The 143,872-nt window shown below is 37.5% G+C and overlaps 1 protein-coding gene across 2 annotated transcripts; it reads right to left on the bottom strand.

Moving 5' to 3' along the window:
• Positions 1 to 25,049: 25,049 nt before the first annotated feature.
• On the bottom strand, positions 25,050 to 79,006 carry LOC140230786 (uncharacterized). Of its 2 annotated transcripts, none has more exons than XM_072310925.1 (5): positions 78,935 to 79,006; positions 59,188 to 59,395; positions 55,231 to 55,332; positions 28,730 to 28,886; positions 25,050 to 27,916 (listed from the first exon to the last, which is right to left on the bottom strand). In XM_072310925.1, exons 3-5 carry the CDS (start codon positions 55,289 to 55,291, stop codon positions 27,193 to 27,195), a joined length of 942 nt encoding a protein of 313 aa, XP_072167026.1. In that variant the 5' UTR covers positions 55,292 to 55,332; positions 59,188 to 59,395; positions 78,935 to 79,006; the 3' UTR covers positions 25,050 to 27,192. The 2 variants fall into 2 exon arrangements, with proteins under 2 accessions (XP_072167026.1, XP_072167025.1); XM_072310924.1 differs by having other exon boundaries at positions 59,192 to 59,395.
• Positions 79,007 to 143,872: the final 64,866 nt, after the last annotated feature.

Raw genomic sequence — 143,872 nt, 5'->3', positions numbered from 1 at the left:
GTTGTTTGTCCAGTCTATGTCTTTGTTTCCCCGAGCGTCAGTCTGTCAGTCTGTGTGTGTGTGTCTATGTGTGTGTGTGTGCGTGTGTGTGTGTGTGTGTGTGTGTGTGTGTGTGTGTGTGTGTGTGTGTGTGTGTGTGTGTGTGTGTGTGTGTGTGTGTGTGTGTGTTGAAAGTTAAATCTATTGAGTGGCAACATCTTTATCCCACCTTGTGTTTTACGTGAGCCTTTTTCACTTTTTCCCGATAATACAACAAAATTAGTTTCATGAGATGTATGTTTACAACTATATTTTTGTTTTTATACAACATCGATTTTTTTTTTTCTTCTAACTGTACCGAAAAATGTGATGATGGAAATGCAATTTGATGTTGAATTGAATTGAAATGGGTTATATTGATCGACACACTGATCAACATGAATTGCAGAATTACACACAATATAAAAACCGTTAAGGAACGAAGAAACAATTTTATTACAGATGCAGCAACAGGGGGTAAGGGGTCTTTAAAAGGCTCTTAGTTGTTCATGTCATAATTATATAGATGCTCATGCGTAGAAGAAAGGGGATCTTGCTGTGCCCCCACAGAACAGAGGGGAGATGGGGTATGATAAAAATCTTCAGTGAGATTACATACTCCCTCTTAAGAATGCCTATGCAATGTACAACATTAATACAACAATGTTTAATGTGTAGCTGACTTAGTATGTGACGTGTTAATTTTTGTTGTAGATGATATTGTTTATTTCTTTCCTCTTGCCATACATTTACAATCCAAAAGATGGATACATTGTACAAAATAAAAAAATGCGCTTGAAAGATTATCGATACAGAGTATATACACAGAATAAATACTTTTTTGTTTTACTCAATTCATTGTTTGACTCAATTACCGAAGAAAAAAACCCTAAAAATACTTTCATAAATCATATCACTCAATGATCATAAGAATTCAGACTTATACATAATCGTGTTTTCTTTTTTTTTTTAATCAAAGATGTTATAATCGAAATCAAGGAATATGTGAAGGCTTAATTCCCCACCCCGATATACCCAACCAAGGGAGGAATAGGTCAGTAGATGACTTTTATGTGTACTGTGAAATGATCATACCGCCCTCACATGGCGCAAGGCTGCCAGTGACCAGTGGCAGTTTTAGGAATCCGCATGCAGGAAAAAGTTGTGGACTTGCCTATATCAAAGTACCGTTACCTTGGAGTAAGAAGACCTTACTAACAGATAACCACATTGGTGAGACTGGTTCCAGCAATTATACTGCATTTTTCTTGATGGGGAACTGGGTCAATAACAAAGAAAGAGAAAAGAAAAAGAAAAAGAAAAGAAAAAGAAAGAGAAAAAAGTGATCACTCGGGAAAAGCGACTGTATGAGAATACATTATCAATGTTTGAGTTGATCTATGTACTCATGATTTCTAGCCTTAATGGTGCTCTTGAGTGACACGATATTATTTCAACCAATACATTAATTCAGGCCCGTGTTGTATGATACGAAATGACTCAATGTATATTTTATTGCCCTGGAGGAATTGTTACAGATAAGAGACACATACACTCACACAACCTGGCATTACACCATTAGCATCAGAGAAAGGATTGACATAGTGCCAATTCCCTCCCCTCCATTAACTAGTCTTCCACCTCATCCTCCTCCTCCTTCTTCTTTTCTTCTTGTTCTTCTACTTGTTGTTCTTCTTCTTCTTCTTCTTCTTGGCTTCTTCTTCTTCTTAATTTCTTCTTCTTCAATAGTCTCCTTTTCCTCCTCCTCCTTTCTTCGTCTTTTCCTTCTTCCTCTTCTCGATGCTGCCTCTTCTGCTTCTAAACTCTTCCCTCTCATTATAGTTTCTATGTCATAGGAGCACAAGAAATATGCGACTGATAGACACAAGCTTCATTAAAGGACAAGTTCACCTTCATTAACATAAGGATTGAGAGAATGTAGCAATATTACTACAACACATCATTGAAAGTTTGAGGAAAATCGGGCAATCCGTTCAAAAGTTATGAATTTTTGAAGTTTTTGTGCAGTCACCGCTGGATGAGAAGACTACTGCAGTGTATGATGTCACATGCGTACAACAATATAGGAAAATGTAAAGAGAATTTCACAAAATTTTATCTTTTGAAAAAAGTACACATTCCCTTGACTCGTTAGGCCCTACTGACATATGTTATGGGTAATATTATTCCCATTGCCTTTAGAAAGAGACAAGTCCAGTGCTCTTTTATTATGCGAAAAAAGTGAAAATATGTTGAATTTTCTTTACATTTTCTTTTTATACTGTTGTACTCATGACATCACGAGCCTTAGTAGTCTCCTCATCCAGCGGCTCCAACAAAAAAATTTTAAAAATTCATAACTTTTGCATCGATTGTCCAATTTTCCTCAAACTTTCACTGATGTGTTCTACTAATATTGCCGCATATTAATGTTTATGAAGGTGAACTTGTCCTTTAAGAAGTCTGATACCATGTGGCTGCATTGTACGCTACACGGTAACATGAAAACATCGGGAGACTGGTTTAATCGTTATTATAGCAAAAAAAAAAATATTTAAGGAGTGATTTTCCCTTTAGAGCTTGTTTAGTGTCTTTAAGGAAGAGATGCAAGTACAGATCAAGCAAATGCAAAATGGAAAAGAATTATAATCTTTGTAGACACAACAGCAGACACATACATACAGACAGACACACAGACAGTACACATGCACAATCGATCACTTTTCTTGCCGCTATTATCACGCGATCACCAAGTATCGGCCAGGTTGACAAACAACAGCAACGGCAAAACAAAGTATCCATCACAATTGTTTTTCCCGATGATGTAGCAGTATAGGGACCTGGCAAAATCCTCCCCAATCCATAATATGCCCGAAGCTAGCAACAACCACCGTAGTACGAGGACGGGGCGAGTGGCGCTATTCACGGGGAAAAGGGGAAAAGGGGAAAAGGGGGTAACTTCGTGGAGTTGCTACCGGAACTGGGTCAATCAGATGGGAATTGGGGTCAATAGCGATACTGTCACAGACTGACAGAATCCAATTTCGTGGCAAAAACCGTTTGCAGTACGCATATAGGTGAGCACTGCCATTGATCTGAAGACGAGATGCGTATTATCTCGGCTCAGTTTCCCCTAAAGTCCAGCAAATTTTGCCTTGCTGGATGCTTGTTTCCTACTCGTATATGCTGTAATGACTTTTTTTTAGCATTTGCGAGAAAGTATCATAATTGTCCATTTTTGCCACAGCAATCCTTTATAGACAAAAGCTCAAAGCTGTGAATTGAGGTGAGTGACTTTTCTGAAGGATACGCCTCTACAGGGACCAGAAATAATTCGATTTCATAAAAAGATCAACACTTTACAAGTATACAATAATGACAATTTTATAAAAGTAGGATTAAAGATATAAAAAAGTTATGATATATATATGTTACAAATTAGCTAAATTTCGCGGAACAGTTTATATTGATATGCAAATGAGTGAGCTGATAGTATCACCTCACAATTTTTCATTAATCGTGTATAGAAAAAAAAAACACACAAATAATTGACGAAAATTCAATTTTCTGTTCTAAAAGTGCAAGACTTAAGGGGACTGTACAGTACTGGTTGAGGTGGGGATTCATGTTTTGAACATTCTTAAGTGAGATAATGAAAAGCCTCTTATGAAATATGAAAGAGCATGTAATTTTAAGAAGGATTCAACGTTTATTTGATGAAAATTGGTTTTCAAATGGCTGAGATATCCAAAAAAAGTGCTAATAATAAAAGGCGACATGCCACAACTTTATTAGGATGTCTTTGTTTCACCTTGTTTTTGGATATCTCAGCCATTTCAAAACCGATTTCCATCGAATAAACTTTTGATACCCCTTAGAACTGCATGCTCTTTGACATCTCATAGAGTGGTTTCTGAATATCTCGCAAAACGTTAAAAGCTAAATCCTCACCTCGACCACCCTTTAATGTTATTCCTAGCTGAATAACTCCAAAATAAACATCAGTCAGATGCACTTTGTACAGAATTTGAGACTGATGGGGCATAAATGAGCTTAAACTAAAAAGGTCTATACAGAATTTCCAGACTTTATATGCACAAATTATATAGTGCAAATTTTGAGGCGATGGCAGCTTCATGTCACCCATAAATATTTTGTTCCTTTTTTGACTGTTCGGGTAAACTGTTTTATGAACACTATTTAAGATGTTACAACTTCAGCAGTATTCATCCGATTTTGATCAAAATGATTTTCACTGTACGCTGAGCTTATAACATTTTGCTCAGTCTCTCTCAAGTACAGCTTTTGACTGTTCCGGAAGTATTTATAAATATGTATAATAAATAAGTCCCATTATCTTATCGGACTCATACATACGTGAGAATCATCTTCCCGAGCCTGTCTTTTATAACTATTGACTCTGACTCGAAATGTTCGACGAAGGAAACAAATAAAAAAAATTTCAAGCTTCGTTACAAATCGTAGAATCAGATAATGTTTTCACACTTGCAAATTAGACAAGGATATAATAGTTAGATGAAATTACTACGACTATAGACTTTCACTTAATGTATAGACTCATTCTTTTGATCTTCATATTATCTGCAACTATATAGCACTGCACCTTGTAGGTTCTACTACACAGTCATCACTAACAAATTTTACAGCCCTAATTCAAAGAGAGCTTGACGCGAATGGTATTATGGTTTCTTCTTCTTGAGTTTACACAATGTCAAAAGTTTAAACAAAGTCAAGATTTGTTTGATTGTCGGCAAATGGGAGACAGGGATAATGACCTAACCAACTTATGAATCTAATTTATGTTTGCGATCCCGACTGCTATCATTCACCTAGTAAGACATTGAATTTCACAATATCTCCTATAGATATTACATTGTTCTGTTTGTATAATCCAAAGCAGACATATTACCCTTCTAAACCTTATAATAGAAAGTTCGTGTTCCATAATCTCTTAGTTATTTGTTTTGATTGTAACATGCTTGGAACAATTCAATTCAGACATATCATTTTCTGTTTGTTTATATGAAAGCCCGTGTTATCAAGATGTGGAATATAAACGTCTCTAACCTTGCCAAGCTATCAGGCCTATACTGATAGCGGACCAACATTCCACTATACGTACATAGCCAGAGTGAGCAACGACTGTGCTGATAGGAGGCCGAATGAAAATGGCGACGAGGTTAAAAGTAAATGGGCGTATCGTAATGTGCGTCTTTATCTGATAATCTTTTTCCTTCTGCTGGTCGATTAATGACGAAATAATCGGACTCGAAATGTTTTCGTGGCCACGGAAGGGAGTTAGCGTGGAATGGACAAATGTCCGATAGTATATCATCATTTCACGGGACCAAGGCCCAAGCTACGTGCCTCCTGGGAAGATATTAGACACGTGTCTCCAATAATTAATGTCACTCGCTGGATGGAACCCTGATAGTGGAGAGTGAGTTATCATTGTAAATAGCCCGGCCAACATCCGGACGGGCAGTTTATGTGTTTGATCGTAAAATATCACGATCTGATCGACAGTTAGATGTATTATTTACTTGCCGAAAGGCTAACAATATTTCGCGCTGAAAAATTGACTTTCTATGAATTATACAAACACGCGCAATAAAAGACATGAGAGAGAAACGATAAAGCGGATGATAAACGGATATAGTGACAGGGGAAAAGGAAAATAGACAGATGATCGAAGAGAAAGAGAGAGAGAGAGAGAGAGAGAGAGAGAGAAAGAAATGAAGGGAGAGAAAGATATAGCTTTTGTGTTTCTTCAGTATGCACAAAGAAAGAACATAGTGCAGACATGTGACTGGGCGTTTTAATAAGAAAGTCTTTGGACAATGATGGATGTCTTCACGTCACGGTGGCTGGTATTTGAGACACCTGCATTTTTCTTCTTCTCTTCCTCCTCCTCCTCTTCCTTCTTCCTTCTTTTTCTTGTAACTGGAACAAAAATAATCAACGAATGTATTCAACTCTGATGTATCGGAAACACGTCTTTGTATTTTGATGTATCGGAAATATGTCTTTGTTTTTGGTTGTTTGTTGCATGTTGTTCGTTATATCTTTTTAAAAACAAATAGATCAGTTTGCTATTGTATTCACATGTTTGTTGCTTACAGACTTGGTAATAAACAAGTAATTTCACTTTGTATACTATTCCACTCAATTCAGTGCTTGGAATCCAGTTTGCAATTCTCAAAGAATATTTTAGTAGTGCGATGTCGGGCAAACTTCGGACAGGCTTTCCAGTTGGCAGGAGGAAATATTTTTCGAAAGTTGTGTCCGAAGTTTGAATGCATTCATATTTTAGATAACCAATTTATCATCGATGGAATCTTCTTCAAGGCCTGTCTAAGAATTGCCTGGTTTATTTCTTGTATACAAATTCATGAATGTTTTTGCTCTGACGACTTAGTAGCAAAAGGTAATCCCATCCGGTCTGAATCCACTCAATGCATTTCAGTACTTGCATCCAGTTTAGCTGCTGTCGCTATGTCTCGGACAAGGTTAGCTTTCGGAAAAACATAAAAAAAAGTATGTGCATATAAGATATGAAAGTATTTTTACGCAGAAATATATTGTCAAGCTAGTCTATTGCGTAAGGTTTACTCGCCTGACTTATGGGAGCAACACAAGAGTCCAATAAGAGAACTTGAATAAGAGCTAAAAGAATATGATTTATTACAGGGGTATTATGAAACAGAAGCATCTACACATTTGAATACATTTGGAACATGTTCTGAAACCGGTGTCACAGTCGATCCGTTCCGGGTTCCGGGGGAACTGATATACCGGCCGAAACCAGTCGATTAGTTCCGCGGAACGAATATACCGCACAATAGGCAGTACGCAGAAACGTTCCGCAACCGCCGATTCTATCCGGGTTGTGCGAGTAGGCCTCGTTAAACACAAAATAATATCTGTTTATTGTGGATGTCTATACCCAATTAAAAAATCTAAGAAAGCTATTTCTTCATTTTTCAAATGATATAAAGGACAATGTTATTTTTACGTTCCGATAATTTCCCTTTAAATAAATCATATTATAGCCTCGTACAAGTGGCGCGAAGAAATGAATTACTGTAGGGCCTACAATGTATTAGCTAAACAGCATGCACAAATACGTACGAGTCGATCATCTCAGGGATTTGAGACTCACCTCCCTGATCATCTGGAGCCGTTGCACAGTGTGCGATTAGCCTTTATTTATAGACAAAACTTCAAAGAACAGTTCAACGAAAGAGCATGATAATACTATGGTTATAGGTCCTACATTTATAGGAGACTGCTTGAAGTGAGAAGGAAGAAAGAGGGAGGTTTTGCTGGTAGGGTACAGCAAGGATAAACATTTTTTTTTTTTCGTTGAGCTTTGTTCTGATAAGAAAATTATTGTTCAGCTGTACTTCAAAACAAAAAAAAAGAATGTTGGTCTAATAGTCTGCAAACAAATTGTTAATGTGTATGCAGGGGATTAAAATGGAGCTATGCGTGTGGATTTCATTTCATTTATTTATTTTATTCTCATTTTTCTTTCAACAAAACATAACACAAAGTAAATCAAAAATGTAATCATAAGCAAATATACACTACAAAGTATGACATTCAATGGTAATTAAAAAACTAATAAAGATATGCACACATACTGGAATAACAAAGTTACGTTTGCAGGGTAAAAATGAGAACTAAGAGGTCCACTAAAAAGCATTGCTTGTAGATTTTAGACCACTCTAAAATATCTCCAAAAATACTTATTATAATTACAAGTACGTAATCATGTATAATGCAAAAAATAAGACAAAATAAAACAAACAACAGAGACACAACAACGTGACATGACTAAACTTGAGGGGAATTTACGAATGAAAGGATTAGAGCAAAAACAAAATTAAAGGAAGACGGAGAGAAAGTGAGAGAGAGAATGCCTACACGCTGAACAGGATAAACGGAAGAGGAGATTTATTGATTGATTACTCACATTGTCCACTCTGGAAATTCTTTATACGTTGGATATCGCAACAAAATTAACATTCAATTCATCACAGGTACACCACAATCAGACATGTCATAGAGTACAAAATGAAACTCACTCACATTAACATACAGTAACGTATGCACCATAATAACATAATACATTAACCCGACATTTACAACTACATGTATTCCACTCATAGATTTATTTGATAATATCCTTTCATATATCATCATTATACACCAAACAATATATCACCTACATATCCGAATACATCTGTATAATTCATAATTCATAACATTCATATATATATATGATAATAATAATTACCATCGCAGCGCCTTATCAAAATAACACCAAATGTGTCTTGCATGTACACCTGTAAATCATTACATATTCCAAGTTTAAAATTACATAACTTAAATACTGTGGGAGTAAAAAAAAAAAAAAAAAAAAAAAAAAATACCATAACATTGATTTCTCTATCAAACACACACGAGAAACATGACAGTCACCCAAACTCTCTGGATATGCGGGAGTAAAATAATAATGATAATAATAAATACACCAAAAACTAATCATTACAACTTATACTCTGGTATTATACGTGTGAATGGAATCCGGGACAAATGCACTTCTAAAACGGGTACGCTTTGTGCGAGGAGGACAGAGTCTGATACCTGATCTGTTCAGGCAATAGTAACCGTACAGACGGTGTGTTGTATCTTGTTTACCTTGACCATCATTCTTTCCACGTGTAAATCCTGTACCACTGGTAATTCCAACCCAATGATATTTTGCCACTTTCGCGGTCTATCGATTCTATAGCCTTGTCCTTTTGTGTAAGATTGCCATAAAAACAAAATCAAGCGATACATGACGATAGATTTGATAAAGGAATTGTAGAAAAGAACCATCAGTGTTCTATCCAGCCTCAGTTTGCTCAATTATTGCCTGATGATTGAGGATGTATTTCGGACAGCAGCTGGTGACTGCATGCAGCTAGATAATGAAAAATAAATATCTGAGCCAGAATTTAAGAAAAAAAAAACGCTTTAGAGTATAATAATGGAGATTTTTTTTTTTCAGAACTGAAGAAATTTCAAAATCTAAAGCCAGTGTATATAAATGCATTCTGAGCTAAAGGTTCTCAAAAGGGGTAGATGAAACTCAGACCGCCTAGGTGTAAAGGATGATCATGAAACCATCGATTTCGTGGAAACATTGAATTAAAACTACTGGGGAGAACATTTGTGTTGTATAGATGAACATGAATTGACCCAGTTGAAAAAGAAACAAAATCTTTAATTTTTCAAATCTTATATTCTTTTTTATGAATAATGAATCCGAGTGGCGAAACCCCACAGATAATACGAAGTAGGGCCTATATTTTTGCAATAACAATAATTTATCTAATAGAATTTGATGGGCGCTGCCCCATGCTAAAATTTCGTATTTGAGATAAGGTAATTTTATCAAAGAAAATACAATGTTAACACAGAAGACATTGGAATGCGATACCAATATTACGCTAATCATTTACTTATTTTAATAACATGAGGCCTCCACGAAAGTTTTTCATCTTCTCTGATACCAAGAAAGCTTACATAGGATACACGATCTAATCGAGTATCATCAAAATAATTTCTGTGCTTGATATTTATAAGGATTTACTAAAAAGTGTATACTAGTACTTAATATTCTGAAGGGTTTATGAAGATCTTATCCACTGAGTTACTTTTTTTTTCAAATCAAAGTTGACGGTGTCTACGAGAGTAACTGGGTTTTGATGAGAAAAAAGAAAACCCACATTTGAATCATCATCAAAATGCATAAATGAGAATATGTCAGATGATTTGTAGAAGTCATTAATATAAACTATAAAAAGCAAAGCACCTAATTTATATTACCCTGAGGGACGCCACATTTAATATATTGAAACTTGAGTTATTCTCGTTCAGAGAATATTGTTTTTCGGTTCTCCTGAACCACTCCAAGGACTTCTCCCGTATGCCGTGATGAGACAAAATGGATTAAAATTTCTTTATTTTAAGCTGTTGATTTAAAGTTATTATAACTCGAGATAAATAACATTTTCCTTTGCTTACTTTTCTCCTTATTTTTCTCCTTTGCACTCTCAATCTCTTCTTTATTTTTCATTTTTAATTCTATGAGTTTTTTTTCTCTCTTTGTTAGCCTACCGCTTTTACCCTTTTTACTTTTTATTTATAAAGATTCAATTTTGGGTACATTAAGCCATATTTCTGTCTGTTTCCTGTCAATTCATGTTACATGTAGTTTACTATATATAGCTGTTTTTCATTTTCTTATCTCTTTCAATTTCTGTCTATCCCATTGCCACTCTTGGCTTCACACCTTTTACATGTGCATGTAATATGTATTTCCATTAAAGATGTATGTACATAATTTTATATGAATGAAACTTAATGTTTACGAAGAGAAAATGTAACTTTTTTGTGGAACACCAGATTTCGGACATAGGTGCACTGTTTGGATATTCAAGTTATGGTATCACTAGAAATAAGAAAATTTACGTGAGTTTGTGATACCCCATATTTTGCATGCACTCTAATTTCTTTCAAGGGGAGGGCCAGTAACTGATCAATGGGAATCAGTGGGAATGCTCGGGGATGATTGTTCCAATTCTAGTGGGATTCATTAAAGAGTCCGTATGAAAATCATTTGCTTCAGAACGGTCTCATATTCAAGTAATGTGTTGTTTAATTCCCCGTCACTGGATACAGGCATGCTAACCCGGAAACATTAAACTGCACATTACTTGAATATGAGACCATTATGAAGCAAATAATTTTCACAGAACAAAAAAATGTACTCTTAAATGAATCCCCCAAGGATTGGAACAATCATCCCCCAGCATTCCCACTGATTCCAATGATCAGTTATTAGCCATCCCCTTTCAATAACAGACGATTTTTTTTTTTGGGGGGGGGGGGGCGGTCCCTATCATGAAAAGGGAAGACATTCAAGATTGAACAGATGGTACAGTATTGACTATAAGATGGTGTTCAGAACAAACAAATAATGAGTAACCTGTAATACTAAACAGCATTCAATTCTTTTAGAATTCAGGTTCATTTTACACAAATTAGCTTCAAATTGCTGAGATATATGTAGCTACAGTGCGTATAAAAAAAGCAACAAGATTTAATTTCGAATTTGTGAAGATGGTGTTTACTTTACTCCAAAGTAAGTAGCAACATCATAAAGCCATATATCTCCTCTTTTCAATGACATCCAATTTTTCCATTTCCAATGGTGTGGGGAAATGCAATTCACTCATAATTAGATCCCCTTCTCCGAATTCAGAAGCGTGCAATAAGAATCATAAACCACGCTGGATATTTTGCTCATACCAACTGTTTTGTTTTTCTTTTTTTTTTTCATCAAAACAGATTTCTGAAAATTCCAGACCTATTTCATTACAATCTCGGAATTTTCATGTATAAACTAACAACTAATTACCATCTGTTTTTATCCACATGTTCAAAAGGAACACTGTTATCCCACTTGCAAGAGTGACGCCTATATATAATATCACCTTCCCCGTACTTTTTTTTTTTTGCAAAGAAAACAATTATATTTACTGGACCCAGATATTGGAATGACCTCCCTCAAGATATTACTTCTTCTTTGTCTTTATTCACCTTCAAACGCAAATTAAAACAGATATTACTTAGTGCATACACACTTCCGAGTGTTTAGCAACTTTTTTATACTCCCAGTCTTTTGTCCTTGTCCGCAGCTTCAAGTACATTTTTTAATACATAGCATTCCTTTTCAAACACCGCGAGATCCGTATACAGTCTGGTTTGTGATTACTTTATCCTTTATCGATTTTTGTACTGATATAATTTTAGTTGGTCAAGACAAACATATCCGTTCTCCGAATAATATATGCCTATGAATTAGGGAACCGTACAGTTTTACAAGCGTTAAAGCTTTGTATGTAGGCCCCATCATATTTCTGATACTTATTTGTGATATCTTCATATGATATGACCATATACATTTGTGTCAAGAATGTTTTTTTCTTCTTCTTCTTCAATCAAAAGACATGATTCTTGTTTTATTGTCATTAATTTTGTAATCTCATCATTGAGGAAATGGAAATATGAAATTTGAACTGAACATCTTATTCATTCTTACACGGTCATGGATGGCTGAGTAATCATTCTTTTTGGACAATGGGTCAAGTCGGACTTGGGACCAAGTTTCAGTTATGAGACCAGCAACAATCCTTTTCAATTCACTTTTTTTTTTAATGTACAGACTGGTGAGACATATCTAGGGCCCCTCTTCTTTGCAACGAAAATGGATGCTTACAAATTTTAGATGAACATGTGATTCCTGAATTAATGGAAAATTTTCCTGTGCAACAAAGGGATGTGTTCAGACGCCTATGGTGGGCACAGGATGGTGCACCAGCCCATCGACTTGTTGCAGTAAGAAACAGATTGGCTGAGGTATTTGGAAATCGGGCGATTGCCTTGTATCATGATGTGGATTGGCCACCAGAATCTCTGGATCTGACTTCTTGCGATTTGTTTTTTCTTTGGGGTTTTTTCAAGAGCAAAGTGTTCATTATCCCTCAACCTTACATTGCAAAGAGACAAAGAATCACTGATGAATTTAAAGCTCTATATACGCCATCAAGCCACAATGATTCGCAGAGCTGTGCGTGAGATGTAGAAAAGAGCTAATCTTTGTGTGGGAAAGAATGGTGGCCATGTTGAGGGGCATGGGATGTAATGTTAAAAAGAGATATCCGGAAAAAAAAAGAACAGTGGTAAGTTGTGATTATTAATTTCATTATTCCATTTGTTAAGTTAATTTCTGATAAGGTGCATTGGTTCTTGCAGTGTCTAAACTTGGTCCTAAGTCCAATTTACCCCGCAAGTTGTCTAAAAAGAATGATTACTTCGCCATCCATGACCATGTATGCATAAATATCATTTTGAAGAGGAGTATTTACTGCTACTCACTTTGGTGTAAAGTTAACACAATCTTCACAAATTTGAAATCAAATCTTGTTGCGTGTTTTTTTTTTTTTATACGTACTGTATAAACAAAGAGACCCTAATTAAAGGATTGACCCACCTTATCTGCCCACTACACATGTATTTTTTTTTCAGTCCAAACCGATTTTGTATAATGAACTTTCAATTTCTCTTAGAATCGTATGCTCTCTATTTCAAATGTGCTTTCTGATCATCTTGCAAAACGTTAAATTTTCAATCGCCCATCTCAACCAAAACTATACTGTATCTCTTTAGAATACCTTGCCTGTTTGAAGTAATCTCTGTGTACAGATAAACCGCCTCCCCAAAAGAGAAAAAAACACATACTCACATACACACACACATTCATATGCACATACACACGGACACAAGATATAATAAAGACAACTGAACACACAAAAACAGAATTCATCCCGTCATTCTTAGTTGTTACAACTGAAAAAATAATGAACCAAACGAACGTGCATGTATGACGTTGGCGATTACATTGGTCGTTATAAAAATATCGCACTAAAATGATTAGGTTAGTAAATTAGACTCTGTGCCCTGAAAATAGACATTAAAACGAAGGTGGACTATTTGAGCTCATAGTATGTTTAATATGAAGCTCCTTGTATAACAGAAGTTAACATGAAGCATGCCGAACATTCCAATTACAGTAACTCATTCGATCATTCTGTTCAAAATGATTCAAATCAGAGATAGGTTGGCATGAACAACGTCACATCGTGCAGAACTCTACAGAGCAGAGTTCTGTGACTGTACCATGGCCACCATGACGACGAAAGAGATAAGGGAGGGGGAGAGGGGCAAAAGGGGAATCGCTTTGTAGTCCGGGTTTCAAATTGGCAACTTTATTCGGTTGGCTGGTCAGAGAGATTTGGAGAAGTTCATTTGCTGTAGAGGGAGACTGGAAGAGTACATTTTACTGAAGGGGTGTTTCCCCATTACCACTTTGTATACATTGTACGGTATAGACCCGGATCGAATCGGCGGTGGGGGATCTTATCGGCGGTGAGGCAAAAATCCCGCCGATTGGATCTGGGGGATCTGATATACCGGCCAAAGTCCGCCGATAAGTTCCGGCGGAACTTATCGACTGGCCGGAACGGATCGCCTGTGACACCGGCACGTGATTATGTATTTACGTCGCCGGTAGACTTCCTTTGTTGCTATCCCCTGGAGCAGCCTCAGTGAAATATTTTACGAGCTGGAGGGGGTTGTCATGGGAACCAGGTGAATGTCAATGAATTCAGAGAACGGCCTGGTGGAGGTACTAGGATAGAAAGGTGAAAAGAAAGGCTGAGGCGGGACGATAATTAGGGGAAGAGGTAAGGAAAAGCTGAGGAATGAATAGAAAAAAAGAGAGCAGAAAAGAAGAGGTAAAACGTAATGGACCGAAATCTGAGTGAATGTGGAAACGGAAAATTAAAACTGTATACCTGTGGAATGACGTCTGGAACATAATACAAAGATAGAAACAAACGAGAGATCCATGCACAAACTGGCTGGAACGACAACAATGTCTCTATGGTATACAGAACTAGGTCTCTGCATTTCCCAAAGAACACGGCAAGGCACGGAGCCGAGACTATCTGGCATGGATAGAAATTGGCACGAGAAGAAAGGCAGAAGAAAGAGAAAGAAAGAAAAGCAAGCAAGCAAAAGAAGAAAAATAAAACAAAGCAAAACAAAACAAAAAGCAAAACCCGGCCACGCATCCATCGCTTTGAAGCTGTCCGCCGCCGGAGCAAGCCCCCTCCATTCTTCACGCTCCGCCGGAGTCCATCATCACCTGTCTGTCACCGCGGCAATCAATTTGAGCGTTGATAATGCCACGACCTCCGCCCCGAACGACCGACGGCAGCTGATGTGCCGCTCTGCCCATCACACCGCCATCACAAAATGTTGCTGGGACCTCCTTTCGTTCACCTCCAAAAGATGGCAAGATTAAGGTGGTTGCTTTCTGTCCAAGTTCTCTCTCCAAATTTCTACACCAGATACAATCCCGTTTTGTAAATTTGTAATATGTGTGAAATATACGCGCACTGGATATATCTCTCGTTGTAAGTGTGACCTGATATATTAATTGAATAGTTAATTAATCCATGCATTCATTCATTCATTCATTCATTCATTCATTCATTCATTCATTCATTCATTCATTCATTCATTCATTCATTCATTCATTCATTCATTCATTCATTCATTCATTCATTCATTCATTCATTCATTCATTCATTCATTCATTCATTCATTCATTCATTCATTCATTCATTCATTCATTCATTCATTCATTCATTCATTCCCAATGACCCTGAGTGTATGAAAAGGAATATACATGTAATTCAATGTTGATTGCACTTTTTAGATGGTACATGTTTATAGTACCGACAATGTAGATGTTGCTGCTAGGGAGCTTGTTTTCTGGATTAAAGTGCATCAAAATTTTTTTTTTTTTTTTTTTTTGAGGGGGCAAAAATTTTCTCTTGAACGTTTGACCCGAGATTATTAGCTCTTCTGTCACATATGAAAATTACAGTTGATATCAAACATAAACATAACTCACTTTCAGCAATCAAGTACAGTATTTAGAACTTTGTTTGACCATACAACTTTGATATCTAACGTAGATCTTCATGGAACAGGCCAATAATGTTTTCTGAAATTAAGATGGATTTCCCCTACTAGTATGTCACTACACAAATGACCGTTTTTGACCCCCATGCTTCACAAACCTTCATACCAGTCCTCATGCACTCGACTGCTCTCCCAGCCCCCATTCCCATGAATCAAGTAATCATGGTGATTAGCCTTTAATTGCTGCCTCCATAATAATGTTCTCCCTATCTGAACCAGCCTTTGCTATGATGCTTTTTTTTTTTTTTTATCTAGGCGGTTGATATGACTTGCATCCCGCTATCTTTGTGACCTCGAGATACTCTAGGTGAAGTGATGCACGACGAATGTTAGATGAAGGTGTGATCACACTACATGCTCAGCAGCATGCAGTCCAAAATGCTGGCACGACGTTGGCATTACCAAGTCAACAGTTATATGCAACAGTAAATCCCCCTCTTCACTGCCATGAAGCTTTTTCTTCAGGCTCAACATTCAAGCATACTTGTAGCTGCTGTTAAAGGTAGGGGATACCTTTTACAGACCTCCCAAAATGCAGCAAAACATTAAATATGAACCTCAGGGGACTTGCTTAGGCCACTGCTTAGAAATTTGGAAGTCAACAGTTATCTAAAATTTGAATAATGCACAAAACTCAACTACTCGTAGTTCTGTGTGTCAGCCACACTTAAGCCTTTTTGTTGCATTCTTCTGTATTTGTGATCTATAAACACAAATCTAAAAGTACAAGAGCTGATGTAATAACATATAGCGTGTGTGGCAAGAATGTATATAGAAATGTTTGTAAGTGTTGATGAACTTTCTTCACAAAATATACATGATGGACACACATGCAGTACATGGGTCTGCAAAGGTAGCCTAGTAATGTACTGGAATTTACGGTGAGCCCCGAAAACAATTCAATTCAAAATCTAACGGTCAAAAAAATGTACTATATGTTACCTTCCACTTTCAATATTTTATGGGAGTTTCTAGAATGATACTCTCTTCAACATACCACTGTATTTATACAACTCTTCATTTAAGGCGTGCAAATGGGATTCCCTACCTTTAAGCTAAGCACTCAACACAATACGTAGTTTGTTATACCTCAATGGAAAGTGCCAATGGATTTTGAGTACTGTTAAGATGAATACTTCCACCTATGATGATGATGATGATTTGTATCACTTAGTGCACCTTCTCCTGAATATAACAATTAAAACTCATCCACTGGTGATATGACATGGAGTTCCAGTAGAGTGTATGACCACCTTTATCTTTTTTTTTCCCCAAAAAATCCTCAAACTTCTGCACAGACACTGTAACCATGGTAATTACAGGATACTGAGAAAATGGAATGAGGTATATCAGAAGGGGTGGTACAGTTTTGGTTGAGATGGGGGATTCAGATTTAACTCTCTGTGAGATAATTAGAAATCACTTCATATGAAATATTACAGAGCATACAAATCTAAATTTATTTGATAAAAATCAATTCTTTCGAATTGCTGAGAAGTACAACAGAGTGGTCTAATAAAAGTTAGACCTATCTTTTATGAGGGTCAGTGATTTTTGGATATCTCAACCATCTTAAAATAAATTTTCATTAAATAAACTTTTAATTCCTATTAAAATTGTATGCTATTTCATATTTCATATAAGATGGTTTCTCCTTATCTCACAAACAAGTTGGGAACCTGAAACCCCGAAACCAAAACTATACCATTCCTTTACATTTTCATCTCTCTTCTCATATCTGTCTTTTCAGTGACACCACATTTAACCACACTGAACTTTATTCTTGAAGAAACACACAACATAATAAAACAGTCTTTACAAACCGTGTGCAAGTCTTTTTTTTTTATGCAAAGATGTATTTTCTGATATCATTTCTAATAATTTCAAAAGTACCATCATATACAAACAAATATTTTGGTGAATTGCATTCTATGTTTCCTTCTCGCATGTCTCCACGTCAAAGAATTCAGCACAGTACAATCAACACTGTCCCAATGAGGTGAGACGTCATTACTCCAAACAGTACATAATAATGGCTGAAATAGATGTCAGTTCAAACACAATCCATCAGTCCGTGCATCCAAAATCTTTCTGCTGTCTCGTCAAACATCCTTTTGAAAATAACCCTGAAATTCTCATCTCAAAAGATATCGATTGTTCTTTTCTGAAAGCTTACAAAAATATGATTACATATCGTCAACATGACATCATTTTAATCTAGTTTGTGAACTGACCTATAACAAAGTGTTGCACATGAAATGTCTTTAAATATCTGACAAAATAACTTGCACGAATGCATCCAACCAAGGTGTGACACCTCCTTGATCAAACATGATATTTAGAAATTTTAATTTCATGACCACTCTGTTGATTGTGCATCGCTGAAATGTGAGTTGCAGATACAGTTTATTCATTGTGAACCAATCACAGATTACAACACATCATGTGATAATTTTCATTGCCATAGCTTCTTGTATTGCTTCTTTATTTTATTCATACCCACACACACTGATGTCTCACAGCAGCAGTGCTTTCGTGTGAAGAAAATTATATGTGTGCAGGGGAAAAAACTGACAGTTTGCATAGCTATATAACTCAAAACTCAACTGCTGATTACTATACAACAGCTACATTTGCAGCCAGTGCAAATGCTCTCTGTCTGAAGTGATAATGAGTGATCATATTGCCATATCATCAATTCCTAATTCCAAATTACCAATTTTCTTGAATTTTCTCCCATTTTCAACATGTTTGGAGTGAATTGGCCACCTGCTATAACAAAAGTATAAAAACGCAACAACATTTTTAACAAAAGAGATATATTGTGGGATACTATTCTCTCTCTGAATGTGCCTGTGTATGTATGTATCTATGCATATGTGCATGTACACACATTCACACACACCTATGATGTACTTGTATACATACTTTAAATGTATATGAAGTGTTTGAATGGAAAAGCAGGTAAATGCATTTTCTTTTTGTATAAGGCCATCATCAGATAGATGAAAATTCAACCCTTTTCAATGAATCTGCACTTACTACTTAACAAGAACTATTTTCAAAGAAATATATTCTTTGTTTTTGAGCAGCTTCAATCTCTAACAATGATGTCAAGTTGATCAATATGGATAGACGGACTTTTGCATTTAAACTCTTCACATATTTTTATAAAGATAATGGGTAACACAAAGCAGAAAGCTACTTGGTCAACTGTAATGATCTAGCATTCACTACACAAAATGACACAAGTCACATAGTTTAAAAACAAATTGCATACACATAAGCCTCATTATTCCACACTGAAAGCAATGAATGATGATTCAGCCTTAAATAAGAGCTGGAGAGAGAATATTAAATGGCCAAGCAACATCTGAAGAAAATCTTCTGTACAATCTGTACAATTCTTGTTATCCTTCTGGCATTGAAGCATAAGTCTCAGACCAATTGCATGACCATAATACTTTCATAACACAATGATCCAGAGACAAGTAACTCCAAACATTTCTTCCATACCATCATCAAAATAACCAGATAATTTCTACTACTTAAAGTGTGATTTTTCACCCTGATTCACATCATATATCATCTTTGAATGTGTTCAATTGACAGCAAATTTGCTTCACAATTAAGGCAGTTATTCATTGAGTAACTATATACAGAAGTGTTTGGACATTATGTGACACATTTAACCTCTATAATTGGCAAGCATGTTGGGATGCTCTCTGTTACCGATTGGCACAGATGATGTTTGAAAGCAAAATTGTCATAGAATAGAGATTACCAAAACCCCTACTCCAGTGGTGGATCCAGAGGGGGACGCAACCGGCACATGCACCCCTTTATTTTTCGTTAAAAACAAAAAAATAAAACGACAAAAATAAAATGAAACCCGGAAGTGGCACCAGAAATATTAGTTGCTCCCCTTTACAGAATTCCTGGATCCGCCCCTGCTACTCCCTACATTAACTGTGTAACCACAGCCTTCCTGTGCCCGATCACATAAAGGATTATTCATTTGGCATGCTTATGAATATTGGGAGTGTATGGAAGGCCCATGTATTGTGAATAGCACAACTTTAAAGTGAGACCTTCCTCCAAGTCTAACTGATCATAACACAGAGTAGTATTAATCAGACAGATCAGTGAGGTTTTTTTTGTCTTTTCTAGCAGCAGACCAAAATGGGAAAGTATATTGTGAAATGCTTGAGTTTCATATGTTTTCACGTATTCATACTGCTTATATTTGACCATATCAATGCATATTAGAAAAGGCAAAAATATCAGCTCCTTGCATGTCTTCCACTGACCTGGACTCAATCTTCACAAAGTTTCCTGCTTAAAACAGTTCATGAAGAAGACATTACATCCTTTGCTTCAAATAATTCTTAAGTTGTTAGATCTAGCAATGATATTTTTTTCCAAGGGATAGTTCAAGTTGCTAAATCATTGATGCCAGGACTGTCTTTCAGAATTCTTTCATCTTCATTCTTTCTTTCATCTTCTTTCATGAGGCCAATGGGAGAGTTATACGTTACTGACATAACCCCATCACTAAACTGAATATATGACTATGGATGATATCACTGATTTGGCAAAAATACTTCATCAGTTTATCTATTGCACACATTGGTGAAGTGTTCATTGTTATGTTTGTTTGAGTACTCCCTGCATTTGACTGGAGTCAGCATTAATTTGCAAAGTGGAGTTTCTATGGAAACCGGTGTGGGCGTGGCCTAAGTAATACCATCACTGCTTCGACTGATGTTATGACTTACAGTCACATGACACACCCACTTAAGCCTTAGCTCATCTTCGGTTGAAGCAATCAGTACAAAAAGTCAAGAAGGGCATGGCACGTAACCTTTCGTTTTAGAATCAGCAAGATATATCCCCTTTGGATTCACACATTCTTTTTCCCTGCTTACTTCAGGGGCCTGGTGGACTGGAACTTTAAAGCTATTTTAAAGTTTGTGTGTCTCTATTGACACCCTGAAAGATATGATTCCTTTCATAAGCAGATATATGATAAAGGTAGGTAATTCAGATCTTTTGTCAAAATAATAAATCTGGAAACTTCTTTATGATGGAGGGGAAAACAATACTTTGAGATTACTAGTGAATTTATTTGGTCTGCAAAAAAATTCCAAAAGGGGAACATACTCTTAAATGAGATGGAGTTAGTTTGTAATTTCTTTTTTCCTTTTACACTCTGAGGTGTATTACCATAAAATTTCATACACATTGTTGAGAGTATTATTCTTCAAACATGGATAATTTCATGACATTTGCAAAAGGAATATATGACCTTTAAGAAGGGCATGCATTATCATCACTGCAGTGGGGTGAAGCAGGGCCCCAAACTCATCAATTCCTGATGCTCTCGATCTCGCCCTAAAAGGAGAATGCAATCATAGCTGTATTGATTGATGAAAGTAGAGCATGCAATAATGTAAATAAAAAAAAAGAAAAATCCAATTCCAATCAGTAGTAAGGGCTGTGCAGGGAATATGATTTCATTCAGGGTTTGCCATAGGTTTGGCATAAAAACCTGTGGAAGGCTATCCCAGTTAATCATAAAACGGTGCTTCACGGTTTCATTTCCCGAGCATAAAATTTCACTTCTTGTCAATGGCATGTTTGCAGCAGCCTTTTCTCCCACAAAAAATAAGGAGCAATTATAAATCTCACATCACCCTACTACACAATGACAACTTAAGTGTACCTCGACAAATTCAGACTTCATTATATTCCTCTTTCTATTCAAAATGCACATCATATGTCTATTTTTGTCACAAAAAAAAGAACCTTTGCCATCTTGCCATCTTCATGTTCTCTATAATTATAAAACAGATAGTCCCCATTGACATCTGAAAGCCAAATTTCTTATTGCATGCTTATTCATTTCATCAATGACATATATCATCACTGGCAGAGGTGACAACACCTTGTATCGCAAATTTTGGTGAAAAGCACTATTTTCTTTGTCAGATAATCACTTACTTGATGTCCTGTCAAATTCATAGCCGTCTTGTCCCCCAAAATGAAGCCACCACAGCATGTCAAAGGAAAGGTGATTCCATTTGTTATTGAGCTCTGGCTGCCATTTTTATTTTTTTTTTGTTGCTCTTGAACATTGTTCGCATGCATTTTAATCACGCGAATTTTCGTGAGTGCCGAGATTCGCGAAATTAAAATGCATGCAGAAGTTCTTGTCTACACTATATGCATTGAATGCCAGTGGCAGTTTGCGAAAATGTCAAGCCGCAAAAAAGGCCGTCGGCTCCAATTCGTGAAAATTTCATGCTGCGAATATATCATGTTTTACAGTATACCACTTTCAGACAATGCATTGACGCAGAATATATCTTTACATTATAAGACCATTCAGGTATTACAGTTTACATACTTCCTATGTTAAGTTTTCAACATTTTGTTCAAATTTGTTCAAGAAAGTTTTAGCAAGTGGAATCTTGTGGTCTCACAAGTCCCCCATCTTGACCATGGCTATCATGGTTGCAGAATTTTAACAATCAAGGCAGAATATGTCACATAAGTCCTTTTAGCATCCCCTTTACTCTCTGCTTGAAAATCTTTACATATGTTATGTACACTCTATTTACACTGATTATTTATATGCTGTCATATTATCGACTAAGTTTACTTCACCTGTTTAAAATCTACAGAAAGAAATGTCAAATTGGATGAAATTTAGAGATTGTATAGTGATGTAATCTGTAGTACACCACAAGAAGTTTAGTGTTTATTTAAAAAAAAAAGAAAAAGATGTCTATGCTATGAATGTGTGGTTTGGATGTATATGTTTTTAGAGTTGAAGCATTCCAACAACTTAGTTGACGATGAGAAATAATGTTGAAAATTAAAACTGTTACTGTGTTTGAACAGGGAACTGAATCCAGTCAGTGACCTCATCTGGGTAGACCTCAAATTGGCAACATTGTGTACTACAACTCTACAGTTACCCATGGTAATTATCCTTCTTGCATGTATCTGCTCAGGACTGCTTCTTTCTTGACATACCTAGACTGATGGCATGTTAATGTCATTTGCACATCTCAGATTCCTGAACATTAGAAAAAGAAATGTTGTTTGAATAAAAATCTTGACACTGCATTTAATCATCACACAACATTATGTCAATTTTCACAAAATTTCATGTGAAATCAGCAAGGCATTTATTTTATAGTATTGACAGTAAATCTGGGAAACTCGGCTGAACCAGCGACTGGTTCAACCAGCTACAGATCCAAGTTCCTTTGGAGTCCCTACCCTGAATTATGTTTCAGGAACATCACTTAACCCATTCCCTACCAGGTTTTGCATTCAGTGAAGATATCTTACAGTGCTTATATCAGGCTTCCACAGCCAAAGGATTAATTTGAAGCAGATCTTAAGAAAAAAAAAATTGTTTCTGTTCATGATAATCTGTAGAAATTGATAAAGATTTTGACTAGAGGCAGGAGAGAAATTCAAATTGCAGGTATACTTCCACAGATGTTATAGTAAAAGGGATGGTATAATTTCGTTTAAGGCCTGTTTTCAGGTTTATAACTTTTTTTTAGATGAGGTAATGAGAAACCTCTTATGACATGTGAAAGAGCACGTAATTCCAGGAGTAATTCATTTTTTTTTTTCATGAAAATTGGTTCTAAAATTGCCAAGATATCCATAACAAAGTGATCTGAATAAAATGTGGGACCCACCTTTTATTAGGTTTGCTTTGGTTTATTTTATTTTTGGATATCTCGTGAATTTCAATGCCGATTTTCACTGAATAAACTCTGATTCCTCTTAGAATCATATGCTCTGTAACATTTCATAAGTGGTTTTGGAGTATCTCTCAAAAAGCTCAATCCTCATTGCCACCAATACCATGCCAAGCCAATCTTCCACATTCCAAGGCAATTTTAAAGTCACTGACAAGCTGTATCTTTCTGCTTACTGTCTATCCTCAAAAACTTATTTACAATATTGAAATCTAAAGACCATTCTAAATATGGCAGCAAAGTCAGTTTTTCTTGAATAAAGGCTTGAAACAAACACATAATGAGGTAGCCATTATTCGAGAAAAATAAATTTTTGATACAAACAAAAAAGTAGAATTGTGTTTTCTATGGAAAATTTCGTAATGACACACAAGATTCAAAAGAGTAGTGTAGACATTTGAACACAGCATTGCCATCTTTCAATATAAAATTTACAAAGTGAAATAAAAAGGAAATGTTAGAATGCAATGTACTAAATGAATATAGAGTTTTCAGACAAATTAATATTTGAGGTGTAAAATGTAAGATCAGTTTCAATGGCCTATGAAGAGCAAAATACATTAATATTTACTTTACAGTCAAAATCTTGTACTGTATTCCACATTTCTAATTTTTTTTCTTCCCTTACTTTTGAGTGAAGGTTTGGTAAAAGAATATCCCTCCCCTTAATTTTCTCTCTGGAGGCATCTTCCCCCTCTTCCCCACCCCTCCACCACCCCCTCTGCCCACCCCTCCAATTTAGTGGACTGACCTTCTGGTATGATATTAATGTACATAATACATTGGACCCTGATATGATCTTATGACGGGTGTCAAAATGAGACTCATTGCCAATATATAGACAACTGGTTGCCTGCCTTTAGTGATGACCTGCGCAGTAAAACAGCTGCCAACAGACACAAGAGTCATGTAAGAAAGAAATAAATTTTAGATGCTCTATGATATGCGCCGAGTCAGAAATATGACGTACTGCAAGTATCATGCAATGTGAGAGCACCTTGGTCAGAAGAAATGTTTAAGCACATGAAAAGACTTCCATTTCACATCCACATTCTAATCCGAATTAATGGGTTGTGAAGAGGAGTTGCCCAGTGCACACCAAAAAGGGTTGCATGGTACACCGCAGGGTACTGACATATATCACCTCTAGATTCTCCGTAAATCATGAATAATGGATGATGCATTTGATAAATAGCTTGGAATCACGGTTTGTAAAGGAAATGTATCATCTTTCAGAAACAGATGATTACAATAAATAGATGCTGTATTTTATAGCTATAGGACTTATGATCTGTGACACCAGTGTAGCATACCTGCCAACATTTCAAGATGAAATATCTTACTCGTGGATTGCAAAAATCTTATTTTATATGCAAACTGAAGTTAAAAATCTTACTTTCGGTCAAATCTTCAGAAAATACACATGAAAGGTATATCTAAATATTTTTCAAAAATCTGATTTCTCTGACAGAAAATCTGATTTTGCTATTTTTAACGTAAAAAATCTTACTGAATCTGATAAAATCTTACTAGTTGGCAAGTATGGTGTAGCATCTCAGAATCAGGCTCCAAAACTTTGTCAACTACCGGTAATAACCTTTAGCTGCTGTTACAGATGAGCATACATGTATGTGAAATAAAATCTTTTTATTTCCTCTAAAATCAAATTCATTTGGTTTGTATGAAAGAGTGGGCTTATTCATATATGACTTTCCTCAGAGTGGCAAACATTTGTTTTGTGTAGTTTTTTTGTGTTGCCATAACAACATATTTGAAAGAAAATTGGTAAGAGCTTCACAGCTTGCCAGCAACCATGACTATGAGTAAGAAAGATAAATGTGGGGGACAATATATTACTCACAGAACCAACAATTATGGACTTTTCTCGTCATTGAAGTGTACATGAATAAAGGCATCTGTTCTTTGTTTTCATTTCTTTTGATACTGAGATGTTGAGATAGAAATGTAATTCTGAATCTGCTCAGCAAAGTAACAAACCTATAAACTCTTTGCCATCATCACACTGAGGCATTTATTAATCTCAAAGGCACATTTTTTTTTCTTCATGAAACAATTAAACTAAAAATGAGAGGGGTAAAAGAAGGAATGAAAAAAAAATTACACCAAAAGGGTTTGGGGAGGTTAACATTCTTAAAATTTCATCATTTAAAAGATTTTTCTGTACATTTATACAATTAAACAGGCTTTGAAAAAAAATCCACACAAGAATATGACAACAAACCCTTTGTGATTTCTCTTAAATGTTGGCTCACTGGCAAATTTACAAAACATATGAAATTTATATAAAGATATGACAATAGTGAATAGACAACACATCATGCTCTTTGAAAGCCAAGATTCAAATCAAGTTTTCAGACACAATGCAAAACAGGCTGCAACCAAAATTTGAATTTGGCACAAAAATTCATAAATTAAGAGTATGATCAGGCCAGAAATATTGATATCAAAAATTTATGATACAATCTTTGCTTGAAAAACATACCAAACACATAATCTTGATTCCATTAAACTAAGTGTCTGCATAAGACATAATTGATGAAAAAAAAACTTTTGAAAAGGAATTGATATGACTTAAACTTAAGGAAAACATTCAAAACAGTATAGAAAACAGCCTGGGAAATATTTAAAGAGACATCTAAACAGTGTTAAAACAAAACTGATCTCCTTGAAAGTGGATGATAGTGAAATAAAATGACATGGAGAGATCACATTCTCACAGCATCTATCTATCCAAGGCAACAGTCGAGGTTCATGTAAATTTCTTCCTATTTCACACCTCTGTGTATGAGAAACATGATAGTGGTAGTTATCTCCTCATTAGCACCAACAAATAGGAGTATATTCCAAAATCAATTTGTATGAATATTTTTCTTCTGAGAGATCATCTCCATAAATGGATAACTTTAACTTGACAGTGACTGAATAATGACTTCAGGTAACACTAGTATCTTGCAAATATTGGTACTCAAAATACAGGATGCTTCAAATTCCAACATCAATACTGACTACAGTACTCTATGAAGGTCCTAGTCATAAAGTGAATGCCATTACTGAGTTGCCAATTAGGAGCCAGAAGGGTATTAATGCTGTAAGTATTGTACAACATCAACCCCCTTCTGGCTCTGACGTGACTGAGTACACAGGTCAGAAGCCAAAAGGACCACAGGAGGGGACATCTTGAAATAACGTTACAAGGTTGTTACACAAGGTTGATACACATATCATCATCAAAAAATGCTCTTATGCCTTGCCTACATTTGCCTTTAAAGAAACCCTCACATGCAAACCAATGAGACACGAATGGATAAACATGTCTTCACACAGCAATATGATTACACATTCAGCCATCATTATCATACCCCTGGCACATCTTTCCCTCAAGTTTATACTCTCTTATATCTTGTATCACCCTAATTCCTTGAAGTCATGTCATATCTCAAATCTGTACCCTCAACTGGAACACTTTCAGCAGCTGCTCCAGAGAGGATGATGACCGAGCTTCGAGGCAAGAAAGGTCAAAGGTCGGACACTGACTGAAAAGAACAAACAGAATTGATATTCCTGTCATAGTATTGGAATGACTGTTCCACAAAAGGTATGTGCCAAAAACATAAGCTGTACAAGAACGTGATGAATTCAATAAACAAAAGTTGTCCATATGTTGCACTTGGGTTCACACCATCTCCCCATCCCCTCTCTGACCTATGACCCCTGGGTCACTTTGAACATGGGTGACCTTCCGGTGGCCAGCAGCCAAAGGGGAGTCTGGAGGGGGGCTCGCAGGAGGGTGTGGGCAGGTGCACTGCAGGATCGGAAAGGGCTGTTGCTGGGCGCTGGTGGAGGGCACGTCCCGAAGACTGAACGGAGTCACATGTCCATTGCGCATGTCTTTAGACTCCATTTGCCTCTTATTGTGCGCCTCCAGCTCCACCACTGTGAACTCTGCCCCCGTAATGACCTTTGTTTGACCCTGCTGCATGTTGCACGTGCAGATCGATCCTGCGGGGCCACACGCGCCATCGCTGAGCTCCGAATGCACCGAGTCACGTGTTCTTTGGTGGTTGGGGTGCTGAAAGCGAGTGGAATGGGGACAGAAGGGGGAGTTACCGGTGCACTCCGACATGGAAGTGTTCTTTGGCGACTGCTGCTCCACCAGGGGTGCGTCGTAGGACTTGCGGCAGGTGCATATCTCCTTGCTGTCGTGGCAACCGGAGTGGCGGTGGTGAGACTTCGGGGAGCTGCTGGACCGGTGGGACTTTGGTGAGTGTCTGCTGCTGTGGTGGTCCCTGATGCTCCCACTGTGCCCATCCCGAAAGCTGCCCTGACGACTTCCGGGGTTGCTACGATGACTCTTGTGGCTACCGAGTCTCTGATGGCTCTTTGTCTTTGACAGTAATCTTTTGGTGAAAACGGTCATGAAAAATATTAGACATCAAACCAAGCATAATGAAGCCAATAAAGAAACATATCCTCCACCAAAGTAGTATGGCCAAATTTTGCTTAAACTTCTGTAAAGATATTTTTGAAAAGGTTTATACATCTATGTGCTGGCAAATATAAACCACAAACGCTCTTCTGAAATATGAATGAGGGATGTATTGCCAATACTGACAACCAAGAAGAGTGCTCTAACCCCAGACTTCAACCTTTAAGACTGAAAATGATCTGATTCTTTTCACATACTTCCTAAAGATGAGATCATTATCAAATGATAGAGCTAATATATATGTTTTCATAGTTTTTTGAACAATACAAAGGTAAATGTTCCACAACCGTATTGCTGCTGAATCCACTATGGAAAGGGTATAGCATAAAAGTTTGCTTTGACCTACATTACAAAATTAGGAATCAAAACGTGGCTTAATAGCAGCATCCACTAACTGGTTACTGCTACTAATAAAAAGTGACAATATTTACAGTCAACTAACAAGGATAATTAAACTTTCAATATAAATACTCCTCTATCCAAGCAATTTCAAAATCTCCTTAAAATTGCTGCTAAAGTTTTGGGTCATTGCCATGAAAGGCTACAATTACTGATAATAATTCAGGTGACCCTGTACATACGCCCGTCTCCATCCTACCATAGCCTCACAAGGTCTAAGCATTTTCACAGTTAATGAAGCTTTACTGTCATAGACAACGCTGGAATTCGAGGATAAAGCAATCTAATCTAATGTCGATGGGCGATATGATTTGAGTCAACTCACTGTTTTCGCACAAGGAAGTACCAGATGACGATCGCCACTAGGACAAGAATCAGACTGGCCGCCGAGGCGGCGACAGAGATCGTGGTCTGGTCATTGGCGTCCTTGCTCTCTTTTCCCCCGTCGCCGGCCAGAGGACTTTTTGTCTGGATGTTGGTCCCTGGAAACGAGATGAGATGGCAAAAAAGGGAGACTTCATTTTACTACAGGTCCACTCAATGTTCTAGTTGGGTTGAACAAGTTGCATGAAATCCAACCAGCAGAATCACAGAAGTTTCATTAATTTTTTGACCTCTGATGAAATAGGAAATCTGTTTAATAGTGAGTTTTATGTCAAAATTCCTGAACATTGACATATGTTGCAAAAGAAGTATGCAAATGAGATGGGCATATGTACTGTCTAAAAAAAACAAACAAAACAACTTCTCGTTGATCTGCACATCAATCTTTATTGACTTTCCCCTTTAAAAGATAAGACAGATATAAAGAGAAAACCTTTATTCTCTGCATCATTTGTGCTGCACTGTAATAACCTCAGCACAAAGACTTTTAGGGAAAAGTGCTGCACTTGGTTAATCACTGGCAATACCAACATTTCAAATGATACTTTTGTATGAAAACCCCATAGCAGAGATGTTAGGTATTGATATTGTTACCTTGTGCGCTACATTGGTTGTAACTAAAAACACTGTTGCAAGGGTTAGATGAAAGCATGATATCTTAAAATGCTGTAACTTTTTCCTCCCCCAATTTGATAAAACTATGAAATATGCCATTTTGTTTGAATTTTGGTAAATGGGCCTAAATTCAACTTGAATTTGTGATGGATGGCATTATGCCTACTGGAATCCTGAGTGACAGAGATGATATATTAGTTTATTGATAGTGGAAATGGTTATGATTATGATTATAATGATGTCAGCATTTTGCAGTAATTATAAATCGATAGTGACAGTGCCACTAACAATTAGAAACAATGTAACAGTCAACATGGCCTAAATACCTGTATACTTTGGAGAAAGTGATAATGATTCAAATGGAAAAATGATCCATTAAATACATGTCAAATGACTTCATTAGTAAAGTTGCCCCTAAGTTGAATATGAAAGTTTCACAAGGAACAATCACTTACCAGCATACATAAAATCACTCACTAGCATATGTACATACATTCAGCGTGAATCTGCTTTCCTACATTCAAGCTAATTTTATTTTTGAGAATGCTTCTTGAACAAGCTAGCTGTACACATAAAACTCCACAGGACCTGTTCTGACTTTCACCAAATATGCATTTTTTTTCTCCCCCCCCCCATCCCTGATCAATGAGTATTTGAGGTCAAAATATCTTCGACAAACAATCTTAAAATTCTCTAGGACGCCTGTGTTCATCCTGAAAAGTGACAGCTCTGCTGCTCTCTCTCTCTCTCTACTTCAAGGGAGATTAGTAAAAAAATAAAAGAACCCAACATTAGTTGCACGAATGCAATGTCAGGTCTCACGCACTCAGGGTAGTGATCTTGAAATAAAGTACTTTGAAAGACACATAGTGCACCGACACCACATGTCATAATCACAGTAGGCTTACTCTTCTGGAAAAAAGAGCCTTTAATGACTATCTTTATTTGATGTTTGCCTTAATGCAAGAGAACATAGCGTGTCTCCTCTCCGGCAACAGTCACAGGCACTGTCAGTGACCTAGCGGAGTGCATTAAAAGATCACTACCCTCTGAATTGAGCTGCGGAGAAAAGCCCCCCTGAAAGCACCAGACTTAGTTTACATTATCTTGTTATCATGGAGGCAACACTATCCCTTGGCCGTTAACTGTCGATGATGGCTGCATGGTCTTTAGTCTCCACATACTACTTGCAAAGCATGAGCCTCCACAACATTTCTCCCCAAAACAACAGCACCGACAGAATTCATGCATCATATTTCTGCGACATGAATATTTGACCAGAAGGTATACTTACCCTTCAAGAAAATGTGACTCAAGAATAAGCATACCCCTGGGAATTCTGTTCAAATTCAGAGTATATATTTGTATAGATTTGCTAACAAAAAAATAATTCAATTTTTCTCAAGAAATGCAGATTTTTTTTTTTTTCTCTTTCTCCAGAAATAGATGGCACTTATGTGGGTGTATATTTCCTTCTACTGTGGATGTTCTACATAAATGCAAAGGACCGGGAATTTATCACATCCGCTGCATAATTCAAAGATCTTCTAGAGATCATTGTCCTACAACTGAAGAGGTAAGTAATCTATTTCCGCTGACTCAGTACTTTTTCTTGCTTGAGAAAAATAAAACACATTAGATTTCCTCTTAAGCCCAAGAAATGCTTCTCATGGTTACATTAACATTAAATGCTGTCTTGTTGCATATTGCAAAAAAGTGCTTTTCCAAGAAAAAGTCTGAGTGAAGTTATCTGACATCTACTGTTTTAAAAAAGTAGAATACTTTAAGAAAAATGCTGAAGCTTACAAAAAATACTTTTTTTTTTCTTCAATCTTTGTAACTAGATTTTTTACACCCATTTGATACAAATTTGTGGGGCTAGGATTACAAACCCGCCCTGCGGAATTATACAAATATTCCTAAACCTACTTGAGCGTAAAAATGGACATGACTAAAACATGTTCAAAGGAAAAAAAATCTAAGGTAAATTTCCTTTGCCAGCAAGCCATGTATCTGATAAAAATAGACAGAAAGGCAATGAATTGCAACATATTTAATTATGCAAAGACTATGCTCTTCCAGTGTTGCTAGAATTACAAACCTAGCTTGCAGACTTAAAAAAAAATTTCAAACCTGCTTGAGCTTAAAAAATGAACATGATGATAGCATGAAGGAAAAAAAAATCTGGGGCAATTTCTTTTACCAGCAAGTCATGAATGTGATGAAAATAGACAGATATTCAATGAATTGTAACATATCTACTGATGGCGAGGAATATATTCTTCCAGTGTGGCAATGCTGACATCAGGATTGTGCACTGAAAAAGACTTCAATGCGCTTCTTGCAAGTTGGTATATATGCATTCATAGAACATCTGCAGCTATATCTATGTACATTGGTACGCTCATCTTTCGATAGGAGAATATGTCTCTCTTGACCCAGATGTAAAAATAGGTACCCAGTAATGGGGTAATAAAATTGGCCCTCTGGTAGAGCAGTATTCACATTGACAAGGCCATCACCCTGATCAGATGGGAATAAATCTTTATATTTATTGTCATCAGTATTACTTCTACTATGGATGTCATAGTCATTATCATCAGCGTCATTGCATACCAGTAATCCTACAGATATAAAATGTATGAGCCCCTGTTGTGACTCTGCTGCTGATTTTTCAAAAGTTGAGCACAAATATTCAGATTTTGACAGACCTATATAATATACAACAGAGCTTCACTTCTGAACCAGTCAAACCAATGAAATGCATTAATCTAACAAGATTGTTGGCATCAGAAACACCTCAATTCTCCCAATGACAATTAAGTTGCCAGGAGGATGAAAATAGTGGAAAAAATCTTGGTTTGACATAAAAAGAAAAAAAAAGTACAAAAATATACTACATATGAAAATCAAGGGTTTCAAATGTACAAACAAACTAAAGCAAATCAATTAATTTTGGATATCAATGTTAAAGATGAGTGAAAGCTGGACATACAGCTTAAATATGAGTAATCTTCAATTTCAAATATAAGAATTACTGACTGATATGAATTATGGTATATTTTACTTTGATAGTCTTTCCCCCCCCCCCCCCCCCCCCGTTTATAAATGTGTTGATATGCTACTTTGTACTCAATATGTTCATATCTTTGTCTGATAGCACTGTTATTTGGAAAAATACTAATACAACTGATAATTTTTTGTTGTCTCATTATGTATTGTACACATGCCATGTGGCCCCACAAGAAAACTAAAGAGACATGATGAAATGAAAAACAAAATATGGATAAATTAGGCCACATACACTTACTCTATGTATATACAGACATTACTTTATAAATGCACATACATGTGTATGTGCCCGTGCATCACAAAACGAACAAAAAGTCGCACACACTGATTTTGTGTGAGGACTGAAAATAGGTGAAATGGGTCAACCTAGCCGATCTTGACTTTCATATTTTCTGAAAGTCTTCTTCTACATTACGCTAAAATTTGGGATCATAAAATGGGCAGAAAAGTGTGTTTTAAGCAGTTTATCTCGAACATTTTTTGGTAGAATAGTGTGATAAGGTGTGTCTTTAGAGTCCCCTTTTCATTTTTCAAAAGACCTTGCACACACTCTTCACTTTCAACTCTCATAACTTTTGACAGGATGATGCTATTGCTTTGGAAGCTGGCACTAACTATGGACAGAATGTGTTAATGAGGCATGCTCAATTTGAATTTATTCTGATAATACCTTCATTGTTGTTACTCCAGTGGTTAACATCCAGTTTTTTGTCCCATTCATTGCACAGCCAGCACGGCTTGGTAAAGATTAAGCACTTGAATAGACACTGTACTTCAGAGCCTCTTTTCTCAGTTCACACTTTTGCTGAGTGTGTGCTTTCTTTCCAATATTTAGACAGGTTAGGGCAGTACATTTGATTTCAGTTATACATCATTTTAAAGCTTAAAGTCTACTCTTTCAGAATATGCTCTTAACTAAAATTTCATGTCTGGTGACTTTTTGTTTGTTTTGTGATGCAGGGTCATATATGTGTCTGCCCTACTTTGGCAAAGGAAAGCAAGTGGGAAAAAGCTTGCAACAAATGTACTAGTTGACAATGTTTTCACCCCAAAACTAAGCATGTTATAAACACATAGATGCCAAGCAGAAACAAAAATTCTGCTGAGAAACATGTCTATCACAAACACAGTATTAAACTGATAGCAATGTAAACGATGGATATATTTTGCTCATTCATAAGAAATAATACGTTTTGATTCCTTTTGCCAATGAAAGAGCATAAACATACAGATACACAAACACACATATTATATGTAAACATATTTTATATATCTGCATAAGAAAACCCCTTTGCATGGAATATCAAAAAACTCAATCACATCACTGGTACTAGAGCAGAATTCTCCAAATATGCATGAATTAAAAGAAAGCACATTGATACAGAATACAGCTACAGTGCTATGCACACATGCACAGTCTATTGCATAATATTACCTTTTCTATTCATCAAATAGAAAAGGTAATATTATGCAATAGACTGTGCATGTGTGCATAGCACTGTGGGGCTGAAAACTGTTATCAATTTCATTTGCTGTTATGCAAGTTGCCATGGCAACCGATTCTGATGGAGCTGGTAACGGCGCAGGAGATATTGTTGAGTCGGCCGTCAAGCAGATCTTATTGGCAAGTCTGCGTCAGTATAGGTTGATACACTGCTGTGGATTCTGGTGGATGCTACACAATATAGTCTCCTTCAACGGTGTGGAAAGACCCAATATCCCTTTTGTTACTTTCCCTCAACCCCCCACCCCAGTCTTATTTGGAACCCATTTTTAGAGTCGGCTTATTGGTGCACAATGTGATTTTTTGCTCTGGAGTCTACTGAAGCTCGTACCTGTGTGAAATCGTGTCACTTCAGCTTCACTTTTGTGAGTCCTGAAAGGGGGGAAAAACATCCTCCTTCGGCAGACCAAGGCTATTAGCGCATCTCCATGGAGACAATAACAACAACGGGCTACACCGTTCCTAAAATTACCATCATGTTACGTGGGCAAATAATTCACCTCATCTCCAATACTCCATTTCATGTTTCACAATCACAAACAGAGTGCTCTTGTCGAGACGTCTGTCTCTTCTGGGTTGTCGAAGGCAAGCTGTGCTCCGTCTTCGTTCCCTTTCATTTTCACAGCCCTGAAATCAAACTAGGCTTTCAAGGTGACGCCCAATGGAGCAGAAGCTATTGATCACGGAGGTGAAACATGCGAGCCATGCTATCAAACCCGTGTCCCCGCAAAACCGAACAAAAATAGTGCTGCTATTCAGAATTTCAGACGCTAATTCGGCTGAATTCTGCGCTCATTGCGTCAGGCTCAGACCTTGAGATACATAGAGCATGTCCTTTATAGTTCACTGGTCATGGTAAATAGAGATGGAGTAAGAAAAAGAGATAAAGTAACAGATAGAGAGAGAAGAAAGAGGGAGTAATATGTTCTATGATGCTTGAGAAATACAGTGGAAATGGAGTGAAGTACATGAAGCAAGCACATGTTCCTGAGACCAAATGGTGATAATTTATGCAAAATGAGACTAGCTCCACTTTCTTTATCTTTTACAATAGATTTCTGCATCCGTGAACACTCCTTGTGTGTGAAGTGTAAGTGTAAGTGTGTGTGTGTATGTGTATGTAGTTGTATGTTTGTGCCGACTCGTATCTCCTTTGCCATCAGCATATTTCTATTTTCGAATCCCATCACAATTTTCTGGAAGAGAAGCCGAAATGGAGACACCGGGAATTATGGGAGCCAATGGTCCTCTGAGGTATAATTTTTCATGGTTACCATTCTTTTCGAGATCCATCAATTTTTGTCGTTCCCCTGATGATTACTAGGCTGAAATGTGTCCCCTGAATCCACTGTAATCCATTAGCTCCAGTCAGCCACACACCCATCTGATTCAGTGTATGCCCTCAGGGGTGCAGTGCACGAGGAAGACTTGGCATTAGCCACAGGGATTCTCTTAATGCATTCCAGCGAACGGAGATATGTCACCTTTTGGCCCTAAAAAACATGATACACGCAACACACACACACACACACATTTAAATGCACACACACACTAATATGAAACATAAATACAGACATAGAAATACAATATGTGATGGGTTGAGGGGCAGAAGGGCATTTGTGGAAAGAGTTTGATATCAAATGTATTTCTTATTGAAAAAAAAAACAACAACCCCAACTTGTAGCCTTAAAAGAGTAGGTACCTAGAGTCAGAAGGGTATTAATGCAACAAATTTGATTAGCTCTTCACTTATTTCACTAAAAAGATCACATGATACCTTATCTTTTAAACACAAGATATGAACAACTGAGAGCTATAAGGCCACTTATGCAAAGCAAGTGTTTTTACCCCCATCTCCACAGACTAGTATGCTGATGTCCGAGGCATATCCTGAATTTCTTTTGTGCATAAGATTACTTTGAACACGTCCTGCCTCGTACATTAATTTCCTGTGCTCACTCAAAAAAAAAAATGTGTGCTGAAGATCATCTCCAGTAGTTGTTCTGGAGTTATATGTCAAACAAACTTCTTTAATTCTAACTTTTAATAGAAAAGCAATCATTATGCAAAAATATTTTTCTTACTATCAGTAAAAATGGGAATATCTAACCTTCATATTAGGTACAAAATAAACATAACACTGTTACAAAGAAAATTCATGCTAACTGATAAAGACAAATGAAAAGACTTTACATGTACATGTCATAAACATCACACAGTCTTTATATGATTAAAACATTGAGAAAGAGGGGAGTACATGTAAAAAACCCCAGGAAATTATGTTGTAGAAAGAAAATGATCAAAACAAATTTATAGAGAGATAAGTTAATGACAAGTTTATGACAGTGTTTTAGTAGTAGCCATGATAAAAATCATGGGCATACATACTTGAGTCGGACTCAAACCAACAACCTCTTGAATGCCACTAGATTACTGAGCTTCTGCTTGACAGCCAAAGATGGTTGTGATCCCATATGGCAGCGGGTTTTGTGTATTTATTCAAATGCATGTTTTTTGCATTGAGTTGTTTTTATTGCAACTAACCGACATGTTTGATTCCCCCTCCACATATTTTATTGACAAGCTGACATGGATATCTCATTAGTAAACACAAGATATGATCAACTGAGTGCAAGCGGATACGATGCCTGTCTGGCATTCAGGAGTTTGTTGGTTTGAGTAAAACTCACGTATGTATGCCCATGATTTTTATCATGGCTCCTCCTGAAAAACTAAATGATATGTGTTTATTTACGTCGATGAAGGGCAATTCATCGATCGCATGCAATAAAAACAATGACGCAGGAATTGCTAATTTGAGAAAGCTCATGATATGTTGGCGGCAAGATGGCGAGCATTAGCTTAGTGGGTGGGTAGAAGAACAAATTAGAACAATAAAGCAGTGACGAACAATGTTGCAGTGATGGTGACAAGACATTTGCTCCTGCAACAATTGCTCCAGCTTTAATTTCTCCAAGGACTTAGGATTCGGGTTAGGGGGTTAGGGTTCTGATAGAGTTTTAGGGTTTGATGTGAGGATTAGGATTAGGGTTAGGGTTATATTTGTAGGTCGAATTTATGTTTGGCTTAGCATTCAGATATTACATGGGAGCAACTGTCGCAGGAGCAAGTGTCACGGAGCCTTCATAAATATGATAGAACGGAGATAAGCAGAGGATTGAATGGGAATTGAGAAAGGGGGTCGAAAAGTCGAAGTTGTGAGAGTGTGAGCAGGGGCGAATCCAGGAATTCCATAAAGGGGAGGCACCTTCACATAATTAAAGGGGGCGCGTGTGCCCCCTATTTTTTCTGTTTATTTCTTTTGTTTTAACAAAAAAAAAAGAGAGGGTGCCCGCCTGGTGCGCCCCCCTCTGGATCTGCCACTGGTGTGTGTGTGTGTTTGTATGTTTGCGTGGGGGGGGGGGGGGGGGAGGAGGGGAAGATAAGGGGGAGAAAGGGGGCAAAGAGGAGTCAAACAGGTGATGGAGAATGGCTCCAAGTACTTGATGGTCAGTGGTGTGCCTATAAATGTTGAATCTCCTGTGATGCGAGACGGCTCGGGGCTGAGTGGTTTGTGCACACATGGGTGACTCCAAGAAGGTTTCTGAGAATCAGTGCCCTCGGCACTCTCCGCTTTTTTCTTTTTCCTCATTCTCCTATCTAGGAAATTACCTACTTGCAAATATAAACAAAAAAATACTTGGCTTATTTCTTTTGCTTGTTTTGTTGTTGTTGTTGAGGGGAATAGGGGAGGGAGGCCTTGGATAAAGTTAATATCAAGTGAAATGTATTTTTCTGGCATGCAAAAACAGAGCACTGTGGAAAGAAAAGAATAAGTGCAGTTTCACTCTTTCTCATCCACTTTTCTTTCATAAATTAGTTATCTACCACACAGGCAAAGGGATTATTTGGTTGTTTTCTTTTATTTTCATTGGAGGGGAGATGAGATGGGTAGAGAAGATAGGAAATCAAATTGAATGGAATATTCATTTTGCATTACAGAGATATCCTGCTATGCCGAAGAGCAAAGAATGTATAAATATCCTCTATTTGGATACTCTTGTATAAAGATATATGAAAGCTGCTAACCTGCCGCACAGATAAAATTCACTCACTCTTCTTTTTCAGGGTGGTTAAATTGGTTTGAAATTCAAGAACATAATTTTTTCTTTCACAAATGCAAATTAAGAACGTAATACAGAATGGCAATTTTGGTGGATTACAATTGATAAGACATAAAAAAGAAATACATTTATACATGTTGCTCTTTCATCAGTTTGCTAGCTCTCATAGATTAGACTTAAGTTTCTCTCTGATGGAAGGGAAAAATATCTTTCTCTCTTTATATCCATAAACATACGCATACTAATATCAGATATATGGTGTGGAAAGTGGTACATCTATCCATTTCAGGGTTATCCATGAAATGCCAGGTTAAGCTGCTTTCTGCAAAGGTTGTGCTCAAAACCACGAAGCATGAAACACAAAGTGGGGACTCTGTGCCATATCTTCCTGAACGACACCAGGCAAAATCTGAGGGGTCATCAACAAATCACGCGTGCGCCTTTATTATAATGACGGTTCATCAATTTCTAATTTCAGAGAGCGCCAAAATGCAATATCTGATTCGAGCAACGAAAGCAAAACAAAAATAAAAATAAGAAAATCAGGAACGGCATCCCTCCCGCTCGCGACTCAGAAGTGAAAATCAATTCTCAGCACCTTCACACGCAGTGCCTACTTCAATCAGGAGTATGTTTGTCACAGCGACGCAGGAGAGTTGAGATGCTGACAGGAAAAGATGAATGACAATCTATTTTGAGCTGAACGGTAGGTGGGGTGGGGGTGGGTGAGGGGGGAAGTTGGAGGGCAATAAACCTGTGGTGAAGATTCATAAACCTGGAGAACTCCTCGAATCTGCGGGATATTTACATGAGATGGCGATCACTGCACTGTGAGGCAATCTTCAAATAGTCATTATTGAGTTTATGCATTCTGGACTCCCAATTACAGTGAGCTGTATGTATATCACACATATCTATTTTCATCATAAATTCAAATTATTGCTTGCTTCCTATAAAAAAAAGTAATAATACGAGCCTGTTTTATATCCCTGCATACTTTTTAACTAGTGATATTTTGTTTGATAGATACTTTATTTTCTGCAAATCAATATACATTTCAAGTTACATAATCATGAAGATGCAGGAAGTATACAAAGTAAATTCAACGCAGAGTCGTTTGACTTGCATAAACCACGATACATATAAGTACATAATCATGAACATGTAGGAAATATATAAAATAAATTTAACACAGTCTTTTGACTTGCATAAACAACGATATGAAAGAAATATAATATACAATATGCATATCTATGCAGCAGTGATAAGAATAACATTTATAGTTAAGAAACGATTATGCAGAGGGCCGCCATTATAAGCATTGCTTGAAAAGATGGCCGGCCCGAGGAAAAGATAAGAACGTACTAGATTCGTAACGATATAAATTCTGCTGCGAAGGTAGTAGGGGAAAATAAACTCTAGTGTGTGATGGTGGTGGTGGTGAATGTGTGTGCAGGTGCTTGAAGGTGCATGTGGCTGCCCCAGCTACAACTAGTTGCTGGGGAGTTTCAGTTCACTGTGATATGCCCTGTATCGTTATTCGCAAGATGCAACAGATGACACTGGAAACATAGGTTACAGCTAAATCCGGTTTAATTCTTGAATCCAAACTTGTCATCGATCTTGAGATAACAATCTGTAACAATAAAAACAATATACAGACTCAATGCATACTTGTTTACACTCATATAACAAGGTAATAAAAACAGTAATATCAAAATCTGCACGTACATGTATATCATGGTGTAAATGTCAACTTTATCATTGTGAATACACACTCGTGATATCTCAGAATTAACTTTATATTTCCATGAATAATAACCAAAATACAATATCAGGTAATTTATATTTGTGTCATAACTTTCGTGCTTTGTCATAGACAGCATTATGACAACTTATTTCACTTCACTCTACGTAGAGAACATTATAATAACATATGAATATATGCTATCAAATATCATTAAAATGCACCTAATCAAAAATAATTATAACTCTTGACTATAATCCAATTTACTGAAATATTTTTATATAATCTTGCAGACTGTTTTGAGTTCACATTGGGATTTGAATACACACTAACTCTGGTGTGTATATATATATATATATTCCCCTCACTTATTTAACTAACTTCCTTTATCTGTATCTGTTTGTCAGATAATGTGTTTAATTATACCAACTGACATTGCTACATCACATAAAAATGTAGACAGTTACACTTTTCCTCTCATTATGTGTGTCTTGCTGAAATACCAATAATCTGACTATACGGAGTGCATGTAACTATAATTACTCTCTCACCTACTATTATATGTTACTAATATATCACAAGCATGAAAAAGACTGAGGATATGAAATATCGTCTATTTATCCCAGAGTTGTTCTACTCTAAAATCTGTGATTATAAATGTTACTAGGTCATGTGCATGATAATCACTGACATCTATACTAATTACTTATAAAAGTTTGAACACTACAATTCACACAGCAATAGCATTCACCTGATCTCCACACACTACTCATATGCATGCACTACTCACACACAAACAAAGACAAGCACTCATGGGAGCATACATCCACCTGAACCACAACTCCTTTGTCTACTAAAGTCAGTATCTTACATAGTTAGCATCATCTAACTAACTTTCTTACAACATAGAAAGCACATATGGAATATATACAATGACTATACACAATACATAGTGAGGAATTGTTTCTTACCGCATTCGGGCCTTACTGGCATCACAGCATTTGCCTTCTTTTTCTGGACACAACTGCACTTCACAGAGTCCTTGGCTATACTGAACTTTCTATACACTGTTACACAGGGGGGGGGGGGGGGGGGGGTACTTCCAAACACTGACCACCTCTTAAACTTGGGATGAAACAAAGGGGTCTTTATATAATGTTTACCTTAACTCCGGAAGGAGAGGGGGCTTATCTTGACATTGGGGTTCTTGTATAGCCTAGTCAATTCAGACCTGTTTCACACACAGTTAGTCTTGACTTGTTACATAACAAAGTCCTTGGACTTATATCTCACTACACATAGCTGTAGTGACATGGCTCCTTTAAATGGTAATACCATTTACTACAAATTCATGTTAATATACATATTTCAAAAATATCATGCCGACCAATTTTGGATCTTTCAAACCTATGTAAAGAAACAACACACTCTGCTAGCACATAAAACAAAGGCTTAATCAAGTAGAGTATGAATGCTGCTAGCATCCAAAATACAAAACCATCATTTTGTAATGTATTCAACTATTGATGCAAAGTGCATCTCGCTTATGCATTATTTTCATTGACAGTATTGAAATACAATTTGGTTTAGGTATTCAGAGCCTCAAACATTAATCAATTATGTGAAAATAGTCTGGCTCCTTGTAGGGGAATCCCTTGGTCTTCTGTGTGACTTACTTATCTTCAGCAGGAAGAAGCAAAACTAATTTACTGACCGGTCTGTCAAGTTCAGTTGGTTGGCGTTGTCGCTTTCCTTCATTGTCCAATGACCTGTCAGCCATCAAGATCTTTACCTTACGTACACACCCATTCTTGCTAGGATAGGCGTTGATGACGCGTGCGAGGGGCCACCAGCAGCGAGCTTCGTTGCCTTCCTTCGCGATCACGATGTCGCCAACAGCCAGGTTTCTCTCGGCACGGACCCACTTCTGTCGAGACTTCAACTCCTGCAGGTACTTCTTCTTCCACCTAGCCCAGAACTCATTGGCTGCATACTGGAATCTTCGCCACCATTTGCGAGCATAGCTGTCCTCGCGCTGGAACACACCAGGAGGGGGAAGAGCGATCCTAGCCTTCATCGTCAGGATGTGGTTCGGGGTTAGAGGTTCTGGTGCGCCATGGTCGCTCAGGTTACCAGTCGTCAGAGGCCTTGAGTTGACGATTGCCTCTGCCTCGGTCATGAATGTCTGACTTCCCAGTGACTTCAGAAGAGGTTCTAGGACACGACGAACAGTCCTTATTTGCCTCTCCCAAACGCCACCCATGTGAAAAGCATGAGGTACATTGATTACAAATGGGACCCAGTCACACCCATTCTGAAGGAGGTACTCCTGCACCTCAGTCTGGTTCATCTCCGCTGGTTTGGGTGACATTTCCTGGGCTTGCTTCCGAAGTGTCGATTTCAGCTGGAAACTGCGAGCAACAGCCTTCTTTGCTCGATGCCAAGAAGAAACGCTCGTCAGCCTACATGTCTCAAAGTGATCTGGAAATGCTCTACATTTCTCTGATGCGGCAGTCGTCATTGTAGCTGCTACCTTGACCTCTGGGTCATTGTTGTTCACCTGGACAGATTCTACTGGTTCCCCATGGAAGACGCCATCTCTCCAAAGGAACTCTGGACCTTTCAGCCAGCGATCATCTGTTGTGAGCTCCTTCGATGACAGTCCACGTGAAGCATCATCTGCTGGGTTGCTTTCAGTTTCCACATGGAACCATGCATCTGGATCTGTCAGACGCCTTATCTGCTTAACTTGGTTAGCCATGGGCTCATGGATGGCTTGCGGATTGAGGATCTCCTTTGCCAAGATGCGGTTGCATACTACATCATCTTTCTGAGACGGTGTTTGGCACACTCTTCCCACGACTCCCCATCCAAGTGATGTCCTCAGGGCATAAGGGTCAACATCACCACCTGCTAACACTTCCCTTGGTCGTATGGCACGAGGACAGTCGTTTCCAATTAGCAAGGAAACTTCAACGTTCTTGTTGTATGGCATCAACTTGTGAGCCACTGACTCCAGGTGCGGCCAGTGCTTGACTACCTCTGACTTTGGTATCTGGGATCTGCTGGCTGGTACTGCATCCCTCGTATACAAAGGTGGCAGGTCGATCACTTGATCTCTGTTGAAGTCCAGGACTTGCACTCCAGACACCCTTGTTGTTTTGACAATAGATGTGCTCTGCATTGTGGTAAGTTGCAGATCAGTTTCAGGACCCTTGACCCCCATTTTGTCGCACAGCTCTCTAGTGATGAATCCAACATTGGATTGGTCATCCAGGATAGCATATTGCAGGAACTCCCTGCCTGGGTCATCGGCGTGTCGCACCCACACAGGCACAATCATTGCATGATCTTTTCCTTCCTGATCTGGGAGGTGACAGACACTGATGCAGTTTGAAGACACCTTCTCCTTTGGCAACGGGTCTGGACGATGGAGTGATGTCAGGTGACTGCCCGTGCATACCTGGCATGTCTTGCGTCGAGGACAGTCCTTGACTCGGTGTCTGTCATCCATTCCGCATCCCATGCACAGCCGTCTTTCAAAGAAGAACTTCTTCCTGTCAGAGTACTCCTTTCTCTTGAAATCTTGGCACTCGTCAAGATGGTGTTCCTTCTTGCAGAAAGGACAAGAGGAATACTCTCCATGTTGGCTCACCTTGGAACCTGATGTCATCATTGTCCTACCAGAAGACTTCGTCTGGCTTTGACCAAAAGTGGCTTGCTTGAACCTGGATTCTCGCTTCAAACTTTCCAATTCCGGTATGTTGGCCTTGCAAGCTGCGTTTCTCACAAAGTCAGCAAACCTTGCAAAGGGTGGGTAGTCACCGTATCCGCGTCCTCTCCACTTTATAATCTCCTCCCGCCACTGCCTTTCAAGGTATGATGGCAGCTTCTCCAGCAACTTAACATTCTCTTGCGGGAAGTCGAGGATATTGAGGGTGGGTATGGTAAGCTTCGCTGCTCCAACCTGGTCAAGGAAATCAGAGAAGTTTGACAATCCAGTTGCATCTCTGTCACCAACTCTTGGCCATGTGTTGAGTTTCTCCAAGAACGCCGAGGAGACAACGCTTGGACTTCCATAGCGCTCTGCTAGTGTGGCACATGCCCTTTCATATGCATCCTCAGTTCCCAAAAGGAGGTATCGCTCAACCGCTCGCTTTGGTGTCCCAGCCACTGACTTGCTGAGGTAGTGTAACTTCATTGTGAGTGGAAGCGGTTTGCTGTCTACTAGACTACCAAAAGCGTTTTTCCAGAGTGGGTAGAGCAGAGGATCTCCACTGAAGACAGGAAGGTCGATTCCTGGAAGTTGACTTGTCATTGCGACCTGCTGCGTACTGGCATTCTGCATGGCAATCGACTTGGCGACCTCAACCAAGGACTCAGCGACTCTCTCTAGACCACATGGTGTAGATCCTCGATTGACATCAGTAGGTTTGTTTTCCATTGTCTCAACACGAGGGATAGGAGTGGCTGCTGGGTCCTTCTTTTCCTCCTGGGAATCGAGAAACCTCTGGATTGATTCACTTTTGCTCTCCTCAGGAAGCTGAATATCTGCATCTCCAGAATGAGAAAGATCATCTTCCTCTTCTAATTGAGCCAATCTCTCCTTGTGTTCCTTGATCAGTTTCAACTTTCTTAGCTTACGCTCTGCTGCCTGCATCTTCTGAGCATACTCATGTTCAGCTTTGATGCGTGCTAGTTCCTCCTCCTGATCCATAACCTCCATCTCCACATTGAAGGCGTCAACCAATTTTTCACTTTTTACTGAGCGTCTTGATCCTGCAGCACTTGCCACCTTGACACTCTTGACACTCTTCTGTTCTGTGACTACTGGAACATTGTCCGCACTAGTAACACTGGTAGCCATTGTCACGATACCTTTCAACACCTGTTCAATCACTTGATCACGGTTATATCTGTCCAATTGCACTTGCAATTGTTATCCCTTGCGATTGTTATTGTGGCTGCCCCAGCTACAACTAGTTGCTGGGGAGTTTCAGTTCACTGTGATATGCCCTGTATCGTTATTCGCAAGATGCAACAGATGACACTGGAAACATAGGTTACAGCTAAATCCGGTTTAATTCTTGAATCCAAACTTGTCATCGATCTTGAGATAACAATCTGTAACAATAAAAACAATATACAGACTCAATGCATACTTGTTTACACTCATATAACAAGGTAATAAAAACAGTAATATCAAAATCTGCACGTACATGTATATCATGGTGTAAATGTCAACTTTATCATTGTGAATACACACTCGTGATATCTCAGAATTAACTTTATATTTCCATGAATAATAACCAAAATACAATATCAGGTAATTTATATTTGTGTCATAACTTTCGTGCTTTGTCATAGACAGCATTATGACAACTTATTTCACTTCACTCTACGTAGAGAACATTATAATAACATATGAATATATGCTATCAAATATCATTAAAATGCACCTAATCAAAAATAATTATAACTCTTGACTATAATCCAATTTACTGAAATATTTTTATATAATCTTGCAGACTGTTTTGAGTTCACATTGGGATTTGAATACACACTAACTCTGGTGTGTATATATATATATATATATTCCCCTCACTTATTTAACTAACTTCCTTTATCTGTATCTGTTTGTCAGATAATGTGTTTAATTATACCAACTGACATTGCTACATCACATAAAAATGTAGACAGTTACACTTTTCCTCTCATTATGTGTGTCTTGCTGAAATACCAATAATCTGACTATACGGAGTGCATGTAACTATAATTACTCTCTCACCTACTATTATATGTTACTAATATATCACAAGCATGAAAAAGACTGAGGATATGAAATATCGTCTATTTATCCCAGAGTTGTTCTACTCTAAAATCTGTGATTATAAATGTTACTAGGTCATGTGCATGATAATCACTGACATCTATACTAATTACTTATAAAAGTTTGAACACTACAATTCACACAGCAATAGCATTCACCTGATCTCCACACACTACTCATATGCATGCACTACTCACACACAAACAAAGACAAGCACTCATGGGAGCATACATCTACCTGAACCACAACTCCTTTGTCTACTAAAGTCAGTATCTTACATAGTTAGCATCATCTAACTAACTTTCTTACAACATAGAAAGCACATATGGAATATATACAATGACTATACACAATACATAGTGAGGAATTGTTTCTTACCGCATTCGGGCCTTACTGGCATCACAGCATTTGCCTTCTTTTTCTGGACACAACTGCACTTCACAGAGTCCTTGGCTATACTGAACTTTCTATACACTGTTACACAGGGGGGGGGGGGGGGTACTTCCAAACACTGACCACCTCTTAAACTTGGGATGAAACAAAGGGGTCTTTATATAATGTTTACCTTAACTCCGGAAGGAGAGGGGGCTTATCTTGACATTGGGGTTCTTGTATAGCCTAGTCAATTCAGACCTGTTTCACACACAGTTAGTCTTGACTTGTTACATAACAAAGTCCTTGGACTTATATCTCACTACACATAGCTGTAGTGACAGTGCACAATGGCAGATTGGCTGGAATTTAGAATAATAAAATTGGTTTACTGAAAGAGGGGACGATATGCATTGTTGCTATCGGGAGACCAACATTAATTAGGTGATCCGAGTATCCTCTCGGATCACCTTCTGTATCTGTACTGATTCTTTGTTCTTCTTCTTTTTCTTCTTCTTTCTCCGCAAAAGTTGTGTAGAGGTAATCTCGGAAAGTCCTCTTCCTATCAATGTCAAAATTATACCATACATGTATCATGTCCCAAAGACGATCCTCCTAATAAAATCATAGTGATCAGTCGACCGTGACGTCACTATGACGTCATTATATGAAAACACATTTTCATTCATATCTCATTAATGGAATAGAATTTTGCAATGAAATCTACGTCACATACATTTCAAATTATGCGCATTTTACTCATATTCTCAAAATTCATATTTTCTCTTAAAACGTGCGCGTACGCGCGCGTTGAAATATTTGTATGCTCAAATCGAGCTCAAATTTTTTTTGCACACGTTTCAGACCATTTGGAGCATTTTTTGAAAAATTGAAAAAATTGGACGGACGCGTACGCGCGCGCACATATTCGCACACACAGCTCATAAGCAATGGAAATTTCCCGATTTTTTACACTAATCGGATGCCTGAAATGTCAAGGAATATTTCTACCAAGTTTCAAGTCAATCCGACTCAATATGACGTCATACGGGCCCGTCAAAGTTGAAATTCCGCGCGCGCGTCAATGGCGATATACAGTGCAACGATGCCAAAAAAACGCCAATTATACATCCGATTTTACTCGTCAGGATGGACGGTAACCCCCCATTTTCTGTACATATTCTGAAAGCTGATGAGTTGGACATGTTATTTCATGGGTTGGCGATGCTGGCAAAATGATTAAAAGGTATCAAATTTCGTTATAAAGTAAAAAAAGTAAATTTTCAAAATGACGTCATCAAATTTCAAGTTCACTCGAGCGTGTCTCACTTATCCTTTGCCAATTTACATCCAGATTTCAGTATGTTGTAGCTTAATATATGATCTTTCATTAATATAATTACAACATTTTGATTGGATGACGGCATCACCTCGTAAAAATGGATTGAAAGTAATATTGTCAAATTTGATCAGTTTACGTGTTATCTCTATGGGAGAGCAGTTTTTCTGGCAGTGAAAATTGACATGACTCTCTTTTTTGAGCACTAGCTCACTTATGCTTTGGTGAATTTCTCCCAGATTTTAGTATGTTGTAGCTGAGACTTTGGGCTATCGTGAGTGTGCCCTCCATTTTTTCATACGATATCGGCATCACGTCGAAAAACTGGGTTGAAAATGGCACGAGGCTTCGATGCAGCGTCATTTTGCTTAATACACAGGGCCTATGGAGAATGAAATAGGTCATTGCGTAGCGCATCCGACTCGTAATCCTAAGGTCCCTGGTTCGAGGCTCACCCCTGCCAATTTTGTTTTTATATTTTTTTAAACACTTTTGTTCTTTTTTTCTTTAGTTAATCTTAATCTCCCTTTACTTACTCTATCTTTTTCTGATTTTTTTATGCTTCTCCTTCAAATTTCTATAAAATAACATAATTTTTTCTTTATTTTTCTTTCTTTGTACTACTTTCTGTGCAATAGATGAACAACAACAATGGCTATCAATCCCATATTTTGCACATGTTTAGTACATGTCACGTCCATTATTTCATAAAATAACAACTACTTTATCGGACACCATCTTGGGTATGTAAATTAGGGTCAAAGGTCATAAATGTTTCATCCTGTATCTTGGTGAATACATGTCCTCCCTTTCCCATATTTTGCACACGCAAAGACCATGTTACAAGAATCATTTCACAAAATAACCACTTTTTGCTCAGATGCCATCTTGGCTGTGCAAAGTTGGGTCAATGGTCAAATATACTTCATTCTGTATCTTCGTTATAATGTATACCGATTTTGGTACCAAAGATGGCAGACCTGACTCTCTTTTCTAAATGAGAATCCAAATATCACACGGCCAATGTCTCTTAACACAGATGAAACCTATATGGTCATGCCTATTGCGATCAGGACTCGAATCATTGATTTAAAAAAAAATCGGATCACCTAATTTGTCAGTCTTGACAAATTCCGAGTCTAGTTGTATAATTTGTTTGTTTTTAGTTCGTATTTGAAGTATACTGTAACAAAATATACTTCTTTAAGTTTGCTTTAAATGAAAACAAGGAGGCACACTGTTTCAACTCCTCAGGAAGAGTGTTCCATGTATCCGGCACTGCTTATATCATGGCACTGCTTATATCATGAGTCATATGCATTTACATGTTAGATAAGGTAGGAAAAGTTCTCATTAAGCGTTCTATTTCAATATAAACAGAATTGTATAGATCTCCTTTTTATTTTGTTGGGGGAATGAAAGCATTACTGGTAGAGGCTTAGATTCACTTAAATGTTTGAGCAAATATAACTTAACATCTCATTCAGACTGTCGTGCAACTAAATTGAAATGTGAAAATCTGTATTTCCTAAAAACAGACACTAACCACACTCATCTGAATTACACATTTTTCACTGATGCATGAAAACAAACAAATTAGAAGTAAATTTGAATTTGAGTGTATAACATCAGGAAATTGTGAAGGATTGCAAAGAAATATTTTGTTTGGCTGGACACCTAGAACCAATATGAAATATAAAACAACAAATATCAAGTATTAAATGTTTTTAATAGCATTCAAGGGTAACGCATCATATGAGGTGAGTAGTAAAATTTTGGAGGCTCAGAGAGAGAGAGAGAGAGGGGGTACCCTGTAAACAGTTGAGCTATAAGCACAATGGGAATCCAACAATTATAACAAGGTCATTTTTGTTGCCTTTAGAAGGACACAAAATTAGTTAATCACTGTGTGTGTATGTGTGCACAACTACCAGATTTGGGAAAAGTTTGAAATTTATACAAACCATCCTGTGGGCATGACTGTGACTTTTCTTATGATATTACAAGAAAAACAAAATCAGAATGTAGTTATACATCATACCAATCTCCAGATCCTTCAAGTTTTTCAACTATATGCAAGAAACACTTAATGCACAGAACAGAGGCTGTGTTTGTGGAGTAGAATTACTGTTGATGATACACAGTTCTTTTCTTGTGATGCCTTCTTTTTCTTCTCTCTCTCTTTCTCTTTTTTTTTTTTGGGGGGGGGGAGCAGAAAAAGGAAAAATATTGTAAACAATATTTCAGCACTCCTGATTTCAAGTCCCTAAATGGAAAGCCACGCGCAGTGGTAAATATTAAAAGTTGTACAAAAAGAAGAAAATAAATGAACTTCAACAACAACAACAACAACAACAACAAAATCTTGAAAGATTTGATAAACAGATCCCTTTTCAAAATCATGTTTGCAACATCTACCATGTAACTTGCCTAGGTTCATGCCTAAGTACTAGTATCTACAGTTGTGTGTTTGTGTGAAAATACATACAGAGGCTGGTTGACCAATGGTGAGATATGCATCACCCCATGCTGTCTTTAGCAGAAGGCTGCGGCAATCACATATGGCACGAATGCCAATGATTTCACGGTGCAGAAAACGAATACAGCCCTGGCTCACTCTCTCACACAGCGCCACGCTCGAATTCAAGAAATGAGAAAAATGAGAAGGTGGGTGTGAATGTGGGTATCAAATTTAGGCAATATCAAATGATTTCTGATACTCGAGGATCACTCTGCCCGTGGTGCACTTTCTGGTAGGGCACACAGCGCATTTGCATTGTCGCCCCACCCCCCTCCTGAAACTTGATCTCAATGATCATATCTGCTTTTGAATGCCAGAAGATATGGTGGTCCCAGGCATGACTCGATGAGATAGAGTTCTGACAATATGACTGTATGCGTGGCATCATTGGCCAGTATCTATTTTTGCAAGATTTGACTGATGTTGCTACATTTCGTATAAAGGTAGATACTACATTCCTCCAGTTTTGAAGAATATCATGGAAGGAGGGGACGGGCATGGCAAGTGGTAAGAAAAAACAGGTCAGTGGCACTTATGCTCCCAAGGGAGTGGAAAGTGAGCACACTGCTGGTTGGAAATAATGTATTCAGTGACAGGGGTAATAATAGTTGGTAGACCGCATTGATATTCTTACCAAGTCAGAAATGTGCTATATGAAAAGCCTGCTATCATAATCATTATTATCATTACTACTACTACTACTACTACTACTACTACTACTACTACTACTACTACTACTACTACTACTGCTACTATTACTACCACTACTACTACTACTACCACTACTACTACTACTACTACTACTACTACTACTGTACTATGAATATTATCAAGGATAACCTACTTGAAAATTCATACAGAATCACAACTTCAGATGTGAAGTTTACAAATCTGACTAATTGCTCTCTTTAAAGCCACTAAAATGAGGGAATATTACGGTAGTTTCAGATCCCATGGAAATACAAAGCAGCTTAACCCACTGAAGACAAGTCCTGAGCATATACTCGGGCAAGTGTCTATGGAAAATGCATGTTGTAGCAAAATCAGCCTGTCCTCAACGGGTTCAATGGAAAATTTTGATAACACTGCAAGTGATTAGAAAATAAACGCTGATACTGGTTTCAAAGCCTATATCGAGTTAGCCTGCAAAAGATCCTGAAATTATAAGGGATATTATTCACCCTTCATAAAAATGTGAAAGCTTACGTTGGTATCCTTCCTGTATTAAGAGAAGTTAACAAAATAGCACTGAGTGCAACATAAAATCTCAATTCTTCAAGCTAATTTCATAATTGTAGAATGAGGCTTTCTGTAAAGCAATTTCCTTGTGAGGTCAATAGTTTAATGTTTGTTTAACCCGTTGAGGACGAGTCCTGAGTATACTCGGGCAGGGGTCTATGAAAAATATGTGTTGTAGCAAAATCAGTCCATCCTCAACGGATAAAGGGGTATTCTATTTCAAAATTTATCTGCTGCAATTTATAGCTACACCTTTTAGACATACTTATGTGCTTCTAAGCAAACCCTAAATACAGTTCTGATTGACTAAGTTAATGGTTACAGATTTTTGGTCCCTTTGAACCAGCACCGGCTAGTGTATGTATGAAATGTATGTTCAGTGATGTCTTTTCTGAAACGATGAAAATTAATGAAAGCAGTGAGAAACAATGATAAGAAATTCACTAGAAATAAAGAAATATGAGTAGGCTACAGGAGCCCTTGCAGCCTATGTCAAAATAGATTGTGCAAGCAAGTTGGCCATCTGGAAAACATCAATTTAAAACATGCAAGTCCTCTTCCTCTGCCGCTGGGGTCTAATTACTTTCTATACATCTGATAGGCATCTACACAGCAGCATACCGGTCAGTCCCGCCCATAGCAAATGCCGACCTTCTTGCGACTGTCAGTTGTAATTACCGCAGACGAGGCAATGAATAGACGTGTGAAAGCAGAAGAATGCTGCAGTGCGGCAGCCACTGTCGCTCATCTAATGTGCAATTACCCACTATCAGTGATAGCGTAATCAAGACATGGCCTTGCATAGCACTGAAGTGATTTATACCGCCAGTTTATCCTTAAGCAGAAACGCCACACTTTACATTCATTAGCCTTGCGCAATCCTAACATGATTAGATGGGAATGAGTCTAGAAAAGCACAATTTCAAATTAATTATGTCAGTTTGATGACTAACAACATTGTACAAAGGTAAGTGTTAACCAATTATATACAATTGCATTGTTTTCATTTGCTCTCACTGCAAGCTAAGCACTGCAAAATGATGGCATGAATAATGTAGATACCTATCTCATGGCCAATCCTGCATGCAAACAAGTGCAGCTGCAAGTCTCTATCAAGAATTATTAAATGCCATGTGCTGCATCTTTTGGAATCCCAGAAGATCTGATGAAACAGACAAGAGTTTTATTTGCATTGTATTTCCCTTGTGCACAATTATCTCAGAATCATTCTTACATTGTACCTTCTGAAATGAGTTAGGTTTTATCATTGTAATGTTATGTGTGTATGCAGAGACTCCAACCCCAAGCACCTGCTGATCTGGAGATTCTCCCGCCTGAAACCCCTAGCAAACGGGAGACTCCAACTTGATGTGCGCAAAGTTCCTTGCTGCCGGGGTCCAACTCTAGGGTTCTAGATGTTATCTTGTGCTATCTAAGGCTTATTTTTCTACATACGATGACACTAAGTAAAAAATCATTTCAAGCGGGAGAAATTAAATCTCAAGCGGGAGAACAGAAGATCTTGCAAAAATGGGCTTTCGGCGGGAGATCTCCCGTCGAGAGCGGGAGAGTTGGAGTCTCTGGTGTATGTGTGTCTGATTTCTTTTTTTTTTATGGGGGGGGGGGGGGAGGGGAGAGGGGAGAGGGGGAGGGGGAGGTGGATACTTACACACAGAGAAAACCCATCATCTAAATGTGCACTATATATTTCAAGGTTTTTTTTTATGATCTTGAGATCCTGTTGCTTGTTTGAAGTAATATTCTCCAAGACTTGAATATAAGAACATTTCTGCTGACATAAAATTTACACAGAGCAGTCATAATCTTGACATATGATTTTTGGTGTCGGCAAACAAAGCAATGCTGTATTTACACATTCATCTTTCTGTAATGAGTTCATACTCATTTTTCTAAAAATTTCTTGTTTGCTTATAAAGCTTCATGGTAAGAAAAGGAATGAAAGAATTTGAAAAATTCTGTCCGCACCACTGGCTTCTTGTGGGTATACAATCCCAAGGGTAATTGGAGAAGATGGACTTGAAAGGATTAATATACATTAGCATCAGCCAAAACAGCTCATTTCCTCCTAATCAAGATACTCTATACTCTATTAGGCACGTACCACAAGGTATTGCCCTGAAATTCACACCACCAGAGCACATCTAATGAAGTTTTTTTTTTCTTCCTTTTGGTTAAGATGCATTACATTTCCTTCACAAAATTCATGTCTTTTCATTTGTCACAGTATCTGTGACAATTTATGATAGCAAGAATTGTGCAAAGTATAGCACAATGCATGGGCAAGTTTCCTAAGTGTCATAACAGGTGGAAGACAGTACTAACTCACTGCAGAGTCGTTCAGGGTTTGTAGCCAATCAAATCCTGTCAGGTTTTTTTTTATTTGAGGAAATGGGGTGAGGAATGGGGGTAGTTGCTTGGAGGGGTGGGGGCATTGGGGTAGATGATGGAGGCGGATTGAGAAGGAAACCCCCTTAATAGGATCGGTGTCCACAAGAACATTTGTTCTGAAAGGCCGAGTAACCTCTCAGACATATCTCATTCTGTATGCCTTTCCTCACATTCTCCTTCCTGATGGGAGCCTAATGACACACCTATTAACTTATTCTGCTCAGACACATTTACTACTTTATCTGAAGTTGTTTGTTTTGGGCATGAGCTGGTAGCAGATATGTTTTGCACAATTATTTGTCACCTAGTGCTACTCATTTTCATTCTTCTCAGGCACATTTCTGCTTCGCTTTGTATGCTTGTGTTAGACACGAGCTGTTTGTAAATATACTTCTCTCAATTCTTCACTTTAGTTTTTCTTGGAACTATCTTTCTGGGCCAGCAGATTTTACTGGAGCCCTTTGGTTTCAATGTATAGTTTTAAAACAATTTATTTCTCTGCCTACATTGTATATCTAAATAACTTTTTCTTTTTCAATGATGACAGGGATAAATGGACAAGAATAGAAATCAGTAACAATACTTGAAAATTGATATGTGAAGGAAATGAGAACATAACCATTAGGATGTCTCTTACTTTATGAGATGGGGTACTTTCAAACAAGTTGTAGTTTACATAAAGTATGGTAGAACAGAAAGATAATATATCAAAGATATAAAAGATAAGATAGAAGACAACCATGTTTTAAAATTGTCTTTGAGGGTACAATTTACAACTCACAAGCTAATACTTGAGGTAATTTGTGGCCAGCAGAGAAATGGAAAGGTTACAGTGAACTCCATCAAAGTTTCAGTGCTTAGTTCATTTTCAATGTAGTCGCTGTTGACATAGATAGAGAGATTGGTTGACCTCAACATTATTTTCATTCAGTTTCATAAGATATGTGATCATGATGTGAAGCCATTTTGTCATAATATACCTTGATGGAGTCTTTCACTGGAAAGGATTACCATACATTGTGTGTTGCCATAAAGTGGCAATCATGACCATTGATTAACATCCGAAGCACTTAAACAATTTTCTTAAAGTGACAGGTCTGCCATTACATTTAGAAAAATAAAAGAGGAAATTCCACTGTCTTTCAGCAGGATCTCTAGGCTTTTACAATTGCAATCACGCATTCCAATCCCACACCTCATGTTTGCTTGTTCATTATGTTTGCTGCAATACACAGATTTGCACATTCCAGAGCCCAGGTCACTGGCTACACCATGACCTGGTCAAAGATCGTCATTATGCTGATACTCCCCTCAAAAACACAAAACAGCCCTTTTCGGGAATTTACCTTCATATCTAATAAGCAATACCTTACATTATTCTAGCCACAGCTAAATTCACAGCAGTCTCCTTGCCAAGGAGCCTGATTGATGATGTATGTGTCTCACTCATCTGTACAAATTTTTGAATGAAATAAAAAATAGCAAGAATGATATAACAAAGATACACAATGAGGAAATCGAAACAGGAAATCACATTATATTTGAAATGTACCATGCAACATGCAACTTGGTTAGCAAGGTAAAGACTACCTATGCTGGTCGAGAAGACAATATTTTGTACTGTGACGTGTCTCAATTACGTCAAATGATGTGGGACTAGGCTCACTCACCTGACGAGGGCGATACAGCCGTTGCCATGGATACGGTAGACATTCTTGACGTGGGTGTCATTTCTGGGAGAGGCACGCTGCGGCTCCACTGAAAGGATGGATCTGATTGGGGGGAAAACAAAATTGGACGGACTGAGGTGAGAAATGGCGGTGACGACATGTTTCACAAGGACTGACCTTCATATCACTCACTGCTTATATAAACACAGGCTGTACAAAAACAGGAATAGCCATGAAACAACAACCATCTACCAATTGTTACTTACGATTCATTAATATGCTATGGTCGGTTCTACATTAGAAAATGCAAAATCAAATCTATTGTCACTGAATTGTTCACAATCTATTTCTTTACCTTGTAGAAAGATGGCCCTTAATGAACATTTATGAACTTTTGATTTATGTCATGAAAGGAATGAATAGTATATATATATGTCAAAGTATGAAGAATGACACTGACATAAAAATGGCACATTCCATCTTTTACACAAAATGATTCATCCCTTCAACCACTGTGGATGTGACAACAGCATGAGAAAGCGAAAGAAGCATACTAGTACCACATGAGGCCCTCCAAACTGTATCTCACAGTGGATTAACATTTTGCCTGTTAGTGCTACATTCACATCTTATATAACAATACATGATTGTTCCCTATTTGTTTGACTGACATTCACATGATTTGTCACGATTGGAAAAACTCTGATATCCACTTAATTATACCATACTGAGAATCATCATTGTTTGGATGTCAGGAACAGCTTTAAAGGAAAATAATCGAGGCACAAACTTGGTGACGCTAGAGTAGTAGGTTCACATCTACAGGAGATATATAAGACTATGTGCGGTAAACACTACACGGGGGACAAGTTTTATGCCGAGAAGCACCCCAAATTTGTGAAGTGCACTGATTTGCACAAGGTTAGCTCTTGACACACTCACTCAGCGGCAGGCTGATGGTCACGAGCCATCTCAATCGAACAAGTGGAATTCGAGGGGAGAAATTTCAGCGGGAGCGGTGGGGAGATGAAAAGAAACAGAAAACCCGGCCCCCGCGAAGCCGAGCTACCAGCTCCACATTGAGTGACACGTTGTGTCGGCGTATCATGTGTCCAGTCTTCGCCCCGAGGATACCAGACTCGGGTCAGTGTCTTCATGGGAAATTCAGCTCCTTCTAAAACGAGTTTTCTCTCCCTCTATCTCTTCCTATATCTCCCTCTCTCTTCCCATATATCTCTCTCTGTATGTCTCTCTGTCACTAGGTCTTCCTCTGTATCTATTTCTCTGTCATGGCTTCCTTTTCAGTCTGTCTGTCTGTCTGTCTGTCTGTCTGTCTGTCTGTGTCTCTTCTGGGCTCTCAATCACTCGGTCTGCCTATCTCTGTCTTGTTTTGCCTGTGATCCTTCCTTTGCTCTGTCTGTCTGTCTGTCTGTTAATCTGTTTGTGCATCTCTCCTTTTTGCACCCCTCTCCTCTTCCCCTCCCCTCCTTCTCTCTGTGCTTCTATCTTGGTATCGGTATCTCTCTCTCTCTCTCTCTCTCTCTCTGTTATCTGTATCTGTGACCTCTGTCTATTTCACTCTCAGTATCGTTTGTCTGCCACCGTCTCTGTTTTTCTGTCAGAGTCTCACTAATTATATGTCTCTTTCTCTCTGTCATCTTTGCTGTTTTTCTCAAAGAATCTCACTCTTCATCTCTCCCCCCTCTCTCTCTCTCACCTTCTGTTTCTCTCTCATGTCTTTCTCTCTCTCCATCACTATGTTTCCTTCTCAGATTATCACTCTTTGTGTGTGTGTGTGTGTGTGTATTGTGTGTGTCTTTTTGTCATTCTCTCTTATAATCTATCTGTTCATATCCTTTTCTTTCTCCCTTCATCATCCAGTTTCTCACTCTTTTATCTATTTTACTTTATCTGTCTCTATCTTTGTATCTCTTTCTGTATCTGTTTCTCTGTGTGGTATACTGTCTCTTCTCTTCCTATCTGTGTCACTATGTCTGGTGTGCATATAAATGTGCGTGGATCTCTCTCTCTCTCAAAATCTATCTGTTCATATGTCTCTCTTTCTCTCCTCCATCATCCTCTCAGTTTCTCACTCTTCATATTCTATTTCCCTTTGTCTGTCACCATTTGGTTTTTCTCTTGATGTATTTCTCTCTCTCTCTGCTTGATTCTATCTCTGTATCTCTTTTCCTATCTGCGTCTCTGTCCTATGCTTTCTGTTTCTCTCTCTTCATACGTGCCTCTCTTTCTGTATGCATTGTTCCTGTTTCTCCCTCTGCCTGTATGATGTGTTTCATTCTTGCCACCTGTCACATCCCTGTATATTTTTTTTTCTCTCCCTCCCCTTTCTCTCCCTGAATCTCTCTATATATCTCTCCTTCCTCCACTCAAGCAGCCAAATGACAAACCACAGCTCTTCACTTTAATATTCACTTCTGCTCACTTTTCTGCTCTTCTCTGCTGCTTCTATTCCATCCAAGCTTTCTCCACCGGTCATTAATCCCAGCTTGTCAATACCCAAATACTGTGAATGCACCAATCAATATTATTCTTCCCCACTAATCCCAGACAGGTGTTGTTCGCATGCAAAAACTGAATTCTAAATCAATGTCATTGAACAGTAAGACATAACCCTTTTCAGTTCCACATCATTGCTTTCAAGCACATCAAAGTACAGATTTTATTTTTTTTTTGTCAAGACAACAAATGCATACAAACTACACAGATAAAGATGTAAATAAAATGCCTCAATATTATTTCAAAATTTTCAGAGACATCATATTTGGGATGAATTCACCCAGTCAGCCTCCTTATGCATTAAAAGCTGATGGTCAAACAAAAATGCCATAACTGTGTCAGTCGCACCGTATTGTAAGACAAATGATTCATTCTGTGATTTCACCTACCTGCATAACTTTTCAGATAGATGCTTTGATTGCCTTTGTCATGCAAATTGATGCTGCACTTTGTTTTCATATGCAAAAATATACCCTACCATTTGTTTGGTGGGGGGGGGGGGATGAAACCTGGGTGGGGGTGGGGTTGGGGAGTTAGGAAAATTGGACAGTACAATGCTCACGATGCTTGTCACTTCCCTTTATCAAAATAAGCATCAAAAAGCAGAGGTAGGGCCTGGCAAACAATGAAAGCAGGCAGGAAGAGCAACAGAGGGGAGGGGTGGAGAGAACTGGTCCATTTAGCTTCACAATCCCGACCTGCTGTGCGGGGACACGTTGGGCAAACTGGGCATTCATGCCTGAATGGATCTCGCGTGTAAATGCCCATGTGCCGTCATGAGACACTGCATGCAATCTCCAAACGGATGCTCCAGACAATTTTTTGGCCCACCAACATCTACGGTCGTCGCTACTCCTCATCCTCGCTCAACCGAGCATCGAGAGGAAGAACATGCATACCGCGCAAGACATGACACGAGTTCTGCACGTATCACCGCCTCGCCATCATCTGAAGACCGAGTTTGACTTTCATTGTGTTCGACGATGACGTCTTGACATTTGACGGGCAGAGTGCAAACAATTGATGGGCATCCAGGAGGTTTTCCTTTCCTCCTCGTATTACCTCCCGTCTCTTTCCACCATCATTTGATTGGATGCTCAAACTCCACACTCAAAAGCTTCATCTCCCGCACCTGGTAGCCTTGCAACATCACAATCCATCATGCCCCACAAGAACCTGTAACTCCATTTTAAACCTTTGTTTGAACTCATTTTCACACTGCTCTCAAGCTCCCCCTCTCCTTCCTTATCTTTCTATCTCTCTTTTTTATCTCTTCTATCGCAGAGTTACCTCAGAAATATAAAATCTAACGACTCAAGGACGGCGGAGCCCGAGAAGATTGCAATTCCGCCGACCTGAAATATTAATTTCTCCTCCCTACAAAATGGGCGCATTACCGGGGCAAGGGCAGGCAGTAGAAACGCATCCTAATTTCATTACCTACTTTGCGAGATGCTGCCTGGTTCTTTCTCTCTCAATTCACTCTAGTGGCGACATGGCGTGACAACAACCATCATCATCTCTCGGATGACAGGAAAGGTAGGAGGTGATGGGTTGCCGTGGAGATCTCTCAACCAGCTGACGGCACATCGCCAAGTAAGTATCTCTCCTCGCAGACGGCCTCGACATGGACACGTTTTATTCAGAACTGCAAAGACACAAGAAGAGCAAAAAAGTGGTCGGGAATACGACAAACATTCTCCATGTGAAGTGAAAGATGCGTGCCTAAATTTGTATGTCAGGAAAAGATAACAATTCAGAAAGAGGAAGATATATAGAGAGAGGCAGAAAAGAGACAGACATATTTGTGGGGTATACTGAATTTAGAGTGGTCAACTTTGAAGCACAAGAACATGGAGAGCACTATAAAAGTGAATGGAAAAGAGAGACGAAAATTGATCATGACTGTCATAAAATTTGACATAAAAGGACACAATATTAGCATCTTTGTAATGCATGAAGCGCTGAACAAGTAAAATTTGGTTCTCATTAATACACATAACGTCTGAAACCTTGTAGCTATTCATTTCTGAGTGCATTGAGTAAGCATCACTTATACTCATGCGTCATGAGATTAAAATCCTCTATGTCATGAAATTGTAAGACATTTGTTGCGATCAGCTTTGAGTTTAAATCCTTGTTTAGGAAAAACGAATTAAAAAAAATTTAATATCACTACCTTGATGTTAAAGACTGTACATAGTACATCGTATTTTTTTAAACATAATTCACAAAAAAAAAATATTGTCTACTTTTTTCTTTTTTTTTTGGGGGGGGGGAGAGATAATTCTGTAAGAAATTGTCATCTGGACATTCAAATTTTTCAGCCCTGGCACAACATAAGAAATGCAGTAAAATTCAGAATTGTTCAAGTTGCCAACTTGAGGATGAAGGTCACCAAATGTACCCTAGGACCTAATGGCCTAAAAAGAATATGATTTAAAGTTCATATTGTGCTGCTTGTTTAAGAAAAGAACAATGACCTTCCAGTTGAGGCATTTGTTTGCTCTGATTTTTTTTTTTTTAATGTTTGGGTTTCCTTGTATTCTGAAACTAACACCATGCATACAGCATTTTTTTGCATGAATTCTATGCATATATGACATACACACTTGTATTTAGCATTGGGGACTTGTCAATTTCTATAAGATCTTATTTTCTATTTGGTAAATAAGTGGCGTACAGACAACACAGCAGACATAAATTCAGTGTCATGGATATTGACGTGTTCTTGGCAATGACATTTCAGATCAATGCATTACATGCCAAATTGGTTTCCTTTCTTACAGTACACAGCAAATTACAGCCACTACAAGTCACTGCACGTTTATCATCAAATCATTCAGCTGAGGTCTGCCAACTTAGTGAAAGATCCTTAACATACGTCATATGGTTTTTACTGTTCAGTACAGCTTCCAACAAATAACAGATGCCTTCTCTTGATTTAATGTTAATGATGGTGTCTTACAAGATTGCACACAGGAGTATATGAAGAGTTTGTTTGCAAAAACCGATAAGTCCATATTTGTCAAATGGAAATATTTGCGATTAAAGGTCAAGAAAAATAAAGAGAATAATAAGAAAATTTTTGCTTCTTTTGACCATAACTTCAAAAATATACCTTTATATGTAGTGACCAATATATCATTTAAAAGGTATTATTTTGTACTTTATGACAGAGACCGTACTTCAAAATCTTCAAAAATGGACTTATTGGTTTTTGCAAACAAACTCTTCATATTGACTCGTTGAGGACAAGCTGATTTAGCTACGATACACATTTCCCATGGACACTTGACCAAGTATACTCAAGACTAGTCTTCAACGGGTTTAAAATGAAAAGTGCTTCAAAGTGTTTATAAAACACCATTCAAAGAATGCTGCCATTATCATGCTGGTGGTGCTCGACCTCTGGACCTAAAGGCATGCATCTGCCACACGAGGGAGCCCTGTGTCATCTCAAGAGCCATTAGATATACACTTGTGGATAATCCTGCAGGTATGTCGCCGCTCATGCTGTCCACCGCAGAGGTACAAAATGTGAAGAATGCACACCCCAGGTTTCAGACCCCCCTCCCTATCTTGTGTGTAGACTTAAAAACACAACTAAGTAATATTGGAGAAGCAATGACTTATAAGTGGCTGTGACCCAATTTTTTTTCGGGGGCATTTGATGGGGTTTGGGTGATCTCGGAGGAACTGGAACATGGAAACGTGTCAGACAAATGATTGGATCCAAAGAGGAAGTGGGACAAGGCATCTCAAGCACGTATGTATGTTTGGATCGATGTCTCATGGGTAGGCACCTAATAATGGCCAAGCTTTGAGAAATACAAAACGTACATACAGATTATCATACACACATCCTTAGACTAAAAGCATTGCAGACATATTTTGTTTTTCTTCTCAAACAAAGAAAAGCAGCACTACCCATCAAGGTGTATGAAAAAGAGCGTTTTCAGAAATTAAACATCGACCCTCTAGAATGGAGTAAAAATTTATTCAACGAAACATCCTTTAAGGGTATGGCCTGGGACAAAATTTTGTGCACATACTCTCCAAATTATACACCATTCCTGTAACACTGACTCTTGTTTGATCATTTTGGTCAAAAAGACAATATGAATCTAATACAATCATTTTGATGCATACTCAAATAAGCATAATTATTTGATAGAAAACTGACACGTAGGCATGCACAAAGATATAAGCTTAATATCAACTGTCAGGTATACCAGGAATCAGATATCTTCATCCTAATGTCTTTTTATGTACAAAGAACAAACCAGAGTACCTCACGCTGTGAATAAGTGTTGATGCTTGTGCACTTACATCTTCAGTCAAAGGTAACAAACATGCTATATCGTGCAGGAATATATATATCACAAATACAAATGCTCTATTTTAGAGTTTTGAAAAACAAATATTGAAGTGAATCGTGGCTCTGTGCACAGAAATACAGATGAATATTAGATATAAATGTGCTCTTTTAAATGCATTCTGCTCAACTCTTTTACAGCGTCCTTTTCCAGCCTGGTGATGGAATAATGTTAATCAAATTTCAGACAGACTTTCATTTACAGTCCATCAATCTAATGAATCCAGACAAGCATGAGATGTATGAACGATCATAACAGAGGCCCCACCTCTCTCTCTCTCTCTCGATTGAGGGGGAAAACAATTTGTCATCAATAATACAACTCGTGGAGTGAAAGCAATCCGCAATGTGTTAACACAGCCGCTTGTTTGGAAGGAGCAATAAAGAAAAAGGAAAAAAAAAAAAGGAGTTTGCAAGATAAAAGGGAACTGCCTTTTGCGAACTGATTTTTCTTTCCATTTTTGTACACTATGTACTTTCCATACAAGTACACAAATATATGTGAATAAGGTTTACTGTAGTTAATGAAGTGACACAATACATATGGATATCATTTCAGAATGGAACACGGAACTCTCACCAAGTTACACTGAATGTAAATAACATACTGTCAGCAATTTTTGTTAACAAATTAAGTGCAAATGTTTTATCCTACATCAAAAACAATGTAAACAAATAAGACACTATCAAATCCAGTGTATAGATTCTTATTCATTACACAGCATGGCAACTGAACCTTTTTTTTTGCATAGTAATATCTAAAGTAAAAAAAAAAAGATCCACATCATATTTTGGTCACGCTTTAGACAGGGTTTTCCCAAGATCAGCTACCATGATGGACTTTACAATCACTTACATTTATTTATTAAATGATTACTGATCAGTACAATAATCTAAAATCAAATGTAAGCGAACAAAACCCAACTGAACTGTGAAATTGTTTTCAATTGGTTTGTGTAGCATACTACTAACATTACAAAGCGTTATGTAAAAGTGCACACAAGCACACAAATGTTATATAACAAGAGAAATGGTTGAGATGAAGTAAGGAGTGTTATTTACAATAAAAGATTAACTGCAAATATCTGAAAAAAACAACAACACCCAGTTGGCATCATTTACAAATCTAATGAAGTGTGCAAGCTTTATTGTAATCAAAATGGATAGTGGGCCTTTTCACTGCAAAAATACAGTGTCAATGTTAGTTTGGTAAGTTGGCATCACAATAAGGTATAAAAAAGGAATGCCATGGCCTTAAAAAAACACACAAAAAAACTTTGATTTGTTCCATTTGAAAAAAAAGTAATATGAAATTGGTAGCACAAGGGAAGAACTTTAGGAATCGCAAAGAACATAAAGTCCCCAGACAGCCAAACCTTACAGGAGTACTGATGAGCTTGGTGGGATGTGTTGAGGCATAAATTGACATTGTGAAAACAGTTGCAGATGTAAAGAAATGTTTATGGTGTTCAGCCAAGGGAGACAGGATTCTTACCACAGCTGTGGTTCAAAGAGTGATGGTGGTGGCGGTGGTGGTGGTGCATGGGGGGGGGGGGGGGGGATGAGGGGGTGAGAACAGAGTGGGCTGGGACAGAGGGGAATCCAAGTGGGTGCAAATCACACACTCTTGGTTGAGAACACTCCATTAATATTCATTCAGCTGCTCGAGCCTTCCCTCTGAGAATCGGGCCATCTCCAAATACAAGATCAATTATGCATGCCTTGTTTTACATTGCTCCATTTAGGACATAAAAGTCAGGACGTCCATAACAACAAAAAGCAACAAACAGGCTTACCATACAAACACACATACACTCACAGATTCTGATGTTATAGTCTTCCTCCAAGCCGCTTATGACCTACCCACATTGCCTTACCAGCTAAACCTGGTCGCAAACTTTTATTTTTAAGCAAGAATACATTGACATCTCCAAGAGCAACATGAAATTGTTCTGAATTTAAAGAATTTCTTAAAAAGGCTTCAGAAGTCAAATTGAAGAGTTTGTTCGCAAAAACCGACAAGTCCATATTTGCCAAATGGAGATATTTGCGATTAAAGGTCAAGAAAAACAAAGAGAATAATAAGAAAATTTTTGCTTCTTTTGACCATAACTTCAAAAATGTACCTTTATATGTAGTGACCAATATATCATTTAAAAGGTATTATTTTGTATTTTATGACAGAGACCGTACTTCAAAATCTAACAAAATGGACTTATCGGTTTTTTTTGCGAACAAACTCTTCAATTGCTTACCCTACTTTTCTGGCAATACCGAGAGAGACCTACTTTCCTAATCAAATGAAGCATAAGCTTCTTACTCATAATCCTTGGCTGTCTGAAATGAAAATGTAGTGCACATCAAGACCCTGCATGATATTTCATGAAATAAAACCAGCTGACAGCTCATGGATTTAATAAGAAGCTTGAAGAAAAAATTCACAGTGTTATCAACCCCAAGACCGTTATCGCGTACAATATATAAGAAAAAAAAAATCTTTTGTGACTGCCTCAACACAAAGTTTCTGAATTGAATGTTGTCGTGCCATCCATCAACTTGCCTCCAATCTGGGTTGCGTCTTTTTTTAGTTCCTCCACTGCAGAGCAAACCTGTTGAGCTATACAGATAGCTGCTTGGCAACCACCAACTTTTATGATTCTTGACTGTCATTCACCAGCCAGACAAGTAGAAAAAGGAGTAAGGATCTGAAGTCTGCCCAGTTGACTAAGCTTTTCCAGCTGCATTCGCTCAAAAAAGGCCACTCAAATGCCATTTTTCATACTCCTGATTTCATATATCATCAATACTGACAACGAAAATGGCACGAAGCGGCGTCGTGATCTCATGCCTGTCGATCGCACGTCTGCAAAACTGACCTTTTCAGAGCTAGGCCTCGTTCACGAGACTGGATGTGACATGAATACCCGAGCCACTGAGAACGTGAAGCATCAGAAATCCTTTACATAAACTCTTCAGTTGAGGAAAGTATACATTCAGCATAAATTTGAGGGTAAGAATCACATGAAAAAGCACTCAAACAAACATAATTAATGCTGTGTAAATTCCACACTGTTCAAAGATAGCGAATGACCTGCTCACACAATAAGGCACACCAATGCTGTTCTGGTGCTTGACTTACTTATTCATTCATCGATTTTTTTTTTTTTTTTTTGGTGTGTGTGCATGTGTGTGTGCGTGCATGTGCATGCGTGTGTGTGTGTGTGTGTGTGTGTATGTGTGGAGCTTAATGCTCCTTTTCATTTAGTTCTAAAATCCACTCCATTTGCATCCTTCTGTTTTGATACCAAATAGATTAAACCTGAAAAAAACCCAGAAACTTATTTGCTTTCAGATATTTGCTTGTGAATCAAAATGATGTTAAACTCATGAGTTGCTGTATATGAAACTGCTACATCGAAATGATTAAAGTACTTCAAATTGGTGACTGAAGATACCAAGTTTTTAATACAGATGTTGCAATCACAATATTCTGTCCTTGAGATTGAATTTAAGCAAATCCGTTCTGTTTACTTCATCAATCTTCAAAGCATGTGTGTGTTGAAGCAGTGTTTTAACAATTTAGACAAATTCATTTCTCATGGCATTGTCTCCACATCAGTTCTGCCGAGTCTATTGGATCTTCTTATTCCAGCAAGAGGGACTTGAATCTTTCCTTTGGAAATGTCCAGGGAAGATTCTCCGACTTTATTGTCTCTGTAAATCTCAGAGGCTGGGTGTAGCTACAAACTTAAGCCATGGCGTCCCCCATGAAACATGAGAGTCTGCAAATGTCAGGGGGGATGAAAGCGAACAATGCATTGTTTGACCTGAAGGGAAAAATGGAAAATGCAAATCCCACCTCTTTCTTCCATCTCTGTTTCACTTTTCGATACTTTTGTCTTCCGAGGAGCCCGGAATTTCTGTTCACTCCCTGCCAAACATACACCTGAACATCTTGCTTTATATACCAGTGATCTTGCTTTATATACCACTGTGATCTTGCTTTATATACCACTGTTCAATTACACAAATTCAAACATGTATGTCTATTCCAGAGATTCACGAACGTGACTGTAAATATTCAGTGCACAGGAGACCCTAAATGGAATTTCTCTCCTTTTAACACATCCTTGAATTTCCATAAATTTTCCATGATGAATACCTTCTGGGATCCTTCCCCAAGCATGTGTGAATCTCATTGATTCAACTGCTCAATATTGATCTTTTAAATGCTCCTCAGGTTGTTGTTTTTTTCTTTCTACAATGAGTGCTCAATATTAAAGGCAGGTTTAAACCTCAAAGAGAAAGTCACTTTCAAAAATGGCCAAAAAGTGAAAATTTGAATACAATGACTGTCACAAGACTTTGTCTTTTGGGTAGCACTCCTCATTATTCTGGTTTATGAAATGCCAACACATTTTTACAAATATTTTCAGATTCCTCTGTGGCTCTGATATTCAAGACATGTTGCATGTAGGCCTTCTGGTTATCCCTTGTTATGGAAGAAGCCATCCTTTCACTAAAAACAGCAAAGTGCACATTAACTGGCCTCTTTCTGTATCTTCTAAAAACAGGAAATAGAGTGTCTTTTAGGGACATCTAAGTTATTTGATGTTAAGGCTCAGCTGCTATAAAACAACAGCAAAACCAACAGAGTAAAGATGTTAGATTTCCTTTATTTCTTATGTGTTTACAGCCCAAGTACCTATAGACTCTTTGAGTAGACCATAAATTAAGATACATTTCCGGGGGAGGGGGTAGCTTTAGCTAGAGAATCCCACATTAATTACAGTAAATTAGTCTACTGATCATGGGTTGATGGCAGATTGTGTTTAAAGAAAAATGCAGGTGTAAGTACGTATCCTGACAATTTGTATATTTTACACTTGATGATGTCAACAACTGCTGCCACATTTCACATGCTTCATCAGTGCATGGTTTCATCTAAATGTGCTCCAGGATTGAAAATTCTTGTTCTCAAATGTGCTCCAGATTGAAATTCTTGCTCATCCCTTTTGGAACTCTGAAAAATGTTTCCATGACCTTCATTCTTTGCAATAGATGTCTGCAATATTGCCATTCTTGTCAAATGAAACACTAAAACATGAGAAAAAAAAAAAGAAGAGGCAGGCATCTTTCTTTAGGGAGTCATCTGACAGTTGTTTGTGATTGTCTAGACGAAGCGTGCACAAGTAACAAGATCTAAATGAGCGGTGTCATCTATATCCTGCTCGATTGGTGAGTGCTCGGTGATAAACTGACCCAGAGCATGGTGGTGGTAGAAGCTGTCGCTAGGCCAACTCATAAACAATGCATCGTCTACCCAGATGTATCATGATGGCGGGCTAATGAAAGGTCAAGTGAAGTATTTATGATCTGCTCTCTGGGCAATAGGGCCATTCTCACTGACAGTGAAATATTACAACTTCAGGAAACTACCCACTTTATGGTGGAAGTTGCTCAGCGACTAAGCTAGCTGAAAGCCACTACAAATGAGCCCAGAAAATGTGCTCACTGGAGTGTGTCTTTCCTCCCCTAAGTTTGTATAAAGTTTACCAATGTAATTTCTAGTAATAACTTCAATCACAAACATTTACAATATGTTTCATCCAACTTTCACCTTTAATCCCTCCAGATTTTTACCCATCAGACTTTTTTACGGTGTTTCATACTTGGCACAATGCATTGTGTAAGTGTTCTCAATTTGGGTAACATTGCAATGTTTATTTTGCAGTGTTGATGGAAAAGGTAAACCATTGTAAATTTGAATTTTGTAAATTTTTGAGAATGGACTTCCTTTCAGCTGGTCTAACTCTGTGGGAGACAATATCTTATACTTGAACCACTGATCCACATACACAAAGGTTCCCTTTCTTCTCTCAACATACAGAAAAGAACACAAAACAATCTATCCTCGAGGAATTGAGTGATGTTCACTAAACATGTACATCTATGTCTACACTGTGTCTAAATAACATTTCCCTAACATTATTTAATTTAGTAGGGTCGCCTAAATGATCTCCATGATCAAAGTTTTCATATATACGAGTACTTCCCTTAAATGTCATATACGACAATGCTAGACTACATGATTAGATGATGTTTAATCCTCTTTGAATAGCAAATACACAAGCCTACCATCTCACTATCCAACAACAGACAGGGGTAAAGACAAACAAACAGAGACACAAGTATGTGGGGAGACATGCCAGGGGATTAATGATACATTATCACCCACAAACCATGACCGGCTACTGAGGCTTGGCAGATCGAGGCAACCGAAGACGTCGAATGAACTAATGCGCCATGTGATAATTGATAATGGTTGGTGATCAGTACCTCTCCTACAGAACGGATGATATTTCATCCTTCAACAATCGTGCGCAAAGTGGGAGTGAAGCAGTTACCTCGATATACCTGGACTCAGTTTCACGGGACCGGGATATTCAAGGGCTCTACCAGCATTTCATTCAGTGAGACATAAGATTTTGATTTCAACATAGATCTCTTCTCCAAACAAATTAGTTAGACTGATTTTTGGTGAACTTTACATTACATTAATCACGCCTTCTGTCGTTCTGTTGCAAGAATGCTGTGTGAAAAGTTATAAGCTCTGTACCAGATAGAGATGATGATAATGATGATGTCAAAGATCATGGTGGGGGGATAGATTGATGGCAGCTTATGTTATTGCTATACTTCTGCTATAAATTTCACTAATTTCTCTAGTACAAACAAGGATTATGACTGCATGTGCCAGGAGGATCAAATCAATTACCTTTTTATCAGTGTCTGAGGTATAGGCAGATACATGACATATCAAACAGAATGGTTGTTCAAGGCATGAATAAAGATTTCTGCAAAATGATACTTTATGATACAAAATGATACCAAAATCGTCTTCAAAGCAGTGTTTGACCTTTGTGTGGCACATGCAGACCCCCCCCCCCCCCCCCCCGAGTGCTGCATATATGCGAATGCAATATTTGAACATATGAAGAGTTTGTTTGCAAAAACCGGTAAGTCCATTTTTGAAGATTTTGAAGTACGGTCTCTGTCACAAAGTACAAAATAATACCTTTTAAATGATATATTGGTCACTAGATATAAAGGTATATTTTTGAAGTTATGGTCAAAAGAAGCAAAAAATTTATTATTCTCTTTATTTTTCTCGACCTTTAATCGCAAATATCTCCATTTGACAAATATGGACTTATCGGTTTTTGCAAACAAACTCTTCATATATCAATAAGTGCTACAAATTACGCTCAAAGTACTGTATTGATTTCAAGCCTAATTGAATCAGACACAGCACACACTGTTGGCATACACTGTGGATACTAACTGTGATAGGCTTGAAAACAATCATGCTTTCATCAAATCCCACATGACACCCACAGAGCACTTTAAAAATTACTGTAACAGTGGATATTTTCGCACGAATAATTTTTCGTGCTTGGTCGAGTAAGAAGAGTTTCGCGTGTTTTTAACTCTGTGGAATCAAGACATCAACTACTGGAACATATGGCACGCAAAAATGTTCATGCACTTTTATTTTTGCGCTAACTTCTGGTTGCGCGAAATGTGCGAAAATTTCAACACCGCAAAAAATTTCCACTTTTACAGTAGCTGACCAATCAGTCACATGACAACTGTAAACGTGATATTTCCTGGTTACAAGAAATAACAGACAAATGTTCAAAAAGATATAAAATTTTGCACAGAAACACTTTCATCTATGACATTACATATGTTTACTGATGTTGCTCAAGTGTGAAACATCAGAAGTATGGAAAAGTTTAAACTTTTACGTACGACCATTTTAAAGATTTCAGCCCTGGTTTAGTTACCTGATTATCTTCACTTTCACATTTTCTTAAAATTCACTCAGTTATTGTACTTCAACTGTACACTCATAATTTGTCTTTACAGCTCAGCTTCTTTTGTTTGCATTCTTGTTTGTTTTTCTATAGAAGCAAGTTTATTGTCTTAGAATTTATGCTAATTGCCAAGAAGTTTCTCCTAAGCTGGTAGATGGGTTTTTAACATTGGTGAGTCATTACTGAACCCAGTAACTGCATGCAGATGAGTGATTAAGTGCAAATTTGTTATCTTGAGGAAATATTCATTTAGAATTCATTGTGGTATTTTAAAAACTCAACAATTTTAGCAGGGTCTCAAAGGGTCTTTAGAGGGGCACTGAAATCCAAATGCATGTTGATTAGTGTTGATTTATGATACCCTCAACATCATTTTTGCGGTAAAACAAATATCTAGAAACATTTCATATATTTTTAATGAGTTTTTCTTCTATTATTCTTCAGATAACTTGGGAACGCCCACAAAAAAACACCTTCCAGACTAATCAATGTTAATATTCTTGAGATGACCTCATCTGTCAATCATTGCTGAAGTACTGAAATATTTAACAAAAGACACTGGAATGCACCTTCCCCTCGACTCAGCATAACTTGCAGGTTCCCTCGCCATGCCTTTTGTTAGTTACATTAATACGCCACGCCTTTTTTTAGTTACATTAATATGACAGAAACATGGAAGTTATGCTGAGTCGAGAGGAAGGTGCATTCCAATGTCTTTTGTTAAATATTTCAGTACTTTAGCAATGACGTCATCTCAAGAATATTAATATTGATTAGTTTGGAAGGATTTTTTGTGGGCGTTCCCAAGTAATCTGAAGAAAAATAGAAGAAAAAATCGTTAGAAATATATGGAATGTTTCTAGATATTCATTTCACACAAAAGTGATGTTGAGGGTATCATAAATCAACACAAATCAACATGCATTTGTATTTCAGGGCCCCTTTAACATTGGCAGAAGTAAGGTGTGCCCAGAGTCTATTCATTCCAAAAACTACACCAAGGATGTTTGGTGAAGGGAGTAGTGGACACTAGTGATGATGGCGTAATGATGACGCCTGACAGCTCAGGCCAAGCTGAGGACATGTGATGTGACACCTGCCGTGGAACAGGGTCAAAGTCTCAGATCGACGAAGACTGCCCTCGTGAGAGCAGAGCTGACCAATGAGAATGTCAGCGGGGAAGGGATGACACCTATGGACTCTCCGCGCATCAATAAACATGGCCTCCTCCGCTTTCCATCGCGCTTTCTCAAGAAACCTGAGCTCTGTTTATTGGACTGACGGTGTATCGCTTTAAGCTCGTACACCTCAGTAACATGCATCCGTGGGGCCTGTGATGAAATATCGCACATTAATCTCTGAACAAGAGTGACAAGAGCACTCAAACCAGGATTTTATTTCACTGAAACAGGGACATGGCCCTAGGGAAGCCTTCTCGTCTACATCAAACATGTATTGCTTTCAATAAGATGCACAATAACACGGCTTATCAGAATATATATACTCATTTTTAACACTGGACAAGGCAAACATTTTCAATAGAAGATGAAAATCATTGGAATATTCAGCCTTGAGCAATCACATATCTTCCCTATACTTTGTGCTGAGAAAGTACACTGCAGCTACCTTTAATAAAAGTTTACTTCTCAAATAGAAGTCAATAAAGTTTTAATTTTCTACCTTTTTGCAGCTGGATTTAAGTTATTTTACTACATCTGTTTGTTTGTTTTTTTTTTTACTTTCTATGGGCCCAAATAATCGTAATTATTTGTTCTTTAGAAAATTTGCATTACATTCAGTTTTGATGAAAGGGACCACATTGGAATTACAGATTGGTTTATTTGAATTAATTTTGTCCTATGAAATGGAAACCTCATCTTTTTTTAGCTCTTGTAATATTGCTTTACATTGAATTTGAAAATGAAAAGTTTCCTATGCAAGATATTTGCCTCAGGTATGAATATTACCTGTAAAAAAAATAAAGGCTTTTCACTTTTTTTCATATTCTTGCAACCTCAAAACCATGATAATGTGATAGGATTTGATAGAGAGAGCAACACCTCATTCCATTCTATCATATCTCTGAGCTTTAGACTTAATATGCATTTTCAACAGCTTTTTCATGGATGGTTCACTTTTTTGATAAAGTCTGATCATAAGAATGGAATATAACAAGTAGTGCCTCGAAGAATGTTAATATTTCATAGCCTTATCTACTATGCCTATGTGTATGTCCAGTATCGAGTGTGCATTACGCGTATCCATCATACCAGGCCTAAAAACCAGAAATCTTCACATGCACGAAACTCTTCCGAATTTTGTATGGGAGCTAAGGTTTATGGAAGTAAAATGCAAGCAATAGTTCTTGTCTACACAATGCACTGAGTGCCAGGAGCAATTTGCAAAAGTTTGTTGCCATGACTGTTTTTGATTTCATGATCAACACTTTACTGCTTTCGATTTTTAAACACCCTTCTCTGTGTCATATTATATATATAGTGCATGAGGTTGAATGCACTATAACAATATAAGCACCGACAAATTCTGAATTTGCCCCGAAGGCCAGTTATATTCAATGAGGCCGCAGGCCGAATTGAATATAATTGCCTGAGGGCAAATTCAGAATTTGGAGGTGCTTGGTACTTGTTATAGTGCAATAAGATGTCATGCACTATGTGTTATATAAAATAGCATACATACCCAGGCAAGATAAATTGAAAAAATGCGAAAGCCTAGATCATTTAAGACTCTACACGTGTCTAGACAAGCAATAATACCAGTTTCTTTGAACCTGTGTAGACAAAATCCTGACGTGTTAGGGTCTACGTGGTTATATCTAACGATTTCTAGGCCCTACGATAGATTAGGTCCTGGGGCCCTGGCCTAACGTTATACTACTACTACTAGATCTACGTCACTTACGAGCGACAGAGCTAACGTTAGTTAACACTTGACCCTACAATAGGTCTACCATGGATCTAACAGTAACACGTTAGACGCCATAAGTTTACTTACTGCCCTGTGGGTCCAGGACCAGGACTAGATGATGTTTTGTAGGATTAGCGATCTACTGGATTTAAACACAAGGCTCGTGCCAGGCATCATTGAAGTCACCATTGTTGCACAAGTGGATTCCGAGAGTGTGTTGTAAATGTCGTAGTAAAAGGTCATAGCGTAGCGTGATCAAAGAGCGCTTAGCGTATACCGTACACACGCTACCCATTTCCACGGCGCATTTCCGCGTAGAATGTACGGAGAAAGCGGCACAAATCTTGGGTTGACTTGCCAATATCCGTCGGATTGATTCCTTTTCAGAACAGTAGGAGTCCAACATTCGTAGGGCGTATTTGATGGCATCCTTTGTGTACTTATTGTCTAAGATACTGTTTATATAGATGAGTCTCTGTAAAAGTAGCGAACCTGTTCATTTCAGCTTCCATGTTTAAATCTACCGCTGATAGTCTAGTCCCACACAGATTTAAGTTGCTGGCATAGCCAGCGAGAATCGAGAATAACGATAATATCGAGCAAAGCATATCGCGGTTGTGGCGCAATCGCGTCGATGAGGTGCGGGATTCAGTACTCGATGATTAAAATGAGGGAGCAAAAACCGATATCAAATCGATAGTGGGTTATCGTTGGCAATCGTTATATTTTACGTGCACTATAACTTTTGTCATGCACTGCCGGCCTGTATCATAAGTATGTATGCTATTTTATATATACTACTAAGCATACTACTCCTACAGTTGAAGTGAAGCTATGGAAAGACAGCAAAAAATTCAGAGAAATTATGAAACAACATTAAAGCTGGTAAGCAAGTCTTTGGCACTGCACATTGGCATTATACACAGAAACTGTTAAAGATGCCATAGCAACTGGAGAACATAACAGCTAAATAATTATAAAAAAAAAAAAGATATGTGCTCTTAATCATCACAAGCCCACATGGACAGTTGTGGGTTGATGGAGTAACCATACCGTTTCTATGGAAACAATATTCCTTCCCGATGGCATTATGAGGCAAATTGGAAGGTTGAATTATTGATGCATTCTGCAATTTTGCACGGACAGACCCCCATACCCTCTCCATTGTACTCTGTCACCTGTAACTGCAAATGCAATCAATTTGGAAATTGAACCAAATTCCGCGGCTGCGGAGAAATGTCACAGTAATTTTACCAATTAATCGATAAATGAGTGGCTGCTGCCAGATGCTCCAGCCATCATACTTCCTCTCTCGGAAGCATCTGCAAATGGTGGTCGGGTACTTAATGATCATATTTCCCCGTCTCTTTGTACGGTAGGTATTCTGAAACGAGCAAGGGTTCGGTATTTGTTCAATTAGGAAACGGGAGACATTCCATACAAGACAATGAGAGACAGCAGTGTCCCTTTTGACAAATTGCTTTAACATTTGTAGATCCCGGCGTGCTATACCTTCTTATCATTTCTTCCCACCCTCCATCGTTACATCAACCCTTGCTTCTCTGTCTGGAGGAATGACTAGAATTGTCATTAAATAGAAATATGAAATGCATTAGATAGAAATATGAAATGCCGTGCTTATACCATGGACATTTCAAGCACAATGTATAATGAACAGAATGACTAGATTTGTTTCTTTCACAAGCATTCTGCTGTACTGAAACATTCTGCTGTACTGAAAATCAGATATGTCTATTAAGGTATTGGGTAAACAAACGGCATATGTATTCATATCAGCAAAACATTATTAGCCCAGGTTCCAACAAACAAAATGCCCCATATCATGAATGGTGGGCTTATATAAAACTTTTGTTTCAATGTTGTCAGTGTCGGCTCATATTTCCAAACTTGTATAATCACCTCTGTACATTGAAGCTTCTAATACAGAAATTAGACTCTTGTCCAAGCTGTTCTTACAAAATTCAAGTCTAATATGTTATCAAATGGGAAACATTTAGATGTAAGGGAAATTTTTGTCCCAAATGTGGCTGTATGCCCTTCCAAAATGTGAATTGCATTATTAATACATCAACTTTCAGACCTCAAGGCCTGTGTATTCTCAAAACACCAATGAGAGTCATGTTTACTTTTTGTCTGTATTTGCAATGAATATTATTTTACTTTAATGATTTCCATCTCACACTTTTGGGCAAACTTTAGACCTTAGATTTTGGGATTTAGGTGCATTCAAGTCCAATAAGATTATATGACAAGGTACATAATCGTCGCTGGGGCGATAAGACCTTGTATCTACAAAATGTCAAATGTTCAGGAGAGCCAAAAAACATGGCGGCCAAAGCACTGTGGCGAATGGGATAGCCTTTCCTTTGACAAGCTGTGGTGGCTTCATTTTTGGAGTAAGACAGTTGGGATTTGGACAGGACATCACTTAACCCATTATTTGACCATTAATCCAAGAAAGTAATTTTCACCAAAATTGCAGATACAAGGTCTTATCACCCCAGCGACGACATACAAGAAGACCTGCCCTAACATATCTTCTTGTATGCTAAAGAAGCTAAAGCCACTATATAGGCCCTACTGTTTGATTGGCATATCAACTCCCAAACAATTAACTTTTTCTCCTACGAGAACCCAGATGCCCTCACACAATTTTCTCCTTGTTGTCCGAACCACTCTCTAGAAATGTCCTTCGTCACACTTGAATTGCAGGCCCAAATATGCGTTTCGATCTCGGTGGGTATTCTCCGTGTTTCTGGCAAATATTGACCACCAGGCCCCGCCTCAAACCCATTCTGTTCACACTCTTTGGTAATTGATCACAAACATACGGTATTTGCCAGCCTGATGAATCAAGATTCGGTTACTCAACATTGTTTATATCTGATGTAGGAGGTATGGAGCACGTGAAGAGAAAAACAGGTTCAGAGGTACAAGCACAGACTTGGAACAAAGAGACTACATGAAGAGTAGAGAGTTACCAGGAAAGGGAGAGTTCCTGAAAGTGGCGATGTTCACAACAAAGACAATGAAGAATAAGGGCAGAAAGAGGATATAGAGATACAAATAACACATCGTAGAGAAAGGAAGTTTTTTGATGGGAATGTATTGGCAAAATACAAAGTGTAGAAACTTTTTATTGAGTGATTTGATTGGACAGATAGATACCATGTGACTTTTGACATTATTTCATGTAGGCTACAAAGGCTGTCCTACTTTTTTTTTTCTCTAGTAACATCTTTTTTAAAAAGTAGCTTGGGGAAATGGAAGAAAACCATTGAATTCTCAGAGCTAATTTTAATATTTTGTGACTTACTTTGGCTGCTGTTAACATTATAGTACCTACTTTTTTGAGCAAGGTGGCCAATTACTTCAGAATCATCCGCTTCATTCACATCTACACCTGATCTGTCTGTCTGTCTGTCTTTAAACTACATCAGAACTCTCAGAATATTCCTGTCCCTAACATATGTATACATGCAAACCTCATTACACAAAGAAGTCAACTATTTAGAACAATTTTGCCAAAATCAATTTTTTCAAACTCTCCATGGCTGTTACTGCATGGCAATGCTCATTTGAAAACTTGTTGGAATCTGGCAAAAAGAAGTAAGGCTCTTTTGAATTTCAAAGCAAATTCTTTGTTCTTTCTTAATTCAAGTCATACCAGCCAGAGTTCCTCAGTTATTTATGCAACTCAACATATATCAGGTTTGAAGTATATGAAATAAAAAGATAGTGTTCTGGTGAGAGCATAAAAGAACACTTTTACTTTTCTAAGCGTACTACAACTGGGGGATCATGTTTTTGTTTCTGTTTTCTCACCAGAACTTTTACAGGTAGAGAAGTTAACTTCTGCTAGGTCCAGCTAACATTCTTATGGTTATTTCTGTGGTCTTACATGAATAATCGGTCAAAGTTAATCATGAGACATATGAGCACAGACGACCTGCTTGATAGACACATGGATGTTAAATCTAAAATCTTTTGAAGTGACTAATCTCCATGTTTATGAGTTTTGAGGTTTCAATGATACTTTTAATAATTAACGAGGACAGCAAAACCACTCTCTGTATTCCCTCTAGCAACTTCTGACTTGCCAAATAATTTGATAATCAATATTGCATGCCTGTAAATTGGGTAGTTCTTGCCGGATCATAAACATAACAATGCGATGTTGTCAGAGGCATCTGTGAAAGTGATGGAAGGGTGTCAGCTGCATCAGTGGAGCGCTAAATGCGGAAAGGCATAGCCGAGTTATGCCCACATCCCCCGCTACATCACCTGGTTCCGCCCGGTTCAACTTTGGCATGGTAAGGTAGGATGAATGAGCGTACCATCTGTTCCAATCTTATTGATGCCCTAATTGAATTACACCCCTGCCCAGGTCATTGATAACAGGCCACAGCAAATTTAGAAACATGTGGGATTCATTGAGAAATTCAGGTGTGCACACTGACCTACCATTAAAGGCATAGTTTACCATTTGCAGATGAAACAAAAACCCAGCATTAGTGCTTTAAAATAGTTCTAAGATGTGAGTTGGGGATAGAAACAGCCACAGTAAAAATTTGAATCTGTTTAATCGATGTTAAGTATTGTTAAATACACAAAATGTGAACAGTTATAATAAGAATGCTTCAAGACTAAACCGTCTACTGGTTATGGTTTATTGAGAAAAATACTGATATCTCCTTATATTTTGGGTTTTATTGCGAAAAATTGATATGGTAGGATGTTTTGTGATACAACAGACCTACACGTATGCATCAAATGTGATATCTTGAACAGTTTTAAAATCACTGCTTCCAAAGGTAAACTGGACCTTTAACTGTACACCACAGTCCCATTAGTCTATGGTTATGATTCAAAGCTTCTCATAATGAAATCTGTTCATTCTCAACAAAAATCCAATTGCAGCCACTGATAATATGTTTTGAACTTAAATAGTCTATCACTATGATACTACAACGTCTCCAATTATCCTTGTTGTTTGCTGCTCATACACATTGGTGTCGTTCTTGCTCCATTTCAAACTTACTCTTATTTTCTCTCCTTACCTATTGCCTAGTAATTACGAAATACTTTATTTCTTTATCTCTCTTTTGTTTTGACTCTCATTCCTGGCCGACCTATTTTCAAAACAATGCAGAATTTGTATCAGAGTACATTCACCTCCAATTGTTGACCCATTTTTTTTTTCTTACCAAAGATTAATAACATCTTATTGAATGTTTGAAGATTAATATAAAGGATATTCCTATATGACATTTGACTTTTTTTCACCGACCTCAACATGTGGAACAGTCGTGCCATATTAGAAAGAGCCTGAGGAGGTTGATGCACATTGAGATTTTATTTCTCCATTTGCTGCAAACATGATAAGTTATAACCGTAACATTTGATATTCACTAGATCTATAAATCATTGCCTTTTCATAGTATATCCTGGGAGCAAAGTTGATCACGATGCATACAAACCTTTTTTGGCTAATGTACTATGTATAATACCCATGCTCCTCATCTTTATCTTTACACTCAATTTTAATACTGGGACCTATGCTCAACAAGCGTGCTGCTAAGTAGGTTCCATCATATTTCTTTAGCATTTATTCTCAGATTCCAACTTTCATAGATTAACCACTATGTTCTATATTTTTGTAATATTCTATTATGCTTCCTAGCTGGATATCATGTATTATTTCATTTTGTTGTATTTGATGTATTTTTTTTTTCACCGAGAAATATGAAAAATGATTTAAAAATAAAATTCAAATTGAAGTAAAGTGCAAACTGTCCCACTTGATATTGCTGTTTTGACCTTTTAACCCAAGAGCTCACAAACTTTCCTTCATTGATCATGCCAGACAGCACCAAAATCTTTTGATGCTGACCCCTGCTGCTTCATGGTAAACATGGTGATTGAAAATGATTCATTTCATGCTTCAAAGAATGTTATATTGAAGAATTATGAAACTTACTCAGTTCATTCTCCTCTGGAGGAATCAATTCTGTGTACTATCCTCTAGATGACATCCTCTCGGTCCAAATCTGAAAGATAAAAGAAGAGAATAGGCTCTTATAAATTGGTATCTAATGTACTTTGTTGTACTCTGATGATTTTTTTTTTTTTTTTTTTTGCAATGCATCTATCTAATCAAACGGAGCATTCTGCATGAAAGTGTAGAAACATCTGGGACATGTAACTACGTATACTACAAGAAACGGTAAAATGAAGCCCATTTCATTTAGAATTGTGTGTCAGGCTGCACAAACTATCTAACAGTAACACACAATTCTGGCATTTCGTTAATATTTAAGCATTACATTTCATGTTGACAAGATTTTACTTTAGGAAAACTGTCTAATATGATATCATGAGGACATATATAAAGCGTAATGTAAAGAAGAATAAAAGAGTGATTAATAATGACACGATAATGATAATATTATGTAATAATTAAAAACGGGAATGCGAAATTGTGTACTTTTGGAAATCTTTGCATAATAGAGAACCTGGTACCTCTCCTTTTTCATTCGTAATCTAACTTTGCATTCACTTCTCATCTCTCTTTCTCTCTCTCTTTAGCACTGATGGTTTTACAGATGGCACACTGGATGGAGCTTGGTTTCCCTTCCCCTTTTCTTGGCACCGCCTAGAATGATGGCTCCAATTAGACACCATTTAATCATCCATCAAACCTCAAACACTTTAAAAAAAAACCTTGCAACAGCTCCGTTCTTCCTGCAGCTGCCTCAGCAGTTAATCATTCCACACCAAGGAGACGATCTCGTGTTTGTGCAAGAATTCTCACACACTCCCGAATTGCGGGATGAATTCACCGCTCGCTTATATTGCCCAATACTTCCTCTCGCAATGGCAGCCGCGGAAATGGTGAAATGTTATTGTGGGGCAAAAACCACTCAAGCTTGTATTTGCTGCTCAAAAATATAGCTAAATTTAGAGGGCTTCTGCAGTCTTGTATGTGGACTAAAAATACATCATTGAGAGGAAAATCCCCCCCCCCCCTTCTTTTGATGCACCCATCTGCAGCATCCAATAACTCCAAAAAGCCTACAGCACAGCTGGCTTTCAATCCACCAGTTAAGGTTTCATTCAGAAATTGGAAAGTTATCGAGCAATGATGGAAAGATGGTATGAGAAAACACACATAAAAACAAATAAAAGTCATTGTGATGAGTATAAAGAAAGTCCTGGAGTTCATCACACTTACAGCTGTCCTTTCATGCTGTTAGTTGCTGCTTCTTTTCTTCTTTTTATTTTTTGCAACACTACTCGTGAAATCTGACTCAATACATTCAACTTCTGTAAAGAAAATTACATATTTCTGTTGCAAACAGAAAAACGAATGAATGAATGAATGATTGATTGAATGAATGAATGAAGGAATGAAGGAATGAAGGAATGAAGGAATGAAGGAATGATTACTGACTCAAGAGATGAGAGACTCATTATGAATTCTAGTCTAGTGTGCATCAGTTTTGGCAAACTCCAACAGCTTATTAAAATATGTTTCACATAGAATGTTTTTCTAATGTCATGTAGCCACAGTAAGGCATTACAAATTTGATATGTTCTTCATGCTTTGATTGGAAATTATAGCAGAAACAAGTATCTGAGAGCGGTTGTCATGACTGCTCTCGCAATTCTGGTGTGAAAAACGAAATTTTGGCGGACAGTCCCTGAATCCGGATGAGAACTAATTTCTGCAGTGATAACATGCAACATTCCTATATACAGCAGAGTTTGCTGCTTAGACATACACAAACTACTAGAGAATTATGTTACCACAAAGGCAAATGTATCCCTTGTACTAACCTACAGTGTAAGTAGTCCTATGCATCACAATTTATACCAGAGCTCAAACATCTGGGGCATTTATTCATCTTGTGGTCAAAAATTTGGCACACTGCAGCATAATCTTATGCTCTCACAAAGTACAATAGATGGCTAGATTTTCCCATAAAGTCAATAGCAAATATGAAAGAAAAATCCACCATTTTAGCAGCCTGGCTATTGCAATTACATATCAGTTGTGTATTTGTGCATGGTAGCCTATATGAGTCTGAACATTGAGGATGCTGTCCAAAAATAGGTGGCTATATATTTTTTTTCCTCTATAAGACACCAACCCTGGCAAAATTGAATAAGATCCATAGAGAAAATGTGGAAGGTAGCGTGTAGAAAAGAAATGTGATATGGTGGAGGTGGCAGCGCAAAGTGCCGCTGAACCTGCAGTATTCTCCCGAGACTTTGTCCCCGAGGGTGATACTATTAAGACCAGATCAGTTCGATCATCAGTCGCTATCAGTACATCGCAATCCTGTTTCAGCTGGATACTGAACTAAATGTTGCAAATGTAATGCCAGAATCACAGGATCTTTACAGATTTGACACCTTTCCCTAAGGCGACACAATTTGCTCGCCAGCGTGGTCATCTCTCGATCATTATCAAACATGTAATTCTATAAAGAAGGGTAACATGCTTTCAAATTTCCCTGAATGATTCTTCTCTTTTTTTCACATCTTCATTCAGTATAGGTTGCCAGCTCTATACATTTGAACAGTGCATTTCCCTAGTGACAAAATTGTAAGCTTGTTTCTCTTTTTTCCTACTGAGAATGCAAATGTGATTGTGCCCACACCTGCAGATGCTTTGTTTTCATACACAATGTAAAACAAAATGTCAGGTTCTGCATCCTTGGTTTACTAAAAGGATTCCTGCCCATGTAGGACAGAAAGAGTTCTTCCCATACCTATATAGAGAAACGTGCCACCATACCAACCCAGCTTCTAAGCCTGTCTTCCTCAGTTACAAGGTCCTTCATTGTCTTACACAGACGATATATTTAAAACCGGCGGACAGTTTGAAGAGACAAAACCCTATATTCAATGCCAAGAGCCAAGTTGGATGAGGATCATTTGTTAGTTCTAAATGAATCAAGGGGTAGGAAGTCAAGATCACTATTAAATTTGCAATGAAATCTGCTCTATAAGACTGCTTCCCTTGATGGATTCAAATTCATTCATGGATATTTCCCCTTTGAAAAGCCAGCAAAGAACTATATATGCAATCCACCTGTTCCAGTGAAATGCATCTCAATATCCTAGACCCAGTTTGCATGCATTACTTATTTCTCTACGCCGCAAGCCGCAGGCAAGCCTTCAGGCATGTGGGCAAAAGTCTTCTTACAAAATATGTTCCAGTATTAGTAGGATGGTCTGCCAATGTACCAAGGGTAAAGCAAATCTCCTTCATGAATAGAGGCTGAGGCCTTGATCTTTTCCCTTGCTCTTCTCTGGTGATAATACTCGGTGCCTGACAAGACAGAGGAGGCATGAATAAACAACCTTGCAAGTTATGCCAAGGAACAGGTGGACAAGAATCTCTCTATTTCCTGACGCCCAGAGGCTACACCCCCTCATCAATCCTGTGACAAGTAAGCCTGTTCTACTTTAACCCACTGGATGCGATGTGATTATTTGGCTAAATACACTCATTTCTTCACAAACTGAAGCCTCGTTGTGACAGCTAGGTACCGGAGCTGAAATGTTGAACAAAAGTGTTTCTGTCTTCAAACTGGTCATCTCAGGGAAGGATCCAGGAATTCCAGGAGGCGCCTTTACAAAATTAAAGGGGCACATGTGCCCCCACTTTTGGTCTTATTCTTTTGTTTTAACAAAAAAATAAAGAGGGGGTGCATGTCCGGTGCCCCCCCCCCCCCCCTGATCCGCCACTGCATCTACACTATGATTACAGTCAAAGTGTACCACTCTGCACATACCTTAATTTGCCTATGATGATAATGATAATAATCGTAATGATCATAATGACAATAATGATAATGATAATAATATTAAGGTCTTCTTTCTCCAAGGTAGCTTCTTCAGTGTCGCCACTGCTCTACCAGAGGGCCCAGTCAACATTATTACCCTAGCATTGCTATTGCCAAAACATCCCCAAATGTCAACTTGTATTTGACCAGACCAGTTCTGATATCAATTGTAAGCCTCAAATAATCTACGTCACTCAGTAAACCAGGTAAATTCAAGGCTACTTATCCTTGTCAAATTAGCTAGACTTGAAATGAACATGTCATGTTCTTTTTCCTTTTCATGAAATTACACACTTGTCACTACCAACAAGTTACACAGTAAATGGCAAACAACATCATTTGATATGAAGAAAATTGGAAGAGAAGAAATAAGAAATTCAAGTCACATCTTTTAACAACATTCGTTTGTAATGTACAGCCATTAAAAGTCCACACATAGATAGCATTACATCAGACCAAATTGCATTTGGCAAACACCACTAATTGCTTAGGTGCCACCATACATACCGAGTTACGTCATAGCAATTGAAAATGTAATCTTAGTCGTCGACAATAGAACCTTGTGGTCTCCTACAACCACTAATGACTTGTGAAATTTGCACACACTCGGATAAATCGTTCTCCTCTCAGAATGTCTGGAATCTCTTCTCATCAACCACTGGCAATTTGTTAATTTATCCTAAAACTAGAGGAATTGTGATGATTACTGGAAGAGTGTAGTTTGGAGAGCTGGCTTCATGTTCCTTAAAGGAGACCTCCTGACAATCTTTTAGACTTTTGCATCTGAACACCCAGAAGTTGGTTACACTGGGCAACAGAGTTTCAGAATTTATAGTGATTGGGATAAGGAATAAGAATGTTTCCAAATTCATTAAAAAAAAAAAAATCACACTGCACCAGGATAATGGCATAGCAGCTTCACATGAGAATGCAGGTTTGAGTGCTTGAGGAAACAGAACACAAGAAGAAAGCATACATAAACTCTACACAGATGGACTTACTAAAAGCAAGTGATATTGTAACGGAATGACATTGCTACAGTTGTACATTACTGGAATATGTAAGCCTCCTGTGTAATCATCCTTGTTCAGTGTACATTGTATTATGTTTTCAGTTTTTTTTTTTAGTTTTGGTTTATCTGCTCAAAGACCACAATAAATTCCACAAATCTATACATGACACTATAAATTTATGTTCTACAAGACGTGAAATTATATAAACCATCCGGAATGCATCTTTTCTTCTTTTTCTTCATGCTGGTTTTTCCAAAGCTGTATGAACTTGACAGAAATAACTTTGTGAAGATGACATTCAATAAAGAGAAATTTTTATGTTAAAATGAGCAAATAGCTGAGAAATTGTGACATGACTGCATTGTAGCCCGTTTGCATATATCATAGTATTAACAACAAATACTGCATGTTTAAATATCATGTACTTCCAATAAAAAAAAAATTCTTTTATCGTCTCACTTTTTAGCCAAATGTTAACAATGTTTTCAATTTTCTACTTGTTTGAAGTTTACTGTCTCTCTCACACACATTAATGTAAACAGTTTAGAGTATCCCTCTAAAACAGCACATTGTGGCTAAATGCATTAGCAACATTTACACAAGGAGACAGTCTCTGTTCGTGGCTTGAGCAGGTTGTAGACAGACGCCACCCTGATGGAAAGCTTTAAATCAAGACGACCTCCTGGCCGCTTTGCTTCGCTGTGGCCCGAGGAAAATTAACGACAACAGAACTAATTTATGGTCAGTGTGGACGTTGCCTAGCAACTTGTTGCAGGCCACTGTTTGATGAGCCTAATGCTTTCTGCAGGCCCACATGCATAACTAATGGTGTATACCTCGCTAAATATGTATTGTGAAAAGGAGAATGCTTTTTCCTCCTTGATTCCCTCGGGCAAGTGGTGACATTTTCTATTTGCTGCACCGTTTCAAGCTCCGCACAACAGATTAAGTCATGCAGCTGTTTTCTGAGAAAATGTATATTTCTTAACTGCAGTTGAGAAGGAGAAAAATCGATAATTCACATTACGAAAAGAGACAGAGTCATCTGTGGAAGAACTTGGAGGCATATTTCTGAATGGATGGGGTGAGATTCATCTTTTTCGTGACACATTTTAGTAAATGTCACCACAAGAATAATTCTCTTTCAAAACGAAAAGACTACTAGGGTGAAAAAAAAGGAGTTTTGATGGACATTTGTTACTTTTTTGGTACCCTCTGGTGATGGCAGGTGTCTAATTAAGCCAATTAACTTCTGCTCTTAGACTCAATGAGCTTCTGGAGATTGTTTCTGTCTTTCTTTTTGCCATACATATATCATTTCAAATAACAGGGAATAATTCTCCTGGTATCACATCGCAATTTGCTATGCATTTTTACACAACTGCTACACAAACTATGTATTGTATAGCAGTTTTCTTCCATAGAAGTGTACAGAATACCATTTGAAATGCTGTTCATCAGCTGAAATTGCTAATCAAATTTGAGTTTGAAAACTATTCCCTGAATAATCAACCCTTGTAGGAATGATTTGAACATGAGTAAAAATTCTATCACAACTGCCAATGTGCAAAATGATTTGCCTACCAGCTAGTACTGACAGACTAAAGTAAACTTTGTATTATTTAGAACGTGTCCATACCTATCAACTTTAATGAAATATGACCATGGGGGCGGGGGTGCACATTCTTAAAAGGTTGCTGAACAAAAATGCCACTGATAGAGACTGTCTCTGACAAGCTGTCTTCTTGGTTTGCTGTCTTGCTTCAAGGGCTTGAAAAGAAGATGTAGACACACTGTGGTTCAGTATCCCTCAGTATTCACAAGACTAGCATTTGGAAATAATAGTGACTAGTGTATTCTTCAAAGACTGTTGTGATGTCTGTTTGTTTCAGGACATACAAAAAAGAAATACAAAATTGGCATAGTGGTGGGAACATATCTGTGATCATTAGCTAATTTTGAAAACAAAACAAAACATATACAGCATAGCCCTTGACAAAAATGGGAGAAATAGAGCACACAAATCATATTTCCTACCTACTGACTAACAATAACTAATAGTCGTGTCTCCAAGTACAATTTGATATTTGAGAAATATCAATACTGCGAACAGAAAACTTTACACCTTGTAGTCACAACAATGTACATCTCTGTCAATGTGAGGCAAGAATTATACCTTTCCAACTTAGCCTTTTATGCTATTTATGTGTGCACCTTACAGTATAACTTTCAAAGTGCTGATAAGTTTAAAGCTAAAGCTAAATCCACATACATTATATTCCACTTCATTTTCCATCATAAAGCAGTATGTGTCAAACCCACCGTTTGTGGAATAAAATATCTCAGATACTGTAGTAGACTTCGTGTTATTCTTTCTCAGGAACCATCAAACAGTGTTCTAATCAGTTTAAAAAAATCTAATAGAAAACATAAAGGACACAATCTAGTTCCCATATTTATCTGGAGATTGAAAGTCTACAACAACTGCTACAAAATACACTTGATACTTAAGATATATTTGTATCTTCTTTAGATATGAAACTATTCTGATTTCCCATGGATAACATACTGAAAGCACTGGAGTATATGAAAATGCAATGTTCTGCTCCCTGTTTGAGAAAATATAAATGAAAACATGTACCTCATATATCACAGTGATTTTTCCCTCTCTACATCTGTCCCATATTCCATCTCATTTCTTCTCTTACATCCTTCTCAAAGAAGGATCATGTCAGGTGGTAACGTGATAAGCCACCTTTCCACATAAGGAACAAGTTTAGAAAACCCAATAGCATGTCACTCATGTCCTGGATTTGCCATAGGATCTGCCTGAGTTCTCTCCTCACGTGACTGTTCTAAATCGTTCTTACGGGGTCCCACCAAGCTTTTCATCCATTCAAACATCATGCGAGCAGCTGGGACGGTAGCTCCTGAGCCCTTCATCCGACTGAAACATTACCGCAGCAGCGAGGGAATGAAGTGAGACGGAAAAAAAGGGGAGCCTGGAGCTCAACCCACAGCCCACCTAGCTTGAATGTCATGGGTTTAACCCCACTGTCATGCCTGCTGCTGATTTTTGTCTGCTTAGTTCAGACATGGGTTGGTAGAAAAGAGCTTTTTATAGAATTCAACGAAAACCATAATCAAATCAATTCAACTCATATCAGTGTAAGACTACGTAGGCAGAATGAAGGTATCAAAATTTGGATTCACTCTTATATGTCAATGCATCAATAAGACCCCAAACTGGATTTACTATGAATCCCTGGTTTTGGGCCTCTTAGATATCAAGAACTGAGGAAAAAACAACCCTGACATATTGATTGAGTCTCAAGATTCATATTTTTTCTCTTTTTGTTGATGAAAGTATCCATGACGTGGATAACACTTGGGAAATTGTGACGTAGAGTGCTTTGTTAGAACTCCACAGGGACGTAGCCCACGCAGAGTACAAAACTACAGACAAATGATCCGTCAGCTTGTGTGAACGGATTCCATTTCTCGCTCTCTCCTCAGCATTGCATTTCCTCGGTACGCATTTCAAATTAGTTCTTTAGACTGTAGGCACTGTCAAGGCCATGAATAATGCTACGTCATGTATTTGTAACAATGGTGCTACTGCCAACTAAATTACAGAGAGAAAAACAAACCCAATTTAAGTCCTACTAACATCTGCTTGCAGGTAAATGTGAAGTATGATTTAGGTGCATCTCTTCTTTCTTAACCCTTTCTGTACCAGGAGGGACAATATCTGTGCCAGTTGGGACTTATAGCACAAAATGGGTTAAGCTAAATCATTTTTTTTTCTCATAGATGTTGTAATGCAATGAAACAATGTAAACAAGATAATCTATCATGCTCATACAAAACATATTACTTAGAAGACAGAATATTGAAACTGATCCAACATGTTCAACTTTTCATAATGCTCTGAAACATTCAAATTCAAGCAGGTTGGAAAGAATTGTAATCTATGCTTCATTATAAGGCTACTTTATCACGATCAAGTTACACATTAAATTTATTCTTCCCCGGTTTCATCCTGTGATGGTGCTTTATCTTTTGCAAAATTGATATGTATTGCCATCAAATGTACATATAGGTGCAAATTATCTGATGATATGGACTTTAAAATACTTTAAAACGTCAATAATGGTGCTTAACCCGAGTTGCTATCAAAATCTTCATTTGTTGTTGCTGTTCTATATTTTTATCATGCCTATTAACACTTTGACAGAACTCTGAATGATCTCTAGGATGTGTTTCTTGGGGTGTTTACACCCCTTACAAAAGAGCTACCTTTGCACTTTGCCTATTTTCCACAGCTTGTAACGTCACACCCACGCCCACTCTCAGCATCAAGCAAAGGAAATTCTACCCTGTCTCATTATCCTGCTAAATGGACCATAGCAGCGAAAAATGGAACATAAAACCACGGACAAAGGGGAATCAAACTAGAGACTAATCTAATGTATTCACCGCAATCTTTGGACTGGTACTTGAGCATGTCAGACGTATTAACGCTTTAATTCCAAGTTCTGCCTCGGTATTGATTAAATGAATTAAATTTTCAATTACCTACCCCAGTGACATCTCTTTTTCTAGGCCAATAATGCAGTTTCTCTACTGAAATGAAAAGAAATGACGCAGGCTCTAGAAATTTCAGTCGCTACCAGAGATGACACTGGACATGAAAAACTAACAAACTCCAACAACAGGATCATGACAGGAATGTGTGGCCTTAATCAACTCCAGTTTTCATATTCTTTATCAATCATATTTATCTCAGAGTTGATATAAAGATAATGTCAAGGTCTTATCTATAGAAATGTCTTTGATACACGACAGAAAACAAAATGAAAAAAATAAAAAACTTGACCGTGTCATTTTCAAAGTTCAGTTACTTTGAGAGAAATTTTTGAAAGTTAATTTTCAAAAATTCAATTTGAAAGTGTGCATTATGCCATCACTCATGCTTCTTTGTGAGGTGAGCAGCGGTAAAAAAACAAACAAACAGTGATTGGTGAGTCAAGGGTTTGATCTACACTTAACGCTGGATGGAGAACGCTTGTTACTGGAGCCAAAATCAATTAATCATGCTCAGTTAGAAGCAATTCATTATTGCGATCTGATGCATTCACCTCCCAGAAGTGTATATCCAGCATGAGTAAATAGACAAACTCCATGAAAAACAAATCCAGCTGCTCTCTAGAAGTGTGAGCACAAAATCTTCAATTCTAGTGCTCTCTATTTTTTTTTTTGTAATCAATCCACAAATGTACCACCTTGCACAGACTTAAACAAAGAAATCTGCATGAAAAAACCCAAACATTCTTGTCCACACAGACATAGTGAAAGTAAAGGGAGGTATTCCATTTCAGAATGAAATGAAGAATGTGCTGACTTTTAAAACTTCTTATTTGCATCCTGGGTATCGAAGGATGAATAAAAACAAAAACAAAAACAAAATACCCATGCATTTTTTTTTTCATCCAGACTTCTGCTTATCAACAATCATGATAAGAGTAAACTGAGTGGAATTTGGGGTGTTCTTTTTTATCTTTATTTTCTGTGTCTATATCTCTGATGCTTTAAGAAATATTGAGGTACCTTTATTTATTTCACCTTCTGGCAAATTTTGCTGATGCATCACATACTTTACTGCATAGCTCTTCCTTTTCAAAATATCACCAGGATATTCAGGAATTAAGTCCTCTTACTTTTGCTTCAGCATAGGCCTTTGTTCTCATGCATGAAAATTTGTAATTTTGTTTACTGTCTATTTCACTGTATGATTTCAAATGTTGATATTATGTAAACTTATGTGCAATTTACCCTCTGGAGTATGACGACTTGAACAAATAAACCTTTCAATCAATAAAGTATTCCAAAGAGATTGATCATCTTGTTTCTTTGGAGTATATTCTACCCAGCTTAATGCAGAGATGGCATGCTGTTTGCAGATATCAAGAAAATTATGCATAGACCACAAGGCCTATGTATGCAGAGCTATCAGCAGCCCCGGCACGGGATGAATTATGTACACACCATTTCAACTTTGAGGCGAGGGAAGAAGTTGGGAGGGGGGGGGGTATGAGAGTTCTTATCAATATTTAAAGAAAGAAAGAAAGATCCTACACTGCTCACAGGAGAATTAAAATACTGTACGAGCTGAAATTTTCGCGTACAGATATTTTCGCGAATTGGTCCTTAGAGGACATTTTCGCGTGTTGTTAATTTCGCGATTCAAAGGCGATTCGCGAAATTCGTGAAAATAAAACCACCGCGAAAATTTCAGCTCATACAGTAGTCAAAATGGATACCTCAGTGTCATGTGCTATACCTCTTCACAGTGAGACACTTATTGTTGATATTCCTATTTTGCATTATACTGATTCAAAGTGTATAAAGAGAGGTCATTCATTACTTTTATCATTTTTTCATTTCCAACAAAAATCATATACAATCATAAAGACAACATGATTATCTGAATACACATATATATGAAGGGTTTGTTTGCAAAAGCCAATAAGTCCATTTTCGAAGATTTTGAAGTACGATCTCTGTCAAAAAGTACAAAATAATACATTTTAAATGATATATTGGTCACTACATAATAATAAAGGTATATTTTTGAAGTTATGGTCAAAAGAAGCAACAATTTTCTTATTATTCTTTTTATTTTTCTGGAACTTTAATCGCAAATATCTCCATTTGGCAAATATGGACTTATCGGTTTTTGCAAACAAACTCTTCATATATATGTATATTTGCATCGGTAGATGAATTGCTATGTGATGAAGGTAGAAAAATACAAACAAAATACAAGTCCTATTGATTATCCATGACATTTTCTTCTATGACAATTCAGCTCCAATGAAACATCTGCATGCTGAGCCAAATATAACTTTTACCTACAAACATAACCCTAATCCTAATTCTCACATCAAACTAAACCTAAAAACTCACGACAACCCTAACCCTAACTCTCAGTCTGTGGAGAAAATAAGATCAGAGCAATTGTCGCTGGAGCAAATGTTGTGTTACCGTTTAATTCACATTGTACTACACAATGGGCACTGGTAATTAGGTAGGCTGTTGGAAATTATTATCCTACTGGATACTGTACGAGCTAGTTTTCAACCTTTGCTTGGCCTTTAGATGTCTGTCTCTCTCGGTTTGAATGAGGGATGATATTTCAAGCATTTTTTCCTTTTATTTTCCCCTGTCCTTCCTGTCAGCTGCAGGAAAAGGCAGTCTCCTTAAAAGAAATTTCATGCCTGAGGGTTTGCTCTGACAGCTGAATTCATGAATAAGTCTGCTGCCTAAAAGTGTGCAGGGATATTTCCTATTACAGATAGCGCCGAGGTCGTGCACGACTGTACATCTTCAAAATTGTACATAAATAGGGAGATGGTACAAACCCTCCTGACACAGTGATATAGTGCCCATAATGAATGCCTGAATGACTTCATTTTGTTCCTTTTAAAGGAAAAGTAGGCATTTCTATAAAATGCGCTGTACCTGCACATTTCAGTTGACCTATTTATTACTACATTTGCTCCATCAAAAAATTATTATAAGGCCAAGTAAAAAAAAAAAGAAAAAAAAAAAGGAAGTTACTGCTTGTCCAGATTTTTGAAGAGTAGTGATGCAGGAGGTTCTTGTCATTTGATATATCTTACTATTTTTCTGATATGAAGCCACTGCATACTTGCCCTAACATCTGACTTGTTGGTGGCAGTACTTAAAGGCATAATTTACCATTTGCAGATGAAAGCATTAGTGCTTTAAAATAGTTCTAAAATGTGAGTTAGGGATAGAAACAACCACTGTCGAAATTTGAATCCGTATAATCGATGTTAAGTGTTGTTAAATACACAAAATGTGAACAATAGTTATAATAAAAATGTTTCCAGACTAAACCGTATACAGTTACGGTTTATTGAGAAAAACCCTGATATCTCCTTATATTTTAGGTTTTATTGCAAATATTTCATATGGTAGGATGTTTTATGATACAACAGACCTACACATATGCATCAAATGTGATATCTGGAACATTTTTGAAATCACTGCTCCCAAAGGTAAACTGGACCTTTAAGGTGCAAACTCTTCATTGTTCATAAGCTCCAAATGAAATGGCAGCACTACATGCAGTTTTTGAGATTCATCTTTTTCCACTCGAGGTTTATACCACACTGTAAAGACACACATTTATGAAGAGTTTTACATTTTCTTGAAATTCAAAAAGAAAGTGGTGATAGACTTAACCTGCTGAGGACAAGTTTCGAGTATACTTGGGCAAGTATCTATGGGAGATGCGTGTTGTAGCAAAATCAGTCCATCAGTCCATCCTCAACGGGTTAAAATCTTATACTCCCTGCTGATAAGAGCTATCCCAATATTCTTTAAGATGCTGTAATAATTCTTTTGGCAGTGTGCATGCTTGTGTGCGTGTGTGTGTGTGTGTGGGGGGGGGGGGATAGAAGTATGCAAACAGAGAGAGTAAATAAGAAATTGCCAGAGTACCGTCCATTATTATGCATTCTTCTTATACCTGTAAAACCAGAATCTTTTTTATTTTTTTTTATTTTAAGAGCTAATATTCACAAATATAGAATGCATGCAAAAGTGTTTGTCTACACAGTACATTGAATGCCAGTGGTAATTTGCAGAAGTTTTATGCAGAAAAAAAAAGGCTATTGGGTCCAGTTTGTGAAAGTTTTCATGCTGCAAATGTTTCTGATATTACAGTATGATTGAGGAGCCTGTGTCTCAATACCTTTATATAATGAGATAATATTTTGCACCACATGCATATATTTATGTTTTGGTTTTTACATTTAAATCGGCCAATATCGCAAAAGAAAGGGTGCTCCTTCAATATGTGTTGTTGATTTTATCAGAGCACATGCCTACTCTGCACAAGATTTGTTGTGGGGGAAACATTTTGTCAACAGTTGTATTCATGAGATTGGGAAAGATAATCCTACACTGCATACATCTTTACCTATGGCTGCTCTATTGTTTATCACTTGATTACTCAATTCAATACAAATAATGCCTTTAAATAAGAACATAGAGGAGAGAAAAGACTTTTTGGACGTTCGATGCACAAACATTTGGATTCCTCAGATATCAGATTTTACTGGGATATCGTAAAACTTATCACATGCCTACGTCACCACCAGTGACAGTGATGTATGAGGCTGCGAGATACCACCCGTGGACGTTAGTTTGTGTAAGCCCAGTGAGCTGAGAGAAAATAAAAGCCCCAGCGATTGAGATATTCATAAATCCACGCGATGACAGGAGAGTCTTAAAGATAACTCTGACGGTGGCCCGATCCAGCACGTCTCCTCGAATCACAGCCGCAAGGCACCATCCTGGCTCTGCCTTGGTAGATTTAGTTCTAAGCCACATCATCATCATCATCATTATTATCTTCTCCTTCAACCTGCCATAGAGTGACAAGGATGAGGATACCTCTCATGCCTGAGGCTCATTTTGGAGCAATGTGATCATATCAGTGAAATCTAGCAACATCTCTCTTCACTCAATTTCCAATTAGTAGTCCCTGTTATTTGATAACTGCAATGACTGCTACCATTTGAATGCAGCTATGAATGAGGTTTGAAGAAAACAAATTAACCCATTGAGGACAGACTGATTTTGCTACAACACGCATTTCCCATAGACACCTGCCCAAGTATACTCGGGACTCATCCTCAACGGGTTAAAGGATAAGCTTCATTTCATTTCATTTCATTTATTTATTTCATTCCTTCTTTCTTTTTCGTCAAACATAACACGAAATGAATCGGAAGATATAACATAGGCATATATTCGACTTTACATGGTAGATAATGGTTAACAAATACGAAATTATACATGCATACCGGCAAAATACAAAGTTACGTTTGGAGGAAAAAAAAAAAGAACTGAGAGGTTCACTGAAAAGCATGCTTGTAAATTGTGAACCACTCAAAGGATTCTTGTGAAAACATTAAACTCTTTTTTTTTTTTACAAAGACAGGAGAGAACAAGACAGGAGAGAACAAGACAGTAGAAACACAGCTTACCTTAACATACATGTGGATGGAGTGACTGCAGCAGTATTAGCAGAATGCATTAATAAATGTTTGAGAAAAGCCGGACAATCCATTCAAAAGTCATGAATTTTAAAGTCTCATTGCCACCGTTGCTTGATGAGATGACTACTACAGCTTGTGACATCACTTGTGTAGAATGATTATAAAAGAGAATGGAAAGAAAATTCAACATAGTGTCACTTTTCTTGCTGAACAAAAGAACACTCGACTTGCCTCTTTCAGAAGGCAGGGGGAATGATATCACCCTTAACATATGTCAGTAACAAGTAGAGGGAGTGTGTACTTTCTTCAAAATATGAAATTTTGTGGAATTATCTCTATAATTCCCTTCCATTGTTCTACACATGGGTCATCACAAACTTTAGTCTTCTCATTCAGCAGTGACTGCACAGAAACTTTAAATACTCATAACTTTTGAACAGATTGTTTGATTTCCCTCAAACTTTCATTGATGCATGTTTTCTACTGATATTGTGGCATTTACACAATCCACATGTAATAATCAGGGTAACTTTTAATATCCTTTCTGGTCTCCTGCTTTTTTTCTTCTTTTCTTCCTTTTTTTTTTTTGGCAGGAAGATGAATGAATGAATGCATGAGCAGTGACGTTTGGATTTTGTGGAAACTCACATTCTGGCCTCATTCAGATGACTAAGCATATCACATGTTTCATGTTGGTCAGGAAGCTTTTTTCCCCCCTGATTATGATTAGATGAATCTGAACATTTCTAAACTTAATCTAATTGCTACCTGTTGGTCTCTTATATCTCATGTAGGACAATAACTTGTTTCTCAGACTTTCTATCAAAAGATGGCCAGATGGCCATTGACCTGGGGGAGGAAATGTTGTGTGATGAGAGGAATTTGAGGCAATACAGGGAAAGAGAAGAGAGAGAGAGAGAGAGAGAGAGAGTAAGGGACTGAGACAGTCATTTCCCCTACCAATGATAAATGATCACACCAACTCTATTTCTATCATCCATCAACCCCAATATGAGAATTCTACGAATGCCTCCACTATCCATCACAAAAGCCTTAATCTGCAACAAGGTTAAACACAATATCCCACTCTCCCTCTCCCCAATGCGAGTGAGCTGCTTGATTAGAAAAATGCTGAAAGAGCTGTTATTTTTGCATACAGATATTTTCTAAAATAAGGTACTGAGTAGTCACAAACATTTTTGCAAGATGTTGTTTTTGTGATTTGACACCGAATCTTATCGCAAGTGCTCTAATGCCTGTCTGTCCGGGATATTTTTGTGTGTTGTTAAATACTTGGCCCAAAAGTAATTTGCAAAATTCTCAAAAATCAAACCCTTGTGAAAATAACTTTCACAATAATCCAACAACCAATATTTCATGCTTATCTCTCTTCCTCACTTAAAATGATGAGCAATCATATCAAATTAAGATTGAAGCTAATTCACACAACATGGCAGCTTGGAGAAAATAGCTGGAGTATGTATTCTTCATTTAGAGATTCCAACCAAGAAAGCAAATAAATATGACAGAAGTAAATATACCTGTGTCTGAGATTTGGCATTGCAAATACCGTATATGCCTCAAGCATGCAAAGAAAGAGGAAATCAATCCACGGACTCCCCGAATCCGCTCGCGATGAAATATGAGCTGCCGCATCAGCAAACAGCCAGTTGCTTCATGACAAATGAGGTGGGAATTGAAGCAATGGTGAAGTGCAATGAGGCAATTTGCTCGTCACAAATACAGACAACTGACAGCATCACTCCCTGTAAACCCAACCCCCTCTTCCTCCTCCTCCTCCCCATCCTCCCCCTCCTCCCCTCCCCCCCCCCCCCCCCCCCCCCATCTGACATGATGTGGCATGTCCCTCATTATTCACTCCTGGACTGACAGTTACTTCCATTACGCCATCCTAGCTGTCGCCCAAGATGTCATCCAAGATGTCACTTTGCACTCTGACCAAACGCGAACACTCGAGTCCCATGTGTTCCTTGGGAATAGAAGTTCACTTCAGAAGGGCATAGAGATACTGCCTCACTGCACACATTTATCTCCCTTTTTCCGCTCATCGATCCCAAGATTTTTCCTCCACACTTGCAGCGCTACCCTCTTTTAAGATCAACAGAGGACTAAATCTACCGAGTTTGCCACTGGAAGATACTTTCCTTTCAAGATAAAAAGAAGGAAGAATTTTTTTAAAATCACTTCTTGATTGGGCCAGAACTTTTTCCAAGTATTTTACATATTTTCATCAAAAGTCACATATTATGAAGTTAATCAATCATTGTTAACATGCTTGAAAGATTGAATTTGAGAAATCTAAAGATACAGTGGAGCTTAAAACACAGACATTATGATTCTTTCTTCCAAGCAAAATTTAGCAAATGCCAATATTCATGCAAGTAATGTCTACAGTGATCAGATATACATGTATTAAACATCTCTGACTAAAGTTTAACACTCTAAACACCTTGTCCCTTTTGATATCATTGGCACAAGTCCTACTATATTTCACACTTTTGATCTGGAATATTCACTTGGTTCAGCCATCTGCTTTTCTGTTTGAATACTTATATGACATATTGATACTTTATGGGAACCCAACAAAGCAATTCAAACTTTCTAGTCTAAGCATCTCTCTTTCATTTACATTCAATGTTTGATAAATCATAACAATCTGTTTGATGTTACACTCCTTGTTAAACCAAGTAGGTGGAATAGCATATTGTGCTTTAATACCTGACACAAGTATTTTTTTCTTTTCCAGCACATCAATCAATAATATATGTTCCATTACATGTGCCTGTTCTTGCACCTCATTACCATTCATCTTTCCTATTTTCAGTTAACACTTTCTTTTTGTTACAACTTGTCAGCACTTATAAACCTAGCTTACATTGTGATCTATATGAGTGATATATTATTTGCAAATCAGTTCAATCATTATAATGTAGGAGAGTTATGAATTTGACTGATAGCCAATGACAACAAAATTTCTACTGATGATATCTTTCCTAGAGTTACTGCCATGATCAGATTTCACAATAATCTTTTATTTCTCATATTTGTATTTGATTTCAGTGTTTGGTATTGACAAAAAGCAGTTTGATGTTCCTCATCTTTATCTAAGCTATGAAAAAGGGTTGGAAATGCATTTTCATGTTATATATTGTGTATATGACCAGTAGCATTGTAAGAGAAAGTCCCAGCAACAGTGATTTGGGAGAAAGCTTTCATTATCATTTAGAGAAAAAAATACATATACATGGACCATATGTATATTTTCTCTAAATAATATTTATTTTGTACTCAATGCACAGAATTCTTTGAAGTATCACATATGAGTGCACATGACAATGAATGGGTTTTGTTTGGCTTTATTAAATACATTATTGCTATGCATTGCCTGCGTATAACTTATAATGGAAAGGAATGTAAAACAGCATAGCTGAAAGTCTATTACAATGATGCTAATAATATGCCAAAGTGTTGTCCTTATACATGATATAATAGCGCATATCATACGATAACTATGGCAAAGCATGCAATTAGAAATCATCGGTATAAAAATCTGGGAAAGAGGCATTCATGATCAGAGTACAGGTCAAGGACTGACTGGCCAGGTCAGTGGAATGTCCATATAAACACATTTCTACCTACAGTCTGGGTCACACACCTCTTGGGGGAGAGAGAGAAAAAAATCTTGCTTCCCCCTGAAAGCTGCCAGGCAGTGATGTGAAATTCACCAGTCATGGCAGCAGACAAATTCATCCACGCACAAAGAGCTGCAATAGCCAGACAGACACTCATGACATGGCAAGAATCTGGAGAAAACCATCAGTGTGTACACGATCATATATTGAGGCAAGCTACAAAAAAAAGGGGGGAAAATTATTGGCGAGTTAGATGCTGGATAATCTAATAGGAGAGAGATTACCGCCCACATAATCTGCTTAATATTATATTGGATTGAACAGCTCAAGATCTAGGGATGTTTCTCTCTGTTTTATATGCAACTTGTAGTAGTAGTATTTTATTTCAGGGGCCATCAACCTTTCCATTCCCAAGGAGAAAAAAAAATCACTCATTAAATATATAAGGAAAATTCCTCATATATATTTTGATATGAGACCAAAAGAGTAAAATTAAAGAAATAGAGGTGAGAACAGCACAACTGAATAAAAAAATTACATTGTTTTCCTCAACATTTTTCTCAAACTTTTACTGACGTGTTCTGCTGATATTGCTGCTTTTAATCAATCTACATTTATATTTGGGTTTTGGTTTCCTGTAAGCAAGTTAAGTATCAGAAGCAACATTATAATATCATTGGGAACATACATATTTGAAATATGACCATAGTAGGAATGACTGATGAGAATGTAATTGAAGCTTATTTGTTGAGATGATGGGCAAAAATATTTCAGTATCATAAGGTCCTGCCATGAACTTTTACTCTTCAAATTCAGATACCATTTGAAGAGTTTGATTGCAAAAACCGATAAGTCCATTTTTGAAGATTTTGAATTAAGGTCTCTGTCATAAAGTACAAAATAATAAATATGAAATGATATATTGGTCACTACATATACAGGTACATTTTTGAAGTTATGGTCAAAAGAAGCAAAAATTTTCTTATTATTCTCCTTATTTTTCTTGACCTTTAATCGCAAATATCTCCATTTGGCAAATATGGACTTATCGGTTTTTGCAAACAAACTCGTCATTTGCAAATGCCCTTCTTACACAATTAAATGAATGTGCATAAGTAATGTAAAAAGAGAAGATAGCGAATATGAACACATTTTACAGGCTTAACCCTGGTTGGATGCCAAGAGCATGGATGAATAAATGCATAGCGTAATGCTTCTCGGGAAGATCATGGTTGAAAAAAGGGGGCACATGGAACTTGCAAGCCTGTTTTGCAAGTTCAGTTAGATACTAACGGTTATAGATTTACATGGAACCAAAATGTTGTGTTATAACTATATGGGTGCATTATGTTTGGTTGTATCCCTCTCTTCCGTTAAGTCTGCAATTCAACAAACTGTTAAAGCCTGATTCTCAGCATACTGTTTGGTTTGGTTTGGTTCGGATTTGTTTTATTTCTGTATTTTTTTTTCTACCAAGGACAGTGATTAATTTCTACAGAATATGCAAAGATATAAAGATACAAATCAATATTCTAGTTGTCAATTTCGGAGCAATACTGTCTATAACAATGTAAACATATGAAGAGTTTGTTTGCAAAAACCGATAAGTCCATATTTGTCAAATGGAGATATTTGCGATTAAAGTTCAAGAAAAATAAAGAGAATAATAAGAAAATCTTTGCTTCTTTTGACCATAACTTCAAAAATATACCTTTCTATGGAGTGACCAATATATCATTTAAAAGGTATTATTTTGTACTTTATGACAGAGACCATACTTCAAAATCTTCAAAAATGGACTTATCGGTTTTTGCAAACAAACTCTTCATATGAAAACAGTGACATATTGCACTGCATAGTATAATAATGTATTCATGGAGGAAAAAAACCCCATAAAGACAACTGTCATCATAAAGGACAGCTTGACTTGGATGGGGGTCTGTCACACACAGTTACATTTAAACAATACTATTTCTATACAATCGTACACCATAATCATATTGTGAAATATTGTAATAATACATTTTCTTTAGATGAATGAAAAGGAGCTGATGAACCACCACCATCAATATTAGTATCATACATCGTATGTAAATAATGTGCAATATTTTGAAGAGATAATTGTCATTAGTTACATCAGAATGATTCCAAGTATAAAATGCTAACTTTACAATCTTACAAATTTCATTTGTAGAGGGAGACAAATTGAAAAAAATTCATACCTCAATCTTCACCCCTCTGATTAATATTCTCTTGCTTTCAAGATGCTAACTCCTATCATAGTTAGATTATATACAGTCCCCATCAGTAATGGTACGTCACCCTACAAAATTCTGAATCGTATGTATGTACAGCATCTCGAGTGTCGCTAATCAATACAGTTGATCGATGGAGCTATCTCCAGTCTCCCATGTGTGCAGCGAGTGAGGCAACTCGTCACAGAGCTATCCTGAAACCAGATAGCAATGAATAGCATAATGTTTCTTCTCATGGCGCGATTGATGGGGCAAGAATTTCTCTGCTGTCCTGGATGCGATCCCGCAAATTATGTACATACAGCACAGCACTCATTGTATGCCATCGAGATGTGGCTAACCACAGGAGACCTCAAGGACAACTTCTAATGGAATAGATGTATTTTTGTTTCTCAAGGACATGGAACAGAAGCGTATAAGATAACAACCCCATGCTGAGGTATAGGAAGTCCCCAAGAAAGGGAATAGCCTAGTGATGCTCCATACAGATGTAATACAATACATTAAATGGTTTATATGAGTGCTGGTGGGTGATTGGTCAAAATGCAATCACATGACTAATCAGCAAGGATCAAAATTGTTATATTATGAGTAGTGATGTCAAGTTAGTTAATATGATTCAAGATCTTGACTGGCTGCCCATATAGCTGAAATAAAATGATATATAATCTATGTAGACCACTGGCTAGCATGACATTTATGGCCGTGTCTATCATTGTAAAATAACACTTGACAGTTTCCTGGGAGTTATATTTTCCCCTCGAGACAGCATCTTTCCTCAGCGCTGCATGCTTTGGGGAAATATAATCTCTTGTCAAGTGTTAAATCACACCTCTAACATGGCAATATCTGTATAATGTTATTTAATGGTCAATATTTGAAGAGTTTGTTTGCAAAAACCGATAAGTCCATATTTGCCAAATGGAGATATTTGCGATTAAAGGTCAAGAAAAATAAAAAGAGAATAAGAAAATTTTTGCTTCTTTTGACCATAACTTTAAAAATGTACCTTTATATGTAGTGACCGATATATCATTTGAAAGGTATTATTTTGTACTTTATGACAGAGACCGTACTTCAAAATTTCCAAAAATGGACTTATCGGTTTTTGCAAACAAACTCTTCATTTTTTCAGCTTCCTCCTTCAACTTTCATTCAACATGATGACATGGTCTAACTATCAAGTACTTCTGTCATCATAGGAACACAAAGTGCACTCACTGCCTATTTATGTTTGGCTGAGTTGCTAAATAACAGAGACTATGGTGGTAAAAATAATTTCCTGCAAAAAGTCTTGAAGTAACTTTCACTTTGACAGCACGATGTTGTTTAAAATATGACATACAAATTGAACTGGAGGAAAAAAGAGCCATTAATAACAGTTCAATTAAAAAGAAAGGAACAACATACCCCAAGATGTTGATTCAAATAACTTCAAGCAACCTACATTCCTCATAAAACGGGAAAAAAGTTTTCTAGATATTGAACAGCAAATGTTAACTGAAGGAAGAGTTGCGTGATACATTGCAACAGGAAAATAATGCATTCAAACATTTTCCCTCAAACTTTGTGGAGATATTTTTGCATTTTTCCCTTAAGAATGTAGGATGATTTTTACTTCACTGGAGTCAGAGAGAAAATGAAAAATATACAGCATTTCAGGAAAAGTAAAATCAAACACAGGGGAAATGTAGTTTTTCATAGAGTAATCAATGATGAAAACATTGCTCAGTGAAGCAGTTATACACGAGCTTGCTTTAACTTTCAAAGCATTCTGCCAGCTCTCAGCTATAGAGACATGTACAGTAAGTCTTCGTTCATGCAAGTATAGTGATGCAGAGCAAAAGATGCAAGAACAAAGCTCTAATCCATTTTTATCACTCTGTGCTGCATGCTATTCCAAGCTTATGTTTACTTTCATATTTCTTCTCTTTTAAACAGAGACAATCTTCATTTCCTTCCAGCAAAATACCTATTCCACTGTGAGTAATGCGCAACAGAGGGTTTCTTATGATCAGCCACGAGTCCTCACTAATCAGATTTTATTTTCTTGCACAGTTCAAAGCTAGACTGAAGATGAGATATAGAAGTTTCCAGGAAATATCATACTTTATCAATGCTTCCCCTAGCAAAGAAACTTTACCTTGCAAACACATTTAATTTGATTTCATCTTCTACTTCACATATCATGATGATGTGCTGTCATATAACATCATGGTTAGAAAGTATAATCTAAGATAATGTATGGCTACATGGAATTTTAGCAAAATGCACTCCAACTTGTCATTTCTTTTGTTTTATGAGCAAACAGGTTACTATTTATCTTTTTTTTTTCTTGTTCCACGAAAACATCCTGTTATTCCATGGGGGAGAAAGCCGCAGCGCTAAAATGTCAGACTTTGTATGGCTGTCGGCAAACACAGAGCACACGTGCTGATTTACATGCACGTGATCAAATTTGCACGTTTTGGGAGCATTGAAATGAAGAGCGGAATGTGATTATGCACCGTGGAATGAACGGGCCGGTTGGCTGAGTCGACAGACAGCGACCTGTTGTGTCTCTACCGTGGCGGTATATAGGGAGGCAGCGGGCAGACTCAAAGGAAACGGGCATTCCTTGCATCTTGCCTTAACCCTTTTAAATCCAGGAACTAGGTGGGGCCAGCACAAGGTGGAAGACTCTTGGCGGAAACAAGTTAATTTCAAAATGCCGTCGCTTCATAGAGACTTGGCTATTATGCGGTAACACTTCTTTGACAGGACAATATTCCAGTCACATTTCCAAAGCACATTGTTTTCCTCCTTTTTGACTGTGATGAGATCCCAGCTAGAATTAATTAAGACAGAAAACTTAAGATTGTCACTTTGTTCTGGAATGTTTAGCTCTTTGCAGATGTGACACAACATGAAAGTTTATGTGATGATGAACAGTAAATATATGCTCATGTAGATATAATGGTTGTTAGTTTAAGTGTAAACTAACTTGGAAGGATGGGGGGGGGGGGGGAACCAAAAGCATAGGATTCCTGAAAGAATGTATCCAGAGCTGAACCCTTGGTACTGTTCATCCCTTTAAACAAAATGTAACTGATTCCTTGAGAGGTCTACAGACTTCTGGTGGAGAAAAGGAGGAAATGGGTATGGGTCATTAGAGCAGTTAGAAGAATTTTCCTCATTTTGTTCCTGCTTTCTCCTCTGTGGATCACTGATACATCTTAAATCTCTACGAAAGGGCAATTATCCTCTCTCTCTCTCTCTCTCTCTCTGTATGCTTGCCATGTGAAAGTTAACCCTGGTCCCAAATGATAACCACATCATCTTTCAATTTACCCCCTTACTTGACATACCTGGTGGTAATTACACATTTTAATTTTTTTCTTTGACACAGAGCACACCTGTAAACAAAAAGTAGTAACATCTTCTAGTCAGCATGGCAACTAGTACCATACATTTTTGGTAACATACTACAAGGTCTACTTTGATTGTAACTTGAAGCATTTTTTTTTTCTTTTGGTCACAGATAGGCTAAAGGTAGCAAGTTTTCACCATGGAAAACAGATACATCTGGTAGAAGTTTGCTGCAAGATGCTTTTAGTGTGAAGATGATTTTCCAGGTGGCTTCAGGATAAAATTTGCTTCCCGGTTTCTCACAGATGGAGTCACATCCAGCAGAAGCTGGCTGCATGTAATGAGCAGTCCATATAAGTGCAACAGGAGCTTGTTAACACACTTTACATGGGAGAGTAGGATGATGAACAGGATCATCACCTGCCCCGACAGGTCGACGTGTCGAAGAAAAGGTCATGCAGCCTAAACCTCCGGGCATTCCTTGACAGAAAGAAGATAATGGTTAACTGATGAGCTTTCAACAGCTGAGAATCTTCAGATACCTGCCATCCTTTGTCTGAGATACCAAATAAAAAAAAAAAAAAAGGAATCATGTCATTCCATGTCCCTACTTTTTATTATCTGCATGACACAGTCATTTATCACAAAAATAACATTATAGGTTACATATGAAGAGTTCGTTTGCAAAAAACCGATAAGTCCATTTTTGAAGATTTTGAAGTACGGTCTCTGTTATAAAGTACAAAATAATACCTTTTAAATGATACATTGGTCACTACATATAAAGGTATATTTTTGAAGTTATGGTCAAAAGAAGCAAAAATTTTCTTATTGTTCTCTTTATTTTTCTTGACCTTTAATCGCAAATATCTCCATTTGACAAATATGGAATTATCGGTTTTTGCAAACAAACTCTTCATATAATAGTGCAATATATCTAAATAGACAGATAAAGGTATCTCTTGTCAGAAAGAGAGAGAGAGAGAGAGAAATATATGAATACATAATTGGAGCTGGAAAGAGAGAATATATAAAATATGTAAGCGGTTTGCAGCAAGACTTTTGTTGTTGTTGCAATGACTCGTCTTCTGAAGATATTAAAATGACTGCTTCTCAGTTACCTGTGGTTAAAAGCATACCCAAAGTACTATACAGGCAGCAGTTATGAAAACGTTTTACATTTTATCTTTATCTAATGAAAATATGAAATTCCCTACTTCATGCTTTGTTCTTTTTTTTTTAAGGAGAATGTCTTTCCAACAGAATGAATGATAGAAACCTGTTTAAATGTTTTTCAAATGGGAATTTGTCATTACATTTAAATATGTGAATAAATAAGAAATTTCCACTTTATACTACCATCTTAGATAGTTCTGAGACTGTCTTTTTAAAGAGATGAATGCCAGAAACCTGTTTGACAGAATGTCTTTCAAACAGGGCTTATCATCTTCAGGCTGCGAGTATTGGTGGATCTGATGATCCAACCTTCCACAAGGACCACAGGGTGAGAAACACAGTAAGATCACCTTCTATCGTATTTCATTCATGATGGTTCAGGTACTAGGAAATGATTAGATGTCACAATGTGTTCACAAGCAAAATGGCTGAATAGTTGCACCGTCCATTCCATTCAAATTTACCATTCAGTGGGAATCATATCTATATGAAGAGTTCGTTTGCAAAAACCGATAGGTCCATTTTTGAAGATTTTGAAGTATGGTCTCTGTCATAAAGTACAAAATAATACCTTTTAAATTATAGATTGGTCACTACATATAAAGGTATATTTTTGAAGTTATGGTCAAAAGAAGCAAAAATTTTCTTATTATTCCCTTTATTTTTCTTGACCTTTAATCGCAAATATATCCATTTGACAAATATGGACTTATTGGTTTTTGCAAACAAACTCTTCATATTATGGAAAATATTACTGCAGTGGTTACAGAGGAAACTGCTAATTGTATTTATCCACTCTACCTTAGCGTGCTTTTTGTGTACTCATGCTAAATATCTAATACTAGAAAACATTTATTAAATCAACAAAAATATCTGCTCAATGATTTCTTGACAATTTTGTTTTTGCTTCTCTTGTGAGGTTATGCATATTAACTTGAGTAAAATGTATTTAAGCATTCTACATATTGCTATGAAAGTATGATCTTTAACCAAGGAGATATTGTACATAACTCAAGAGTCATAATTGGGCGGGAACAGGTTATGTATAAAACAGGCTAACTTCTTTCCCTGAAAAACCAAAGAATATCTAAAAGCTGCACATTACAAATATTCCCTTAGTGAGATATTAAAGTAATCACCCAGTTAAATGAGACTTGGGACTTCCCTTAATAGTATTTCAAGCTCTATGATAGAGAAGATGCTGCAATATTCATTCCCTTAGTTGTGACCATCTTAAAGTCTTCCACAGACATTTGATTTGTCCTTTAGATTTGGTTATATGAATATACGTTTTCAATTTGTTAATGTTGTCATATCTCATAGCTAATGTGCCTATGAACAATGATAGTTGTTTAAAAGACATTTATAAGAAATTAGAAGTCTAGTACATGTGCTTGTCGAAAAGAAGATTAAATACTGGTTTCAGCCAAACTACCAAGGATCATTAAGATTAATGCTTAACCTTTAAAAAGCTTTCAGCACTGCAAGGGGACTCATTTCCTTCACACCACTGTGAGAAGCATGATTGGAGAGCACCCTTCATGGTAGTCCATTATACATGATGATCCTCACATTAATGAATCATGAAACAGATCCACGTCACTCTGCGGAAATGGCTCATCCTTCTGGTACAGCTCTAAATGGAGACTAACCCCGTGTGGCTATCACCTCCGAGACTTAGGATGCGATAACGAAACGAGCTCATCAAGACGAATTGGCGGCTCCGGGGCACGAAGTGAAGAGGACAACGACATTTATCTCTTATAAATGATCTCAAAATGAAAGTACATGATAAACTTTTGAAGGAGAGTGGGCATTTAGAAAATTGTGTGCAGTGAATCCATGCAAATTTTATGACTGAAGTGAGTAATTCACTAAAATTTTCATTTGAATACATTGTGAGTTAATCATATCTGCCAAAGCTGATACAGATCAGAACAGGAACATTTGGTTCAGGGCTTTCTGAGCATATTGTTAGCTTCTGTTACATACATCCAGATGCACACAGCCCGCGAAGTGGAGATATGCCCCATTTCCTCAAATTTATTGGACACGAAAATTGTATCATCCACAGTGAATATTCATATGCAAGTAACACAGTGATATATTTTTAAAACGTGTTTTTAATTTCATCAATTATGAACCCAATGATATCCAGACGGTAATAACTTAGTTCAACAACAACAACATGATACTATGACAAGTGCAAGGCATTGTTGCAAATCTTTACGAATAATCCAAACAAAATGAACTGTACCCAGAAAGTTCTCAGAATGAATGGAAAAAGGACAATAATATATGATGTAGTTTTGTTATGCTATTGCAAGTTAATTTCTCTGTACTATTATATATGTCACAAAAACTTGTAACATATTTAATTTCAATGAATACACATTGTAATTTATTTCTTTCCCGTCTTTGTGGTTCGTTTAGTGGAATAGTTCTATAGAAATTTCGAGATCATTCATTTTTGCAATGATTACATCAAACAAAACTCTAAACATTTATTAAAGCAGGACAAATTCTATGACAGTAACACCAATCAATCTTCACTTCCCTGAAACACCTCATTTCAAGCTTAGCAATGATTATTCTGAGAACAAATGATGTAGTGGTATTGTTCCAAAACCTGTCACATGAAATACACCTGCTAATTAGGTTGATGAATTTTAACATTATCCCCTGAATGTCAACACTGGCTGTAACGCTCATGGCTTTCCAGATAAATGACATGGATATCCACGCATGGAAAAAGTAAAGAACTACTGTATAACAAGATATTTTTGTGGCATGAAATTTTTGTGAGTTGCCTTTAACTTTCAATGCATATGGTGTACACAACAACTTTTGCGTGCATTTTAATTACCGAATTTTGGCTCTTGTGAAATTAGCGAAATTAAAATGCATGCGAACATTCCTCATTTTACAGTATGTGCTCAGATGTATGACATACAAATGCTGTACAGACCAGGAAATATTGACACTAAAAAGGAAGTTTCCCTAAATACACAATATGTGGACTAAGTGACTCTACAAATATTAGAACTCGTCAGGAAAAGTTTGAGGAAAATAAAAAAATCTGTTCAAAAGTTATGAATCCTAAAAGTTTTGGTGCTGCCATTGAGATGAAGTAGACATTTATTTTCATGAATAGTACACACTCCTCTGACTTGTTACAGACTATGTTCAGGGCAATATTTCTCCCCCTGGCTTTTGAATAAAAGTACAAGTCAATTGCTCTTTCATAAACTAGGGGAAATGCAATTTGCAAAATTCTCTTTATTATCTTTATAATGCTGTTCTGCAGTGACATCTTGAACTTTAATAAACAAGACCCTAAAGGGTAACACTGCCCTACTCACCAACCCCATCCCCATCACACAAACACACATAGGCCTACATGCCAGGACCGAGGCTGGCAGTAAGAGGGTTAATGTAGCCATGATTGGGTGGATTCTCCATTATCTTGGACCAGTGTCTTTGAGATGTCAACACTGGCTTCCCTCCAGCACCCATGTGTGCCGATCGGCGAGGGGGAGGGAGAAACGGCACGAGATAATTGCTTCAATGTTCCCCCCTAGTGAAGGCTGTCGGAACTCATCCTCCCCAGCTTTACTTGTGTGCATCCAGGCATCCTCCTTTCCAGATGCATTTAGGTGTGGGCATTTCCCTGTGTCTCAAAGCAGTATACTTGGCAGGTATGCCACCTTTGGTAGATTGTGATGTGGCCTGCTTCTACCACCAAACAGTAACCACTAAGAACGCTGTCAGAGAGAACACTACTCAGCAATATCAATTTACCTGCATTATAGGATACGAAGCTGTAAATATCTAAACCATCAAGACAAAAACAAAACCCCAGAAAGAAACCAGTTTATCAAAGGCTGTGGCATGCTCAATGACACTAAAAAATGAGAAGTTTTCTTCATATCCAGCTACATACAGTGTGAGGAATCTCAAACTGATAATGATGGCTATGTTAACTTGGTTGGCTTCTTATGGCTCTATAAATTTTTATCTTCTACAGTCAATCTTTTTTGCCTCACTCACAATCACAATATATCACCAATAAGGTCATAGGTTCTTTGAAAGATTTTTTTTTCCCTGATTTGATATTTTTAGATTTAAAAAAAATAAACATTTTCTTATTCAGATCAGCATGGTAGAACCATCTTATCTAAATATGCACTCCTGTCAACTAACTGTTTTCCTATCCAATTGTCTGTTTCCCTTCTAACATCTATCGTCATCATGGCAAACACACAGCCTTCTTTTTACAGCTATGGGAGATGCAGCTCTGACATTTCTAATGTAGTATCAGCAGCATACTTTGCATATTACACACTGGGGGAAACTAAAATCATTGGCGCAATCACACACACAAATTCTGCATTAGATTTCTACAAGGTCTGCCAAGTAACACACACAAAAAAGAAACCCAGCTAAAATGCAGTCAAACCACTGCTTCTCAAAGGTCAAGGATAGTCCAAGGACATATCACAATCTTAGTTGTTGTTCACTTTCTATAGAATTATACAATAGAGCAAATTCAATTAGTGCACAATTACACATGCCAGAACTTTCAGCGTCAAATTCCCAAAATGTTTTGCCCAAATGGCAAAATACTTTTCTCTCTCAGACGTTCATTTTGGCTTTACAGGTGACCTAAAACTGAAATAATGAAGTGTGTATTCATTTTGTTGTGATGGAGCAGGCCTTCTGCTTCTATCATGAGGATAATTAGAACTGCAATCATACTGTACATTCATGGAACTGCCTCATCTTTGAGCCTCTCAACAATGAAAAAGACATATCCACAGATTTTGTGTTCATTCTGACGAGGAACTTACTGTATACGCTGTTAATTTTGTGTACAGATATTTTCGCGAATGACGAGGTCATAGACATTTTCGCGAGATGTTCTTTTTGCGAATTGAGGCCGACGCTTACGTTAATGCACTATGAACAGGGCGCATGGAGACATTTTCGTATGTTGTTAAATTCGCGATCCAATTGTGATTCGCGAAATTCGCGAAAATTAAACCCTGGCGAAAATAACAGCTTATACAGTATAGCTCTCACAGTCTCTGAAGGCTTTAAACCAATGGAAAGAGCACGACTATCCCTTTCTACTGAATAAAAGTAGAATGTGCGCACCACTTTCTTTTTCTCTGTCGAGGTTGGTCGTAATGTGAAACTCTAACAGTGAGGGAATGATTGATGTAGTTGATCCAAATTATTTCCAGCAAAATGATGACAAACTAATGGTGAACGGTAGCAATAACATCAAATCCAAACTTTCCGTGGCAAAATTTAGATAATCTCCACAGGCTTACGTTTGTTTATTTGTGGGAAGCCACGACATGGGGAAATTGTCAAAGTAAATCATGAACTTCAGTTCAGCACATGACATGCAGCACATGACATGCAGCATCAGATAACATGCCAGCTACCAGAAGTCCAAGTCTAGTTATAAGGTGTTTAGGACAATCAACCAATACGGACCTTTTTAATCTTGGGATTACATCTGGTAATGACAACACTAACACCAGCAGTAGCACAGAACTTGGAAATCTTGGAGTCACACACTGTCAAATGCTACAGCTCCTTGCTGCACATAGGCAGGGTGGACATCTAAAGGACTTACCTAGTGCTCATAGACTGTTGTCACTGCAAAAGTTGACCGCTCTGCTATTCTCGCTTCCTGCCAACCACATGGGGGGGGGGTCTCACAAGTCCAAACTGCAGGGAAAAAATAGAATTGTATTCAAGTCTTTTCACATGAAGATCCAATAAATGAAAAACAAGACAATGTGTGACATTCACATGTACATGTTCATAAGATTATAATAGTAATAGATAATTGGTTGTTTGCATTCCTTTTTGATTCATCAAATCCAAAATAAGACAAACCAACAAGCATCGAAATGTACTGAATTTCTTTAAGAAAATGAATGAAATGCACATAACAATGCCTAACATAAAAACCATACAATGAACAACAGTGAAACAACTGTCAATAACTAACATTCACAGACTACATTAGATTTTCATGGGCAGAAAAAAAATAGGTTTCTTTTCATGAACTCTGCTAAATCTACTGGATCTAAATTCCATGGTTACTGAATATGATTTGGGGAAGAGTAAATACATAAAGTGTGTTGAATATGTATTGTCCCACTCAACAGGTGCTGTAGACTTCTCAAAGATAAAGGATACACATGTAAATTAAAGAATCTATGTGAATGATTTTTGTGCAGATTTTATTCAATTTGACACCCTACTTTAGCACACAAGTATTGTACCACTCAAGTGCTGTAGGTGCCTCACTGATATGCGCAGGATACACATGCCACAGAAAGAAAATATTATTGATTTCTGTGTAGATTTGATTCAATTTGATATCTTACTTCAGCATGCCCAGTCCAAATAGACGAAATAGAAGAACACTATACATATGTGGCTACTGAAGACATTTTTTTTGTAGTTGTTTTGTAAAACTACTGCTAAAACACAATTACTTTGCATTCAAGTATAGTTTTGATAGTATGCAAAATTCATTACAATTTTAATACAGGCTATCTAAGAACTATTTCATGAAGTAAACTTATGATTATATGAAGTTGTATCACATGCCAAGATCCTCTAAACTCTCTTGAGAAAAAAAAAAAAACCTTTGTTTAAGCCTTTTGCCATCCTGTAAAGTTTTTGTATTGTTTTGTTTTGTTTGGTTATGCTTGTTTGTTTGTTTGTTTGGGTTTTTTTTTTTTTGGGGGGGGGGGAGGGAGGGAAGGGAAAGGGGGCAGAGCTTGAAATAAGTTTTTTAATTTTTTTTTTCCATGCCATCCCTGTATTACTGTACTCTACAATTCAATCTCCATTAACACATATTCATTTCACCTATAAACACATATCAAATTTGTCTGAACACATAACAAATTTGTCTAAAACACATATTCAATATATCTAAACACATGCAAAATTATATAAGATTTACTTGTTCCTTCCGTGGTACTGGAGAACCCTCTCAATACTGAAGGGATTAATTCATAAAAAGGGTCATACATAAATTATGTATGATATATAACTCTTTTACAATGGTCTGCATTGTTTGCATTATATTTCCATCATCTGGCATGCAATTCATATCAAGAACTCTATCTGGTGAAACCAGCAAAGGAGAACATTTATGGCTGACAATTTTTTGTCAACATGAAAACTCCAATGATAGTTCAAGTTTATACTTTTCCAGTTTTTGCAAAGAACAATTATACATGTTAAGAGTTTTCTTTTCATCTTTGGTGAGGTACAGACCAAAAATACATGAGATTCATGTCTACGGCTCTGTAAAGTAAAGCCAGCACAGAAAAACATTTATAGTTGCCAGTTTTCTCTCACATGAAACTTGGGGTAGATCAAGTTCTAGTTTATTCAATTTTGCAAATATTATAGAAAATGTAAACAGTTTACTTAAAATCATCAGATGCTGAAGAAGAGACAAAAATGTACTCAGGTATGAGTATAGAATATCTCATTTTCAATGGTAGGCCTACAGAACAGTTTATTCCGAATGTCATAATTATAGCTTCTTGATATCCAAACAAAGCAGACGAAAATGTGATAAGGTGCACAATAGCATAGATGAGTTCGTGTCTCGGCATGCTGGCACTGAAATTATATGAGTTGTTTGCCCTTTCACAATCATGAAACACTTTCCAGAAATTGTCATTTCTGAACAAAAGCGGTGAGAGAGTCTGATTAAATAAAGCCAGCATTTGCCCGACCAAAGACCAACTGGAGAGGTAGCACTGCACTTGAGTTATCCATTGGATATATACCATTACTCACCCACTGTCAAGGTCGTGTTCATCAGTTATGCCTAATATGATTTCGAGTTCCATTTGTCTGGATAATCAAATAAATTGCAAATACATGCACTACGTTGATAGCAAATACCAATTCCATAAAGGGCTTTGCCAATGGGCCAACAAACGATTCGTTGAGCAGCTACACTAGGAACTGATTCGCATCGCCGGTTTGCGTTCATGTCAGTGAATGTTTGCGCTACCATCAAACACCATCTAAATGTTGCCTCTATTCCTAGTAACAAATTCAATTCTGGAACTGGATATTTATCTAGCATTTTATTCTCATTTACAAACTAATGGAAGACGAAGAGGTTTAGTGTATGCAAGGACGCAATGGTTGAGTGTATATTTCCCCCAATACACTTCAGATGAAATTGTCTCTCCGTTTCTTTCTGTCAACCGAATTCATCATGCAGTGCACTGCATGTTTTTGTCACTCCTATGGTTTGTAATACCAGCAAGCCATACGTATACAAAACAAATCACAATGTCTTGGTTTCAACTCTACCTTCCTATATGAGTAAATGTTCTTGTGCATGTGTTTGCATGTGTTTGTCTACCGGTATGTGGCTGCAGTGATTTACAACATAAACAAAAAGCAGGGAAAGGAAAGCACTAGGACATACTTGCTACTTCTTTTCAACCCCAATCCTCCCCTCCCCCTCTCCTCCCCCTCCCCCCCCCCAAAAAAAAAAAAATCAAGGTGACTCCAAAGGGTCTGTTCCTTATTCGGCAAACCAACAATACATCTACTCTAGATCATGTTTCAGGTCACAACCCCCCCCCCCCCCCTCAATTCCTTTAAAGGGATGATACAGTATTGGTGGAGATGAGAATTGGGCTTTTGCGAGATACCAAGAAAACACTTAGGATATAGTACACAGCATACCATTTTAAGAGGAATTCAAAGTTTATTTAAATAAAATCAGGTTTGGAATGACTGAAACATCCAAAAACAAAGTAAAACAAAGTGATTGTAATCAACTGTGGGTCCAACACTTTATAAGAATTGCTCTTTTTTTGGATATCTCAGCCATTTCAAAACCAATTTTCATCAAATAAATGTTGAATTCCTCATAGAATTGCATGCTCTTTCATACAGTTGTATCTAATAAGATATTTCTCATTATCTCACCAAGAAAATGTTAGAAACCTGAAATTAGGTCTCAACCAAAAACTATACGATCCCTTTAAACTCCACATAAGTGAAAGGCTCCAGAAGTTCACTGTCCAACCAGTTCTATTTCTAGCTCGCAAACAGAATCACAGAGTGCCCTGATAATTGATGTATGTCCGAAGAGTATGCTGATGGATTGACCAGAATACAATAGTTGGAATATGCTGACAATAACAACCCTCTGGCACATCTCATTATTATATCAGTGATTTGATATCACACTAACAACAGCAACAACAGTCTTTTCTTTATGGCATCCTAATGGCATACCCATGGATTTGATTCCCTTCCTTTACCTTCAATCATTGTAAATTGCTTGCTGAGAATACTTTCTACATTGGAAATTATATGTTACTCTCCATTTAATGTACTACTTGACTTCATTTGCCGCCACTGGTGTCATATATTCCTCGATCTATTTTGAGAAAGCTTTTTCCATTTCACATAAAACAACAGCAAATGGCAATGCATTTCCATTTTCATTTCCAGCTATCTTTGCAAACTGGCCAATCTTAGCTACAGAAGTGGAATGTCCAAGTTCTCAAAATGAGAAACATGGCATTTCCAAAAATATCAGAAATATGTCGTGTAGAGCTTGTTAAAACTCATACCTTTTAGAATAGTCAGGACACTTAAAAGATTGTTAAGCAAAGGGAAAAGGGGCAAACAAGGAATTTGAGATATAATTTAATTTCAACACTGAATACCGAGTAAAACATGTGAATAAACAAATGCTGAACAGATATGAAGTAATTGCAGGGATTTTAAATCTACCATCTATATTATTCATATCTTTATGCTAATCTAATTCATCTTATACCAAACAGTTCATATTACCTATTGAATTATTTACTGGCATTACTGTCTATCTATGACACAGCCTACTATGAGGCTGCTACTGCTTTAAAACTTGACTCTCTATATTGATAGTCAATTGATAAATTGAGACATGTTTTTTTTTTTTTTTCTGACCTATAATTTTTATATTTCATTTTTTACAGCTGTTACAAACACTCACTTTCACACCAAATCTCCCCCGGCCCCCTCCCCAGCATCATTACGGAAAGACAGCAGTATGTTTCACTTCGGTCTATGAATCTTCTATGATGTGAGTGTACATAACCACAGTTCCCTCTTCAATTATTCATGTCAGATCTCTACAAATCTTTCTTGATCTCTCTCTTTCTGATTTTCTCTTTCTCCAGCGAGACGTAATGCCGTCTGTGACGGGGTTATAGAGATTCCAGGAATGGTGGACAGCTAACGTTATTATGAATTTGTTATTGTAGGCTTGAGATTGCATTTAAGCAGAGAGGATTTAGGAGGCCCATATGCAGAGGAGGGATGAGTAGAGATTGTATTTTTTTTTTCACTAAGGCAAGTAAGAGCAAAGAGGATAAATGACATTTAGAAGAAGTAAATCAATAAAAATGGCCTGATGTTTGATTTGAGAACATAATTGTTATGTGTGAATCAAAGAAATAACAACAAAAACGGAAAGAGAAAAGGCTGAAGAAAAACAAAACAAAACAAAACAAAACCGAAGAGAGAAAGAAAAATAGGAGAAGAAAAATTAAATGTGAAAATGAGAAGAAAGTAAAAGATAACAGACTCACTTACACTCAAACTGATAGAAATGACAAAAGAAGAAAACAAAGTTCCATTTTCAGAGATGGTAGCAAAGAAATGCAAGTACAAGCTCAGAGACAGATTGCTTTACAAGCCAATGGTTTATCTGAACAGGAATGCTTCACTGCCCCTGCTTGTCAGATGTTCTGATCTTATTTAGTAATAACCGCCAATTTCAACAAAGGGGTGTACAATCTACCTAGCAACCAACTTCGGGCTCTTGGCAACAAGGTGTGAGTCGGATGGATGACACGCAACCTGAGTCCACATCATATTCACAGGAAGTCTTTCAAATCGTCTTCTAGGGCTCATGCATTCCTGAGCTACCGCTATCTTTAGAACACCATTCACCAGAATCACACATCCACATATTCTATGCTTCGTAAATTTTTCATTGTACACACATTATTAATCATGACGATTCAGCGATATCAACAATTGGAATTGATCAAGGTCCAAATGATGTGAGCAAACAGTATATTACCCGGTATGATGCATGTGTACCATGAGAGTAAATTTCTGAAAACCTACTTTACATTCTAAATACTCTCCTCAATGATTTAAATCTGGAAAAAGTGCTTTGATCTGAACTAAGACACAGAAACCATGGTTCTTTTTTGTTTTATGTTTGTTTATGTTTCAAAGTCTTCTCAACTCCATTCATAGTTGTATCACATAGCTCTGTATTTATCTATAGAGGACATGCTTTGTAAAATAATTACAAGAATTATCATAATATATTGTAAAGGCCCCAAGAAAATAGATCCCCTACTTTTTTACAGTTTCTACATACATTGTATATGCATTGATTTAAATTAGAGAACAAACCCCTCACAAATTTGACCAATCCACCCCTAAAAATCGTAGTGGAGCTAACCAAGCTGCCTCAAATTCATAGAAAGATGACATCACTCAGATGGATGTGGTTTTGAGCACACTTTAATCCCTGCATCCATCTTGACTGGAGGTTTTATCTTTCCCTGCCTGCAGGTAAGAAATCTAACTTCTACCCCATTGAATCATTCTAAATCATTACTGTTAATTTGTTAATTTAGTGAATTCTATGACATTTCATGTTTTGCATTTGAATTGTATGTTTCCTCCTCCAGGAAAAGAGGAATTTAGATTACAAACCATGTTTTCAGAGAAGCTGTCTAATATTCCTTTGCTATCATTCGATACTGGATATGACGGCGTGATTTTGATATGTTATTGATTATAGATACTACCAGTTGTGTTATTATCATATTTGTGTAGTGATTAAGCAGTTTTAATTACAAATTCCCGAAATACTTTCGCTTTTGCCTGACGGCAGGGATCATCTTAAATGTTGTAAAGGTTTGTATTGCAAAAGATTGTACAGAAGTGTTTTGTGTTATAAGAGAGGAATAAAATACAGAATCGAGCAGGAAAGAGAGAGAGAGAAGCTGGCATTTTGAGAGATAAAGTAAAACTAAAGAAGTAGAGTTGTTTTGCAGCATAACATTCAGTTTCAGTTTATCTTAAAGTATTTACCAACCAGGGAATAATTTTCCTGGTATCGCATCGCAATTTGCTATGCACTTTTACACCACTGCTACACAAACTATCTTTTGTGTAGCAGTTTTCTTCCATAGAAATGTATAGGATAGCATGTGAAATATTGTTCATCAGCTGAAATTGCTAATCAAATTTGAGTTGGAAAATTATTCCCTGCCATTAGACCAAAGAAGTTAATGTTTGCCATATTCATGTTTGATATTGTATCAAAACCCCTTTGATTATGTTTCAGCTTATATAGATACATTCACAGATTAATTAAGCCATATGTAGCTGTGTTTAAATTGGCTGAATCCTTTTGTATTTCACATGACTGGTTACAATTAAGCTGTATGATTTTGGTAAAAGAGAAACTTGACGGTTAATTTGAATAATTAGGAGAAGTTATTACATGTAATACTTAGATTAATTTTGATTAGTAAATGTTGAGTACAAGTGCTATAATTAACCTTCGATGTTGTAAATTAGATTCTTTGAGGTATAAATCAAGTATTATACTGAACAAGATAGCTTATCAAGAACACTTTGTAGAAGAATGGGGTGTCATATCAGCAATTTGTATGTGTCATTTACATTGTGTTGATGAATCACTCATTTAAGAGATATGGGTTTGATAACTATGATTGTGATTGATTTGATCACTGGAAATCAATATGATTTATACTGAGAATAAAGACACACTTTCATCCCTGCATCCATCGTGACTAGATGTGTCATTTTTCCCTTCCTTCAGTGCTATACGAGTGTGATCACAATCACCCCTAATAATAATAATAATAATAATAATAATAATAATAATAATAATAATAATAATAATAATAATAATAATTGTTTTGGATATAAACTCCAAATTTTATTGTCCAAGAATGGAAATTCTTTTTGCCCAATTGATCGTGGGCCCGGCAGCCACTGAGCAGCGCCAGATCGACGTTGCTCTAACCTTTTCAACTGTTGAACGGCAAACAAGGTAGCAGCAACTCCCATCTTTTAACGTCTTTTGGTATGACGCAGCCGGGGTTTGAACCCACGACCTCCCGACTGTGAGGGCAGCCGCTCTACTCACTGAGCCAATACATCGAACACATGGATCCCCCCTGGGACGGGGCTTTAACAATATTATAGATAGGAAATGGGCCATAAACATTATAACATAAATCAAATATGACAACAGAATCGTTATGATCATGTTTATTCATCCCACAAACATCAAATTTGACAACCTAAGCTTCAATGTTTGAACTTTCACTGGTCAATTGGGAGAAGAAGAAAATAAGCACCACTTTGCTTTCATCTTCATCATGAGACTTAAAACACCTGTAAATCATCTCAGACGGTTTACAAGCAAACAGAAATGGGTTGAAGAAGGAAAGCGCTCCTCAGCATGTTATTCATTAACCATGGTAACGAGATCACATGAGTAATTTTTGTTATGCTATTAGTGACTGATGATAGCTATGTAACCAAGGAGGAACAGGAAAAGGTGAGATGTCATATTGGATGAGCATCTCTGAGTCATGAAAAGGAAACAGATAACAGATATCAAATATCTTTCATTATGATTCATGATATTTGGTGTTATAAAACTGATAAGATCATATCAACATCCATTGATGTAGCATAAACATAGCAATGAAATTGATTTATTTTTGTGTTTCAAACCAAATGTCTCTTTTAAGATTAACCAACTACAAACCCTACATGTATATGTCACTTCTGTGATGATAATGTTTTGACAATGGTAAAATCTAAGACAATGCAGGACTCTGCCTGAATGAAAGAATAGTTTAATTAGGGAATGAAAATTTCTGGCTATTGCTTTCCTCCCCAGACCATGTGTTATCAACTAGATATTAGTTTATCATCTTGTTGGTCACTTTTGTTTTGACTTTCTATCCATGGCATGTGTTATTCCAGTCATTTCATGGAGATCTAGAGAAAAAAACCCAACAACCAATAGACACAGACAGTAAAACACAGAAAGATACGGTGTTTGCCAAGGAAGAGGAGGTAACAAAGAATGACTCGGTGCATATGGTATTTATTCAGGCATGCAAAGTAGGTATACTGATGTTATCAGCCATGACAGCACACCACGACTGAGTCTAGGTCCTTGTAGGGATTAACAGGATCTGACAGGAAAATTAGCTGATTTGCTGGAAAAGGAATTTTCCACCATGACAGACTTCTCCATCATCCAGTTTTGATGGCGAGGAACGGGTGGAGAGGGGGAAACATCCGCTGCGGAGAAGGAGCAGGTTGAGAGACGGAGGCATGGTCTGCCAGCCTCATCTAAACCAGATGTGAAGTCACTCGGGAGTGAGGACCAAATGGATCATGCTGATTACTGACGTATGGCCACATCCTAGGACCGTGGGCTATGGGGGTATGGGAGGGGGGGGGGGGGATGGGAGGGGCATGTGTGGGGCTGTGGATGTTATCAAGACCCCCAAGGTCATAAACTCTCTTTAGAGGTCAAATGCTCTAACATGACTGGGATGAGATGAGATGAGCATGTGAAGAGTCTGCCCTGGAGCCAGTTTCTGAATGCCATGCAATCTAGAGTTTGGATGCATTCATAATATTCTCATTATCAGCATGAAATCATCATGAATGTGACTTGTTTCTTTGTTTTGGGAAGATTCCTTATTGACTTGTCATTAAAATGATTTTATATGCACAAAGAATATTAGACTTATATACATAATTAGTGCTTGTCCTCTTGCTACAAGACTACACAAGGGGGTAATCCTGTTGAGTTAGCTTTGAACAGATATTAGATTGACTGTGCAAATGAGAGTGTCAGACAAGATGTAAGATAAAGTTACTCTGTGTTTTTGGATATAAGTACTGCTCACATAAAGAAAAGGGCAAAACTGGAGAAAAGAACAAGAGTGTGCTTTACTCTACCAGCCATCGAGAGGATGCAATTTTGATGATTATTCTTTGGTGTTGCCATGATTGCACGTACTGCAAGACATAAAACATCTAATGCTGTTTTCATAAGTATCTCTGTAATTTGCCTCCACAATAAAAAACAACAACAACAACACACCAGCTATGCCATTAATGGTACAGACTCACATTCCAGCACGTACTCACAAAACAGCAGTCCGTCACATGAAATGAGTCTGTTGCCAGCTTGCCTGAATTAAAGGACAGGTTTCTACCAAGTTCTTTAATTACTAAATGTCACATCGGGTCATATTTCATATGAACCATATTAGACTTTAGTCTGAATCGGAGGTGCTATATCAGACCAAGATTGACCACAGAATTGATAATAGAAAACTGTTACAACTGTGGCTAATATTACTCACCAAACAATATAAGCACACTGAGCATTGCAGCAGGGATACCATAGGTTAGACCTTAGTAAATGCTAATCTTAGTTAACTTTTTCCCTTCCAATTATATGCCTTGCATTTATAGATTGTTTTATAGCCCATTGCATTTATGCCAAAGCTATCTTCTCAATCTGATATACCTATAGCTACCACATAAACATTTATGGTTATGGGGAAGAATTCCAATGTCAAACTTCATTCAGACACAGGGGCATTGAGATATAATTTGTCACATACCACTCTACCAAGGAGAAGGTAGAGTCATAAACCATGCAATTCTGATGTATGTTTCTGCAAATTACTGTGTCTAGACTCAGTCAAAAGTGAATACTAAGATACCCATGCACCCCATGAGCTTATCTCTTATAGATGTCTGGATTTTATTGTTCAATAGAGATTGAAGTCTTAAATGATCTCAAAATGCAATTATCATCCTACAAACTGAGGAGACTGTGTAAGAAATTACTACTTGAAATAGCAGAGAAATAGCAGAGTATATGAGTGCATATGACCTCATACATATGATTCAATTTACATCAAAAGATTATTCTTATTAAAATCTGCAAATCTGTGACCCATCTGTGAATTTGTGGCTTTCTTTTGTTCTCCCCATAGCTTTTGTCATTTCTATTGTATATATATTCATAGTGATTTCATGTTGTGCGATGTTAATCCTAAATTCAAAAGTATTTTCTATGGTTAGCAATAGATTTCTAAGCCTAGCTATTACACTAAACCCACATTAGTAGAAATTAAACAGAGAGGAGAGGAGAATGACTTATATTCAAATATGTTACAAGATACAAACTTTTGCAATTCTAAACTCGGTATGAGACACATGGAATTAATCATCGATTATTGTTTAGTATGTTACATATGGAGGGCTAAAGCAAGGAGGGTGGTTATAGCACAAACTGAAAAACTGTTTACCAATCACAACATAAATAAATTGTTTATTAGAATTAAGATGGAATTATTCATTAGAATTTAGACAATTTACAACAGTGAGCGACTAATACTTCTCTAATCTGAGGGTATCGCTGTTACAGAGGAAGAATACAAAAGCTGCACTCATGTCTGTTATGATCAACTGTCCGGATGCATTCCAGTGCTCTTCTATAGTGTATAATACAGAGCCAAAAGTGGATCACTTTTGGACGTGCTCAAAAATCTTAACATTTAACCGTACCAGAATGAGAAGAATGTGCATAATACGCGTGTACATCATTAAGGCAAAGAGTTCATTCCTTTGTTGGGGATACTTCAGCATGCCAGGAGAATGACCCTGTTGCTAAAAAAATGTGTGACCTCCTCTAAAAACAACTCAAGAGGTACACTTTCTCCACACAGCACTTGAATGCTCCACATCTGGCATAGTATGGCACGGTACGTATTGGATCAGTTCGCTCTGGTTTGCTTAAATTGAGAACTCAAACATGGCCATAGAGATTGGCAATCTCATGCAAGATGAAATGGGATGTGTAACTAGTCTGTCACCAGTGGTGGCAAAAAGACAACAACCCAGACTCTACTTTTGTAAGAAATGCTAGTTGTAGTTGAATAAAAACTGAACATTTGCAATAATCATGACAAGGAGTTTGAACTGCCCAGAGAAAGTGGCACACCAATTTACAATTGAGAAAGAGACGGAAAAGAGGAACAAGAGAAATCCATGCCTGTAAAAGTGGGATTTCCATTAATGATGAGTTAAGTTTTATGAGCTGCAGCTGCAGTCCTTGACACCTTAATGCAGGAAAAGAAATTACCCATCATTTATTATTCAATTTAAAAGCACAATTAATCTTAGCAAAACCTCGCGGTCCAACGAGGGGTATTTGGTAACCTGGATACCTCGCCGCTGTCGCGAAATGTGAGGACTGCGAAGACATAGTGACTGTGCAAACATGTGTTCTATCACACCGCTTTCAAGGGGAATCAGCATACATAGATCAAGCAGAGCTCAGAGTCAATATCTGCACAGTCATTAATCAAATTGCCCTTTAATATCAATTCAATGTTCTGTCCTTTTAAGGGAGAATGACCCTAAAAGGATGGTGACCGGGTGACAGACACTTTTAGAAAATCAGACTTTGAAAAACATGATCAGATCTTTCCAAGAAATATCAGTAGGTCATAAAGTTGACTCATTAACCAAAATTAACTGAAATGATTATAGATTTAAGTCCATATCTTATTAGCAAACTGAAATACCTAAGTCTAAAGAAAACAGGAAATGAAAGTCATGGGATGATGTCTTTCTTTCCTAATAAAACATGCTCTCCTGAATTAAATGTTGCACATGAAACATCAAAATTTCCCGCACTGATTGATAAAGATACATACTTTCATTAATGTGCTCAGCAGTCAGGGATGATATCTTAGGATGTACCTCTTTTTCATCCCTTATGTCACAGAAAAACTTAGAATTTGGGGGTTTGTGTGTGATGTGGTATTTGACAAGCAAACATCCTACTCCTTCTGTGATGCAACTTTCACATTCCAAAGAAAGACGTCTTTAAGTGTGCAGAGGTCATTCTGTAGAACATTAATTTCTGAACATTTTGATCATTTTAAGTTGATTTGTTGCTGCCAAACTGTCTAACTGGAGGGACATACCATCTTTGGCTCATTACAGTATCAAACTTTTGACATTTTGTATTCTACCTACATTTATTATGTATTTTTTTCAAGTGCACTGAGAAATCATCAGGTCACATGGAAGAGTCTTAAGCATGATTTCTATGAACAACAGGACCTCAATAATGCTGCCATTGATTATCCAGATTTTCTGTTATCCGGACGTTGACTGGCTGGCATTTTTTAAATGTTTTCATGAATTTTCAGTGCCAAATCTCACTCAAAACAAACACATTATATTTTTATATTTGAGCATATTTTTTTCCTATCCAGCCAAATTGATTATCCAGATGGCCGCCAGTCCTGACATGGCTGGATAACTGAGGTCCTACTGTATTCACTAGGAAACATTGCAGGAACATTTCAATGTCAAGTCAACCAGGGCATTAAGATCTAAAAGATTAACATAACATTGAGATACCGGTACAGTATCTACACCTAGGCTAGGAATATACTGTTTGTTCCTAATGGGTATGTTGAATTAATTTTCACTTTCAGAGATGATAATGAAAATGGGAGACTTTTCTTAACTGTGGTCATTACAAACTCCAACACTACAGATATCATGGAATGTGCCACCAACTGATTGTAGAGGATTTGATTTTAGAGATTTGCTTTGATTTATGATGTATGATCCTGTTACTGCTGTGTGCTTGACACTACAACAATATTTGTGACCGTGCACCACAAAACAAAAAATGCACCACAAAACAAAAAAGTCGCACCCCTTGATCTTAAGTGAAGACTCAGAAAAGGTGAAATGGTTCAACCAAGTCAATCTTGAGTTTTTCATATTTTCTGAAAGAGCTTTTCTTCTACATTATTTTTCAGTTTGATATCTTAACATGAATGGGAAAGTGTGTTTTTAGCAGTTTCTTCTACAACCCTTTTTGGTGGAAGAGTAGAATGATCAGGTATGACAATAGAGGCCACTTTTCATGTCTTGAAATTCTTTGCACACTCTTCCCTTTCAAGTCTAATTTTTTTGAAAGGATGACGCTACTGCTTTGAAAGTAAGCATTAATCATGGGCAGAATGTGCTAATGAGAGCATGCTTAATTTCAGTTTAATCTTGACAATCCCTTCATTGTTGTTGCTGCAGTGGTTTACATCCTGTGTTTTGTCCCTTTCATGGCACAGCTAGCACGGCTTGGTAAAGATTAAGCGCTTGAAGAGACTGTGTACTTGAAGAGAGCCTCTTTTCTCAGTTCACACTTTTCCAGAGTGTGTGTTTTCTTTCCAGTATTTAGGTAGGTTAGAGGAGTTCATTTGAGTTGAGTTATACATCATTTTAAAGCTTAGAGTCTGCTCTTTCAGAATATGGTCTTAACTGAAAATCCATGTCTGGTGACTTTTTGTTGGTTTTGTGGTGCAGGGTCACATTTAAAAGATGTGTTAGGACTCCATCTAAAATGGTTAACAGTCCAGCAAGAGAAAATATATTCATCATCTTTCAGTGGTTGACAGCAACAAAAGTTTCTCATAATCCACTCATTTTAATCTTGTCACCTTGTAACTAGTACAAGTTTCTAAATGGAGGTAGACCTACGTACATGTTCACAAACTTCTTCTGTGTGCTGTGACAATGCCCAAACTTACCTTTGTAGAGTAATTTCCCCTGGTTTTTTTCTATGTGTGTGGCATCTGTTCTGGACAAATTCGATCGTGATGTACAGTCCACTTCGTTCGTGATTGCCTCAGCCAGTTGTAGTTCTGTCGGGGTGCTTTGCCGTTTCGCTCTTCTGTTCAAAGTGAAATCATTGCAGTCGCTCACATTAGCAACCAGTTAGTCACCGGGATAACGCGGCTTCCCTGGTAACGTTGTGCCTCGAATATCGGCACACGATGAGCTGCCGCACGAATATAGCAGCCGCCCGTTATCAACCTGTTCTTTGAATAAGAAACCTCTATGCTCTAACGTTAGAAGCCACAGACGACGATTCTAATCGCTTTAATAATCTGATATATCAGGAACTGATGAAAAACACGGCTATTTCAACGTCCATCGTAATAACTTACCCAGCGACTCTTCGGCGCTACATGAGAGAGTGGGAATAGAGCATGTACAAGAAACATCATCACAATAAATTAGGACTTCGGGGAATGCTTCTGCAGCCTACATCGTAAATTAAACGAACACGAGCCTTTCGCTGTTTCAGTCCATAGCGGGAAAAATATCGTTTGTTGTGAATCGCTTTACGGTGGCGCGTCGCATCGCGTATGCATGCTCGTCAAACGATACGCTGTTTTCCATTGCCTACGTGAGGGTAGGGTTGACGTGGGGGTGTGGCGCCTCACGCACACACTGTCGTTACCCATTGGGTGAATGGTTTGGACGTGACTGGCAACACGAATCCTGCATCATCTGTGCGAAGTATGACAAGACATCACTAATGGTGAATCATCATTCTCCCTCCCTTAACCCCCCCTTTTCTCTCTCCCTCTCTTCGCCATAAAATATATCTACCATATATACCATTCTCTCTCTCTAACAAACACACTCTCTCCCTCTTCTTATGTCATTGTATGTTTCTTTATTTCTCTCTATCTCTCCTCCATTCAGCCTCATTTCTGTTTCTTCTTTTCATTTCTGTAACAGCTAAGATCATCGGTATACTCCATATTATCGTATAGCTGGTTGGAGGAAGTCCTCGTATTACATGGTGTTCCTCAGTGAAAGATCCGAAATAGAATGATAAAAATATTATTAATTTGTTTCCTGTCCAGCACAATGAAATATCATACGCACAGACAAACTACAGCAAAACAAGGAGCCTTTGCTTCACTGAATTTCCCCTCGGCACTTTTTATTTAAAAGAATATTTTGCGATCTTTACAATTTTATATAGATATAGAAAATGATAAAAAGAGGCGACGCAAAGGGGTCAGTTCTTGGTCTGCTTTCACCCGTGAAGGACGTTAGCGATATCATCCATTAATTGATATTATCCTCCATTTTTTTCTAAATGTTCTACTTCCCTGTATACACCAGCCTGTTTCATTTCAGCAATCGCTAAAGATCATTGGAATAGGTCATATTCTAATGAACCAAGATTCTATATCTGTCGATGCAAATGAAATGCATAATGTCGGGGGAGACATTTAATTGAATGTGTGTTGGATTGGGTGTAATAGAAGAGATTAGATACAATCAGATAGCATGCAGAGAATTAATTTGCTATATTTTGCCTGCTTCATTAACCCGATGTCAGCAAGATCAGGGTTACTCAGTACTAAAACACTATTACCAGTGAATCATCTAGTAGCCACAAGCGCTACAACAAAGACAACAGTCAAACACGATAAAATATATACGTTCTAGCTCATTCTTCACAAAAAAAAAGCAACAGCACTTCTAATTAAACACACACAAACGCGCAGATAGCAGTGCTTTATAACTTTGCCCCTGATTTGGGTACAGTCCATATCAAAACCTTTTAGCTTCAAAGTCTAGCCTCAAGCAAAGCTTAGTCATTCATTACACATTAAATGAGGATTATGTCTCTCCCAGGGCACTAAAAGGAAAAGGGATTGAAAACTAATTTCAGTGAGGGAGGTATTGATGTCACGCTGGAGTGATGACCATGATTATTGTCATGAACGGTTGTCATGATTCAGTTCAGTTCAGTTCAGTTGATTTTTTTTCTATCATCAACGAAAAATAATACATAAAGGTATACATGGATATCAGTTCATGAAATTAAGCAATTTAATATAAAGAAGACAGTGTTTTGTTTTTTTTAATATATAAGAAATCAGACATCTGCCGTGGGGGCAATTACTAGATAGAATACTTTAAAAAAAGCTTTTGTTCAAAAACTATAATCTACAATTAATGCTGTCACTATGAGGCACACGTGGACAGATTATGGATCAAAGTGCAATTAAGTCTTTCAGTCAATGTCAGACATCAATATACACAATATCAATATGGATTTTAGGATATTAGCTTAGGGAGGGTTGATAACCTCTGTAATATCGTTCTTTAATGAAATCCTGTCAGCTGATTGGTCCAAATTATTTCATAGCATCATGTGACCAAACATAATATAGCTATATGTTGAAAAGCAAAATGCCAATGGAGAAAAATATGTCACATCGTGACGTCATATCCATGGTATAGTTCACACTATAGATCCTCCATCAATGAAAATAAAATGTTTGCTTATTGGTCTACATAAGATAAATTGCACTATATCCTTCGGGTCTGCGCCCTTTTAATACATAAGAAAATAGTGCTATTCCTGCTACCTCGGAATCCATAATTTCAAATAGAGGCATTCAGTCATGGTATATACCGTTATTATGGCATTGGATATACGTTACTAGTAGTAGACGTATTATGGGAATGCAATGAGTGATGATTATCGATACAAATCATTCTACGTGTAGAAACTTAGAAACTATAAAGAGAGCTTAATCTAATTTCTTCACTGTTGGTTCACAAATACGTGTATTCCACAGGGATATTACATAGCATCCTATTCAGTGCAATATTTGCCAACAGTCTGGCGGTCCTATATGGTCTGATGGTGGATGAGGAAAAAGCGATAAAAAGTCCCGGGATTTCGTACTCTCCTGTGTGGCTGTGATTGTGTATGTGTGTGCGTGTGTGTGTGTGTGTGTGTGTGTGTGTGTGTGTGTGTGTGTGTGTGTGTGTGTGTGCGTGTGCGTGTGCGTGTGCGTGTGTGTGTGTGTGATTTTTCATATTGCATTTGCAATGTTTGTGTAAATGTTTGTCTTTGTATGATTTTTGTTTTGTTTCTGTGAACATTTCTGTTTCTATGATATGAAATGATATGAAATTCGAATAAATAATTATCAAAAAAAAAGTTTGTGCGGATTTTGTGTGCGCTTGTGTATGTTTGTGTGTTGCGTGTATATGTGTGTATGTCTGTGTGCTTGTGTGTGAAACACTTGTGATTATATGAATTACTAATTTGCCCGGACCAGGTTAAACAGAGCGAGAGGGAAAAAAAAAACAACAACAAAAACAGGGTGACCTGAAAATGATTCTGGAATGGAATGATGAGGACCAGGAATGGCAATTAAACACCAAGGTTGCTTTTGCTCAGAATATAAATCTATTGCAGGGTGCGTGCGCTTCCTCATTCCATTCCACTTCTGGAATCGGGCATGTTGATATCAGGTAAAGTAGCAAGAGCTATTATAGTCGGCAGCGGGTTTAGTCAGTTCTCCAAATGGAAAGATAATAGATAGATAGATAGATAGATAGATAGATAGATAGATAGATAGATAGATATATAGATAGATAGATAGATAGATAGATAGATAGATAGATGGATGGATGGATAGATAGATAGATAGATAGATAGACAAAGAAAGATTTGGTAAGATAATACAATAACCTCGAGACCAAGATTCCTGAACTCTCCATCTGCCTATACGGTATTATATTCCTAAATATGCCATGTCAATGTGTGCAGTGTTCTGCGTTTTTGTATCAACCTGTAACAACATAACATCTTAACCCTAATCTCTAAACGCGCCTGTATAAATGACTGTTTGACTGTATTATACAAAACTTGCGGCTACCATGGCACAAGCAAAAGTATTTACTGTTGATTGGTCGTTGTCTGGCTGCTACCTTGGAAAACGTAGGCCTTTAATTCAGTATTTGCCTATAGATTGCATTTTGCGATGCCTTTGCTGGATTTGACCCTCCCCTCCCCCCCCCCCCAAAAAAAAGAGGACAAGCAAGAAAAATGGTCTTTTTTGTATATTGATCATTCATCGCTCTCCAAAGCGTCTTTATGACCATCACTATATGGAACTCCAGACAGAATGGCGCACCGCTTGCTGATCACGTGCACGGATTGTAACCACACCCCTTCGCGCATGCATGGGTAGGTTGTTATGGAAACCTACCCGGAGAAGGTTTTCGGTGAGTGTCTGTTAAAACGGTACCCCTCGCTCTCTCCTGCGGTTTTATTGCGCGATGCGAGGAATTATGTTCTCCGGACGTTGTCCAGACATTGTCGGTGGTAAGGTCTGTTGAAACAGGGCTTCAGACAAGCATGGCATTGAAAAAAAAAAAAAATCATCGTATGCCACAGAACACGGACGGCTCCTGACAAAATGGTTCAGACGTATATTTAGATCTTGATTATAAAATCTAGATTCTGTAAAATGACAATACATTAATCATTAAGATTAATCAATGGCCTCCATTACAGACACATGCATGAAACAGATGCCTTATATAGAAATATGAAACAGATTCTTAAATTAAAGCCGATACAAAACAAAAATATTCATGTACAGAGAGGGGGATATAGAGGGAGAGGGAAAGAAAAAAGGAACAAAGATAGAAAGAAAACACAAAAGTTCGTGTTATTCATCGACGGGAAACAATGTATGTAAACAGCCACACGAACCCATCATTACAATGAAAGCTGCATGGGCCTGCTTTGGTATCAGAAGTCATTAGATTGCTAATTACACCAGAGCTCGTGTCCGAGGCGCCTGCCCATCCTCTGAGTAATGAGAGAAGAGCTCTAATCAGCCGGTTTTAATCGAAAACCTCGTGACCTTAACGGCATGTCGGCGGGTACGGTGAGCAAGAACCCTCTAGAGTGTACATGTTCAGTGGTGAGCTCGATAACAACTTCACTTGGTTTTCTTTTCTCTGCTTATTTCCCCTTCTCTCTCTCTCTCTCCCCTCCCTCTCTCTCCCTCTCTCTCTCTCTCTCCCTCTAACTCTTTCTCGTTCTCTCACTACGTACAAGCATACACTGTAAAAACATGGGTGTTAGATTTAACACCACGGGTGTTAAATCTAACACCGATCAAACTTCAATAAAGGACCACACCCACAGGTGTTAAAAATGCACTGTGATGGTGTTGAAAAGTGTTCACCTGACACTTCGTGGTGTTAATTTGACACTGTACCTGGTGTTATTTTGACACTGTACTGGTGTTAATTAAAAAATGACACCACATGGTGTTGATTTGATACTTGTTGGTGTTAATATCAATGGTTTAACACCCGTCCAGCTTCAATAAGGGACCACACCAGCTGGTGTTACTTTGGTGTAAAATTATTTTCACATTTTTTCAAAAATCTAGTATTTTAATGTAAAATTCTTGATCGTCTTGTTTAAATTAAAAATCAACAAGAAGTGCAGTTACTAAGAAACTCTTCAAAAAACAGTTTAAAATTTGGAAAGACACCCGGGGGTGTTAATTTAACACCATAAATGAGCACCGAAAATTTAACACCAGCTCGGTGTTCACTATTTAACACCAGACTTTTTGCATTGTACTGTCCATATCAATAAAAATAGTGTTCAGGTGTGAGTTTCTTCAATTTGTCTCCCTCTACAAATTAAATTTGTTAAGATCGCAACTGCTGATCTGTAAATTAACAAACATATGTCGGAAAAAGGGGACCAGTGGGACTCGACCCTGTCGTCTACTAACTGTTATCCGGGCAACGACTATACCACCAGGCTGTCCCTGGTTGCCAGTAGTGACACGATAAACATGGAACAAATACCCAAGCTCCGAAATTCCGATATTGTTTTGTTAAGTAGTCCAAGGCGGACAAGGCATATTAAAATGAAAGAAAGGTATTATTCAGAGGGGTGAAGGTTAAGGTGTGAGTTTCTTCAATTCGCACCTGAACCTTCACCCCTCTGAATAATACCTTTCTTTCAGAAATAATGTTGTAAAATATTTATCTCACTAATGCTTCAATCCAGTTGTTCATCATAACTCTTCCCCCGTCTTTCTATCCTCTATACTCTCTATATACATTTCCCTCTTTCACATTCACCTTGTTTTCAGTTGATGGTGTATATTTTCATTCATATCCATATTTTCCGTATGATTAGTTGTGTGCAGTTGCACTTTTTCTTCTATCAGCCGTCGATATTTCAAGTTTCAAGTTTCTTTATTTTCACGAAAGTAAGGAACATAATGAAAAACAAACACATACATCGACATTATAATATACTACAAACATAGCATTATAAACAATGAAAGAAATAGCAAAAGAAGAATGGCAATAATACGTACACAGGTTTACTGGTATTATATGGCAGGCATGCAGCCAGAAAGGAAATATCCTTTATTTTCGGCTGACCTCAAATTATTCATGCCAGTTCAATTATCCAGTGTGTTCAAGGTATACGTAAAACGAAAGAATAGGACAAGATAAAGACAAATCAAAACACACGATGACAAAAAAGCAAACTATTATGATTACAATTTCCTGAGATACCCTTTGCTATTATCACGATATACTTTAACAGTCTAATCCTTGAATCCTAATGTGGTCTATTTTCACCATACATAAATGCGGGATAGAAACAGTGTGCTTTGCACACGTCCATATTGCTCCCCCATTTTTCCTCTTGATAAACCGGCTTTTTCACAAGCACGGCAGTAAAGTCGTTAGCAGTGTGACTGCACTATATTCATTACATTATGAAGGCGATGTACCCACACGAGACAAGCCGAAGCAGAATTATTTATCGAAAGCCCCTTTCTAGGTATATAGGGTTGTTGGACGCAGTGACGTAGACATAATGACCCTCTCGAGTCATCGGCAAATTAAAACGAATACCGTTAAAGGGGCATTCCAGACGATTTTCATAATTTCACATCACGTAGGAAATAAATCGACAGCTCCATGTATAAATTTGGCGGAATTTATTGTGGTCCTTGAGCAGAGAAACCAATACTCTAAATCTTTTAAACAAATTACACTGAACAGTGCTGATGACATAGAGCCTCACATATTTCAGAAGTTCACCTGTGTATAATCTATGCATGCCTTCTTCTTCTGTCCTGATTCCTCGAGCCCCAACTCATGTATTCTTATGGTGAGGCTGCTATGTCATCATCCTTGTTCATTGCAATTTGTTATAAATTGTGAAAACATTATTCCTCATCCCAGTCACTATAAGTTCTGAAACTCTGTACTCAGTATAAGTAATTTATAGAAATGTTCAAATGTAAACGTCTGAAAATCATCCGGAGGTCCCCTTTAATACTGCCATATATGAGCCGTGTACTTTTCGTCTTTAATGTCACACCCATGCATAAGCAAATGACAATGGTCATCATGGTAAGCCAAAAGGCAGAATTCTTTATCGCATATACTGACATAAGCATTAGTTTTGTCGAAAAGAGCCAAGTGAGCCGACAATATTGGGAGAAATAAATGATCGGATAGAGCAATTACGTCGTGGTATAGGATAGCATCGACATTTTTTTTCCGCCCATAGCCAACAAGATGTTTTCAGTTCACAACAAGGTTTAGATATTTTTTCGGTATTGCTCATTTCTGATTTCATGCAATACAATTGAAATTTGCACAATAATTAATTTGAATGGGTTAACATAATGAACAGGTGATATAATGCCATCTATAGAAAAGAACAAAGAATAGTGTACACAATATATGGAAGGTACGTTTTGTTCATAGAAATATAAAAACATGTAAAAGTCATATAAAAAAAACATGTGTCTGTACAACAGTTCAAGATTTGGGTTTTTTTTTTTCTTCTTTATGTGTCTCTGTCTTCAGGGGCAAAAACATAAGCTTGTATGGTGTCTGTCTTTCGAGGAAAGCGGATTTATATGAATAGAGAAGAATGAAACATAGCCTTTCATACACAACACTTTTTTGATAATATCTTTAATCGAATTTCGCACACACACACACACACACATGCACACACACACAAACAAACAAACACGCATACGCACACAAACAATGAACATACACAGCGTCTTCTCCTGAATAAAAAGTGGTAACTCTTCCTGCACCCTGATATGAAAAATATACCCACGCCGTTTTTCATAAGGAAATAATCGTGTTCAGCGATGGCCGTATACTCTGGTAGCGCATCTTGCAACACGGATTCCACATCTCGTATCTCATTTTCACTGACGGATGCTTTCAAATTTCATTATTTGTAGTTCGTGACAGACACCGAATTCTCTTGACAAGTAGGGCCAACTACCAATTTGAGAGGATGGCAGATGAGTGTCGAGGAGAGAAGAAAACAGTTCGATTACGATATATGATTGACACTTGTAATATGTGTTTATAAGTGCAGCAAAAATTTTCTGTCATCTCTAATTTCGATGTTTTACATTTTTTTTTATAAACACAAAACATGATAAGCTACGTTGGTATCACGATTTGCTACACTATGGGGGGGGGGGGGGAGGTGAGAAGTGTATGGGGTCATAACCTGATTTTAATAAATCTTAATTATCATCAGCAACCACCACAACAAAAAATGTCATAAAACTACAATTAGATTTTCTACAATGAAACATTCAATGAATGCAACAGTTCATTTCATTTCATTTCATTTCATTTCATTTCATTTCATTTCATTTCATTTCATTTCATTTCATTTCATTTCATTTCATTTCATTTCATTTCATTTCATTTCATTTCATTTCATTTCATTTCATTTCATTTCATTTTTTCCACCTCCGGAACTTGTAAATACACTTTCCTTCCACATAAGATATAGAGACATATGTGAATATTACAAAATATGATAAATTGAATTTATAGATATACAAAATAGATAAGGTGAAAAAGAAAAAGCACAAAAAACATTCTGAAGTTACGAAAATGCAGGAGATGGGGAGGAATGCTGAAGAAGCAAAGCTTGTAGGGTGCATTAAAAAGCTATCCGTTATATGTCTCTGGGAGATTCTGCGCAAAAGAGGAAAGCAATATGGTACTATCAGCATCAATTTTTCAATAGGTTTGCCAAATTTACAGAGATTATGTTAAAAACGTGCATGTCAATGCCTTCTTTCTCAACACAATCACCTTCTTCGATTAACTCTTTAGATTTATTTTTGTGTTCCACCACAGTAAAAGAAAAAAATGTATGATTTTTCTTTTTTCTTTAATTCTTGTTTACCGTTATCGAAGTAAGCTACGAAACATCATCTCTGAAGAAAGAAGAAATGATTTATGGTATCAATATTATACACTTCTTACACATTCATGTATTCCAGCTTTTATGTAGGCCCTGCAAATAATTCACATTATCATATAGTAAAGTGTCATTGCACGCTGTTTTATTAAGAAGCTTTTAATAGAGAAAATATGAATAAACCAAATGGTAGGATTTAAGTTGAACAGCTGGACCTTTATAACAATCATGGTAAGAAGCTTGTGGAATTTTGGAGTTTCGCGTGACTGTATTTCCTAATACATTTCTATTGGTTGTTAACAGCTCACAACCCTCCTTCAGTTTCGTGCACATTCCCGAATTATCACGAAAACCGTATTTTCAACGACAATCAGACTTAGAACTGCATTTTTTTTTTCTCAATAAAAACGGACTAGGAAGTCCATGCCGAGATATCAATGACATCTTTATTTGAACTCTTTTTTGCTGGTACTGAACGAATTTATTCCCGTCCCTCTTTATTATCATTTATTTATTTATTTATTTATTTATTTATTTATTTATTTTGGTGGTGGGGGGGGGGGGAGGGGGAGGGGGAAATGAACAAGTGAACAAGAATAAAAAGACGAGCTACACCCACGCAGTCCCTCTAAATTGAACCAAAAAAAAAAGCAAGTTGTGCCTCTATCAAGTTTAATTCGAAGATGAATCTTCTTTCATCAACTATATAGTGGCTCCTGACTATGCTGTTCAAATTCATGAAATTCTTCCGTCGAACTGGTTTTATCGCAACTGATCAACAAATTGCCCTGCGTCGATATAAGCCAATTTGTTAATCAGTTGCAATGGCTATGCGTTGTTATCCAACACCCAGTGCTGCTTCTTATTGTTGCTTGCAATTTGGTGGGATATTATCACCATAATTGTGTAATCCACTCACGAAGAGTATAGTTAGAAAACGCTTGTGAGGATTGCATAACCGATTGAAAGAGGCTAATCATTCTGATTATTCCTCTTACCAACGTCAAGAGGTGTTTTATACGGAGATGATAATATCCTCTCCCTGAGATAATAAGTCCACGATACGAAAATTCTTAAACATTTCATTTTCAAGTAAATTTCAACTGTAGCAACATTTCAACATACGGCTATTTATATATCGTCACAAACTCTGGTGCAAAGTGAAAGCAAACGCTGTGCTCGTGCCAGCGAAGTGGTATGGTGTGTGCAGGTATGAAGAGGTTATAGTGACGGCTGCACAAGGCGAGATGAGGGTCGTGATAGTTGGACAATGTTTATAATTCCCGTGTCAAAAGTTGTCGCAGCCCGTATGATTAATTCACCCATTACGATTTGGGCGGTCTCTTTGGATGAACAATTCAAACAAATCAGACGGTCTTTCATGACGCGCTGGTCTTCGTTACACTGATGTCATGGACAATTTGCGTAGAAGGAAAAAGTCAGCCCTTGCGAGACACAGTCATAGTTAAATGCAGCCAACGCCACGGTCACACTATGATACCGCCAAGGTTGTTTCGAGATTAATGGCAGGACAGCATCATACGCAACATACTTAAATTTGTCTAAGTTTGCTTGAATTTTCTCTCAGATGCATCTTGCTTCTTTTTCTGCTTTTCTCCACCAGAATATTCTTTTGAAGACCAGTTTCGTAATCACCAAAAACATATTCCATGCTCCCCGTTTACACCAGCCGGCGCCATTTTATGACAGCTTTCTGCGGCAGGTACATAGCGAGAATGTTTATACGCGGGTTTCTAGACTCTGATGACACACTAATTGCCTTATATTTGGTTAATTTCATAATTCCTATCACTATCGTTGCTGCGCGCCGCTTTGTGTTTAATGGCAGACATACAAAACATCGATTATGGCTACGTAAATTGGATCATTTAACTAAATTATAATCCGTAATATCCTCTTTAAAAGATAGACTAATGTTTTACCTCGTCGGATTATAATTACGTCTCTTGAGCGGTGCCCTATACAGCTATGAGATGATACAATACCCATGTATAAGGTTAGTCAAAATAGGTTTCTTTAGGTTGCGGCAATTTAGTCCGGCCTTCACACGTAAATAGACCTGTAATTTCCAGCTGTGACATTTCGAGAACACCTAGTCACCGCAGATGTCCAATGATATGATGAAACTTGTATAATGTGCAAAAGCTATTTATCGTATGGTATGCTTATACGATACTTTAAAGATATAAGATTTAGCCTACACAAGGTAACATGTCATAAATATAATATGTTGCTCATTTTTTTTTTATTGCAAATTAGAAAGAGGTTACCTGCTAATTTTAGAATATTGTAAGAGGAATGACATCATGAGGAGTTGATGTGATCATGAAGATTATAAAGATGATTGTTGGCATATATGTTATGTTCTTTTGTGTTTTATCCCCCCCCCCCTCTTTTTCTCTCTTGGTCTATTCTGGACGCTTTTATAAAAATCAAAATGACTCCTTTTCTGGATCAGTGAATCATTAAGCCCCCTGGGATTACAGTGTATTATCAAAATGACGAGTTGCATTTTCCATGGTTGTACGTGAAAAGATTGAAAAAAAAATTGATATTGTCTACTAGATATTCGCTCAATAATGTATGAAGGTTAATCATATCCCACAAGTAATGTCTCAGGAATTTCATCCATTTCCATAGGTGATACGATAATTAATATATGATTTCTTTGGACATTTAATTATATCTCAGGGCCGGCGCAAGGGGGTGGGCGAGGGGGGTTCGGGACCACCATTTTTCCCCAGAAGATATCTGGTTTTACTTTTTTGCCCCCACCCCCACTTTTTTGTTGTTGCAGGAAATATAGTATTTTGAGACCCCTTTTTGTTTTATTTTGCTTCGCTTTGTCTGTTTGTTTGTGTCAAAGAAGAGTCAAGAAAGTCAAGAAGAGATATTTCACAATTCGGCGGCCGCATTGAATTGATATAAAAACCTTCTGTTTAGTTAAGTGGTCACTGGTGGTGCAGCTTTGTGAATATAATTATGCCCTTCGTCGATATAAGACAGCCTTTGCTGCTTTAAATGTTCACATGCAGCGCTATAATACTGATCGTCATTATGAACTGCAGTATTTGTCAATGTGCACTATATGGATTTATTGATATTCATGCATGTTGGGAAAACGAAATGAGGACGGAGAAATGGAAAAACGTAAGATGTAGATCGTGGCAACTTTGTGCGTGATTGTTGGGTTAAATTTGTATGTTAAATGGGTTCGTCAAACACCGGTTAGTGATTGGCTAAACACAGTCACGTGATGTAGGCACATTGGTTATGTTCGCCCATGGGAAGAACATTTTTGTAATGTTCTCCCATGGGAAAACATTTTCACGTAACAAATGACAAACGATACCAAACGACTGAACGATCATATTTTTCACGCAATCGATAGGATAAATTTGCCTATTCCATACGATGTGAAAAAAGCAGATGACCGATTACTGTAATGCGTACGAAAGTGTGATAATTTTACTAACCCATATAATATAACAGATGATGACTTTTGTTGTCGGGAACATGTACCAAACGTTCCACCCTCAGGGTTTGAAATGCTATTTCGGGAGGTTATGAGTCCCTCGCTTCGTCTCGGGACTTATAACCTCCCTCAATAGCATTTCAAACCCTTCGGGTGGAACATTCGGTGTGTTCCCTCCCCCGCCAGTCATCATCTATATAATGCATCATTAATAGACGAGGATTGTAAATCATCTAATATGTAAATTTGTCCAGAAATAATCTGTCATCATCCCATTTTCAATGTTATTTGATATCAATAACTGATGCAGTTGAAGAAACACTGTATAGTGTAATGATTCCGAGTCATGATGAAGACATGCATCAATCAAGATTCGTGGACCCTTTCATTGTCCCAGAAACTTCATCAGGGTCCATGACTTCTGTTCATCTCTGAATAAATCTGCATAATGCTCAGTTCAGTTCAGTTCAGTTCAGTTCAGTTTAGTTTAGTTTAGTTTAGTTCAGTTCAGTTCAGTTCAGTTCAGTTCAGTTCAGTTCAGTTCAGTTTAGTTTAGTTTAGTTTAGTTTAGTTTAGTTCAGTTCAGTTCAGTTCAGTTCAGTTCAGTTCATTTCAGTTCAGTTCAGTTCAAATTCATTTCGTTTTCACAATATAATGTACAAGCATAAATCTCACTTTCTGCAGTGACAAAAATAATGCATGTAAATTTTTAGAAGAAAACAATATTTGAAAACATATCGTAGGGATACGTTACAATGGTTGCGGAATTAACGAAAGTGATATGATTGTCACCATGATGGTCAGTATGCATTGTGTAAAAATTGTTTATGATATAAATTCAGAAACCTATCTTTCCATCAATATACATGCGTAATGAAATAAATAGAAGACAATATAAAAAAAAAACAAGATGCATCAAAGACAGACGCTTTTGTCAGGGAACAATATCATGGAAAAGGAAAATAGATTAAATCATTTCGACCAACACTCTGGGAACTACTTTTTGAAAGTGCCTTTGATATTAGACATGAATAACTAGCAAATGATAATGTTAACCCTCTGTTTGCTACATTAATCATTATGTCCATAGATTTATATGTAAAATCCGTGCACATTGCTCACTGGCACACACACACACACACACACACACACACACACACACACACACACACACATACATACATACACACACACACACACAATGTACAGGATTATCGTGGATCAGTGTAGGGCTCACACCCGTAAATACAATGGAATGTCCCAGACCCCTTCACAAATTCGTACCAAAGATACCAAAATAAATTAAGAAAAAAAAATGATTAAAAATCAATGATGTAGTTTGGCAAAAAACTGAATAGCTGTAGATATTGAGTATGAATTCCTCTACAAATTGCATTTTGGTTGGAAGATGAAAGCTTTTCTGGTGGAATTTGAGGGGACTATATTTCATTGGGTACGTGTACGGAAAATGGGTGATTTTTTGAGTGACAGGAACTCGTAGTCTGGCTTTGCGGACCCCTGGACAGAATTTGAACTGAATTATCCACCCTGAGAATTTGATGGATGAAAGGGTATATCTAACTTATCCAGGTAAGTAAAGCTGGAACACCTCATTTCTCCCAGCTATTTTACAGAATTTTTTGAAATTTGATTTTTAACACACATCCCTATGGGGAAATATTTATGGGTGTGAGCCCTGTACCTCGTTATCTCATTCTGGTTGCAGTAATGTGACGAATACTAGTGAGTCTGGCGTTAGACTGCCGGAGATGGCGTAGTGATCTCTTTTCAAACTGCGCACATTACTGCAACCCCGACGATGAATTTCATTCTGTGAACGAGTCGATACGAAACCTCTTTAGACAGGGATGGATTGAAATGGACTTTGATGATATTAAATAGGCAAACAAGAGTATAACATTTACCGGAATTTGACAACACAAAAGACAACTTCCGTGTACAATGTTTATCTTCACACTTTAATATCCAATATAAACCAACAGTGACAATTATGTTTATGATCGCATGAGCAGATTACTTCGACTTTAAATTGCTCCCGCCAATCATGCCTCAAAGCCTCTAGAGCTATGGTACTAAATCATTCTGTTGTGCTCTGATACAAACTCTTTATAGGCCTACACAGTATCAAATGAAAAGAGATTTCATGTACATGTATGATAAACTCAAGGTGTGTCATGTGCCATTAAGTTAGTAAGTTAATGGATGAATGAAAATAATGAAGGGATCAGCATATTCATCTCTTTTGTGTGTGCCAATACATAAAAAACAATCCATTCAGCGGTGTGTGCGTTATCTGTTTGTTTATTTATTCATTTATTTATTTATTTATTTATTTATTTATTTATTTATTTATTTATTTATTTATCAATTCATCTATTTTATTCATTTATTTTTACAGGTGACGACACCGAGTGTCATCTCACATAAAGGGGATTTGTCTCCAAACTTAGACCTATATGAGGATTGAAATAATGCAGCAATATAGGCCTATTAGCAGAACACACAGTGAAGTTTGAGGAAAATCGGACAATCCGTTCAAAAGTCTTTTTCCCCCTTAGTTTTAGTGCGCCGTTCCTTGATGAGAAGACTAACAGTTCGTGCGTCATGACTGCTGGACAACGACAACTAAAATTCCACAAATTCCACATTCTTTTTTAGAAAATGAAAAGTATGTAAAGACGTTCCTTTGAGATGTTAAGGGCAATATCATTTTCCCGCTGCTGCACATGCAGAGTTAAAGTCAATTCCTTGTATGCTATAAACATTACATTCGGAGGAATATAAATTATACTCGTTATATACATTTTCTTTAACTTATTGTTTGCCGTGACGTCACGAACTGAGGAAGTCTTCTGATCATCCAGAGATGGCTGCAGCAAAACTTTAGGTTCATAAGTCTTGAACGGAAGGTCCGATTTTTCTCAATACTATACTTCACAGACTACCGGATGTGTTCTACTGGATATTGTTGCATTTACTCACACACTACATATAAGATTTAAGACTCTTCCCCCTTTAATCACACAATAACCCATAAGCCTCCATGGGCTGTTTAAGCCAACATTCATTTCTGATTCAAATCAGGGAGTAGTGTGAATGAATGAACTCACTCGACTGTGGGACAACGAAATGCGACGCGTGACTCTTTTATAAAGAGAACCGTTCAGCTGAAATGGGACGAATCTCGTCAGCGGATGAAAACTGACGGTGCTGGTGTAGTGGTGAGTAACAAGTTCGAATCTTTTGGTTGCTTGGTCGTCCGATGTTTTCCTATTACGATTATCCTCTCCCGTCAATGCTTATTTTATAGTCCGCTTCTCACGCTGCCTGTTGCTCTTCCTAATTCCCACTCTACTTCGATATATGGGGGCATCCCACGAGACCGACACCCACGAGTCATACGGTCCACGAGACCGACATCAATAATAGGTCCATGAGTCATACAGCCCACGAGTTATACAGCTCAGGAGTCATACAGCCCATGAGTTCGACACTACGCACAAAAGGCTCATGAGACCGACACTAAGCAAACATAGCCCACGAGACCGACACTAAGCAATAAAGGCTCATGAGACCGACACTAAGCATAGAAAGCCCACGAGACCGACAGTAGGCAAAAAAGGCCCACGAGACCGACACAAAGCTAAAAAGGCTCACGAGACCGACACTAAGCAAAGAAAGCCCACGAGACCGACAGTACGCAAAGAAGGCCCACGAGACCGACAGGATAAACAGCGCCATCTACATGTCAATCACCTGTACAGGGTGTTCCATGAACGAAAAAATAACATACTGGCGGGTGTAATTTCGTAACGCTATCAATTGAAAGATGGTGACCATCTACATAATTATGAACGTCATCAAATATGTATTTCTACATACTTCGGGGGGGGGGGGGGGCAAGTGTGTCAGGGAGCGACATTGTAATTAAGTAGAAAAATTGAATTGTATTCTTCATGCCCCCGCCCCCCCCCCCCCAAAAAAAAATAGAAGAATTAGTATTCTTCATCTCCCCCCCCCCAAAAAAAGAGACAAAAAACACAAATGAATTTAAAAGAGGACAATAACGATGTATGGATTAATTTTAGAGCTTTGATAATGCCATTGTGCTATTTTAATAGGCTTTCCCAGTTTTTGACTAGAAGATGGACAAGATATGAATTTTACCTCTTCTCTTTCCCGATGCACTAGTTATTTATTCTATTTTAGATATTCTACCCTCCTGCTTTGACGTTTTGCAGTAAGATCTATCTGTAATTTTCTCTGTAACTATAAATGTAATTCTACTGATTAAAACGTTTTATATCGCAGGGATTCACCTCAATTTTGTGGCTTGTGTTATTCTCCTCCGAACAGTACATTTTATCGTGAAATAAAATAGCTGTTTTCATGGATGCATCTGTTTTTTTTCCGAATCCCTAACGCTACCTTTATAGACGATTACGTTATTTTTTATTTTTTATTGATACTAAAGCAACACCCTCGCAGGTTTATTGTGGAAAGATCTGTTACACACTTTTACTGTACTTTGTTCATTTTTTTTTCACAAACACACACCCATGCAAACACAATTAAAGATCCTGAACATTTCGGGGGGGGGGGGGGGGGCAACTGATGGGGTAACACCCTGCCGGAGATGGCAACTCTTCTTTTCTATCTCTCATATCTTCCTATGCTATTATCAGGACACCCTATACAATTTCATGGTCTATAGGTGGCGCTGTTCATCCTGTCGGTCTCGTGGGCCTTCTTTGCTTAGTGTCGGTCTCGTGAACCTCTTTTGCGTAATGTCGGTCTCGTGAGCCTTGTATGCGTAGCGTCGGTCTCGTGGACCTTTTAAGTGTAGTGTCGGTCTCGTGGGCTTTGTTTGCTTACTGTCGGTCTCATGAGCTTCTTGTGCGTAGTGTCGGTCTCGTGAGCCGTATAACTCCTGGGCTTATCTTACTTGATGTCGAACTCGTGGGCTTTATTCACTCAGTGTCGAACTCGTGGGCTGTATAACTGGTGGGCTGTATGACTTGTGAGCTGTATGACTCGTGGGCTGTATGACTTGTGAGCTGTATAACTTGTGGACTGTATGACTCGTGGGTGTCGGTCTCGTGACGTGCACCCCGATACATCCCTCCCTCGATCTCAACCGAATTTTGTGCCACGCCCCCTCCCTTCTCTATACGATTCCATGGTATATGTTGACAGTGCTCCATTTGTGACAAAAAGAGTTTCCTATAAAAGTAAAATGATATAATGTTACCTTTTGCACGCACTATTTCAAATCACATTGTGTGCTTGTATCAAAGTGGCTGGGTGTTCCGGCGTGACAGCGACTTAGTGTAGGGATTTGTTCAGGGTTCTTGTTTCGGATTAGTTAGGTTAATTATAGGTCTTTTTGTCTTAGTTTCTTTGTTTCATCCACTTTTTATGTATATCAGTCAATCGATCATATAATTTCTTGTATTACGTGTGTGTGTGTGTGTGTGGGGGGGGGGGATGCACCCTTCAAACCCAGCTTTTTAGAATTCCTCCCCATTTCCAACATTTCCGTATACTTACAGTTTTTTTTAAAAAACTTATCCTTTATTTCGTATTACGATGAAATCTATGTATTCAACTTCTGTAATATATTTATATGTTTCTGTTGGAAATGAAAAAATATATGAATGAATGAATGAATAGTAACTCTCCAATATCAAATCATGCAGAAAATGACAATATATAAGAGGCCCGGCTGTGCATGTTACGGACCACACCATACTTAATACTTCTCAGCCACCTGACACTAGCAGCCTGGAGGATGAAAATATTCTAGAAAACTGTATTGTCGTGTTTGCAATAGAGAAGATGGCACTGGCATATATACTACTAAGTATGCAGGATACTATGACCTTTGTGCTCGAAGAGAGTCTGATTAGACAGGCACAGACATTCAGAGAAGAGTGCCCCCCCCCCCCCACCACCACCACCACCCCGTCTTTCAATGACGGCTCCTGTATAATAATAAACGTTTACCTATAAACCTATTGTAAGCAGCCATACAACAGAGATTTCTATTTTACCTCTGCATATTAAATTACTGACTGGGAATCTCTCTTTCCACCTCCCTGTTCGCACACACAACGGGCGAATACACAGTGGCTGCACACTTCTATTTGCAAACAAAGTGCCAATCGAGACTGACCCTAGGTAGGCTCTTTCCTACGTGCTAAATTGCGGTCAACAATACCGTTGAGACTCTGTATCAACGTGCTTCCGTGACCAGGTAAAACTGAAAGACAAGCGATGTTTTCTGGTGTCGTATAAAGGTCCAGATTCAAGATCGGACATTGGACATTGCCGAGTACAGTACGGGTAAGTTGTAGCTTGCCTTCCTTTTACTCGTAGTACAAAATGTAGTAGAGTACCAGAAGACCTATGATGTCCGTGTGGTGACCCTGGTTACGTGCCGGGGCTTCTGGGTACATTGTATTCTCTCCCACCTCCCTGGGTATACCGACGCATTGCCGAGTACGACATCTTTTCTGAAGATGCAGATGCGTTGGTGGAGTACTTGTTGTCTCCTTTCTGTCCGCATGGGTAACATAACCATTTTTGACTGTATAACCTGACTTTATCCCCACTCAAACTGACCATCAATATTATCAATAAATTTGGCTCAAGTTCCAACCCCCATCCTATACGTACACCCTACACCTGTACTGTAGCTATACGCTGTAGGACCAAACTTGGTATTACCAATTGTTCTTAAAGTTTTCACTTGCATGCAGTTGAAAAGGTAAATTGTGATTGTATATCTGTAATATGCCATTTGCTGTGAACTGTGAGCACACACACTCACACACACACTCACATGACACAGCACATATCTTCTGTGGGA

Source organism: Diadema setosum, chromosome 7 (assembly GCF_964275005.1).
Source record: "Diadema setosum chromosome 7, eeDiaSeto1, whole genome shotgun sequence".
NCBI lineage: Eukaryota > Metazoa > Echinodermata > Echinoidea > Diadematoida > Diadematidae > Diadema > Diadema setosum.
The sequence above is the reverse complement of the archived record's forward strand: the minus strand, read 5'-3'. Positions and strand labels throughout refer to the sequence as shown.

Bases quoted from the DNA above. Each gene is read 5' to 3' on its own strand.
- LOC140230786 (XM_072310925.1), bottom strand. From the start codon at position 55,291: ATGACACCCACGTCAAGAATGTCTACCGTATCCATGGCAACGGCTGTA. The intron at 28,887-55,230 runs GTGAGTGAGCCT...TCTCGTTTCCAG, and splicing joins GGCTGTATCGCCCTCGTCAG to GGACCAACATCCAGACAAAA. The intron at 27,917-28,729 runs GTGAGTTGACTC...TTTCACCAAAAG, and splicing joins TACTTCCTTGTGCGAAAACA to ATTACTGTCAAAGACAAAGA.